This window comes from Xyrauchen texanus, chromosome 16 (genome assembly GCF_025860055.1).
Source record: "Xyrauchen texanus isolate HMW12.3.18 chromosome 16, RBS_HiC_50CHRs, whole genome shotgun sequence".
NCBI lineage: Eukaryota > Metazoa > Chordata > Actinopteri > Cypriniformes > Catostomidae > Xyrauchen > Xyrauchen texanus.
In genome coordinates this window covers 37689216-37833394 of record NC_068291.1, presented here as the reverse complement: position 1 = coordinate 37833394, position 144179 = coordinate 37689216, and the positions used below count along the sequence as shown (strand labels likewise).

At 39.0% G+C, this 144179-nt stretch overlaps 1 protein-coding gene and 2 long non-coding RNA genes across 4 annotated transcripts; 1 reads left to right on the top strand and 2 right to left on the bottom strand.

The window, feature by feature from the left end:
• Positions 1-36672: 36672 nt before the first annotated feature.
• On the top strand, positions 36673-143161 carry lrfn5a (leucine rich repeat and fibronectin type III domain containing 5a). 2 transcript variants are annotated; one of them, XR_007972178.1, is made up of 4 exons: positions 36673-37197; positions 122042-123449; positions 141564-142601; positions 142704-143161. XR_007972178.1 is itself a non-coding variant. In XM_052144923.1 (3 exons), the coding sequence occupies exons 2-3, from the start codon at positions 122062-122064 to the stop codon at positions 142540-142542; spliced, it is 2367 nt and encodes a 788-aa protein (XP_052000883.1). In that variant the 5' UTR covers positions 36673-37197; positions 122042-122061; the 3' UTR covers positions 142543-143161. The 2 variants fall into 2 exon arrangements, 1 of the variants encoding a protein (XP_052000883.1); XM_052144923.1 differs by having other exon boundaries at positions 141564-143161.
• Positions 71326-71745, bottom strand: LOC127656546 (uncharacterized). The gene is made up of 3 exons (XR_007972179.1): positions 71592-71745; positions 71413-71515; positions 71326-71341 (listed from the first exon to the last, which is right to left on the bottom strand). It is a non-coding gene; the product is annotated as an uncharacterized LOC127656546 (long non-coding RNA).
• On the bottom strand, positions 78409-78806 carry LOC127656547 (uncharacterized). The gene is made up of 3 exons (XR_007972180.1): positions 78675-78806; positions 78496-78598; positions 78409-78424 (listed from the first exon to the last, which is right to left on the bottom strand). It is a non-coding gene; the product is annotated as an uncharacterized LOC127656547 (long non-coding RNA).
• Positions 143162-144179: the final 1018 nt, after the last annotated feature.

The following is a 144179-nucleotide window of genomic DNA, read 5'->3' as shown; positions in this document are numbered from 1 at the left end:
GCAAAGTTGAGTTGAGGTTGGCCACAACCAGCACACAGTTGTGTATTTGGATAGTAGTGAAATAAGACCAAAGTCCATGTCAAATGTTCCCGAATTAAGCTTCATGTGAGCTGGTAAGCCAGAAACATGCATCATGAGTAGTATAATCATTTTAAGGGTAGAGAGTTGGTCATATTGAAGAACAATGGTGGTTTTCATGGTGGTCATAGAACAGTCTCTCAACTTATCAGTCATGTGACGAGTTAGGTTGAGGGTTTATCTGATTAAGAACAAAGAGGAGGAAGATTTTGTTGTACTTTCCCTGCAGTTAAGGTTTCCCAGATGTGACAAACTTAGACTTGCTGGCACCAGTCAGAATTAATTTATACCTCAGGAGAAAGTCAGTGTAGGTATAGCCAATCTGTCATTTAGACTCTTTGTCTGTTGAGGAATACCAATATTGCCGCTCTAACACTTCTGGTGTTCGAGCTTTACCTCCTGCAGGCAGTTGACCATTACGTTAGCAATCCAGATCTATAAATAAATCAGTGCACCGCATTACATCTCAGATCATATCCTTTTGACTAAGAAGTGAGCATGAGCTTTTCATCTTTCTTAAGCGATTTATTTATGCCTGCTCGCCTGGTGATTCACATTCTCTCTCACTCTTTCTCTCTGTCCTTTCCTCTGTGCCTTTTACCTTCTCTCTTGTCAAGCTAGATTGGAGTTGCCCATGTAGCCAGTCTCCAAAATGCTTCTTTGTAGAACCTAACATTATCCGAACAGAAAGGCCGCTAATAGAAAAGCTCTCTTCTATCACTCACCCCTGTAGATGTGCGGCACAATGAAGCCATGCCAGAGCATGAATATTTATGAATTTTCACTGCCATTTCTAAAAGTGTCAGAAGGAAGCAGAGCATTTCACAGAAGCATCAGCTCTGCTGTTTCCAAAAAAGAAGAGAGGAACAGTGTAAGTGTGAGAGAACGAGAGAAGAAATAGTGAAAGGTGAAAAAAGGAAAGGGCACTGGAGCTCACAGTTATGTCACACATCCTAAAATATCTCAAATTTAATCAGACGCACTAAAAAAAGCTCCAGAGAAAGAGAGTATCTCACCACAATTACAGAATAATAAACTTCTCCCTTTGAAAAATGGAATGTATACAAACTTCGAGGACATGTTTGACATTTCTGAAGGTATTTCTGATACTTCTAGTTGAAACACATAAATAAATTGGATTCCGGGTTGCCACTGGTTGGATTTTTGCACGCTGTGTTGTTACATACTGTACAGTAATCCATTAACGGGCGTAGATATGATATCAACATGTCAATTTGGTATATTGCAATGAAAGCTTGCCTGTCGGACTGGGTTTTTTAGATGTCTTTTAAAAAAATATATAAATCAGACGTGAACTCTAGTCTCAGAGGGACCGATATGGTGCAGGAGAAAGTGAAACAAGAGAGGATAAAACAAATGGAAGCAGACATTGGGCTCTAACTGCGAATTAAGTGGGCTCAGCATGAAATATTCAAGTGGTGTAAATTTTGTGTGGACATTGGTAGCTTGTGGCTTAGTGACACAATAAAAGAAAGGGGGTCCTGGGAGTCTTCTAAAAAATTGGAACGCAATATGTTATTGAGTCTGTGTTGAAATTTTACATGAATATTTAAAGATAAGATCGATTGTAGGTTTTGAAGTTGAATGAGCAGCCCATTATTTGTATTTGAGTTCATTTAAAAATGATTCAGACACAACATTAATGTACTGTACCATCTTTAACTCTTCTGTTTTGTGATAAAATTCCTAACAACCTTTCAGTTTAGTTAAAAAAAACAAAAAACAGAAAGAGTACAACATCTTCATTATAAACATGAACGTTGCAACATACTCTCATAACAATACATCATTATAGTGACTTTTTGCCTGCACCACTAATAAGTCCTCCATTGTCCATATTTTAAATGTCACTCTGATGCCGGATTTAACTCATTTCAGAGTATTTCAATAATTTGCTCAAGGCTACATATTAAAATGATATGAACTGAAAATGGTGAAATCATGTACTCATTGTTGTATAATTACATTTTTATTTTGATTGCTATATGACACAAGGGAGTTTTCCAATTGTCCAAATGTTCCAAGTGAGAAAGCACCTTAGAATTATCATAAAAAATAATCCTTTATTTGTGCGATATTTGTGTGCTATACTTACAAAATAAGTGTGTGATGTCTTTTTGTGAGGAACAGTTCTAAATTTAAGATAATTTAAAAATCAGCACTTAAACATTCACATATTGCCACCTCAAGAAGCATTGCGACAGCTTGGACATAAATGTGACCATTTTAGTGTTTGAATGTATCTTTTGAATGAGATAACACAGACTTCATGTAGGGGGAAGATTTTCAGCTATCAAAACTTTTAAGTTTCTCACACTGAGCTATCATATGGTTTCAGAAGACTTAAATGCAGCATTGGAATACTTTTATAGTTCTTTCTGTTATTTTGGGGGGATAAATTATTGTAATCGTACTAGTTACATCTATAAAATATTGTTTGGTTTGGGATTAGGGGTTGGGTTAGGTGTTCAAAAATATCTATATTATAGTGTAATAATTTTATTGTGTAACATTTTATATTGTTTATATTACCTCCTGCTGGTAGAATCTCCAAACTGCAAATGTAGGAACTGTATTTAGACTTTGTGCAGAAAACAGATGTGGTATTGAAACGTCTAAGCGCAATGACCTATTTCTCAGGAAAGTCTCTGGAGGAGCAGGCGGAACTGCTGGAAGAAGAGTCTCTGGAGGAGAGGGTGGAATGGCTGGAAAAGAAGTCTCTGGAGGAGCGTGCGGAACCGCTGGAAGAGAAGTCTCTGGAGGAGCGGGCAGAACTGTTGGAAGAGGAGTCTTTGGGGGAGCGGGCAGAACCGCTGGAAGAGGATTCTTTGGGGGAGTAGGCAGAGCTGTGGAAGACTCTGAGGGTGGAGCTGTGGAAGACTCTGAGGGCGGAGCCAGGAGAAGCTCGACAAAGGCAGAAAGAGCAAGGAGAGGCTCGAGGAAATGTAGTCAGGGAAAACACTTAAAAATAAGAGTCCTAGGAAACATGAGGGAGACAGACTGTGACAGTATCATATGACATTCTGAAAGATTCCTTGTCTAAGTTTCAAAAAGCCGTAAAAAGGGCCAGACCAAACAATTTTTCTTACATCGTTGCACAACATCTTCATAATCCTCGTGTGCTATTCAATACCATTACATTTTTTGTCCAGCCACCAGCCAAAGTTTCAATTGAACCTTCTGTTGAGAAGAGTGATGTATTTATTTATTTTTTACAGTTTTTCATCTACAAAATGTATTGTATTAGCGCCATTGTATTGTATTTTTACATGCGCAGCCTGACCACTCGATTATTGAAGCCCCATTGAGCTCTTTTAGGGAATTTAACCTAGCTTCACTTTTCCAAATCAAAGAGATTGTGGGTCCTTTAAAAATCACATCATCATCCAGTGATGTGATCCCTCGTAGATTGTTGGTTGAGGTTTTTTACACCATTGGTCCATATGTTCTTACGATTATTAATAAAAGTTTGACACAGAGCTGTGCCCCTTCAAGTTTTAAGCATCCAGTAGTGTTTGGAGTCTTGACCCCCAAGACCCTAAACATTTCTGACTGATTTCCCAACTTCCATTTATTTCAAAAGTTTTAGAGACGATTGTGTTCAGCCAGCTCTATTCTTTCTTGATGGAATAGATAAATTCAGTCGGGTTTTAGAACTTGGTATATCACTGAGTCAGCCCATATTCATGTACTTAATGACATTCTTTACAAGTTGATCATGGAAACTATGTTGGCCTGGTCTTCTTAGACCTAAGTGCTGCCTTTGATATGCTGGACCATTCCATTCTCATAGAGCATCTTGAGTGGTCTATTGGCATTCAGGACTCGGCCTTGTGGTTTCGTTCATATTTGCAAAATAGAACATTCTCAATTAAAATTGAAAATTTTTCATCCTCCACTGCCCACATCATGTGTGAGGTACCTCATGGGCCTATCCTGGGACCTACTTTTTTCTCTTTACATGCTTCCGCTGGGTTCCATTTCTAATAAGCATCATTACACAATTGTATCTTCCTCTAATGGCTGGAAATTATTGGTCTGTGAACTTGCTATTGGTTTGTTTAGAGGATGTAAAGAGCTGGATGAACCCAAACTTTTAATGTTTATTGCTAAGAAGACTGATGTTGTAATTTTCTACTCTAACAGCAGTGCATTCACACAGTCTAATAGTCTTTCTCTCTTTTATAAAATACTATGCTAGAAGGGCTTTTAAATCTTGGGCTGAGTGGGGTGACTAATTTGGGTGTAATTCTGGATACGGATCTTTAACTTGACAAAAAAATTAACTCGCAAGAGTAGTTTTTTCAATTGTTAAAATAAAATCAATCCTCTCATTCAACGAATTTGAGAAAGTGATCCATGGTTTTGTATCCTCTCGCCTGGATTACTGTAATGCCTTGTATGTAGGGCTATGTCAGTCCTCTTTTTCCAGGTTTTAGTTGGTCCAAAATGCTGCTGCGAGACTGTTGACAAATAATAAGATGCATGACCACATAACTCCAATTCTGGCCTTGCTCCATTGGTTGCCAATAAAGCAACAAACAGAGGTTAAGATTATGTTGTATGTTTTTAAAGCTCTCCATGGTCAGGCTCCTGAATATATCAAGGATCTGATTAAAATTCCCTGCTCTTCAAGGTCACTTCAGTCAAATTCTCAACTCATTTTCAAGATTCCTCGCACTCGTCTTAAATGCAAAGGTGACCACTCTTTTTCTGCTGCTGCTCCGAGACTGTGGAATGGTCTACTGTTTTCAGTGAGGTCTTCGACCTCGGTCAAGATGTTTAAATATCGTCATAAAACTCACTTTTTTATTATTGTGGGTATATTTGATTTTATATTTGTATGTTTTGCCTTTTATTATCTTGATTGTACAGCACTTGGATATACAGCACAGTTTTTAAAGTGCTCTATAAATAAATTGATTTTACAGTGGATATAAAGTAAACTGGGAAAAAGCTTATTATTGGAATACTTACCAATTGTATATGTTTGACACAAATAAAGAATCATGGTTCATATTCTAAAATATTTTTATTTCAGAATAAAAATGTCTGCCCGGCAGATGAAAAATGAGTAGAAAATCCCATCAACTTTCAAAATAAATTGTCTCCTTTGACTAGGTAAGGTAAGCAACCAATTAATAGTGCCCTAGCAATGCCTTATAAAAAACCCTTTGTAATGCCATAGTAACTACCCAAAACACCCTAGTTTTTCACAGTTTTGCAATAAACTGGTAAAAGAAATGACCCAAACACAACAATAGGGATGACGGGTTGAAGGAAGGATACACACAAACTCTTTAATGTGATAGTTTGTGTACCTCTAACTGGTTGTATAAAGCCAGTTAAAAGTAGTGGCAGAAATGACCATGGGTTCTCTTCACATTTGTGTATTTTGTGTGTTATTTGAAAATGGCATATTGTAGCTTAGAAACAAGTCATGATTTGCTCTCTGAAGATCTCTGAGCTTATTGAAAGAATCCACTGCAGGTTTGACTCCAGCCAGGTCTCCTAAGCAACCACATTGGTCCAGTTTATAGGGAGAGTATAGTCCTTGTGGTCACTATAATGTGGTTCTCTCGCTCTGTGGAGCAAATGGTGAGTTGTGCGCGTCTGAGACCGTCAATCAGAGCATTTATTAACTTGGCTTGTTGAGCACATTACCGTGGAAATGGAGCGCATGTGGAGGCTTCATGCTATTCTACGCGGTAACGTGCTCAACAAGCCATGTGATAAGATGCACCGATTGACGGTCTCAGATGCAGAGGCAACCGAGTTTCGTCCTCCGCCACCCGGATTGTGGTGTCACTACGCCACCACTAAGACATAGAGCACATTGGGCATTCCAAATTGGGGTGAAAAGCGGAGAAAAAAAAAGATTCCACTGTAGGAAGACAAGAACCAGTACAAATTTGTGAAATGTATGCTAAACCAGTAAACTTTATTATGGTTTAAGCCTCTTTTTTTTCTTTTTTTTTTGCTCAGGAGGGAAGGCATAGAAAGACAGATAATAAAGCAGTAGTGAGACATTTACTCTCTTTTTGAGCTTATTATTTTCATAGCCTAAGTACAATTATATTAGATGAGCTCATTATTGTGACAACAATTTCTATTTATATGTTGGTGGTGAAAAACAGGGTAAAGTCCATCCCTGCAGCAGGGTGCTCATTGTTCATTGGTAAAATGAGCCAGACTGTTTCAGGTCTATGGCAGGGCTAGCTTGGAGGATCCACCCCTAAGGACAGTGTACTTTTAACCCAGCTCCTTAGAAGCAAGAGTTATTGGCAATAGTCAACAACACTTTATTTTAGCACTGGATAAACTGAGAGATATCGTGTAATTTCTATCCTAATATGTGCGCTAAAATGTGAGTCATAACCTCAATAGCTGGCAAGCATATGACCTTATTATTTTAGATTCGGATTTGTGTGTGCCGATGCACTTTGTGCCAAACTTATATTCTCGTATGCATGCCTCTTTCTCTGGTTACCTCTGCCAGTTCTATTCTCCAGGCTCTATTTCCATTCTAGACAGTGTGTGATACTCATATCAACATCATTGCAATGCAGCTCGAGTTTGTCCACATCCTTGCTGGTGCTCAGACCTCTGGCTTTGACACCTGGAATGCTCTGGAGTATATTTCCTCTCAACTGAGTCAATGTGAGAAAGATTATAATGACATAGTCTTGTGCTCCGGTCCAAAACCTAGTGAGCTGCCAATGGAGGCAGCATTTTAAGGTATCGAAAGTGCGCTCCCAATGCAAAGGTTGTTTTAAACTGTAGCTCATTTAATTATGCTGCTTCTTAAGGGAATAGTTCATTCAAAAATAAAAAAATCTCATCATTTATTTGTGTAATGGGAGACAGCTGGTAGGTACAGTAGCTGTGCAGTGTGTAAACCTCACTCGCCTGGCTTCACGCTAGAAGCTTTAGCCTCCTCGTTAGTGCACCTGCCTCCCATGCCGGAGACGCTGGTTCGAATTCCAATCATAACAGGTCGAGTAGGACTGGTTAGATTTGTGTTCATGCTGTTCCAGACTGTTCATGTTTTCTTTCTTCTGTGGAACACAAAAGATTTTAGGCAGATTGTTAGCCTCTTAGTCTTAAAGATACAATGCGAGTGGTGACTGAAGCTAACATTCTGCCTAAGATCTCCTTTTGTATTCCAAGGAAGAAATTAAGTCACATGGGTTTAGAAAAATCTGGGTAAGTAAATGATGACAGAATTTTCATTTTTGGGTGAACTATTCCGTGAGGATACCTAATTTTGACCTAACTCTAAGGCAGCATTGCATGTATAATTTCAGGCGAATGCAATACAAAAATGCATTTCAACAAGCTCAGTTAAAAATCCATCCAATATGTTGGAGGATTATAAATAAATATATAATTCATTCAATACTCTAAAAAGTACTCGTAAAAAATGTTCCATGCAAATTCAAATGGAAAATGTATTTCAATGATTGTGGGTGCTATGCAATTTTATGCTTGGTACTGTACTTAAGTACATTTTTTGAGTATCTGTACTTTACATGAGTAGTATTATTTCTGGAAACTTGTGACTTTAACTTCACTACATTTGAAAGACAAATATTGTAGATTTCACTCCTCTACATTTCTATCAAGGTCCTCGAGTAGAAAGTCGTTACTATGAAGCAGCTTTGAAAATCAGTGGATGATAATTTTTTCTTCTCCAAAACGTAATTTTTTTTTTCCAGGTAATAGACAGCCTATCAATAATCACTCTTGTAGGGTCACGTGTCATGAAGTTCAATGATTTCCCAGCATTTCTGAACACTGATCAGTTAGCAAAATGGAAGTCGGTGGTTTCTCTGCACAGTGGCCATACTTTGTTCCATTTGTTCCAGTTTTCTGAAAACGTTAAAGATTAATTTTGTTTTAATTGTTTGCTTTGTTTGCCTAAAACAAACCATATCACAGCCTTCAAAAACTCGCCGTCCAACTTGCATAAGCATATTGAGATATGTAAACTTTTAATTTCTTGTGAAAGCTTGTAATTATCTGTGCTTTAGAGCTTAAGTTTCAGTATGAATATGGTCGGTCAAATAATTTTTTTATGGATTTTTTTTGTTGTTGTTGTTGTTGTTTGTTACCTTGCATAATTAATATAGTTATGTGTAGAGATGCACAATTAAATCATAAAAAGATTGCGATCTTGATTCAAACACCCACACAATCTCTATTCTAAATGATAATCATACTGGAACATTCAAATCTGCATTGGTGCTGCCGCTGAGCCAGAGAGAGAAGTTATCATGTATACTGTAGGTATGAAACAGCTTCATAAAGAGTCTTTTCTAGTCCTGGTCTTACAGCTTGTGTCAGATTTAGCTTTAAAACCAAACTGGTTGTCAAAGGTCAGTAAAAACTGTTCCAACTTATTCAGTAACGTCCTCTCCATGACCTTGGATAAAATATTGGACAGAGCTATAGGCCGGTAATTATCCATGCTATTTATTTAGCCTGCTCTGTCTTTAATAATAGGCATTAACATAACAGATAAAATAGAATCAGGTAAAATACCATGAACAAAAAACCCAGTAAAACAAATGGCAAGCAGAGTCTCTACTTGCAAATTTTAAATGTTCAGCAGATATCTTATCCATACCACATGCCTTATTTTCTTTTAGCATCATAACTGCATCATAGACTTCTTGTGGGGGACAGTCACATCTTCATTATTATCAATGTTGCCCACTGCAAAGAAGTTACTTTTAAGTAGTAATATCCTCTAAACCGCATACACCATCAATATTCGTTGGCAAAGATTTTTTTTACAGTTATTCATTCTTTTGATTTCTTTCCAGAAATCATTTGGATTATTATTTTGCAGTTTCCTTGCAGGTGTGTCAGACCTTATTGTATATTCATACCTCTTAATGAAACGTGGGCCATATTTAAAATTTGCATTTGCCTGTTTCTTTTATTCAAATAGGTGACCATGTTTATGTCTGCCCCACTCAGCCCAAGATTTAAAAGCCCTTCTAGCCTCAGCATAAAATCCGTCATCATATTCATTCCAACCTGTCTTGGATTTTTACATCTTGGTCTTGTACAGAGGCCTGCTTGTGGTAAGAAGGGACTCCACAATATTATCATACATGGAACACAACCCATATTCCTTGGAATATGTCTTCTATTCGTTACAAAAAATTAAAAATCAATTCTGCATGTTTGATATTGCTGCAGGTCTTTTTTAAATAATTCTGGTAACCCATAAGTTATTAGTCAAGTGTTACCACATAAGTATGAAGGAATTACCAGTGATATGGACCATTATTCTAAAGTGAGGGATATGGTTACACATTATTAATTAACAAGATCTTACTGGTTCCTTCCTTGGGAGCTGTTATGTTCATGAATTAACTCTCATTAACGTGAGAAGCATGTTTCTCTGAAGGAGCATTTCATGATCATGTTCACAATAAAACATAAGCATTCACATTTTAGACACTGTTTATGATTTGATTAGTAATTAATTAGTAGCTGTTTTAAATTAACCATAGTTAGTTGATAGTTCTCAATGAGGAAAATCAAATTCCGTAATTATTGATTATCTAACAGTGAACTACCTCAGTCATCAGTTCGCTATTAATTACTGATTGGTTAATCATGTTTCCATATTATTAAATAGTAGTAACTAAAGTGTTAATGCAGTACTACTCATTAATCCTGAATTCCTTCCTGCATAATTGCCTATTAATGATGGACCATTATTCTAAATTGTTACCAAAATCTTATATCCTCTTACTGTGCATGCAGAAAATCGCCATGTGTAGAGTCTGTGTAGAGTCTGAAACGCAATTATCCTCGTTTTCATTGCCGAACTATAAATCCGAGTAAACTTCTCGTCACCATTAAAGGAATGCAGTGTGAAGGTTGTACAAATAAACTATCAAACAATACAGTCAAAGTGGACAGTAGGCAGAACACTGCTACAACATGGGCCGCCATCTTGATTGTTTTTGGTTGAATAGGTCACATGACAACAAAATATGTCATTGTTTTTAGATATCTCCATTTTCCCTGTCCACATACAACCATGCGAAGTTGGCATTTAAAAAATCCCTGTCAAAAACGTTAGATGGAAGGCTAAAACGTAGAGAAAAATATGTGTTTTCAAAGGAAAACGTATTCGTGTGGACGTGGCCTTTGTGTGGATGAGAGAAATAATATATATATATAATGTATATTGTATATTATTTGTATTGTATACAGTCTTCTTATTTTGTGTATGCTGTATATTGTATATTACTAGGTGTGTATTGTATATTGTGTTCTGTAACAAAATGTGTAAACTGTTTTATGTGTAAATCTGATGTTTATTGTATTTGTCATATTGCTATGTTGCTTGGAACTGCTCCCAAGACTTTCACCCACTGTTGCACTTGTGTATATGGTTGAGTGATAATAAAGGGGTTTGATTTGAGGCGGAAATGTTGTGAAATTAATGCATTTTTCAAACGAAAAAGTATTAGTGGATGTGGCTTCAGTCACAAATGCGGTTTCATAACAGTTATGATGCTGCCTTAGAAAGCCAGACAGTTACATTTTCATTTACATTTATGCATTTGGCAGATGCCTTTATCCAAAGCGACTTACAGTGCACTTATTACAGTGACAATCCCCCCCAGAGCAACCTGGAGTTAAGTGCCTTGCTCAAGGACACAATGGTGGTGGCTGTTGGGATCGAACAGCGACCTTCTGATTACCAGTTATGTGCTTTAGCCCACTACGCCACCACCACCACCACCAGTTATGCAGCTCTCTAGATTTTGGAACAGAGCTTTGGATTGTAGCTTCAGCTGTACCACCTGCCCATCTCTCTCTCTCTCTCTCTCTCTCTCTCTCTCTCTCTCATTCACTCATTCTAAGGCTGTGCAAATATGAGTCCTGCAAAGACAGAACATTAATCCTAAAAACAAACAGAGTGTGTCTGCATTGCAGCTTCTCCTCTCTCTCTTGCCGAGTACACATCCCTGGAGTGCCAACTAGTTTCGATTTTTGCCCAAAAGCAGCTGATGAGAGCATAGACTTGGCATGGATTTTACCACCCGTCTTGATATCCAATCTCATAGGGTTACATACCGCTCATATTTAAGGAAAAGTTTACCCAAAATGACAATTTTCTCATAATTTACTCTTACCCTTACGCCATCTCAAACTAGTATGACTTTATTTTTTTCTGCGAAACACAAATACAGTGGCGGTACCCTGAAGGAAATCATGAAGGAAGAGAAATGCTCTTATTCACTCTTCTGTCTACAAACACTTGATGTTATGAGGTTACTTTAGATTTGGATAGTAACTTTTAGCATCTAAGAACATTTGGAATAACACAAATGTGCAATAAGTGAATCTAGAGTGCTGTAAATTTTATGTGCTCAGCTCATTAGTCTCACGCGTGCTTAAAGTATGTGAAACACTACAGACAGAGCTGTGCATATACAGTATGCACAGTGTGCAGTACCTTCAGACTATTTATTTAATTAAATCACAGCTTTGCGCTTTGATAATCACACTAATTCATATCGCAATTTCAATTTTATTTTGGCTAGATCAGCCAATGTTTCTTTCTTTGTTCAGCCTAAGCAGCATTAAATGACAGTGAGATAATTTCCTCTCAAATTGAGCTTATTACCAAAACAGTTCCAAAACTTAGTGAGCTGCCGTGCTGCAGTACCTCCTGCCGACAGGCAGCTGCCTTCTATGGTAGCATCCTAACTGAAATGTGGCCTATTTAGTGACCGATCTGTAACACTCTACATAGCATTAGCAACTCTGCACAACGCAAATATGTGCCACATGCGAAGCACAGGGAGACTCAGCTCACTAGTCACTTTCAATACAGGAAATGCAATAGGAACTGCACAATACTTTCATGAGCAAGTACGGTGATAGCACAAGAAATAATAACTAAAGGCTTAGTTATCCATGCATCCCAGACTGCTACTATTTAGACAAAAAAAAAACAAAAACAAAAAAGACACACAAAAAAAGATAGAGAGCTTTGGTGGGATTGTCAAAAGTCATTATCGACAGCTTTCTTCTGAAACAGATTATTGCAGAGTTTGACAGGAGTAACAGACAATTCACTCTTTGCTCATCAGTCTCTATACAACTGCAGCCAAAAATGATTTTGGAAATTCATCATGCATGAATTTTACACCTCGTTATCATTATTTTGTGCTGATCTGATCATCTTGGAGTGCCTAGAAGCTGGGAATGCATGTAGCAAACTTGCTGTACAAAGCCACACTGACTCTGTTCTGTCTTCAAATGCGTTGCTTGAGCTGACAGTCAGTTAACACCTCCCAAAGACAACAGTCAAAGGTAGCGGTTTCGTCACCCTCAGTGGATACGTAAAACTGGGAAAAATACATGGATAACATACTAAATATGTGAAGATACTAAATATGTCAATTTATGACTAAAAAATAAATAATAATCAACAACTTTACATAAATCAATCCTCATTACTTAATTATACTAAACTGATCTCAAACATACCGACAATACCATCAAACCAACTGTATAACTAAAATCAAGGATCAACAGCAGCTATAACCACCATGCGCTTTCCCTGCTATACTAATAAATGCACAGTTGTTGGACCAGAAAACTGTGAAAAAAATTAGAATTTGGCCCCCTCATGTGCTCTCCACTCACACACACCCCCTAGAACCACCCCTGTCCACAGCCGATTCAAGAAAGTGGATTTTAGTTGTTTACGGTTGTGACATCCCTTATTAATATAGAATTCACTTGCTATTTTTGACACTTTTACAATGGACATGAATGTGGTACATCCATTAAAACATTTTTATAATATAAATATAGTCTTTTGTTTTTAGACAGGGTTAATGTGAACCTATTTGTGTACTGATAATATGATCATGAATTCATTTGTTATGAATAGTCTTGATATTTGGTTTGGTTTCATCAAGTTAAAACTGTATAATTGGCGTCTTTAACTACTATGTACTATCATCATAATACATACAATACAATGCATGTATTGTGTAACTACATGTTGTTCTCAAAATTCTCATCAGATTCACATTTGCTGCTACTGATGTTGAGGTACGGGTAGGTTTAGGGTAAGGGTACATATCTAATTAAATGCAGGTAAATTAAATACAACAACACAAATGTACACAGTAAGTACATTGTAGCAAATTCTTAAGTTCATAGTAGTTAAAGACATCTAATCTAAGTACATTTACATTTATGCATTTGGCAGACGCTTTTATCCAAAGCGACTTACAGAGCATTTATTACAGGGACAATCCCCCGGAGCAATCTGGAGTTAAGTGCCTTGCTCAATGACACAATGGTGGTGGCTGTGTGGATCGAACCAGCAACCTTCTGATTACTCCTGATTACTAGTTATGTGCTTTAGCCCACTACGCCACCACCACTCACTCAACACTTTATAAGTGGGTCCATAAAAAGAGAAAAGATTAAAATGAAATAAAGTACAGTACTTTTCATTTGTGAAGTATTTGAATATATGGTTACTCAATATAGCCTTATAAACCTTTGATTTGCTTCAGCTAAATAACTTTATGTTAATATATACCATTACTGTGATATAAAATTACTTACACTGTAATATTTTATTTAAAGCTGCTTTGGAAAAATATGTATTGTACAAAACACTATTCAAATAAACTAAATTAAATATAAGATTTTGTTCATAACACTCACCCCTAGTTAATAGTAAATCCACTGCATCAGATTAATTTCTAAAAGTTACAATCTTTTAGAGCTTTGTTGCAGATACAAATGTTTTTCCATAAAAGCAGCAATCCTATCCACAAAGAATGGAAAACTATGGATCTGATTATGGTCTCCATGCACTGGCATGCACATATTGACTGCAGATCCTCTCTGGCTAGTACTTGGCGTAGATTGGCTGAGGTTAGGCTTGCATGGAGGATTACAGTTTGTGACGGGAGCAGATGCCACAGAAAAGAGCAGCCTGTGGCCACAGCTCAAGCATTTATGAACAAAGAGCGGACGTATTTATTGAAACCCTCAAAAAGCCAGTGAGCTGTATACTCTCAGAGCAGACACACACACACACACACACACACACACACACACACACACTGCACACACATACACTGCTAATGCAACATAAATAGTTGTCTGGTTTGATTTGTTCCATGATTTACCCACTCAATCTATGGAAGTTTGTTACATTTGTAAGATTCCTTCAACTGGTAGTACTGGCTATAAAATTTGATTGGATTAGCTTGGAAGTTGGAGGTCAGGGTTTGAAAAATAAAGGGGCTTGGTGATGTCAACTAAAATAGGAAAGTTGATGCGGAGCAAGTTTGTAAGTTTGGATGAAAAACTTAATTTTGAAATAATCAAAAACTATTATTTTTATCTCTTTTGGAAAAAACATGCACAGATGAATAGTTCACAATATGAAAAGAAAAGGAACATGTATTACTGTAATAAAGTATATAGGGTCAATTTAGATTTTATGTTGACTTTATTCATTATGTATTGTTTAATATGAATTATTTGTAACCTGACCTACATGCCCAGAAACACATTTTTAGTTTTATGCCCTAGTAAGAAGAAATGTCTCAGCTTCCTAACAATATTATCATTATGTTTCTACTCCAAATTTTAGTCAAGATTTAATCATTTAAATGTTGGCTGATATAAACATTCAAATGCTTTCCTTTTTACTTTAGTCCATAGAATTATGAATGTGTCTCTGGGACAAAGTGACTCAAAATTATTATATGGTGCCACTGTTTTATAAAGGCAATAGGTCGTGCAATGTCATCCGTTACAGTGATTTTACAATGGTAGAGGGGGTAAATCTAGTGTGCACCTTGCATAAGAACAACAGCCCTTAACTGTGTTAAAATTATTGTAGAGCATGGCTTCTTAGATGGAATCCAGAAAAGCACAAATCAACAAATCATTCCTAATGAAATCTTGGAGGAGAAATACAGAGAGCTGCTTAGGGTAGAAGTGTAGAATGGCGATATGAAAGAGAGCTACAGTACACAAAGAACATGAGCACTTGTTTGTATCATGAGCCTTAAAAATCCCTATGTGACTGGCAGATTTCCTCCAGGACCAGGAAAGCTTATTAGTGCAGCTATCCCCGATAATCCTGTCACCTCATGCCGTCACCTTTAAATAAATGTTTTCTGCACCCTGGAAGACACAGCAAGGATGTGACATCCTATATGTGCTATAACCAGAAGGCTGTTGTGTTTGACAGACAGACAGACAGACAGACAGACAGACAGACAGACAGACAGGTAGATAGATAGATAGATAGATAGATAGATAGATAGATAGATAGATAGATAGATAGATAGATAGATAGATAGATAGATAGATAGATAGATAGATAGATAGATAGATAGATCTGAAAACAGTAAACATTTTAGACAGGTTAAAAAACATGAAATAACTTGCATGCATTGTATGCAGATTTGTGACACATATTGACTGCTGTGCATTTTGTTTATTAGTTTATGGCACTGTAATCTTTATGTAATCACAGACTCACAGAGAATTAATCTCATTATTGCTCCAGATAACTGCAAACACATCCTATTCTGAAGACTGCAAATGCACTGCGTTCTGGGGGTTAAGAAACTCTTAAAATATTGTCCCGAATGTGTGCTGATGTATATATACATTTTGTTCTTGACTGCTGATATATCATGCATACAGCATCAGTGTTGTTTACAAAAAGTGCATTGAAGTGCATATATACAGTATGTCCAGTGTCCAATATCTGCTGTGACATTGTGCATTATTGAAGCACTCCACTGTGAAGTGTTTAAACTGATACAGTATGGAGTACTGATGCAGCGGATCTGTATTATCATGCATATATTTGCTATGTCAGTCCTAGAATCATAACCCTTTCATCAGAAACATAACACCATTTCATACTAAAGCTCTGTGCTATAGACTGTCCTTTAATGCATAATTTGGCCTTTTATAATTAAATAATCCTGCTATACGTTGACATTTGTATATTATATATATAGCTTTCTTATTTTAAGGAAATATAACATGTAATATCCTAATATCCTTTAAAGACCCTATTTACTTTTGCAATGTTCCTGCAATTCATAATTCACCAGGTCCTGATATTCTGAAGAAGAAATATTTTTTTTTCAAAGTAATAATAGAAAATAATAGTAACCAATAACATTGCCTTACCTGATTAAACTCCTCCTCACTTTTCATGATCCAATAACGTCCCATAGAATCAAGTCCCATCCTATATTATTTTTAGCTGTATATTCTTGCACATTTGGAAATAAGTAAAAAATGCATAAGTTATATGCTTTGTGAATGCTATTTTATGTTGTCTTTAAAGATTAAATAAGCTTTATATACTTGTAGTAAATGCTGTTTTCCATTAGGCCTATTTGCTCACAAGTAAACATGTATTTCTGATTGACTGAACACCCACAATTATTTCAGCACAGACTAAAGCCACAGGCACACAGTCATTGCATTATGCTTGTGTATATTTCAAAGTCCTTTGACTTGTGTTTGTTCACTCAAAGAGACCTGACCGTAAACCTTGAAATGTTCTAAAGTCCAGAGTGGAGCTGCCCATTCAGTTGGCAGGCTGAGCGAGCTTATCAGCTTTTTGGCACGACCGAGTCTCGCAGCTAAATTAACTGGGCACAGCACCCAGTCTTTGGTTAAGTTATCTGGTATGTTTCTGGCTTAAATATTTTCAGTGTCATCTTACACAAGGCAAATTGTTATTTTGCACTGCACAGTTAGCTAAATGGACCAATTTAATTTTTTTAAGCAAATCAAAAATCAATAACCAAAACTACCTTATTTAAACAAAACACTAATGTTTTTCAATGAATCAAAAATGTATTAGCTAAGCTACCTTTTCAACGAAACACTAATGATTTTCAATGAATAAATAATCAATTATCTAAAATAGTTAAAAAACTAACATTGTTTAATGAATCATAAACTATTATTTAATTTCAACAAAACACTACAAATTTTGCATTGGATCAAAATTCAATATCTAAACTACATTTCAACAAAACCCTACACAATTTTTATGAATCAAAAATTAATTATCTAAATAACTTTTCAACAAAACACTAATATTTTTCTATGAATCAAAAAACAATATCTAAACTACTTTTATACAAAACACTAATGATTTTCAAACAATCAAAATTAAGATCTAAACTAACTTTAACAGAATACTAAACACTGTCAATTAGTCAAACATCAATAAACTACTTAAGCTCCGATGGTCCCACCGGCGGGCCAGTGAGAAAATATTCATAAACAATTAATACAGTCTTGACCAACACAAAATAGGTGTAATTTGGAAGCTTAGAAGCTCTATTTTCCAATGCATGCAGGAATTATGACCAAAACTGAACGAGTTCTTTGAAATTTGCTGACAAATCAGAGGTGTTCCATTTTAATAACTTATAAAACTAATTGCACAATACTTATTACAATCAGTAAAAACATCAAACTGATCAAATATGTGTGACATGTGTTCTCTCAAAGAGTAGGGGTGTAAATCAGATGTTTCATCATGATACGATCTTGAATCGATTCTCTTTGCCTGCTTGCCGATATTTGCCAATACTTCAAAGTCTGCCACGATATGATTCAATTGCATTGACTTGTTTCCAACCATCCGTGTTATCCACAGTTTTCTTGGCTACAACTTTTGTACATTACAACAGTTGTAATGAAAAATTCTGTTACAGTTAACTGGGATAAATGTTAGTAAGTGCGTTGATGTGTAGATGTGTAAAGTCTTATAACTGATGCTGGAGCTGAGCAGGTGATTTCTATTTCCCTCATTAGTGCCGTTCAGAATGTCAGCGTTGTCAAGATGTTTCACATGGTTGAACTTCTCCATGGTACTTTTAAATAGAAAATTCTCATGTAAAATTCAAATGGGTTGCATGCACAACAATGTTGATGGAAGCCCGAATTAATTACGCAATTGAGCCGCTCTGAAATTGCCACGAGACCTCACATTTTAAAGAGTGCCCGGTTGATACACTCACATGGATACTGTCAATGGAGCTTGTATTTCATAGAAAGCCTGTTTGACGCGTACACACACCCATGTATAGCAGAGCACTGTTTGGCTTCAAAGACCCCTTGCACATCCGTGTCCCAAATAAAGTCAAATGAATGTACTAAGTTTTATTCATCGCCTGACGGAAATGCATACGGACGTGTCTGACACGAGAGTATTAAAATAAAGGTACATCTTGAAATGTCTATATCGATATTTACGCATTGTATCAATACATTGGATCATTGGCCATTGGATCGATACATCGATCCAGATCGACGGATCGTTACACCCCTATCAAAGAGTAGAATACAACCAGCCTATTTGTTTTACTCACAAACTATATACTTGGGGGTTTTCCACCCCCATAATTTGTACCATACTCAGCACTTGGAATAAAGGAGAGAGAGGGAGCATCCAGCTTGTGAAATGTGGGAAGACTAGGGTAAATGTGAAATGGTGAACAATGGTGACCAATGCCTCCCAGTGCTCCTGTTTCACAATTTATAATATTCCAAATTGGGTTGTAAAATTCCTCTCTTTGTCCAAAACACACCCGTGAGATTCCTCTTGTCTCTGGCTTCTACACTGTCTCTCAAATTTTCTTTAATCCCCATGGGATGCCATATAACAAAATCCCATATTCACGTCCAGCATGCATTGTTAACATAATTTCAAGCTCAACAGGCCTGGACAGAAATCAAACAAACAAAAGCTCTTTATTTATTGTCATAAATATATATTTTTATATAAAGATTTTTACATTTGACTTACCATTTAAAATACCTCCCTTTCAAAAGCCAATTGTGGATCTTAAGAACATTGCAAAATATTCATCAAAACACAAGAGCAATACGCTTGGTAGATTTAAGGGAGCCATGTCATGGAAAACATATTGTCCATGTTCTTTTGAAATTAAAGTTCAATATAGTACATAGACAAAGGGCCAAAGGTCTATAATATGTTCCCTTTAATCTAAATTATATTGTATTAATTTTTGAAAGTGCTGAAAGTTACTGAATGCGTCATAAGTGAGGTGGGAATCAGAACAGGGAGCCCCTAAAGTGCTGTGTCACAGGCACAGTTATTTATGTCTCTGTGATAAAGGACAACTGCTGATATCCTGTCTGCGCTCCCCTGTTGTGTGTTTTACCATAACACAAGGGCATGAATTTTTTCTTTTCTACTTGGTTTCAAAAACTTATGAATGAGTGCCAGAGTCTCTCAGTTGGTGAGATAGCAGCTGTTTCATACCTCTCTCTGCCAAAAACACAGAGTCTGAGTGATACACACATGCACCTTGACACACATAAACATAACCTTACAAAACCCAGAAAGCAAACAGAAAAGTTAGCATAGTTGGACCTCCTGCAGAAATAAATCTGGATATCCGAGGCACCATTTGGAGGTGATAATATCCACTTGGTATGTTGGGAGAGGAGAAGTCTAAATATTGCAGTACATTACAATGGAAATAGTGATGTACCCAAGTACATATCTTTGTTTTGTTTACATGCAACTGAAACAAAGGTCTCAAAGTCAAGCAATAAAACCTACTGAGTGGTTATTTGTGTGAGCCCTTCTCTGCTCTGAAGAAACTGTAAACAATCTGTGACTGTTTCAATGGCAGCTGGTGCTTTTCAAGAGACAACATAGATGTTACTTGCAGAAAATCAATAATCAATGGCAAAATGTTAATGTTATTTTGCTGTCTGCAATGTTGCTACCAAAATGTTCTTTTTAAGCTACTTCAAAACAGTGAAATTACTTGGCAAAAATTACAGAGAGGACTGTTTAACGTAAAAAAATTACGTTTTTAATTAATGTTTAAGCTGTTTTCAAGGTGCACAGTAGTTGTAATAATTTTTATGTATGGTTACACCACATTATATTTTTAAAGTTATTATTTTATTTTTTATAGAAAATGCTATAATTTTCTTTCAAAATACAGACAAACTTATTTGTCAATGGCCCCCCTAAAATAAATGTTATGACAGACACACCATAACAGTAGTCCATATTTTACTATTTTAAGTCTTCAGAAGCAATTTGATAGCTTTGTATGAATATTAGACCAACAAGTCATGATTCACTGTAAATCTTCACCCTCAGCTGAAATCACATTCAGGTTGGCACATAGATTCAAATCTGGGCCCCTCAAAGTGACATGCCAGCTTTGGCATTGCCGTTTTTGACAAATGCTGTTGTAATTGGCACCAAACGTGTCGCACCAGTTTGAATATCTCAGAGCTGCATGGCGAAGATGTAAATTTTTCAGTGAATAAAATGAATTACACAAATTTTGGTCTGTTCTTTACACATAGGAATATATGGAATACAGTCCACCAATTGCATGAGCTGCTTTTATCCTGTGTTTGGAGCCCTATGGACATGTTCACTATGTCATTGTGTGGACAAGTGCTGCATAAAGATTCTTCACACACTCTCCTTTTGTGTTCCACAGGAAAATAACAGCATAGGGGTATACAATGACATGAGGGTGAGTAAATAACATAATTTTGTTTTTAAGTGAACTGCTGTGTTTGTGGCTGTGTATGTCCCAGGCTACAAGTTCACAGGGTGGCTGGATCTGTCACTGCTGTTCACTCAGTTTGTTTATCAGGCCACGAGAACATGACAGCTTGTATGCTTCATTACGGCTTCAACCACGGCTTCGAGTGGCATGTGACCGTGTGCGCTTCCTGTCCTCTCTCTCTCATTCACACATTTGTGACAGTACACATACACACTATGTGTTATTTCTGACTCACTCGCAGTCTCTCCTGTCACCTGTACTGCTCATTAGCAGGAGGTCTTTTGTTTTTCTCAAGAGATAAGTGAGAGAGTGCTGCTGGTGAGACCACTGCCATTCTATGGGTGACAGACTGTTTCATAGAGAGATAACCTACATGCTCTGTTTCCTGCTGATTTTGTACAATGGTCATGTCCCCGCACTTTTGAATGGATTTCAAATACATTCACAAAGGTGTAAAGAGGCCTTCTATAGTGCTGTTTGTAATACGTGAATGGGATGTGCTTTTGAGTTTCCACACAAGTATTCTTAAAGTGGTTAGCCCAACTATGAAAATTCATCATTTGTATTCTGTCATCATTTACTCAACCTAATCTTGTTCCAAGCTATTATGACTTACTTTCTTCCATGGAACACAAAAGGAGTTTTTAGGCTGAATGTTAGTTTCAGTCACCATTCACTTTCATCATATGGAAAAAAGAATGAAAGTGAATGGTGACTGAGGCTAACATTGTGCCCAGTGTTTGTTAGATTACTTCTGAAATGTAATCTAGTACTGATTATAAATTACAAAACTACAATTATAATCAGTAACATAAAATTTAGATTACACATTTAAAGTAATGTAATCTGATTACTTTGGGATTATTTATTGCATGTTTTTATGAAATAAAAGTTAAAGTGAATTAAGTACCAATTTGTAGTCCCTTACACACTTTCACACTTTTCACTTTCACTTTAAACGTTAGACACGGAAATCAAACAAAAACTTGCTATTTGTTAGTCCCTGAGTCCCCCTATGTAATCCATGAAAATGAACTGTAATCCATAAAAAGTAACTGTAATATAATAACACACATTTAAAAGTGCTTGGTTTTGTAATCTGATTACAGGTACTGTATGTAATCAATATAACGTGTAGTCCATTACTACCTAATACCAAGTACCTAACATCTCCTTTTGTGTTCTATGGAAGAAAATATGTCACATGTGTTTGGAACAGAATGAAGATGAATTTTTGGACAGACTATCCCTTTAACTACCTTAAACAGCAAGACTTCCTAAGTCAACCAACTTCACCTGAAAGATCATGCTAGTTGACCAGCATTTTTTGTTGGTAATCTGTATAGCTATGTATTATGGTCTACCAGCCAGACCAGCACCAAACCAGCACTAACCTAAATGGAAATTAATGCTGGTTTAAGATGATATTTTCAACAGGTTGGCATTACAGTGTCCACATTCACACTGTTGGCCCATTCCTATTTTTTCAGCATCATGCACAGCTTGGTTCTGATCGGAACACACAGGATGGCCTGGGTTTGCTACTATCTAGCAAATCTACTACTGTAAGCTTAAGTAAGACAACCTTATTTTGATCCAGATTAATCCATCTGTGAATCAGTTGCATGCCGGCTAAGCATAAAGCAGAATACCATGCATGAATAGAGTTCTTGACTTTTCATTTTCGTTGGAGATGAAACTGAATGAAACTTGATTTATGAACCACTGGAGAATGTTTGCAAAAGCAGAAAAAAAAAAAATCAACAGGCAAAACGGAAGCTGATGACTTAACTCATTAGATGTTATGCTTTCTCGAAGGTTCAAGCTAATAGTTGACTGCTGGGTCCAATTTGTGTTTGGGTGTCTGAGCTTGTGTGTGTGTGTTTATTTACTGGGGCTGTGCTGGATTCTTGAGCTGATCACTGGATTAATCGGGCATTTATTCCAGGGAGAATTGCAAATGGATCCACTTTCGACAAGTGTCAAAGAGGCAGGCTAAGCCATGCCTCACTTCATGTCTGACAGATTGGGCAAGTCAAGGCCCCATCACAGATGTTATTTACAGTCTTTGGTAAAATAAACAATCACATATGGGTGTGGTTTTTTGGTGTATGTCTACATTCTTTTGGCAATGTAGTGTAGTACAAATCTTATTGGCTGCTGTTACACAACTTGCAGGAGTTCCAAGTAGGTATCATCAAATCTTTGAAAGATATTCAGTTTAAGGTGATAAGTTGACATTAAACTAGATACCCAATAGCAAAATTGTATATTCTGCTTTGTTTTTGAGCTATCTCTGAAATAATTGGTAGCTATTACTTTTGGATGGACAGGAATTTTTTTGCACAAATACTCCGTGACGCACCATATCTCATGTTCCTGAATTATTCCCGGTCATAGGCTGTCCTGTTAGCTGTGCACTCTCCCTTTCCCATGGTTACCAAACCTTGTGCCTTTGAGGTAATAGGGGTCCCCCCGGGAACCGGAGATCCATTTCTCTCAAGTTTTTAAACTGTCAGTGGTGCTATTTCCAGTTCCAGAGGCCCCCGTGGCTCAGGCCACCGGGGGGGTATAGGAACTGATGCTCCCTCGAATCGACCTAAAGTTTAGGGTCCATGTTACAGAGATATGGCCACTTAAAATGTTACCTGTTGGTGGAAGTTTCTCTACCCCAATATGTATTGCGGCCTGACAGGGCCTACCAGTGTCCGAGGTTTGGAAGCTCTTGCCAGACGTTCACTTGCTGTATAAGTTAATGGTTCTTGCCAAGAATAATCTGAAAAGTGAACCAGACTTTATGGCCATAGACAAAAGTTGAGCCTTAGCTTATGAACATTTTGTGACTGTGAAATAATATTACTTGGCTCCTTATATGCATTGTGGCAGTTTTAAGGTGAAATGTCCACTTTGTGGCCCTTAAAGCAAGTTAAACGTTCTCCCAAACAGATGAGGTTTTTAAGATTAATGCTTTTAAAGTTTTAAAATCAACAAAACCTACCTCCCTCCCCGTATAACTTAGACCCAAACCTATCCAATAGTGTCTGAAAAAGCAAATGTGAGATGAATATTTTTTTGAAATTCTTTGACACTTTTGAGGCATGTGTCAGCTTGTATGCTGTACAGGACTTGGACACTGGTCCTTTGAATCATAAGTGCAATGCTCTATCAGTTTAGCTACACAATTTGGTTGTGCTTGAACAAGCTAATAAATGTTGTGTTTATGTAAGACCAGCGTTACAAAGTCAAGCAAAATAGTTTTTTTGATGTCATAAGACAGTGTTTTGTGAGGAATTTAAGTGTTTATTTTACCAGGAAACGATTTGTACAACAAGCCAAGTAAAAATCATTTTGCACAAATGTAGGGATAGTAATGTGTTTCTATAAGAGCAGGTACAAAAAGTCTGGCTATACAGGAATTCAAGAAGCCTGCTGTGCCAGCTTATCCATGCTATCATTGCATTACAAGTCAAACTTCCTTACTGTGACACCCCCCACCAAAGCTGTATCCCCACACTTCTAGCTCAAGCCACAATCCCCTCAACAGATCAGCCTCTGCCTCTCTGCGATTCAGGACAATTTCGTTCACAATTTAATCCTTTACTCCATTCTTCACAGAGGGAGGTTAGATGATTAGCAAGGCAAAGTAGGGAGACACTCTGAGGTACTGTGTTCGGACCCCCTCCATGCAATCCAAAGCCATAATGTCATTTTTCACTGAGGAAACTAAATGCTCCCACTTTCTTTTCTTATTTTTAGGGTATAGCTGAAAGATCTGCCCCATAAGCTCTTAATAACTTCATCCTCCATTTTCCATTGCAGAAGGATTACTAACTATGTACGCTGAGGTCGAAAAATCCAGTTTTCCATGGAGCACTAGTCTTGGTAATTTTTTTTTCTGACATGAAATGGGCCATTGGTCAGAGCTCTTAAAACACTGTTGTGGCTTATATAGTGAATGAGACAGCTTGATATATTGTGTTTGTTTCTGCATATAAACAGAACAGCAGAAAGATGAAGTTGTGACCTTAAAAAACACCACAGATGCTTCCTCGCCTGCAATCCCCTGCATCAATAGCTTGCTGCCTGACTTATCTAACAGGCTCTGTAGGCATGCTTATTGCCTTTGTTATGTTGATGGTTTTAACTCTGAGACTTACATTTCTTAACCAAATGCCTGTGCATGCATTCTGTAGTTTAAATCCAATTTAGGATTGGGTTTAAGCTCTTCTACTGCAGAGTGATACTAAAAGAAATTGGGACTTAATAAAACCATGTCAACATCAACATGGTACTATGGTTTATGAAACACATTATAGGGTTCTCTAGTCTTGCATAGCCAGACTTTTTACTATCAGAATAAAGTCTGGTCCATTTTGCAACTTAGACGGCCTGAGCAACCAATCACATTTTGTTTAGTTTTTATGTGCCGTTTAGTGGCAGTATCTGAAATAGTTGATAGCATATTAATATAGCAAATACAATATATAAACATTCTATTTCATTGCAAAATGTTCAGATATATGCAAATATATGAGTAGTATTAGAGTGTTTGGGGACCGACTCGATTGTGTCATTCACAGTGCATCTGGGTGTTTGCTGCAGAGCTCATTTGGCACGCTTTGTCGCTGCAATTCTCTGATTGTTAGTTTCCCTTCATGATCATGGGTAGTGTACTTTTTCATCAGAAATTCTGCTATTATACACATTTTCTTTTTATATTACAATGAAATAATGCAGACTGATGGCTTCATCAGAGGCAGATATCACAAATGAACCACCTCAGAGCTCATGGTAGATCTGTCTTTAAAAGTTTTCATATCTGTTCTCCTATGAAGAAAATTAATGGGATTCTACTTCTGGAACCAGACTGTTGTCCTCTACTGACTAGCTAGGAAATATCACAATAAATGGACAGCAGTGTTGGTCAGACAATCAATTTCTAATGGTCGATTTTAGCCAGCCCTTGCCATTTGTATTGTGTACACTATGCATCAGATGGTCAGGGAACAGACTGTGGACGGTTTGTGGGCTCCCCACATGGACTCTGGGTCTAATGTTAAGTCTAGGGGCTCTAATACTGTTTCTAATATATACACACAGTACTGGCTTTAGATCTAGATCTGAGACTTTAAATAATGACACCATACTATTATTGCTACTATTCTGTGATACATTGAAAATCAAGTGCGCCCACCGTCATAACATAAATGGACCCAGAAGCTAACAGAGGACCACCTGTCCAGACATCAAAGACACTCACTACATGAGCCCTAAAGCCCCAAGGGAATCACTCTACCCCAACCAGACTCTCTTCATTGCTTCAGAACTACTGAGCTTGCTCTCTTTCCACAAATCCCTGCTGTATAACCCGCAAGGGAAGATTGAGAAACTGAGAACAACTCATTTTGCTTTGTACTTTCTAACCAGTAAATTCTTTTTACATTTTACACACAGTTCCAGAAATATAATGATTGCAAGGGGAGAAAGTTACAGAGTAACAGCCAATTATAAAGGGGTGGTGAACAACCCCAGACATGACACACGGCGATAAGCAGATAGGGAGGAGCAGGAAACTAAAGCAGGTGTTGAGACTCCTCTTTGAGTGAGGGTGAGCAGATTGCTTCCATCCTGCCAGGCATTCATCTGCATGGTGATATCAGCTACCCCCTGCTAACCAGTCAAAATGATAAGACTCTTTGCCACAAACAGTCTTGAGTATTTTGTGAAAATGTGGAAAACACAAGTACTGAAAGTTGCTTATGGACATACAGTATGACTGTTTTCTGTGTTTGTTATGAATCTTTGTGTTTGTGTATAGAGCTGCAGTATACAATCACCGAGCACTATATTAGGAACACTATGGTCCTAATAAAGTGCCAGAAGTGGTTTTCTGCAGTTGTAGCCCATCCACCTGCATGGCTGGGAGGGTTGCTTTTGAAATGTATTCCTCTACAGATTACAAAATACATGCAGTAAAATGTAATTTGTAACATATTCCATTAGATTACTCAAGGTCAGTAACATATTCTATAAAACAATATGATTGTGCCTGGTAACGTGTCTGTAAAAAGGCTAGAAACAGCATTTTAGCTTAGCGTAAAGCTGACAATTTACAAAAGGTTTATTTATTTTTCTTCTTCTCCAAACCTACTTCAAACTTACTTCTCTGTCTGCTCATATGAATGTAACACATCATAAGAAAGTGTTTCACCACTGTTCAAATGCAGTTTGTATGGATAAAGGTTATCCATCTGAAAGGACTAAATATTAAATGAAACAAATGACAGTAAAATGCAAAGTAATCTCTTCAGTAATCAAAATACTTTTTGAGTGTAACTGTATTCTAATTACCAATGATTTAAATTGTAACTGTAGTGGAATGCAGTTACTTATATTTCGTATTTTAAATTCATAATCCAATTACATATATTCAATTTCTCCCCAACCCTGTCTGCCTCAAGGTTCGACATGGTAGTAATTTGTATATAAAGTCTTAGAGTCATCATTGTGTAGTTTGATTAAATATGATTGTAAATTGTGTATACAAATAAATAATTAAGTAATTAAATAATAATTGTATTTAGAACCCCCTCAAAAAACATCCAGAACGTTGTGCATTCTAAGATTCTATTCTACTCACTAAAATTGTACAGAGTGGTTATCTGAGTTACCGTAGCCTTTCTGTCAGCTCAAACCAGTCTGGCCATTCTCCGTTGACCTCTCTCATCAACAAAGTGTTTCCGTCCGCAGAACTGCTGCCCACTGGATGTTTTCTATTTTTTTATAGTCAAATCTAGAGACTGTTGTGCATGCAAAATCCCAGGAGGTCAGCAGTTACAGAAATACTCAAACCAGCCCATATAGCACCAACAATCATGACACAGTCGAAATCACTGAAATATGAAAATTAACTGAAGCTCCTGACCGGTATCTGCATGATTTTATGGATTGCACTGCTGCCACACAATTGGCTGATTAGATAATCACATGAATATGTAGGTGCACAGGTGTTCCTTCTAAAGTGCTCAGTCATTGTATGTAAAAGACAGTTTGGGCAAAACATGTGTACAAACAATATCAATGCTGTTGATAGTTTTTGTAACATTTTCCCCTTGAATTTTCCATGTTCCGAATTTTATAGCAGATTAATGATGAAGAAATTAACCTATTAACTTACACCCACCTTTTTGTCTCCAGGACATATCCAGACTAAATGTTTGCAGTTCAAGAACCCTTTGGACTACAGAAATAATTTTACTCTTTTTAAAAGAAGACACGTATGCAAGTTTGTTGTCCAAAAGTTAGCATTAATATATTTTGTAAAGAAAAATAGTTTTGAAATCTACATTTTATTGGATTGTGATTGACATTTATGAAATTATGAAAATAAAATGCATTTATGAATGTACTATAAAATATTTTAGTAACACTTTTTCAGGTTTGTATTAAATAAAATTTGTTAACTTCATTAGTTATAGTTAAAGAATTTTTAAGGTACCTCCAATATTATGTAGGGAAATTTATAATGGAATTAGCCATATTTTACAACCATTATAAGAAAGATAAATGACAAATAATTATATATTTTTCTGAATAAAATTCTCCACTATTAAAATCGTAATACAACGTCTTGTTGTATCACAATTTCTATTGTAAGAAATTAGCTATAATAAGGGAATTATGATTAATTCACTTATTGGAGTAATATTATTCTCATGGCTAATAATTTCACACTTATTTTCGGTATAACTTCAGGGCCGGATCTTTTTATCAAATTATTATCAAATATTATCAAGATTATTTATCAAATTATACCACATTCAAATTACCTTTGAATACAAACAAGACTTTATTGCTATTCTAAACATAAAAACTAATCTAACACATACAAACATGAAACAGGTTGGTGAGTAAAGTGACATAATGTGAAAGAAATTATCAATACAGAGAAAATTTACTCCATGGAGTCTGTAGACAATGCCTTAAGAACCATTAATGCTTAATTTAGTCTAACTCGATGTACAATTGGGTAACCCAAATTATATTAGAGTGACACCAGCAATCCAGCAAAGTCTGGAGATGTTCTTGCATTTACTTGTGTTGCTTGGTTCTTTGGCTCTTTGTAGAAAGTTTGCTCCATCGATGTTTTGGTAACATGATCTGTTAGATCGTGGATGGTTGGTTTTCTGTTGCGTCGATGGATGATGAGGCGGCTTTGGAAATGAGGCCTTCCACACGGAAGACTGATCAACTCGACTGCTGTCACATGTGTGGGTCATAGCGCAGAGAAGATAAGTTCCTTTGATCTTGGCGTCCGAGCCTTCTTGGACTCCTACATGGCACGGAACATGAAAGATGACGTTGCGAGGCTGCAAGCCACGAGGGCAAGAGCACAGAGCTGAAGAGGAAGTGGAGCATGGAGAAGCCGAGGAAGAGAACTTGAACTAAGAACTCAACTCCCAGGACTCTCATGGCACAACTTGGGGTTGTACAAGCTTACCCTTTTAACCTATTTGGTTTGTTCACACCCCAAAGAGGCTCTAAGTCAAGCAGGCATTCCCTAGGAAACGTCTCATTTTAAATGTGTCAAATTGGTCAGTGTCCAGAATAAAGATTCATAGAACTGGCATTGTTTGTTCATTGTAATTCAGGAGGATCTGTGTTTAACTGTGTCTTTTATTGCCCATAACCTCTGGCCTTAAGTGGCCTTTATGCAGAGGTGGTTAGCTGGTCATGTAATGGACAACCATTAAACGTGGGAGTATTTCCTGAATTACAACATGTATGAGGAAAGGATCTTGGCAGTCCACAGAGCTCTCGTTGTTTCCAAGAGGTTGACACTCAACAGATGTTGCGGCCATAGACTTAATGGCTCCAAGCAGAATTTTCTCATAGGCCACCTTTGTGTATATCTGATGCTTCTTTTTTTATTAAGTACCTTCAGCATGGAAATTAATATTTTGGCATTAATTAAGGCATGCGTGTCCATGCTATATTGTTGCTATATACGGCTGAAGGATGTTGTTAGGCACGATACCAAGTAGAGCATTTCTTACATGAAACGTTGTTTACAGTATGTTATCACTAGTTAAAAGAGTATTGCAGGTTTAATACATTGTAACAACCCTCACGGGAAGGAGGACAGGAAACGAGGCTTCAACAAAAAGGTAAGGCTTTAATTGCCGTCTTTCTCACAATAGTTTACAAAGATACAATACAATACAACACAACACAACACAAGCACACTGGGTTGGCTTGTCGTGTTCTCTCGACTGGAGGCTCTGTGTCTGCTTTTATGACGCTCTCCTCGTGCTCACTGGAATTAGAGACAGGTGTTAGGCATAATTTAGCTCAGGTGTAAGCTCCCTTACCGCTTTCCTCTCCCGGACGGGCGCTTGACCACGCCCCCGCTGCAACATACACGTTAATCTCAATCAACAGCATTTGTGGCATAATGTTGATTACCTCAATAAAACATTTTGGCAAAAGAAGCAAAAATCAAGGTCACAGTGATGCTCATGACAATGAGAGTAAATAGGGCCAATTTTATGGCAGAAGGTAGAAATGTGAAGCTAATAATTTTATAAAAGTATTATAAAAGCACATTATTTTTGTATATTATCTGAGCTGTAAAGTTGTTGAAATATTCATTTTTATAGTTGTTTTAGTGTTTACAGTGTTACGTCATCATGGCATCAACGGAGTTATTAATCAACATTATGTCACAGATGTTGACGATTAAGCTTAACTTGTATTCAACTCAGAATAATACTTTAATGAAATATGAACTAATATGAACAAACAAATGGACAGTAGTATTTTTGATTAATTAATATTAACTGAGATTAATAAATGCTGTAAACAAATAGTTGATAGTTAGTTTATAGTTAAGATTAACAAATAGAAGTAAACCAGTGAAGAATCTTTCCTCTTTTACAGATTTGTGCGTTTTCTCACAATCTTAAAGTAAAATATGCTACCTACAAAATCACATTATGTTCACATTACATTATTTTGCTTATATTCCAATCAGTGAGATTGCCTTCAGTGTTGCCAAACTGTCCATGTGTGTATGTATATTTGATAAATCATCAATAGGCAAATTCCTGCCATAATTTACTTCTTGTGGCCAATAATTAGACTTTACTGTCATCCCTTGGCCTACAGGACACAGTCAACATGATAGAGTATAAATGAGACTGCTACCCCCCAAAAAAATCAATCCTCAGGTCCTTTTTCCTTTTGTCCGGAGTCTTTTTCCTGCTTGTCTTAGACAGTAAATGTGCCGGAGGGTGGGGGGGGAGATAATGTGACTCAGGGATGTTTCTGCCTGGCTGCTCTCATACTGGCTGGGTGAAGGGAAGGTAAGCAGCAGGTGGTCTGAGGCTTGAAGGAATTTTTGGCACATGGAGGAAATAGAACAAAATGGTTTCTGTGTCTCACAGAACAAATAGCACCAGTCAGAAGACACATGACCTGTCACACACACACTCACACACACACACACACACACACACACACACACACACACACACACACACACACACACACACACACACACACACACACACACACACACACACACACACAATGGTACAGCTATCCTTATGAGGACTCTCCATAGAAATAATGATTTTTATACTGTACAAACTATAGATACTGTCCCCTAAACCTAACCCTCCATAAAAAAAAGATGTAACATTTAAAAAAAAAATAATAATAAAATAAAACTTGTTTTACTTGTTACTTGTAAACGTACTTGTTTAGTACGTTTTTTTTAAGCGATGTGAATTATGGGAACACTATAAATGTCATCATAAACCACATTTATAGCATAATACATTGTAATTACCAGTTTTGAACCTAAGAAAATGATTTGTAAACCACACCACCCCCCAAACACACACACACACACACACACACACACACACACACACACACACACACACACACACACACAATGCTTCAGTCATGTTGACATTAAATTCCTTCTCAGCCCTTTGGTGATACCCCTGACCTTTGAATCATTTCATGGATAGCAACAGCTTTGTCTCATCAACATAATTTTTTCTTAAAGAAATAGTTCACCCAAAAATGAAAATGATATAGTTATTTATTCACACTGATGCCATTCCAAATCTGTATGCTGTTTGTGAAAAATAAAATTATTCACAGAGCAACAAATCTATGTCCATGTCCATGTTGTGCACTATATTGCAAGGCCTCTGAAGTTGTACAATATTTTTGAGTGATGAGAACAGAAAGAAAATGTATTTGTTATTTACCAATAAGCTCTCATGTCGCAGAAGCTACTAAATACTCTTCTCATTGAAAGTGTTTAGTTTGAATGAGGTTCACCAGGTTTGACAGCAAATAGTTTTTTGTCACGTGACAGTTTAAATAAGCAAAATGGAGGATGAGATTTCTAAATCCTAGTGTAATATAAATGCTTGACAAGCATCCCTTATACACAAACACAGACAACCTCAGCCTCTGTACTTTTTACTTTTTTTACGGCATACAATCAGAGCTAGTTACACTCCATCAGAGTCATTAGCATCCTCTCCCTGCCTTTCTAAAAACAGAATATTGTACTGTGCAGATGCATGGCATGATTACAAGCGATGTAGTCTCAAGAGAGCAAAAACTCACATCAGCAGCAAAAGTGAATGTGTGTCCCTCAGGGTCTACACCAAAGGAGTTTCATTCCCTATGATGATGTGAAGATATAGCACAAAAGATTCCAGGTCAAACATGTGCGAGAAGATGCACATGTGTGTGTGATGTGTAGAGAATAGTGCACATCTGTTTTTGAATAGAGAAATAGAAAGTATTTTAATTAACATATTAGACATTAAAGAAGAGACATGGTTTCAAGGGAAATAACATAATTACAGATTCTTTCCCTTGTACCAAAAGTAGTCTTGCAGACACACAACAATGGGCAAAAATAAAAAAGGGATCTTGTATATCTTGGATGGATGGATGGATGGATGGATGGATGGATGATGGGAGGACGGACGGACGGATGCACAGACAGACAAATAGAAAGATAAATAGATAATAGATGGATAGACAGATGGATGGATGGGTGGACGAATGGATGGATGGATATTAGATAGATAGATGGATTAAGATCCTGCTGAAAGTGGTCACTTCCATCAGGGAATACCGTTGCCATGTGTACGTGGTCTGCAACAATCTTTAGGTGGGTGGTATGTGTCAAAGTAACATCCAAAAGCTAGGACCCAAGTTTTCCCCAGCAGAATTTCCCAGGTCATCACACTGCCTCTGCCGGCATGCCTTCTTCCCATGGTGCATCCTGCTGCCATCTCTTCCCCAGGTAAACGATGCACATGCACCCGGCCATCCACATGATCTACAAGAAAACATGATTCATCAGACCAGACCAGCTTCTTCCATTGCTCCATGGTCCAGTTCTGTAACTCACGTGCCCATTGTAGGTGCTTTCGGCGATGGACAGGGATCAGCATGGGCATTCTGACTGGTCTGCAGCTACGCAGCCCCATACATAGCAAGCTGCGATGCACAGTGTGTTCTGACACCTTTCTGTCATGGCCAGCTTTACGTTTTTCAGCAATTTGTGCTACAGTAGCTCTTCAGTAGCCTTCACTCCCCACGTGCATTAATGAGCCTTGGGTGCCCATGACCCTGTCACTGGTTCACCGGTCGTCCTTCCTTGGACCACTTGTGGTAGGTACTAACCACGGCATACCGGGAACACCCCACAAGACCTGCCATTTGGAGATGCTCTGACCCAGTCGTCTAGCATCACAATTTAGCCCTCGTCAAAGTCACTCAGATCCTTACACTTGCCCATTTTTCCTGCTTCCAACACATGCAATTCAAGAACTGACTGTTCACTTGCTGCCTAATATTTCCCACCCCTTGATAAGTGCCATTGTAACAAGATAATAAATGTTATTCACTTCACATGTGAGTGGTTTTAATGTTGTGGCGGATCTGTGTATATTGAGTGCAGGGAAACGACTTGTCGCTATTTTATGGAGCATCCTGACGACAAAGTGAATGGCAAATTGCCCAGGCAATCAACCAATTGAAAAAATCAAATACCTGTCAAACACTAGTCAGGCATGTACAAATGGTTTTAATGAACACATGGTGACCTTATGCAAAAGAAGTGGGTGTATCATTTACAATTCTTAGACCATTTCATGAGGATGGCACTACGTGCCATTACTTTGAACTATGGTGTCAAAGAAAAGTTCAAACACAACAGCAGACTGTGCTATAGGGGTGAGAGGGGACAAATCTTAATTCCCCTTTGCCACATCAGTTTACTTCAGACTCGAATGGACTTGTCTGGAGAATCTTTATCTTCAGTGCACCTAGCAAAAAAAAAAAAAAAAAAACACATTTATATTGGAGATATGAAACAATATATTGCATTGTAAGTTTTTTTCTAAAAACAATCATTAATTATTATGAATAATGAATATAATATTACATTTATAAATACATGATAAACTTATACATAATATTAAATTATAAAATAAGAAGATATTATATAATTTAATATATTCAAATTATTATTATTATTATTATTAATATTAATATTATTATTATTAGTAGTAGTAGTATTTAAATAAAATAACAGATTTGTATTTTTTATTAATTCATTATTTATCATTATTTTAGTTATTTATTGTATAACAAAGTAGGCTATACAACAATTGTATTATTATTATTAGTAGTAGTAGTAGTACTATTATACAGCTATATGTATGATCTAAGAGATAATTACAAAATACACAGCAATAGACACAAATAAATAGCTTGATCTCGGGAGGCTATGCCGTTGCTGTCCAAGGTGCTTAATCAACACAACTGGAGTGGTGGTGGCGTAGTGGGCTAAAGCACATAACTGTTAATCAGAAGGTCGCTGGTTCGATCCCCAGAGCCACCACCATTGTGTTCTTGAGCAAGGCACTTAACTCCAGGTTGCTCCAGGGGGATTGTCCCTGTAATAAGTGCACTGTAAGTCGCTTTGGATAAAAGTGTCTGCCAAATGCATAAATGTAAATGTAACTAAACAATAAACAACATAAAACCATTGTTTTTATATTGTTCAGTGTTTAGTTGTGTTGTATATATATATATATATATATATATATATATAAAGGGTTGGGGAGTAATGAAATACATGTAATAGGAATACGTATTTAAAATACAAAATAAAAGTAACTGTATTCCACTACAGTTACAATTTAAATAATTGGTATTTAGAATACAGTTACATTCAAAATTATTTAGATTACTGAAAAGATTACTTTTCATTTTATTGTAATTTGTTTAATTTAATATTTAAGTCCTTTCAGATGGAAAATATTTATCCATATAAATGATGCGATCCAAAGTGCATTTAAACAGCGGTGAAACACTTTCTTATGATGTGTTACATTCATACGAGCAGACAGAGAAGTAAGTTTGAAGTAAGTTTTGAGCACAAGAAATATAAATAAACCTTGTGTAAATTGTCAGCTTTACACTAAGCTAAAATTCTATTTCTAGCCATTTTACATGCACGTTAACGGGCACAATCATATTTTTTATCACGAAAATTCATGTTACATTATAATTTTTTTTTCTAGTAAGACCTTTGATATTACGGCAAAAATTATTTTTAATTTGATTTATCTTGTTTTGGAAAAAACACTGCATAAGATATTGAGGTATTCAAATATACCCTGTATATTACATTTTAAATTGGCAAATTTTTCAGTAGTTTATATTATGACACAAAACGCGAGTTGCATCTATATTGACAGCTGAAATGTCAAGCCATATATAACGAGTGACGTTGACGCTTTTATTGGTTTGATCGCACGTTATCGATCTCCTGTCCACAGAACAACACCAAAACGACCGTGGAAGCGATATTACAGCGGCAGCACCTTAAACGGTATTGAAATAAACCTTTATCGCTTAATAAGTTACATTGGTTAATTTACTTACAAGCTCTGAATTCACTGCAAGCAATTATGTAAGTAACACAATAAGAGGACGTTCAGACTGAACGCTCTGAACAGCTAGAAGCAACGTCACTAATAGAATGGAACGCAGATCTCGAGTCTCGTTTTTAAAAGTTGACATTCTAAAAAACGCTGAAAAAAATAATAATGATAAAAAAATAATAATAATTTCAAGTAAATAAATAGACACGTTGCAACGGTTAATGTCGTCCTCTTGCCTTGCACATGTTTACAAAGAAAAACTACTGTGAAGAGACCCTACATTCCAGAACTCAGACCAACGTAACGTTTGTTCTTAATCCTAACCATCTGGTAGGTTATGGTGGACGGGGCTGGCTGAGGTTGGAAATACAGCTATATCGTTGAACTGAGAGTATCTTGACTGTACTGTTCTTTCCCTTTTTCGTCCCGTGGGATGCATCCTTTTTATCGTCTTCGAGCCCTACATCTACAGCACTTCTCACTGAGAGGCGCAGAGTGACACCCGCGAGCGTCAGTTCGAGCCAATCCGTGATCACTTCCTGCGTTTTTCTCCAAACAGTAGGGGAGAGAGAACAGCCGCCACACATATGATCTCAGTTGCTCGCGCAAAACTAGTTTGTTTAAACAACTCGTCCGTTATAATGGCGCGAATGAATTTGAAGAGAGTTCATGAGGAATTTGCTTCATCTACCCAATTTATGGGCATTTAATTAGACTTCATTTTAAGTTTATTACGTTCTGTGCTTGTTATTTCGACATTTCAGAGACATTTCGAGTTCTTAATTCATCTTCAGTCCTATGTGGAGAGCGCACGCGGTTTGAGGAGAAGGTTGAAGTGTGCGTCAATCCTGAGACCTTTTGGATGGAGGGCACGCGCGGAAGACCATCAGTGACTGTGTGGATTAACTCGGTGTGGAGGAGGCAAAGCGGGGGGAAGGACTTGTAAAGGTGGGGCGGGAAGAATCTGGTCTCCCTGCTGAGATCTGATTTGAGTTCTCGGGCGCAACCGGCGTTTAATGCGGACGAAAGCTCGCGCTCGAGCGAGGTGCGTCGACGGGCGGGAGGAGAATGGCACGGGCTTTAGTGCTTCATAGGAGAAAACAAGTACTTGGCTTTCTTAAGAGGCGTCGGGCACATTGCGCAGGAATTTTTTGACTGTCCCTCAAAAATACTAGTTGGCTTTTTTGAAGGGATATCAACCCATTTACCTCTAACGGTAAAGAAAACGGAAACGAAAACCACTGGATTTTAGAAGCTCTGACCGAAGACAAACAGATGGTTTTGGATATGGGCTTTGCGGAGTTGGTTGCCTTCATTTCAAGCACACCTTTGCTTCAAGAGAATTTTGTGTGAACCAATGGAGCACAACGGAACAGCAACATGGGAAAATATTACTAGTGAGAAAATTCGGTTCCTTTGACCCTCAGTGCTTGAAGCAGGACTGGCGTTCCTACTGCGAGGTAAACTTTTTTTTTCTGCCAGAATATTGAATTGCATGTAACAATGAGCTGTCCCTTCTCTTGTTCGGTCAGGATATCGACCTCATTTAGGAATCGGTGCCAAAAGCCTTTTTTCAGTGGGTCCGGACGTCTTCGGCAGACATGGAGCAGTTGGTTGGGTTTGGTTTTTAGGCGTAGGACAAGGTCATTATTAGACTACGTATCTAAAGAACTAGAACATATTTCTTGTTCCCAAAATTGGGAATAGACTACCCAAGAAATGTTGTTTGGTTACGAAGTGCGTGGAAACTGGGGTAAGATAACTATGGGCGTTTGTGTTATACAATGCATTGTATAGAACCTCAACATCAAACATACAGTATATATCCATGATTTGCATTTGGTCTGAGTGGTTGTATAGTACAAATAATGGGATGGATGGGTTTGTGTGTGTTGTGTGTGTATGTGTGTGTGTGTGCGTGGTTGCTGTGCGGTGGAGAGGGTCTTTAACGCAGACACACTTTCACTGTCTCACTGTTGTGTTGTAAGACTAGATGTAAATCAATTCTTCTCTGTGCACCCACATCCGTAATCTGCTCTATTCTAAGTAATGGTGTCATTATGAGTGGCATTCTCTATGTCATGAGAGGCGTTTTCGTAAAGCATCGACTGGCAAAAGCAATGAAGTAATAGTCTTCAACATTGGCAGAGATCCAATCAATGATAGAAGAGGCGTTACCCAGTCATACTTGCAGTTTTATTTATTTTTTTATCATTTTGGGGGGGCAAATGTATATAATTGAGCAGTTGGATCTTTTAGACTAGAATTTTTGAAATGATTGAAAAATTGCTTTCTAAACTCGTAGTCGTTTGTGTGTGAAAAGGAGTTGTCCTCGTCCTCGGTTAATCGTTCAACATATTAAATATGAATTTGTTGTGTGCAGCAATAATATTGTATATAAGAGGTCAAATTAAGAAGCAATCTGCAGTCCAGTGTCTGCAGTGGTCTCTGGATGGCACTAATAGGCTATCTATCTCTGAAAATATTTGTTTTTCGGATGTTTGAAATGTGTGCTGCTCTTTAATCATCCTGATCAACTTTAAATAAGAAGGTTTTAAGAAAGAGATTATCAACAATTAGCACTAGTCTATTTAGACTTTTACATTAGTTGTCATGTACCTGACATTTGCTGTACTGCAATAGGAACAGGTATAATTAAAATGCAAAATAAGTTTGTGTTATTAGCAAGACCAAAACCTTCAAAATATGTCCTAATATGCTGTATTTTGTTCGACCCCCCATTATAAAAGCAGCATTATTCATTTATTCGATATAGCTATGCAATAAATCGGATTTCCTTTATTTTAGTAAGTCAAAATCCCTCAGTTAATGTGACAGGAAACCACTATTTGCATTATCACTTAGTGTGTTGAATTACTATATCATTATACTTTCAAACCTCTAATAAAAATGTGACATAAATGATAATGTTGTATCTAAAATAACTGCTACATTTTTACCAAAAATAGTTTTCCTACAGAATAGATGGGTAACTGAACTGCAGCACCTTTTCTTCTGGCTGGTGGTGCTATAATTCAATATTTGCCGCACAGAGCAGCGTCTCTCAGTATGGGGGTGTGGAAAACTATGGTTTACCATGTTTACAAGCCAATATGTAAGGAAAACGTATCAAAGTTTACATTACAGAATTCATTTTACTCTGTACTTACTGCATAAGTATCCTAATGCTGATCAAGTGCATGGTTTTAATATGTAATTGTTTTGTGGAGCTGCTTGTAAATACATTTTGTTGATATTATAGTGATTAATTATGGAAACATTTCATTTGTGAAACATTCTCTAATGTTATTATTGCATAACATTGAAATGCGCACCAGTGATTCAGCACCACGGACAGCTCCTATAACTCTTGTGCTTTCTCGCCTGTTGGATCTGGTGCCAGGATGCCAGAAAGTCCTTCAGACTTGTTTAATTACTCTTGCTGAGCTTATACCCATGTTATAATGAGATGGAGCCAAGAAGCCAGCAAGAGCGCTATGATTCCCACAGCTTGTGTGATTGTCTGTTTGAATAAGGAATTGGGAAGGGCACAGAAATTATCATTACAGCCCTAAAATGATCACATCCATTCAATTATTTGGCAGTTCGGAGTAAAATTGAGCTCTCCTTAAATTATGCAACTAGTAGGCTGCAATTACAACATAATAGGCCTGGAAGTTTGTATTTGATTTATAAAGGCACTATTTAATATAAGCTGCATGTTTAAGGCATGTGTTATCAATATCCTTTCAGAAAGAAGAAAACAGTGTAGACAGTTGCCTATATGGGTTGTGACTTTGAATTAGTAGGACATTTAATTGTGCTGAGGTAGTGATACCTAATGTGTCTCCGTTTACTCGTATCAGGAGAAGCAGCCATATCATTGGTTCTGTTAAAAATTGTGTATTGTTTGAGCTTTATAGTTGTTTAAATCATCATTTTACAGTCCTTTTAGGGTTTTAGGGTTACAGTATTACGTCATCATCATGGCAACAAAGTTGTAAAATGTAATATAAATGAACACAGAAAATGTTAATAAGCAATTTTTTCACACTAAAATCATGTTAATGAAAAATTGTTTACAACTTGTGGCTATATGTTTGAAACAGTGAGTATTTGATTGGACCAATTCACTTCCATTGTAAATGCAGATTTTTGCTTCTTTTTGTTTTTAAGGAAAGGAGGGACAAGTCGAAAAACATATTTGTGGTAATCAACATTCTGTCGATTGACCTTAACTTGTATAAACCTGGAATATTCATTTAAAATACAACAAAGAGAAACCTTAATGTTATCATGCAGTGAGCAAGCAAGCTATAGTACATTTCGTCATATAGTCAATAATACTGCATCCAATATTCCTTCATCTTCTATGGGCATATTTTATGTCATGGACTGCAAGGACAAAGCAACTCGTTCAGTCAATCATGCATGTTGTTTTCTGTGGGAGATTTGTACTTTGTGTCTGCTCTGACTGATATAGAGTATTTGCAGGTCAGGGTTGCCAGCTTTCTAACCTCTCCCTGATTTCAATCGGCTCATACATATGAATGAAATGCAATAAGCCAGTGACACAATATACATGAATGGTCAAAGGTCAAAGAACGATTAAACATGGAAAATCAGGCCAAAACCAAACCTAAAGCACATGTTCTTCCCCAACTTTAAGAGTTACTGTAGACATATATAACAACTTTCATCCTTAAAAGATTTAATGGAATTATTTTTGCAGAAAATAGACCTCAGATCCCCCAACGTATTCTTTAAATTACCAGTCTGTGTAGGTCCAAATAACCCACAATCCATTCTGCAGTTTCTCTGCAGATGCTGTGAGCCACTACCTCAATCTTCAGGATGGAATTTTTTGAGTTGCAGAGGACTGGCTTTTGGGCAGCTGTTCAGGACAAATTTGGAAATAGAAAGGAATTGAAACAATTCCAGTAACAGCCAGATTTTGAAGCAGCTCAAAATCACAATAGAGCCACTGAGGTCATAAGAATTTCTAAACATTCTCGGTGTCGGTTTTATGAGAGCTGGCATTCGGCTATGTCAAAGTGACAGGAGAAGGTGACGAGGTAAAATGGCAGAGGTTCGAGTGGGAGTCACTTTAGGGGTGTTTGTCTGTGATAATGAGCTGTCACATGATGCACTGTTGCCATGTTTTGATCTGGCAACCCTGCTGCTTTAAGTAAGAAAAAAGTGACAACATGTGAATGAAAATAGATTCTGTGTGCAAAGGCCAATGAGGCTATAATACCATTATGTGTATTTATGTTGGGAGTGGAGGCTTTCTCCTGTGTTCAGTGTAAATGTGTGTTAGATAGGACTCTGCCAGGAGCACTTTTTTTCTTGAACTAGACAATGGTAGATGTGGCCTATTCTCAAGACTGTCGGGGACATGAGAAAATTATTTTGAATTAGAAGCCATCAAGTGTATAAAATAGGGAATAAATCATCAGAAGAAAGAGAAAGTGATAAAAGATGAGTTATCAAAACTAATAGTATTGTAATGGCATTATCAAAACTATTGGTGTGGATTCAACACCATTTTCTTCAGCTCAAATGAGACATATGGACTTCACAAAAGCATGCTGATAGAGTACAGTGAAGGCTGTATAAGGATGTTCAAGAGCACAGGTATTTTTATCATATATTCAAAAAGCATATTTTATATGCAACATCTACATAAGTGAAACTCCATAGGTAAAATAAAATCATGTTTAGCTATTTTCCTTTTAAAAAGCCTATTTTTAGGATAATTAGAGGAATATTCAAGGTTTAATATAAGCTAAGAACAATTGACAGCATTTGTGGCATAATGTTGATGACCTCAAAAATAAATTTGGAATTGTCCCTCCTTTAAAAAAAAAAAGATAATATTTGAGTCACTTACAATGGAAGTGAATAGGGCCAATCTGTAAATGTTAAAATGCTCCCTGTTTCAAAAGTAAGCCACAAAACATAAACAATATTTTATATAAAAAAATTAAAAAAACATGACATAAAACCGCTTACCAACCTTTTCTGTGTAAAGTTATTGCCAATTTTACAACTTTGTCAGCTTGACTACATAAACACTGTAATTCTAAAATATTACAAAATTTACAATTATAGTGCTTAAATAATACACAAGTTTTAACAGAACAATGAATTGCTTTTATAAATTAATATGCTTCACATTTTAATCCCACCAAAAATTAGCCCTATTCAGTTTCATTGTATGTGCCTTACTGTAACCAAGATTTTTTACATTTGTTTAAAGATAATGAGGGACTAGTTTTTTTCTTCTGTTGAACTCTGAATATTTCCTTAGGATTTTTTTAATTGAGACATTATTTTCATGACAACTAAGCACATTTTCCCCTCAAAAATTCTCATTACTGTATTGCGAAAACCTCACTCTCATTCAGTGCTTGAAGTGGAACAATATTAGTGCTGGTACTCTTTATCGTGTTCCTCCATAAGGTGTGGTCACACATACCTTCACACAGTGGAAATACAGTCATCTCAATGTGAATGTGCTTGATGGACTGCCGGTGGTGAAGAATTTGTCATATGAACCTACACTTTGATGTGTAACTGTATATGTGTGCACACATACAAGCATGAATGTTTGTGCACCCAGGGCCATATTAAGGCCATCCTTGTTGTTGATGGCTCTTCCTGTATATCTGTAATCTTATCAGTTCAGATAATATCAGTCCACCTGCTCAGATGCACTTCCTTTTCCAGCACGTGGCACAAATCAAACAAATTTTGCAGTTATTTGTGGCAGAACCCCTGAAAGCTTTTGGTGACTAAAGCTTTCTGATCAAGAGATAAATCAACATCTAAACATGAGTGTGCATTAGCTGTCAACTGCATTAGTATATTACTAGTGGTCGACCGATATATTGTCAAAATGTGATTTTTTTTTTTAATTATCGGCTTCAGTTGAGAAATTTTCCCCTTAGGCCAATTTGTTTTTTGAGGGCGCCAAGAGACAAGAGGCAACTGAGACATGTACACGACCAGTCACGGTTCGTTTTGTTGTTACGCCATGTTGCACCATCGTGTTACTACAATAATAGATGGTTGTGAAACACAGTGTCATTTAAACAAGGCAGATGCATTTTAGCTCATATTAAAGTGCTCATTTTGTCTAATGACAATAAGGCAAATATCAATAAAACTAATATCATATACCGTCTGCAAATATGCACATATCTCATTTAAACAGATGTAATAAACCAACTTCACAAAACTTCAGAAGATCCAGCATCCTGTGGAACGCTTATAAATCTTCCTCTGAAGCATATATTCTATCAGCCTCTCCTCAACAGTTCCCTGTAACTTTTAACTTTCTTTTCTAATGATACTTATATTATATACCATCTGCAAATGTGCAGATTTCTCATATAAAAAGATGTAATTTACGAACCTCATGAAAATCCAGCATTTTCTTCCCATCGAGCGCTTATCTAATATCTTCCTCTGAAGCGCATATTCTATCAGCCAGAATCAAAACTTCAGGATCAGGATCAAAAGTTCCTCTAATAATTCATAAATCACGATGGTCAGTCCATGACAAGTAGGCGATCTAGGCCGTTTAAATGGTCAGGAGTTTGCTGCTTGGGCTGGATCCGCTGGAGTGCTTGAGTGCAACTTCAAAATAAAAGCGCTTCACATGTGCTATAAGCGCTTCACATGTGCTATCTTATTCACTATGCACTGTATGTACAATTGGTTTGATGCAGTCTTTTGTGCGAAAATATGATTACTAATGCGCACATGGCATCCATGGTTGCTGGACTACTGTGTTTACTGTTGTATCCTTCTTCCTAATATATGAACAATTACTTCATGTGCAAATAAATTAAAAACATTTGATGACTAAACAGAAATTAGAAGAAACTGCTATCTACCATTTAAAATACAATATTATTTTAGATTCTTTTTTTTTTGTGTGAAATACAGTTCTAAATAAGAGTTTATTAATTGTATGCACTCTGGATATCGGCATCGGCCATTAAAAGATCACTACATATTACAATTAATTCACTCACCCTAATGTTATACCAACCCCATATGACTATTTTGTGTTTTTTTTTCATTCAACAAAAATGAGATGCTAGTCTTGTCACAGATTGAAGGATAGGACCCAATGCAGGAAGGCACGTATAAGGGCTTTTATTAGAAAAAACAAAATATGAACCAAAACTCTCACGAAGTGGAGGAACAACAAAATAGGGCAAAAACAAACTAAAAGATAAACAAAGACAAGACCGATCGAAGTTCAGGTACTGACTGGAGACAAGACTTGAATACTAGAAACTGACAAACATAAAAAACAATCTAGTACAGGACAGAGCACGAGAGGAGCTTAAATAGAGGAGAAAACAAGGAGATAACTGAGGGCAGGTGAAACAAATAAACGAATAATCAGACAGTTAAAAAGGCAAATGAGAGGGCGGGTTATCGCTGAAGACAAACACAAATGAACAAGGAATAAGAAAACACAAACCCAAGTGCATTCACACAGCACGAGACAAAACACAAGTGCCTGGACTCAGCCACAGAGTGAATAAACCGAACCAACCGAAGTGGCTGAATCCAGACACAATACATAAAACAGACAAGAAACACATACATGTCAGGGCTCTGCCACAAAGGGAGAAAAAAAAACTAAGGGCAGAACCCTGACAAGCCTCTGTCACCATTCACGTTCATTAAATATTTTCTCCATACAATGATGACAGATTTTTTCATTTTTGGGTGAACTATCACTTTAAGCTTCATTATCAGAACAGTATTGCATATCTGGACTGGAATGGTTTATAAGAAAAAAAAACATTCCTTATTTTCTTTCTCTAATCTCTGTTATGGGGCTTTCAACAATGCCAATCACTGTCTAATCTGTTTGCACATATTGATCTCGTATTTACATTGTTAAAATTAATATTAGTGTTATGTGCTGGAAAGGAAGTGCATCTGAGCGGGTGGCCTGATTTTATCTGGACTGATCAGATTACAGATATACAAGAAGAGCAACAACAATGATGGCCTTAATCTGGCCCTGGGTGCACAAAGAATCATGCTTGCATGTGTGCACACATCGACACATCGAAATGTAGGTTTATATGACAAATTAGACTATGCTGCTTAAGTCCTACTACCAGTACTAAGCTGTTTACCTAGCTCTGCATAGGACATAACCAGAGGCATTACTCAGTAGTATCAGTAAGTGTCCTTCTCTCTTCTCCATTACTGTATATTCTCGCCATTAACATTTGATTTAATGTGTAGCAATTTTCTTAGAGTACTATACTGTACTATACTGTAGGTGTTGTATTTATAATGCCCATTGTAAAAGTGAGGGAATTTTCAGTTATTTTTACTCAATACTTTTTACTCAATGATTTTCAATACTTCGCACATTAAAAACCGTTTAACTGTAAACATTTTTGTCTATAATTGCTGTAAAATTTGAAATATTATAAATTTCTTTCTACTTTGTTTCTCAATTCACTGCATAAAACTTAATAATAATTAAAAAAAACTATAAATCTGTGTGATTCATTATTAGCTACTATTACAAACCATTTAAATTATATGCTTTGGCTTGTCATTTATATTAGACAAAAAAGACTGCTTTACACAACTTATCAGTATTTGGTTTCATACAACAAAGAAAAAGCATTACAACATATATTTTAAATACATAAAGATGAGAAAGAATCTGTGGTGGTAGTTAATAATATTTTAATTAAAAAAATGTAAGCGCAGCATAGTTCTAGCGAGAAGACTAGCAGCTGTACATAATCGTACCATTAGCTGGGTAATTCCTAGCCAATCACATGGAAGCCATTGCTTTATAAGTCTGCTCACAATCTATCACATTGCAGTTTCATTGTGGTGACACCACCCCACCACCACGAGTTGAGCCCCGTCCTGCACGGGGGTAGGCTCCTCGCCCCTGCCTCCTATCTCCGGCAGGATATGACGGTTCCAAGTACAACAACTTCTGACCGCCAGACGGGGCTTACGCCAAAGAGAGACATTACTTTTCTGTTTTATATTCATAAAATAAATGTCATCTTAAATTTCACTCAAGTCTGCGAGCCTTCCTGATAGAACATTTACTAGACCATATATTGCATGCCACACTGGCTGATAAATTACCAAAATCACCAACAGTACTAGGCAAGAACCAACCAAATAAAATGGTTATTGGGTGAGAAGGATATCAAAGAGGTATATAAATATACACATAAACAATATTTTGTAATTATGATGCTGTTATTAAGTCATTATAAGCACATTACGTAATGTTGAATATATTCATTTATACTAAAATAAATATACTGTATGCTTCACTTATGTTTCACTATCTGATTATAATAAATAACTTATGTTGAAAACCTTGACATCATCATGGTGAAAATACACAGATCACTCATGTAGGCGGGGTGTGGCTCCTGATCGTGATGAACTCTGAGATACACCAAAGTGTTTTTTGCGCTTGTGTAGATTTAGAGTGGGTTAAGTGCACTGAGCTTTTGCATGTTTTAGACATGGGACAGTCTTGAACACTTACTTCCTGTCGCATGCACGCGCACTCAAGTGGCCAAGACCGCAAGTGTGGGTATTGGGACAGGGCCTATGTATTCCATTTCAAGAGTGTAGTCCATCAATAGACAAAGAACCGGCTGTAGTTTGTTGTCATCTCTCAGTGACATGTAGCAGTGGAGTCTGACACCAAGCAGGAATGGAGCTGGATATGACTGGCTCTGGTAACCTCGGGATATGAACACTTGGATACAAATAGATTAATATTAGCATAGATGCCATTCAATTATATGCTGAGTTATAGATCATAATGGATGTTTCTGGTTCCAGCAGGATAACTAAAGCAGCCTATTTGTGTGTTGATAGTTAAATTAGGTGTATGTCTGGCTAAACAGATGAGTCTTTAGTCTAGCCTTAAACTAACTGAGTGTGTCTGCATCTCAAACAATGTTAGGGATAGATTCCATAATTTAGAAGCCAAATATGAAAAGGATCTACCACCATTTGTGGATTTTTATATTCTTGTAATTACTAACAAGTCAGAATTTTGTGATCATAATGAACTTGATGGAATATAGCATATCAAAAGGTCACTTAAGTACTGTTGAGCTAGACCATTCAAAGCTTTGTATGTAGTTAACAGAATTTTACAATTAATATGAAATTTAACAGGTAGCCAATGTAGCGATGATAAAATTGGGCTAATATGATCATATTTCTCGGTTCTAGTCAGCACTCTGCCAGCTCCATTTTTAACCAATTAAAGTATTTATTGAATTTGCGGGACATCCTCCCAGTAATGCATTACAATAATCTAGTCTTGAGGTCATGAATGCATTAATACATTTTTCGGCATCAGCAACAGAGAGCATGTGTCGTAATTTAGCAATATTTCTCAGGTGGAAGAATTCTGTTCTACAAACACTGGAAATTAGATTTTCAAAGGACAGATTAGTATCAAATATAACACCTAAGTTCTTTGCAGAAGAAAACGACATAAAAGTACAGCCACGAGAGTCAAATAATTTTTTAGCGTTATTTTTAGAGGTTTTTGGTCCAATAATTTGTAACTCTGTTTTGTCAGAATTGAGTAAAAGGACATTTCTGCCCATCCAATTTTTTATTTCATTGAAAATTGTGAATTTCCATTGGGCTTAGAAGAAAAATAAAGTTTGGTATTGTCGGCATAACAGTGGAAACTTATTCCATGATTCCTGATAATATCTCCCAGGGGAAGCAGAGGTCCTGAAACTGATCCCTGTGGCACTCCATTCTTAACTTTTGTTTGATTTGACAATTACTCATTTACACATACAAAGTGGTAGTGGCCTGATACATAGGACCTAAACCATGCTAATGTAAGTCAAATAATGCCAACATAATTCCCCAGCCTATTCAAGAGAATATCGTGATCTATAGTGACAAAGGCAGCACTAAGATCTAAAAGCACAAGAAGAGAAATGCAGCTGTGATCAGATGATAAGAGTAAGTCATTTGTAACTCTGATAATTGCTGTCTCTTTACTGTAATGGGGCCCAAATCCTGAATGAAATTGTTCACATATTCAATTTCTCTGTAGAAATGAACATAGTTGGGGAGACACTAACTTTTCTAGTATTTTCGGCATAAATGGTAGTTTTGAAATCGTTCTGTTATTAGCCAATTCTCTAGGAACAAGCTGTGGCTTCTTAAGAAGCGGTTTGATAACTGCCATTTTAAAGTTTCTTGGGACATGTCCTAAGGATAGTGAGGAGTTAATAATATTAAGAATATATTCTGAGATTACAGGGAATACCTCTTTTAAGAGCTTAGTTATATTAGATCTATCATACATGTTGTGGCTTTTGATTTTTTTTATGACCTATGACCGGCACAGGATTGAAGTAGCACGTGAGCAACATTATGAGACACTGTTTTCTGAGGTGCTGTGACAGTTGATTGCATAGTTCCAATTTTATTTCTGATTATTTCAATTTTATCAGTAAAGAAATTCATGAACTCATTACTATTGTGCTGCGACGGAATATCTAGTTCAGTCGATGCTTTATTCCTTACCAATTTAGACACAGCTCTGAATAAACACCAAGGATTGTTGTTATTTTCTATGAGTTTGCTAAAATATGCAGACATGACAGCTATTAGTGCCTGTCTGTAGCTACAGACACTATCTTTCCATGCACCGCAAAATACCTTTAATTTTGAATTCTTCCACTTGCGCTCCTCTTGGAAGCATGAGTGTGATCATTGTACCATAGTGCAAGGCTTTTTTATTTAATCTTCTTTGATCGAAGGGGGGCAACAACATGAAGAGTGCGAGAGAAGACTGTATTTATATTTTCTGTTATTACATCAAGCTCTTCTAGACTTTTAGGCATATGAGTATGTGAGACATTTCTGGAAGATTATTAGTGAAGCTATCTTTAGTGGTTGAAAGAATAGTTCTAACTGAATGATAGCGTGGTGTAGATTGAGTGACATTAGCTGATCGCAAACAAACAAGAGATGAGGTAATGATCTGAGATGTCATCGCTTTGTGTTAGAATTTCTTTAGTATCAACATCAACTCCATTTGACAGAATTAAATCTATCGAATGATTATGGCGATGAGTTGGTCCTGTCACATTTTGTCAGACTCCAAGAGATCTGAGAATATCAATAAATTCTAATCCCATAGTCATTTTCATTATCTATTTGAATGTTGAATTCACCAACAATTAAAGCTCTATCTACATTAACTACTAGATCAGACTGAAAATGTGCAAATTCACAAAGGAAACCAGAGTAAGGCCTGGGTGATCTATGTACCATAGCAAGGGCAAAAGATGACTTTTTTTGATGATTTTTATTTATATCTGACTTTGTCATATTAAGCATTATTAGCTCAAAAGACTTAAACTTATATCCTGTCCTCTGAGTAACGCCAAAAACCTCCTTGACCCTTCAGATGAGGCTCATGTTTATAACAATAACCTGGGGTAGTAGATTAATTTAAAATAATATATCTGGTTTAAGCCAGGTTTCAGTCAAAAAGAGTGCATCCAAACTATGATCTAATAATTTCATTTACAATTAGTGCTTTGGTAGAAAGAGTTCTAATGTTTAGTAGCCCTACATTCCTATTACGTTTATTTAAATTATTTTAAAGTTTGACCTTAATAAAACAAATTCTAAATGATTTAGTAAGAGTTTTGTGTTTGGTAGATCGGGGAACAGACACAGTCTTTATATGATATCTAGGTGATACAGTCTCTATGTGTTTATGTGACCTATGTGATGTCTCAAGGCAGCTAGTCTGTCAGGTAAAATGCATGCTATCAGTCTCACCTGTCACTCGTTAACTTGAATTTGTCAAACACATTTGAATATCTTAACAGAGATATATGCTGTTCATGGAAAAAGTCATAACAGGAAAAAAATAACAGTTTATCCTGCAATAACGGTGTTGAGACACCTTCACGCAAATGCTTATTAGTGATCTGCGATCACATCTTTGACTTGTCACTGGAGCAGTTTTGGAGTTAAGAGTGGGTATATCTCTCTTGTTTGTAAACGTATCTCAGTTAAATGTGATGTGGAACACTTTTGGAGTTTATGAGTTGACAGTGTCTATTATATATTTATATATATATACTGTAAAAAATGAGGGCCCAACCACAGTGTGGCCATCAAGACTACACGGATCCAGCTTTGCGGCCCCTGATCTGTCCAAAGTTTTGTAGCCCTGTTATAATTTATTCAAAGGATTTTTGTTTGGTGGACAATAAAAACAAATTTGATCTCAGTGATTTCAACTGTGGCATGATTGTTGATGCCAAATGGGCTGGTTAGAGTATTTCTGTAACTGCTGCTCTCCTGGGATTTTTATGCACTACAGTCTCTAGAGTTTACTTAGAATGGTGCAAGAAAAAAAAAAAACATCCATTGAGCAGCAGTTCAGCGGACAGAAACGCCTTGTTGATGAGGGAGGTCAATGGAGAATGGCCAGACTGGTTTGAGCTAACAGAAAGGCTACGATAACTCGGATAACCACTCTGAACAATTGTAATTAGCAGATTAGCATCTTATACAAAGCATGTCTAACCTTGAGGTGGATGGGCTACAACAGCAGAAGACCACGTCAGGCACATTATTAGGACCATAGTGTTCTTAATAAAGTGCTTAGCGAGTGTATATAATACCAGGGCTTCTTTTATACTCTTCAAATGTCTAAACCCTGCATTTGTGCCATAGACCTGTAATTTCACTGTTGTTTTTTTTATTGCATGTATTTGTTATGTGTATACATGCTATAACCCACTTAGAAAGCCATTTTGATTGTCTATGGAAACTCAGGCAAAGCGCAGACCATTTGAGTGACTCTGATGAGCAGATCTGTGGGAGTGCAGCAGAAAATAGGTGATAGGTGGCATGTGATACACTTCCCTAGTGCGCTTTTGTCCACTCACACTCTGGCTTGGCTTGGCTTGCAGTAAGCAGATCTTACTCAAGTAAGCAGATATTGAGTCATAAAAGTACTCTGCAGCAGCCATAAAAGGGGACAACTCCGCCCTACGTGCTTGATATACTCTCTTAAGTGGTAAAGAGCACATTAAAGCTCTTGTAGTGTCCTTTTGTCAGTTTCTAGTAATGGAAATGCTTACTTATCTACAGTCATACACTAGAACTAACTCTATAGAGCAGCTTCGGGGTGTGTCCTATGCCAGGAGATTCTAATTGCACTTCACTTGGCCCACCTGATGAAGATAAATATTCAGTAGGTTACTGCGCATATGAATACCTCCACTGGCCTTTGTCTCCTGCACATATTGACACTAACTGATGGGCTAAAATGGCTATATGCACATCTGTATTCAGGGTGAACATCAGATTATAATGGCTTAATGCAGTCTCTCTCTCTCTCTCTCTCTTTAAAACCATGAGATATAGCAAATAGAAGTATGCCAACAACTGGGCAGAATACAAATGCATCGCCTACCGCTCTCTCATTACCAAATGATTTATCACACACCACAAACTATTCCTGGCATGAGTTTAACAAGGGTGACGGTCCTATTTTTGTGACCTTTGTGGTTCAGTGAATTGTATTTACTTATTATCTGAAAAAAAGAAGACTTTATGGAATTACTGCCTGGCAAATGTATCCTAAATAACAAAGGGATTGCATGAGTATTCCGACTAGCCTAAACAAAGCAACATTTACTTTACCAATGGCTGTAATTTAGGCTAGAGTCTTTATTCAACGATTTATCACAAACCACAAACTATTCCTGGCCAGTGTTAAATGGGGTGACAGTCCTATTTGTGTAACCTGTGTGATTTAGTGAGCTTTATTTACTTTTTTATTGCAAATGAAAAAAAATATATAAATTTTTCTGGATGAACTCCTCACCAAACATATCCTAAATAACACAGAAATGGCAGATAAAACAGAATGATTTAGGCTTATAAGAGAATAGCTAATTTGACATTGGTGATTTTGAAGTATCCCTTGCTAGAGAAAGTGTGTGGATCAGCTCTGCCTAGTTGAGGATCTTGTAATCCCTCTGGGTCAAGATGAAAGGAAGCTCTCAGTTATTTGCTATGTCAAATCAGCTGAATTTTACTGTGAGATAAAACACGTCCCTTGATATTTGGGTGTAATTAACATAAAGCCAAGATGTTTCTGTGAGGTTAAATTTCTTCTATCAAAAGGGAAAATGTGGTTTATTGGTGTTATAATGAAAGGGGACATATAATGGAAAACAGGATTTCCCTTGCTTTAAAAAAAAAAAAAAAAAAAGTTTAAAAGTATAGTTCACCCAAAAATTAAAATCCTGACATTAATCACCCTTATGTCAGTCCAAACCCAAATTATGTATATTTCTTCTCTCCATGAAACACAAAAGGAGACATTATAAAGAAGGTTCATTCAGCTTTTCTCCATACAACTACAGTTCACAGTGCCATACATGTAAAGCCCCAAATAGGACATTAAATACTATAACAGAAGTCCAAATGACTTAAATGTATTAAATTCCAAGTCTTCTAGTGATAACATTTTGGTTAACTTTTATTTATGTAGACATAATCGACAGACACAACCCGAGTCCACCCAGATCATTAATATAAATTTAGCTGCTAAAATGGGTCATTAAAGGGTTAAATAATAAAATGAAATGTTGACAAGGCTCTGTAGGCTCGGAGTGCAGGGAGTAAAATTGTATCATCTAGGCAGATGTGAATTAAAAGACTCTTCAACACACTTAGATTTTAAGGCCTGATTTTCCTCATTAGCACCTTCATAGCTAATGGCAATTGCTTTAACAAAAACTTAGTAATGATTGGTCTGTGCCAAACTTTTGACTATCAGCATAAAGTCTGGTCCATATTGTAGCTTATTTTGAAAAGAACTGTCCAATTAGATTGGAAGGTTCTATTTGAGGGACAAGCGCCCAACCACGGTTTATGTTTTTAAGTTATGTTTAAGAGCAGGTAAATTTGAAATCAGTGATCTCACACAAATATACTGGAAGTAAAATAAATGAATTCAAATATATCCTCAGCAGTGTCCACAAAAGGTTTTACAGCCAACAGAGAAGTCATTAGTTTAAAATGTTTTCTTCTATCTGCCCAGAAGTAATAAGCATCGATTAAAAAAATAAATCTGCAAACATTTACTTGGTACTAAGTGCTTCAAACAAAACTCACTTGGTAACCTTGTTCCTGGTTGATCGATTAAAAACCTGTGTACCCTGACTCCCTGAAATTATAGCTGTGTTCCAAACAGGGAACTATACACTATGCATTTGGCCATCTTGCATATTAGTTTTCAAACTGTAGTGTCGTTTCAAATGGAACGCAAATATTTTTTAGAGATGTCCCGATCGATTGGCCGCCGATCTTAAATCCGTGATCGGCGATCGGCCGATCATGCCTAGATTTAGGGCTGAGCTTTTTTGCAGCATGTAGGCAATCACACATACAGTGCTCCTCTAATGAATGAGTGCTTTCTCAGATCTTGAAGCATGACAGAATGACCTATGGAGGGTGAGTTGTTGGCATTTCTAAGCATTCACGAATTTAAACTTTCAGACATGATGTAATTGAGATAAATATGCCGTTTTGTTTTTAAAAATGTTTAAGAATTACATGTGTATGAATATGAATTTGCCTATTTTCTAGAGTCATTATGGTAGTTATTCAGACTCGTTGCACAGTGAACAGGAAGAGGATATAGAGGCTGCTAACAGGTTTAAAAACAAATTAAACAACAAATAAACATGCAAATACCAGATGCATGACATGAGTTGTGACAATCAGATGTTATGTTTTCAGCGGTTGAGTATTCTAACGAATCACTAACATATCACAAACAGTTACCTCTGCATCTGAGACCATCAGTCCATGCATCTTATAACATTACCGCGGAGACATAGCGCATGTGGAGTCTTCATGTTATTCTCCACGGCATCCACACACAACTCACATCACCAAGAGCGAGAACCACATTATAGCAACCACGAGGAGGTTACCCTATGTGACTCTACCCTCCCTAGCAACCGGGCCAATTTGGTAGCTTAGGAGACCTGGCTAGAGTCAAATAGCATGCCCTGGATTTGATCTTGCGACTCCAGGATTGGTAGTTAGTCTTTATTCACTGAGCCACCCAGGCCCCCGTACACTTGCTTTTGTGATATTGCTTACATATAAAAATATGAATATATAATATATATATAATATAAATAATATACCATTTAATATTATATTATTGTTATTATGAGTATTATTGCGACTATTTGGAATATTGCACTTTTATACAGTATTAATAATATTTTTTGTAATGTCTTCAATTTCCCGCATCCGGTTGAACAGAGCTCTTATTTCAGCTGGGCTTTTATTTTGAAAGACCTTTGAAGTTCTTCCTGTTTGTGAATATATCAAGCTTCCTGTGAATTGCGAGCTGCATCTCCGAGCTGCAGTGGTGAAAACAGTTATTTGAGAGTTCACAGCCAATTTTACACAATACACTGCTCTGCAGCTATGCAGATTGATACTATTAGACACACTGCATAGCAAGATGGCCTGCTTGTGTGTGTGTTTGTGAAGGAGATGACAGAGAAGGACGGAGTCTCTCATTTGTTCTGTGACGCGCATGTGAATGTATATTATTTCATAAAATGTTATCCTTCTGCTGTTTAATGATCACACTTGGCCATATCTGTCACAGCTCCGGTGAGTTTGCTGGATTGTTTTGTTATTTTCTCTCCCTCATGTCTCGCAGACGCGGCTGGCATGTATGATCGGCATTTCCATGGGAACATTGACTGTTCCCAGGGGAATGCTGATCATGCCACTGATAAGCGTAGTTGTTTGGTGTGAAGTAACTAAACTCACTCTTTCTGCCTAGTTGGTCCTGTCTCATGTATCTGTTGCTTGCCTGTGTGTCGTGTGTGTGGTTGCCTTCCAGTTCGCTGCATGTCAACTGGGTTTCCACAGAGGATACGTTGTCTTTGCCTGCGTTTCAGGACCTAGATCGCCCTACCCTGCATGGCGTCGTTCTGCTTCTCACTAAGCTTCAATGGGGGATTCAACAAATCTATTCCTGACTTCCACAATGCACACACTAATTCTACGAACACACTCTTCATGGATTGCCCCGGGCGCCTCCACAGCGCATCTGCTTCTCTGTCATCTCTGCCCACTGCCGCAGCCGGTGCTGGGATCCTCGACATCCACAATGACTGCTCACATTTATTGTAAATAAATCCTTAGAACTGTTCCTTTGTATTTAGGTCTGTTTGTCTCGCTATCGCTCGTTAAAATATTGAAACTTTTTTATTATTATTTTAAAATTATCTTTGATTTTATCTCACAATTCTTACATTACATTTTGCTAATGGCAGCATACTTTAATATGTTACAGAAATTAACAACAAAATTATGTCTTACCATTTTTTTTTTTTGGTATCGCGATATTTCATATCATAAAATCATAAATAAAATCATAAACTAATGATTAACCTGTGCCTTGTAACTGTGAAATAATAAAAACAAGAAATGTGGGGCATCGCAATATTTTCACAGATGAAGCTCTGCATTTGGTCTGCTGTTTATTATGCACAGATCATCCTACAAATCGTCTCGGAACGAGATGTTGCGCTGCTAAGCGCTACGGGGGAACAGCTTTAGCTGTGAGCCGAGCTGAATAAATGTGTGGAACACGTCAATGAACATTGACCGGAATTTATAGCCTCGGCTGATGTAATCATTAGATGCACCTGAGGCCAGGCTATAAATGGATACGTCACAAGGTGTCGTCAGATACTTCTTTTTGAAGAGCAGTCCTGGGACGCCCCAGTGCGGCAAAGCAGCGCAACATCTCGTTCCGCCTTTTTCAGGGAACAAGGGTTACACATGTAACCCGAGACGTTCCCTTTACAAAAGGCTTCACTACGATGTTACGCTGCTAAGCGCTACGGGGAACGCAATACCCACGCCGCCGCACTTGGGGCTGTTCGGACCCCTACGGTCGTGCAGTGTACTCACAAAAACGCGAGAGGTCTCAGACATGAGCTTCAGATGTCGACTCAAGGGCATAAGAGCCCGGAGTAGCATAAACATCTAAACCATTCAATTTTGATGAATGTGAGCGGAGAGGACCAGCCTGCCGCATCACAAACTTGTTCAGGCATGAGCTGAGATGTCGACTCAAGGGCATAAGAGCCCGGAGTAGCAAAGCATCTAACCCATAAAGTTTGATGAATGTGTGCGAAGAGAACCCTGTCGCACCACAAACTTGTCATAAAAACTGATGAATGTGAGCGGAGAGGACCAGCCTGCCGCATCACAAACTTGTTCAGGTATGAGCTGAGATGTCGACTCAAGGGCATGAGCCCGGAGTGCAGAACATCCAAACTAAAAAAGTCCAATGAATGTGTGCGGAGAGGACAACCTGCCGCATCACACACTTGTTTAGGCATGGGCTGAGATGCCGACTCAAGGACATAAGAGCCCGGAGTAGCAAAGCATCTAGCCCATAAAGTTCGATGAATGTGTGCGAAGAGAACCCTATCGCAACACAAACTTGTCATAAAAGCTGATGAATGTGAGCGGAGAGGACAAGCCTGCCGCATCACAAACTTGTTCAGGCATGAGCTGAGATGTCGACTCAAGGGCATAAGAGCCCGGAGTAGCAAAGCATCTAACCCATAAAGTTCGATGAATGTGTGCGAAGAGAACCCTATCGCACCACAAACCTGTCATAAAAACTGATGAATGTGAGCGGAGAGGGCCAGCCTGCCGCATCACAAACTTGTTCAGGTATGAGCTGAGATGTCGACTCAAGGGCATAAGAGCCCGGAGTGCAGAACATCCAAACTAAAAAGGTGCAATGAATGTGTACGGAGGGGACAACCTGCCGCATCACAAACTTGTTTAGGCATGGGCTGAGATGTCGACTCAAGGACATAAGAGTCCGAGTAGCAAAGCATCTAACCCATAAAGTTCGATGAATGTGTGCGAAGAGAACCCTATCGCAACACAAACTTGTCATAAAAACTGATGAATGTGAGCGGAGAGGACCAGCCTGCCGCATCACAAACTTGTCCAGACATGAGCTTGAGATGTGGACTCAAGGGCATAAGAGCCCGGAGTGGCAAAACATCCAAACTATAAAAATCCAATGAATGTGTGCGGAGAGGACAACCTGCCGCATCACAAACTTGCTGCAGAGGGAGACCTCTAGCCAAGGTTTTAGAGGAGGAGAGCCCTCTGGTAGAGTGCGCCCTGAAACCTACTGGTGAAGCTTGACCGCGCACTCGTGAGGCCCGGGCAATAATGAGGATGCCTCTTTGAGGGCACCCCGCCCACCAAGCCGTGGCAAACCGCAGTGGCCACATAGAACCTGGCAGTGGTGAGGCAAGTGCCCGCTGACAGTTCTTTCTACAGAAAATCCAGAACTGAAACAAACTGGCAGTTAGCTGGTTCTGTAATAAGAACTTTAGTAGAAGGAAACGCATGCAGGTGCATTTGCGTTACTACGTTCAGCCCCTCCCAAGGGGAGGGGGGACTGGGTGACTCGGGAGAAGTAGAGGAGACATTGCGCTATCAACAGAGGTGAAGAGGTCCTCTTCTGCCCTGTAAAATCTACCCAGATCAGTTCCAAGTGGAGGGAGCCCTAGCACTTGAAATGGTCTCGATAATCTCAAGAGAAAACCCTGTGAACCTCATTTGGTACCCTTAGGGGCCAGACATGAAAGGTTTCACAATTCGGGCCGGGATGAAATATCGTCCCCTGTGCCTGAGACAGAAGTTCCCTCCTGTCCGGAATCGCCCAAGGCGAGCCGTCGAGGAGAGATATAATTTCTGAGAACCAAATCCTGTTCGGCCAGTGAGGCGCTATCAGTAAGAGGCAAGACCCTTGCTGGCTGAACTCTGGCTAAGACTCCGGGAGCAGAGAAACCGGGGAAAAGCATACCGACACATTCTGGGCCATGTATGCGCCATCGCGTCCAGACCCAGGGGGGCTGGGTGACTCAGAGAGAAGTAGAGGGGACATTGCGCAGTCTCTTGAGAGGCGAAGAGGTCCACTTCTGCTCTGTAAAATCTCTACCAAATTTGTTGTACTACCTGGGGGTGGAGTTTCCACTCGCCCCTCGGTATGTTCTGTCTGGACAGCAAATCTGCTCCCACATTTAGGCGTCCAGGAATGTAAATTGCCCTGAGTGACAGGAGCTTGCCCTGGGCCCAAAGGAGAATCCGACGTGTCAGAAATACAGCTGACAAGAACGTGGGTCTCCTTGATGATTTATGTAAGAGGCTACCGCTGTATTGTCCACCTGCACCAAGACATGGCAGCCTCAGGAGGAGGTATTTCAGGGCCAGAAATACAGCCATCAACCCGAGACAGTGACTGTGACAACCGAGCTGACGACCCTCCTATTCCCTTAAGCTGGACGACCACTTAAGGCCGTTACCCCTTCCGTCAGGGAGGCGTCTGTCGTTAGCAGTCTGCGACAACAAGACGCACCTAGAGTGGGACCCAAGGCAGAAAACCGGGGTCTGAACCACATAGAAAGGGAACGAAGCCTGAGGCACGTAACCCTATTTAGCCCAGGGGTTTTGGCCCTTGGAAGAAATCCCCTGGTTTTGGCCACAACAAAAACGGTCTCATGAGCAGAAGGTCCAGAGGGATCACCGTGGATGCGTTCGGCCTGAGACCTGGAAATCGTTGATACTGATAACAGTGCAACCTAGCCTGACTTTGCTCAGGGTGATCTGAATGGACTCAATCCTAGTGGGAGACAGTTGTGCCCGCATAGTGATTGAACTCCATATGATGCCCCGATAGACAGTGTTCTGAGTGGGAGAGAGGACGCTTTTCTTGGCGTTGAGCCTCAACCCCAGAGAAACAGATGAGCTAAGACGATGTCCCTGTGCTGAACTGCCAGTTCCTGGAACTGCGCTAGGATCAGCCAGTCGTGTACGTAATTCAGAATGCAGATGCCCCGGAGTCGCAAGGAGCCAGCGCTACATCATGCATTGTGAATGTGCGGGTAAAAAGGGCTAGGCTGAGTGAAAGAACCTGACCCTGGAAGACTTCGCCCCTGGAAGTGAACCTCAGGAACTTTCCATGTTGTGGCAGAACTTCTAAATGAAGTATAGAAGTGCGTCATAAGATCGATGGTGACCAGCCAAACGAGTTGTAGGGCTTGAGACACGACCGTCTTGACAGGCATCAACTTGGACTTGAACACCCACGGGTAGTTCAAGCTTAAGATCTAAGCCAGACGCCACCCCTCACCCTCCATGGGAAACGGGAAGTATTTAGTGTAATAACCTAATCTCTCTCTGGAAGGGGAACACATACCATGGCCCCTTTAATCAGGAGATTGAGAGTTTTTTTTTTACAAAAAAGAAATCCGGTTACTGGTAGTGAGAACACACCGTTGAAACACGGAAAAGCGGCGAGAGAATTAAATCCTGACGCCCTTATAAGACCCACAGAAAAGGATATATCCGGCAGAAGTTTCCACGCTGCCAGGATCTCTGAGATGGGTATTATATTTTAACACTTCCTGTTGAGGGGTTGTCGGGTGTTTCAGCGTCCTGAATAAAATGCAGGAACAGCGAAAACACCCAATTTTTTTTTTAAATATATATATATATATATATATATATATATATATATAATATTTTCTAAACAGAAGAGAAAAATAGAACAACGTTCACTGCACACTGCCTAACTGAATCTATCTCCTAACAGAGGAAAGAAAGTTTTGACAGGGTGTGTGAAACACACAGAAACAGAATCGCTCTGAAAAAGAGTTTCTGACTGACACCTGGTGACGTATCCATTTATAGCCTGGCCTCAGGTGCATCTAATGATTACATCAGCCGAGGCTATAAATTCCGGTCAATGTTCATTGACGTGTTCCACACATTTATTCAGCTCGGCTCACAGCTAAAGCTGTTCCCCCGTAGCGCTTAGCAGCGCAACATCGTAGTGAAGCCTTTTGTAAAGGGAACATGGAAGTGTTGAGGTTTACTTTCCCCCTTGAGCAAAAAAAACATTACCTTTGCTTTTTCCACATGGATAAAGTAGTCTCTTTAGATGTCAAGAAATGTCCAAATGTTTAGCAACACTGAACACATATGAAATGTTTCATTGCAACATGGCTGTCAGACATCGAAATGCTTACTTTTGATTGCCATGTTTTCTTGTAGTGTGTGACAGAGATCGCTTGCGACGGTCGCATCACACTGAGTTGTTTATCAGCATTTGCATAGCTTTGATGTCACAGTTCCCATCGGCACTGTGCTATAATATATGCGTTGTTTTCAGACATCAGGTTCTCTGCTTTTACTCTCTGACTTTCTTTTTGTTCATCAGTTTTACATTTTAGTCACTCTCCAATATGTTTTTTCTCTAATGATCCTCACATTGCTCATCTGATTATTTTTTTCTTAAATTTCTTTTCAGTACTTGTATTTCCTCAAAAAAATATTAGTGTTGCGCAGTATACCGGTGCTAATGAAATATCGCAATACCAACAAATTTGAAATGTTACGATATCATCTTGTTGTTAATTTCGGTACCATTTTAAAATATGCTGCCATTAGCGTAATGTAATGTGAGAGTTTTGAGACGAAATCAAAAACCATTTGAAAAAGAAAAAGCCCAGTGTGGCCATGAATGATCATTAAACAGCAGAAGGATGTCATTTAATGAAATAATATACATGCACTGCATGCCACAGTATGAATAAGAGGCACCTCTCTGCCCTGTCATCTCCTTCACACACACACACACACACACACACACACAAACACACACACACACACACACACACACACACACACACACACACACACACACACACACACACACACACACACACACACACACACACACACACACACACACACACACACACACACACACACACACAAATGCAACACACATTACTAATGCTTGATTTTCATGCAGTGTGTCCAATAGAATCCATCTGCAGAGCCACATATCAGTGTGTTTAGTGTATAAATGGCTGTGAACGCTCAAATTAACTCTTTCTCCATCGCAGCTCGGAGATATCAGAGTCACAGGAAGCTTGATATAATGAACCCTTCACAAACAGGAAGAACTTTCAAAAATAAAGTTCTTCTGAAATGAGAGCTCTATTCAGCTGATTGTGTGAAATTGAAGACATTACGACAGAAAAATATTACTACTGTTGAAAAGTGTAATATTCAAAGCAGTTGCAATAATACTTAATACTATAGTAACAATAAAATAATTTGAAATGGTTATATTATTAGAATTACTATCTGTAAGCAATGTCAAGTGTACTGAAAATCAGCATGTTGTGATTGAGCCATGGCAGCCTTTTGCCTCAGGTAATCAGATTGTTTTCATTAATACTGTAAAGCTCTGTTGTGCATCTTTTTTGTTTATATATATATATATATATATATATATATATACACTCACCTAAAGGATTATTAGGAACACCATACTAATACTGTGTTTGACCCCCTTTCGCCTTCAGAACTGCCTTAATGCTACGTGGCATTGATTCAACAAGGTACTGAAAGCATTCTTTAGAAATGTTGGCCCATATTGATAGGATAGGATCTTGCAGTTGATGGAGATTTGTGGGATGCACATCCATGGCACGAAGCTCCCGTTCCACCACATCCCAAAGATGCTCTATTGGGTAGAGATCTGGTGACTGTGGGGGCCATTTTAGTATGGTGAACTCATTGTCATGTTCAAGAAACCAATTTGAAATGATTCAAGCTTTGTGACATGGTGCATTATCCTGCTGGAAGTAGCCATCAGAGGATGGGTACATGGTGGCCATAAAGGGATGGACCTGGTCAGAAACAATGCTCAGCTAGGCAGTGGCATTTAAACGATGCCCAATTGGCACTAAGGGGCCTCAAGTGTGCCAAGAAAACATCCCCCACACCATTACACCACCACCACCAGCCTGCACAGTGGTAACAAGGCATGATGGATCCATGTTCTCATTCTGTTTACGCCAAATTCTGACTGTACCATCTGAATGTCTCAACAGAAATCGAGACTCTTCAGACCAGGCAACATTTTTCCAGTCTTCAACTGTCCAATTTTGGTGAGCTCTTGCAAATTGTAGCCTCTTTTTCCTATTTGTAGTGGAGATGAGTGGTACCCGGTGGGGTCTTCTGCTGTTGTAGCCCATCCGCCTCAAGGTTGTGCGTGTTGTGGCTTCACAAATGCTTTGCTGCATACCTCGGTTGTAATGAGTGGTTGTTTCAGGCAAAGTTGCTCTTCTATCAGCTTGAATCAGTCGGCCCATTCTCCTCTGACCTCTAGCATCAACAAGGCATTTTCGCCCACAGGACTGCCGCATACTGGATGTTTTTCCTTTTCACACCATTCTTTGTAAACCCTAGAAATGGTTGTGCATGAAAATCCCAGTAACTGAGCAGATTGTGAAATACTCAGACCGGCCCGTCTGGCACCAACAACCATGCCACGCTCAAAATTGCTTAAATCACCTTTCTTTCCCATTCTGACATTCAGTTTGGAGTTCAGGAGATTGTCTTGACCAGGACCACACCCCTAAATGCATTGAAGCAACTGCCATGTGATTGGTTGATTAGATAATTGCATTAATGAGAAATTGAACAGGTGTTCCTAATAATCCTTTAGGTGAGTGTATATATTAGTGTTGTCAAAAATACCGGTACTCCGGTACCAAGTCGGTACTGAAACAAAAAAATGTTTACGATACCAGAATTTCTGAAGGTACCGGAGTACCGGGTACCGGGTGCAGAGTGGGGAACTTTTGAACTCTCACAACAAGCAAAATATGATGACAAGCAAAGTAGCTGCTGATGCTGCGGAGTCTCAACTGAATCTTGTCGAAAAGAAAAGTGGAAAAAGCCAGGTTTGGAAATTCTTTGAATTTGAAGCTGATGAAAAGGGAAACATCATAGATCAGCAAAAACCTATTTGTAAACGGTGCTTTCGCAATTTTCTGACGAAAGGAGGAAACACATCGAACTTAATAAAGCACCTGAAAGACAAGACACCCTGATTAATTCAAGCAACCAAAGCAGGTTAGTTTAAAAGCATTTGCATTAGGGCTGAAAACGATTAGACGACATTATCTTTAGAAAATAAAAAATGATGAGAAAAATTATCATTGTCTAATAGTCGTTTGATCTAATTTAGTGTAAAATGAAATCATATTAAACTGTAATAATGACGCGCGAGAGCAGCACTGCAGATCACGCCTGACTGTAGGAGCGGAATAATTACACAGATCACAGTCAAGATGCACTCTAAACTTTCACAGCTTCATTTTATGTAGATCCAAAGTATTAGGGAATTATAAAAAACCTCAAAATAAATAAATTCAGAAGCAGTCTCGTTTTTGCATAAGCGGAGCCGGAGCTCTTTTAAAGGAAACATCTTGGCGTTACAAATGCAGTTATAATTAATGTGTTATAGCTTTATTAAAGTTCAAATAATACAGAAGCAGGTCATGTTAATAACTTTAAACTCAGAAACTTGCATTTCTCTGTGTGGTAAACTCAATGAGTTGCGCGAATGTCCCGATCTAAAGGGAGAGATTGAAACTGCACCCGGCTGAGAGAGACTCTGCCTCGGAGACGCTCATCCCTCGAGCGCGGACGCTTAATTCAGCTAGATTACAACGCGATGGCTTGTGACTTATTTAATCATAATATTTGTCACTGTGCATTTCTTATCGTGAAGAAAAATTGCAATATGCAGCTTTATTAATACGAGAGCACTTTGCACATTAGTTTAGAAATGTTTTTTTATTCATTCTATTGTATGCTTGTTTCTTTAGGGGTTTTTTTAGTACTTGGTAAAAACTTAAAGTAGAAGTTGCAAAAGTTGAAGCAAATCTTATTTAAGTGCATATTTCTGTTCTTAGTTCTGCTGCTAATGTTTTGTTAACTTTGTTAATAAAAGAGTGTTGTTTAGTAACCTGTTTTTGCTTTGGTACCGAAAATGGTATCGAGTACCGTGAAATTTCAATGGTATTGGTACCAACTACTGAAATTTTGGTACCGTGACAACACTAATATATACTATAATATATATATATATTGTTGAAACATATTTTATTTTCATTTGATTAAAGCTGTATAGTATGTATTTGATTAAACACAATTTGTTCATAACATTGAATTAAAACATTTAACATGGATTCCAGAACAATTTAAACAGAAAAGGCATAATTTGCATCTAAAAGACTTTATGCAGTTATTTTATTCTCTTGTTATTTTGCGCATCTGAAAGACACAATCTTTAAAAGATTGCGTGCTAAAATGCAAACCTTTAGTAAATCAGGGCCAGTGTTTTTTTTATTTTATTTTGTTTCCAAATTCCATGTTTTCCATTTTATTATTTTAGAATTCCTTGTTTTAACAAACCATGTACCAGAATTGAAACTTCCACTTACATATAAGTAAGTCAATTCTCAAATATAATATAGAGTAACGATTGACCATGATAGACTATGATTTCCGTGATGCAGAAAACATATACAGAATCACAGACTTCATGCACTTCAGTCACAAAAACGTTTTAGATATTTGGGAAGAAATGAATGTATGAATGCACAAATAATCAAATTTAAATGTCATCTTGTAATTACATTTAACCAACTTTTCCCAAGGTACATTTTAATGAATGTATGAAGTAAGTTTCCTTCAAGTTCACACAGGTGTTTTTCAGCACATTCAATATATATTTAAAACGAGCAAGAGTGCGATATCACAGCAGTGCTGCTTTAGGGCCATATAGCACGATTGCGAGTGTGATATTGCTTATATACAACAGTTCAATGAACAAATAAATAAATACAAAAATTAGGAAAAACTGAGTATGGTCATAAAAAATGTGTGTGTGTGTGTGTGTGTGTGTGAGAGAGAGAGAGAGAGAGAGAGAGAGAGAGAGAGAGAAAGAGAGGTGGAGCGTGTTCAATCACCTGTTACACCCAAGCAGAGATGCTGTCAGCTTTCTGAAGGTCAGGTTTCTCAGTGTAAAAATAGCATCCAAGCTGGGGTTTTTCTCCCTATTTCACGGTATCCGGTGCTCAAGAGTCGATCACTATAGAAACCGCAATGTCCTCCACCATTTTAAACAACTTCTTGATTGGTTCCCTGTTTAATTGTTAGAGCTTTCTATGATGTCAGCATTTCTAATCACAGTGGCTGAATTCTATGTGGGCCTCTGCATGAAATACAGCTGCGATACTGCACACGTGCGATCAGCATTCATAGCATCGGTTATCCATGTTTTTGCAAAGGGCAGATCAAATATTTTCCTGTATTCCTCCCAACAGACACCCTGACAATGTGTTTTGCATTAGGGAAAGTTAAAACGCCATTAAATTTGATGACTTTTCATACATATTCAGGGATGGTAAGTGAGCAGAATGTGGCTTGTATATAATTTCAGACCAGAAGCTATTAAAGTTTCAATATTAATCAAGGCAGAGTGGCCCATTCAGAGTCAAACATATGACTCTTGTAATGCAGAGAAGTCAGTGCTCGAAAGAATGTGCTATGAATTAAAATGCCCTCTGATTTTTTTAACTGGTTGTGCTTTTTCACCTGTGGTTGAGATTTCAGATGGGAAATCTCAAAAAAAGACACTGCTGCTTAGAGTTGGCACGATATTCATGACTTTCAGTTCTTTTAATGGTTCCCTTATGTGCAATATTCCGTCAACGCAGATGGGACATATTATGAATTAACATGAACTAACAATGATCAATTGTATCTTTATGAATTATCATTAACCAAGATTAATAAATGCTGTAAATACATTTTTCATTGTTAGTTCATGTTGCAGCCTTATCTCATGAAAATAACGTGATCGTGACAACATTTTTGCAAAACGAAAATATGTTCTTCATTACATGTTTTGTTGAAGTTTCCCAGTGAAATGTCCAGCGAGGGGTGAGTAAAACTGTGTTATAATCAGACAAGGTTTTTAAGGTTAGATGGAGGTTTTAATGAGTAAAGCGTACCCCTCTCACCTTAAACTTAACCAATATTGTCCTAAAATCAAATGTGAGGTAAACAGAACAAACATCCTTACCCTTAACAAACACCTAAACCTAACCAATAGTGTCCTAATGCTACATCACTAACATAAACCTGCAGTGAGTGACAGCAGTGTAATGGGGGAGTTTGTCACGTTGCCCGATTTCTGTGTACAATTTATTAAAAATGTAATAACAGTTTTGTTTTGTCGTGTTAATAAGTAGGCCAATGTGAATGTGATTTGAACAAAATAGCAATAAAGTAATTAACTGTTCTAAGTGTGTTTTGGCGGTGTAGACAACATAAAGAATATGGCATGAATAGCATATCAGGAATCACCATCGTTGTTATCGCGTCTGCTCTAATAAAATCCAATTGCCACGCAGCTGGTATTGATAGATTTAACATTTTCACGAATCGCACAAACTCCGAAAGAAAATGACTGTTTTTAATTTCCAAAGTGCATCCATTGAGGCCAAAAATTATCTAACGATGGTCTTACATGAACAAGATCACCATTGAAGATCTAACAGGATGAATGGTCCCCTGTCTCTCCATGAAAGGGTTTACTGAACGTTGACTAATAATTTAAGCAGTAATTTAGCAATAATTGAATTTATTATATACCATACATATACATTTAAAATAAATTGTATTTGCCTTACCTTAACAAACATTATTACAATCTAAAATACAATACAATATAATGCTTAAAAGATGCTTAAAAGAAACTGAAGCGCAGCTCATATCCACCATTGAAATCTGCTACTCTGAACAGCACAATTGCTTACTTTGTGATGTCACAGTTTAATTTAATATTTTAATCAACATTAATAATCGCATTTACAATATCAAGGGCAATAATCGACAATTATGATTTTTGCTAAAATCATGCAGACCTACTTCGATGACACTTTCGTCTCACATGCCAGTTTGCATGCTTGGCTGGGCTTGAACATTATATCAGGTCCAACACTATATCAGGTGAGCTACCACGCAAGCTAATCATGATGAAACAAGTGTTGAAATGTAGATGGGTCTGTAATACAAGTGTTAAAATATATTGTTTTTCAAATGATGCGTTATAGTAAAGAGCCTCACACTAGTAAAAAAAAACTAAAAAAAACATACTTTCTCCTAATAGTGCTGAATGTAACCAATTACCTCACAATAAGATACACACCTCTACGCATACACCGATCAGCCACAACATTAAAACCACTTGCCTAATATTGTGTACATTTTGTGTTGTGTATTATATGTATATTGTGTATAAATACAATGATGCGTACATCCTCATTAATGTGAAATAAACTTTATTAAACCTTATGCTGCCTCTGAAACACAAATACAAAATTAAAAAGGGACTAAAAAAAAACAAAAAGGTACTACACAAATTTCAGGACAAATCAGGGCTGTATGCAAAAATTTAATTAGGAAAAAATGCAAAAGAATAATGACAGATTAAAATAATATGATGATAAATAACAATATTTGTTTATTTTTTTGGAATGTTTATTTATCTGGAATTTGCATAAGCATGATGTCATGCAGCTGCTTGGTAGTCTCATTATAAAGTGTGAACATTTCAACAGGATATGCAGTTTTAATAGGTTTTTGCAGTCTGGCAGTGTGTGTTTATAATGTTACAATGCACACCTCCGTTAGAAGCAGAGCACTTTAAGTTTGGTGTGCTGTCACCCTCTCGCAGTTGTGCAAAAAGGCTCTTATTGTTAGAGTGACATTTCTTGGTTATTTTGTTATGTTTGAGATTTTGCTTATCACATCGAGTTAGATGAGGAAGCTGACATGCTGTTTACTGGTATCGTGCATTTTATGGATCATGCATTTTTATTTTGACTCGCTATTATTCTCAGGATCTTGCGTTTGAGAGGTTAAAACATCATCCATCAATAATTAATTATTCAGAACACTGTCTGTCATTCTAACAGATAGGCCTACAAGCAAGAATCTCTGCTTAAACCATCTTCACCTGGTATATTTTCACTATCTCTGTCTTTGTGTTTATGTGAAAGAGAGAAGAGGAGAGCACTTGCAGCCACGTGGGACTGAGAAAATTACGCTTTGAATGCAAAACTAACCAACGTGCCTCTTTTAAAAGTACTTAGTATATGATGCAAGATGCATCAGGGAGTTTTTCTTCTGATTGTAGGTTGCAATAATAAATTCATAACTTTGGGTGTAAGATCAGCTGCCAATCGCACCGGTGCAGCCAAATAATTGTCCAAATTCGCACTCAGTAATTTTCACTGTTTATCCGTGAGGGATAATGGTCGACTGCAGAGGATCATGCGGGAGAGAGAGATAGTTTACGGAGGCTTGATTAGCCTAATACGGGACCGGGTGTGTAGGATCACGACCCGGCCCCGCCCTCCGCTCTGCCACAAGGATGTAATATGTCAAGCTCACTTGTTTTGGAATGAAGAAGAGAGAGAATAGCTAGTTTCCAACCCTTAAGGGAAATGAACATATATCAATATACAGATGGACAAAAGCACCGCAACACTTTATATTTAAAACTGGCCTAAATTTTTTCATCATAAAACATCGTTAATTTTTTTTTTCACAACTGGTCGACATAGACTGAATTAATCAACTAGTGGCAGAGCTAATTGTCTAATCAACGACTAGTCAGAAAGCCCTCATACATTCATAGAATGTGTTTCTCCATACACGTTCAACCTAAAGTCTCTCTGAAAGGGTAAGGGAGGACACAACAGGTGTCGTTTAGTTGGTGTAAACCCTAGAAGAGACACAATCTGAGAAAAATGGCAGGTGGAAAGTGGACTGACAATGGATGCTGTCCTCCCCTTTTCCTTTCAAGAGAGATTGCCAGTTGTATTTGTGTAGAGAAATGCAGTCTATAAACGTGTGAGTGCTTTCAGACTGGACAAAACACAGTAAGGTGAACAATTGGCCACTGAATTTGCTTTTGGCAAGTCCCTCTAAAGAGCCTTGAGATGTGATCTAAATGACCTCTGAGTCACTGTGTGTGGGATAGTGGCAGCAATATGGCCCTCACAACAAGACTGTCCTGGTCAGACCCCTCAGTTTTTCTGGAGGGATCAGCCATAAGTGGCATAAGTCCCTCTCCTTAGTCTCTCAATTGATGTTATAAAAACATTTTTGTCTCTCCTCATACCCCAGATATGGAGAACTATATTTAGTTTTTGAGCCAGTGGTATATAAACTGTGACCTACTTCTCTGAATAATGGGATATGCATGATTTGGTTTGGATTGCAGGTGAGCGCATGACTCGAGCAGCTCCGCCACTGGAGTTGGAACAATGGGAGTGTGTTAAAGGCTAAGTTCAACAGAAAGTAAAAATTCTGTCATCATTTTACTCATGACACTTCAAACCCTATTACTTTCTTCTGTAGAACACAAAACATGAATATAGAAAGAATATCCTGGCCAGTCATGATGTGAAGTGAATGACGACTGGTTGGCAACCTCAAAAAACAGCATATCATAAATGTATCATAGAAGAAATCCATTTGACTCATGCATAACTGCAAATCTTCTTACAACCATATGATAGCTTTATGCTAGGAATTAAAGTTGTTATTTACTGATATTTTTCACATCCAATGGTCTTTTAAATGCTGCGACTAAATAATTAATTCAGTTAATATCAGAGAAGTCTAATAGAGCATTTTTATGATACTTCTATAGTGTTTTTTGTGTGTCCTTTATGAAGCTTAAAAGCTCCAGTCAACATTAATTGTAATGGCATGGAAAAGAACAACCAGTAAATTCTTTAGAATTTCTCCCTTTGTTTACCACTGAATAATTAAAGAAAGAAAAGAATGACATTTGGAAGAGTAAATGATGCCAACATTTTCCATTTCTGGTGAACTATCCCTTTAAAGAATCAATGTGTCTATGCCACAGGCAGGATCAAAGTGGAATAGCATCCTGAATCTGAGCAGTATTGATCAGAGAGGCTGCAACCTTGTGCCTCACAGCCAAACGTTGCTGATGAGGAACTAGAGGGGAAACAATCTGGAACATTTGAGATGGCAGAGCCAGACTTAGCCACGGGCAATGTGGTTTAGATTCTAGCTGCAGAATTGCAAAGATAAGACCCCACTGGGGAGAGGGAGAAGAAGGGGGGGATAAACTGCATCTGCAGAGACCTCAGGTGCAGAGGCAGCACAGGTGCTGCAGAACCCAGAGGAGCTGAGGTGGTCTTCTCAACCTGACTTGTGTCTAAAAAAAACTAAAAAACTAGAATGCACAAATGAAACTGCAATCCACATGGGCAACAACATTAACTCCAAAGTGCAGAAAAAATATTTTTTTATGCTTCTCCCTAATTATAGTACCTATTATAAATATATAGTACTCATTCCTCTTTTAATAAAAAAGAAATATATATATCATGTGATTGTAATCTTATATATATGTGGGAAAGCGCGTGAGGGCAGCTCTATTATAGATGGAGTCGGGCGGGGCAAAAAGTTATACCCACGCTCAACTCCGGTTGATATTATTTCCGACTACGCCACCTGAGGAATTTCACCCCAAGAATTTAACAACCCCTAACTTAAAGGCACACGCAGATCCTAATCATAGACGGAATCAGAGACCATGGTAATCGTACAAAAAGTTTATTAATTAGTTAAAAACACAGTAATTAAAAAAAGGCATTGACCAACAATCACTCTCATCCACTTGTTCATTTTATCGTGGGCAACAGAGGAACCGGGCTTACCAACAGGGGCAGTCTCACGATATCACCCTTAGGAAAAATCACTATTCACCAGTGCACACACACACACACTAGCACACACTCAGCAACTCACTCAGAGCAGACCACGACACACAGTGAGTATGCCACCACCAAAAGATCACTCGCCTGCCCCCGGTGCCCAGGTCCTGTCAACAAACGAAAAAGACATTAAGAAAGAGCATGGGTATGCAAAGAAAACAACATACAACAATATAATAAATTAATACAATCCCAGAAGGAACCAACCAGTTGGTCCCAACTCAAAACCCCAAAAAATGACAAGACACAATATAAACGTAAAGCAAAATAAAACAAATGGTCAAAATGGATTCGGCTGTGTAACTCAACCAAATTTGAGTTACAAATTTATACTGTTTTGATAAGTAATACTGTAATACAGTAATTCTCTAAATCACCATTAAATTCAAAACGAAGATATAAATTTAACACTTGCTTGACCATTGAAATCAATTAAAGAAATAAACAAAAGACACAAAAGATACCCCAAGCACTAAATAAATCACTGCGCCCAGTACAAAACATTCAATTTAAGACACATGAGAGCTCGTGAGCAGCGTATCAGTCCCGTGCTGGATGCGGGATAAACAGTGGAAACAGAACAGCAGTCTATGATGAAGCAAAGCAAACAGCACTTATGCTGAAGCGCAGGTGTTGGAGCAATCAGCACATTATGATGAGGCACAGAGCACATACTCATTCGAACGCCGCTATTGCCCTTAGCGCATGCCTAAAACGAAACAGAAGATGTTATACTGCAATTAATTCACCCTTAGCTTCACGCTCGAGCAATATACTCACAGCAAAGCATGCTGTCCCAGGATCACTATCCCAAACTATGCGGTGGATGGAGCCAAATGTCTCCGACAAAACTCATTGGCAGGAAACGCCGATAGAGCTTACACTACATGAAGCATACAGATTAGTCAGTTACCCACTCAAAAGTACCCCAAAAGCGCCGCACACAACCCTTCCCTTACCTGTCTCGATTGTCCGCATTCGACTTCCCAGGAGTACACACTCAGTAGACAGCACAGCCAGTGGATAAGCAGCTTTAGCGGTCTTTACGATCAACACAGTCAACACTGCACTCCAGCAATGAAAACAGCAGGGCGCGCAGATGACGTCACGGCCCCGGAAAATGACGCACATCAATGAACTGGTAGCCCGTGCTCTTTATACGCTAACAGGTGCCCGGCCATTGGCCAAACCTCAAACAAGTGGGAGGGGTGATAACCCGTCCTGCCACAATCTTCCCTCCATTCTGTATCGGCGCCCGACGATAGACTCAATACAGAGCCACCAACATCACTCATGACCAAGGCCTAAACAGGATGTCAGGAGTAGTTAACTCAGAGCCGACTAGCGACCCTACTTCCTATCTCACCTACTCTCCGGGAAGATGGTGCAAGTTTCCATGCCGACCGGCTCCAACTCGACCTGTCCGCCGAGGGGCAACCACCATATCACCCTGGGAACCAAGAGACACCACCGGTCCCCTGCCCAGGTCACCTGACTCTCCTCCATCTGCACCTATAAGGGAAGGATCCAATGGCACTCGATTCGTACCAGGATTGTCGCATGCCAGACGACCAGTCGCTCGAGCAACGCCAGGGGTCTCCGGCACAAGCACAACCAAGTCAACATCATCTGCCTCATCTACCGGCGGTTCTTCCTGAACTTCTACCCCAGCCCCAAGCTGACCGTCTGGCAGGACCTCTTTCCGGCCACAAGCCTTCAATAACGAGCGGTGGACGCATCGGACCTTACTTGGATCCTCCACAGGTGCGATAGTATACACTACACCTCCCGCCTCCGGAGGATGAACCACTTGAAACAACACCGGGCTCCACAAGTCTGCAATCTTATGCCGCCCCTTAAACGAATGATCTCAGTAGGTAAACAAGCTGACCCTTCGACAAAGGTAAGTCACGAACATGTAAGTCATGTCGTTCCTTTCGACGATCCGCAGCTGCATTCAGGCGTTCCCTTGCCCCCTGAAAGGCAACCTGTAACCGCTTTCCATGTTCCACGATCCAACTCTGAACACTACCTGCCATTGGTTCTGACACATTTCCCAGCAGAAAGTCCACCGGCAACCTAGGTTCTTGACCGAACATCAAGTAATAAGGAGACTCTCCTGTCCCCTGGTGAGGGGTGGTGTTGTAACAGAAGAGTACCTGCGATAAACATGAAGCCCAGTCCCTCTTCCTAGGGCCAGGCAGGGTACGCAACAAGGTATACAACGTGCGATTGAACCGCTCACATTGGCCATTCCCGGCCGGATGGTACGGTGTAGTACGAGACTTCTTAATGTGATACAGTTCACAGAGCTGCCGAATCAGGGCAGATTCAAAGTTGCGACCTTGGTCGGAATGAATACTGCCCGGGACCCCAAACTTAAAGAACCACTCCTCAACCAGAACCAGAGCCACTGTCTCGGCTCGCTGGTCACGGGTAGGTATTGCCATGGAGAACTTACTGAATACATCAGTCATGACCAAAATGTTCTCCTGGCCTGACAGAGAAGGTTCAAGTACCGTGAAATCGATGGCCAAGACCTCGTTAGGTCTAGAAGCCAACAAATGGCCCATATAGCCCCGTGCCACCGGTTGACTCTCCTTCGCAAGCTGGCACCGTTCACACTCCTTGCACCAGCGAGTAATATCTGCAAACATACTCGGCCAGTAACACCGACGTCTAATCAACTCACTAGTCCGTTCGACTCCCTGATGACCGTGCTGTTGATGCAGCTGCTCTAAAACTTCCTGCTTCATTACCTCCGGCAATATTAACTGGTAACAATCTTCTCCCCATCAGGACGGAAAACTTGCCGATACAATACTCCCTCCTTCCTCACAAATCGGTCCCACTGTTGCAGCAATGTGAGAATGGGCTTAGCCAACTGGCGCCGTTCTTCAGGCATGGGACGCTTACCCCGTCCCCAGAACTGCAACACTGGTCCAATGATGGAATCAACTTCCTGCATAACGCACAAGTCAGAAACAGAATAACTAGGTAAGACAGTCATCTCGTTGGCAATGGCCTGCACCACGCCATCTGGTCTCACGGCTTGCTGTAGGGACTCAGGCACCGGGATACCAGCGGCCAAGCCCTCAACATCACCCAGATTAACGGGGTTCTGTCGGGACAGGGCATCCGCGATTGCCATTACTCCTCCCGGACCTATACCTCACCTCGAAATCAAAGGCAGCTAGCTCAGCTGCCCAGCGCTGTTCCGTGGCCCCAAGCTTGGCCGTGGTCAAATGACTCAAGGGGTTATTATCAGTAAACACCAGGCACTTATGTCCCAACAAGTATTCCCTGAATTTCTCCACCATGGCCCACTTAAGCGCCAGAAACTCCAATTTCATGGAACTGTAGTTGTTCATGTTACGCTCAGTGGGCCTCAAGCTTCTGCTAGCATAAGCTATGGGTCGCACCTTTCCGTCGCATTCTTGGGAGAGTACAGCGCCTAAGCCCCCTGGCTAGCATCTACCTCCAATATGAAGGTTCGGGAGAAATCCGATAAGCTAGCACAGGTGCGGAGACTAACTTACCCTTCAAAGCCTCAAACGACACCTGACACTGTTAGGTCCACACCTGAACTAAACTCTGCCCCTTCCTCTTCCCTGACTTACCCCCAACAACCTCAGCCACCAGTCTATGTAAAGGTGCCGCCATCTTGGCAAAACCCTCAACAAAGCGCCGGTAGTAGCTCGCGAACCCCAGAAATGTCCTCAATTCAGAGACAGTTGTTGGGCAACGCCACTGTGCCACAGCCTCAATTTTGCCCGGATCGGTCGCTACTCCCTGAGCCGAAATGACATGCCCTAAGTACCTTACCTCACGTTTGAAAAAAGCGCATTTCTGCAAATTTGCCTTAAGCCCTTCTCTCTCTAAACGGTCCAAGACCATTTCCAGCCTTTGTAGATGCTGGGCTACTGAGGTAGAGAATACAACGATGTCATCAAGGTATAACAAGAGTGACTGACATTGCTGGTCACCGAACAAGCGCTCCATCAACCTCTGGAACGTGCTTGGCGCTGCAGAGGCCGAACGGCATACGGTTGAATTCAAATAGCCCGAAGGGTGTGCAGAATGCGGTTTTCGACCTATCGTGTTCTGTCACCGGAACCTGTAGGTACCGCTGGCTAAATCCAATGTGGAGAACCAGCGGGCCTCGGACAACGAATCTAACGATTCCTCAATGCGGGGAGGGAAAGGCATCCTTCCTAGTTTTGGCATTCAGGTGACGGTAGTCTACGCACATGCGTAGACTACCATCCTTTTCTTCACCAACACGATAGGCGATGCATACGGACTACTGCTCTCACGAACTATACCGGCTTCCAACAATTGGTTAATATGAGTTTTAACTACCTCATATTCGAAGGAGGAATGCGCCTATACCGCTAGCGCACAGAGGCGTCGTCCAGCACCGGTATATCATGAGAGATTAAACGGGTGCAACCTAAATCTCCCTCATGGCAAGAGAACACCGCTTGATACTTCCGTAAAAAATTCCTAACCTGATCCTGCTCTGCTGCAGGCAGAATGGATAAGTCAAGGGACTGAATCTGGTCGAACGAAGGAGACTCCCCCTGCACTGTGGGACTGTACGGTGGCAACTGTGGCCTTAACTTCAACGACCCCCGTGGCAGGTTAACTAAGTAAACCTCCTTCATACTTCCCACCACTGTGGTAGGGCGGAGCACTACATCAGCTGCCCCAACATTTACCACGGGCACATATGCAGTACCTCGATTTACCTGTACCAAGGCTGGTGAGGCCAAGAGCCCAGCAGGAAGGCCTGACTCGGGGGCTCAAACAACACAGTTCGGCCCTCGTATTGGGCCGAACAGGTTGTAGCAACCCACTTAATGGTACCCCCAGGAATGCGTTGCACCCTACGCCCACGCATCCTCACCCCACCCACCTGTCGGGAGTGGTCTTTTATACTCACGTGTTGACAATACTGAAAAGCCCTCGACACGCCTGGAAGCTGCATAACCACAGGGAGATCAAAAGCGCTAGCCATGCTGGCCAAAGAGCTCCCGGTAGCACCGGCCAAGTATATTCATCCCCAGCACCCGGGGACATCTACACTCAGCCCACCAGGAGGATCCCTAACCACCAGGACACCACACCCCGTGAATCAACCTGCCGCACATTTCTACATCTAACTCCAAATAACCGATGTACGGGATCTCCAGCCCATTAGCCGCTCGAAGCTGCAACCACTGACAGTCCTGTAAACGATCCCGCCCCAAGGCTCAAAGTGTTGACGAAAACAACTTTCTGAAATAGTCGACACCATTGACCCGGTGTCCACTAAACAGGGTACTAACACTCCTCCTATGGAGACAGTTAAATGCGGACAAGAAGAGATCAAGCGAGAGAATGGGCCACGTACGTCTGTGGGACGGGAGTCAACTACCTCCCCACCAAGGTCGTGACTCTGCGACCTGGTGGGAGCTAGTTTTCCGCCGGCCGAGGAGAATGCGGTGGTCCATGTGTACTAGTAGAGGGACCGGCTACAAGCTGGGAGGGCGTGGGGAGCCCGCCCCCCATCGCACTCCCGAGCAAAATGACCCGGACGCTGACACCGTCTACATATAACCGGACCCGACCGCGGTGACCGACTATGCACGTATGGGGTTTGGAGACGAGCAATGGTCTGTGTGAGCTGGTTTAACTGTTGTTGTTGCTGTCGAAACATTTCCCGCAGTTCGCTCATCTCAGACTGTTGTGGGGAATTCTGCCTACCAGCGGAGGTTCCCCCACTTACCCCATACTGAAGACCATAGGCTACCGGGACGGACTGACTACGCCCCCTTGCACCCCCGGGCATCCCCTCACGTTCCCACCTAATTGCTTCTCCACGGACTCCTAATAACGTAATAGTGGGCTGACGACGAACCAATTGTTTAAGCTCACGCCGCAGAGTATTATCGGATACATGCTCCACAAATTGATCCCGCAATACAATTTCAGAATTTGCAACAGCATTAGGTGCTTGGGTCTTAACTCTTTCTAAAAGAGCCATGAGCGCAAGGGAGAACTCCAACAGGGTTTCACCTTCCTGTTGCTTCCTTGAAAAGAAAGCCTCTTGTAACGTGACGTATGACTGTGAACACCCATAAAGCTCTTGCAACGCTTTTAATAATTTTATTAGGATCTCCACGCTCTTCCTCAGGACGATATCGAATCTCCTCTCGGGCCTCTCCTCCAAGTGGTCAAATACAAAGAAAGCTTGTTCAGCGATCCCCATATACCACGCTCTCATGCATGCCCGTGCCTCCTCGACCCATTCATCGATACTTACACCAGATTTACCACTAAATTTCGGGCACCGACGCCTCGAGGCACAAAACCAATCGCTCCGGTGCACTAGCACCAGAAAGTTGGGGAACTACAGGTGGAGCAGTAGAGGTGCTAGGCAAGGCTTCAACCTCCCGGAAACACCAGCCACAGGCTCTGTAGCTGCTGCATCCTGGCATTATCAGCCCTTAACTGAGCTACCAACTCCCGCAACTCCTGTAATTCTTCCTCCATTTTGAAAGAATTTAAATGAAACTTACCACCCCAGAGAAGGAGACCCCCGAAATTACACCACGCTGCTGTTCTGTTTCCAAAAATAGAAAAATCAAAACCATAAGGACAATACAAACACACCGAAAACCCACTGTCTCTGACCCAGTCCAACGATAACCCTGCCGACTATACGCCAAATGTGGCAAAGCGCGTGAGGGCAGCTCTATTATAGATGGAGTCGGGCGGGGCAAAAAGTTATACCCACGCTCAACTCCGGTTGATATTATTTCCGACTACGCCACCTGAGGAATTTCACCCCAAGAATTTAACAACCCCTAACTTAAAGGCACACGCAGATCCTAATCATAGACGGAATCAGAGACCATGGTAATCGTACAAAAAGTTTATTAATTAGTTAAAAACACAGTAATTAAAAAAGGCATTGACCAACAATCACTCTCATCCACTTGTTCATTTTATCGTGGGCAACAGAGGAACCCGGGCTTACCAACAGGGGCAGTCTCACGATATCACCCTTAGGAAAAATCACTATTCACCAGTGCACACACACACACACTAGCACACACTCAGCAACTCACTCAGAGCAGACCACGACACACAGTGAGTATGCCACCACCAAAAGATCACTCGTCTGCCCCCGGTGCCCAGGTCCTGTCAACAAACGAAAAAGACATTAAGAAAGAGCATGGGTATGCAAAGAAAACAACATACAACAATATAATAAATTAATACAATCCCGAGAAGGAACCAACCAGTTGGTCCCAACTCAAAACCCCAAAAAATGACAAGACACAATATAAACGTAAAGCAAAAATAAAACAAATGGTCAAAATGGATTCGGCTGTGTAACTCAACCAAATTTGAGTTACAAATTTATACTGTTTTGATAAGTAATACTGTAATACAGTAATTCTCTAAATCACCATTAAATTCAAAACGAAGATATAAATTTAACACTTGCTTGACCATTGAAATCAATTAAAGAAATAAACAAAAGACACAAAAGATACCCCAAGCACTAAATAAATCACTGCGCCCAGTACAAAACATTCAATTTAAGACACATGAGAGCTCGTGAGCAGCGTATCAGTCCCGTGCTGGATGCGGGATAAACAGTGGAAACAGAACAGCAGTCTATGATGAAGCAAAGCAAACAGCACTTATGCTGAAGCGCAGGTGTTGGAGCAATCAGCACATTATGATGAGGCACAGAGCACATACTCATTCGAACGCCGCTATTGCCCTTAGCGCATGCCTAAAACGAAACAGAAGATGTTATACTGCAATTAATTCACCCTTAGCTTCACGCTCGAGCAATATACTCACAGCAAAGCATGCTGTCCCAGGATCACTATCCCAAACTATGCGGTGGATGGAGCCAAATGTCTCCGACAAAACTCATTGGCAGGAAACGCCGATAGAGCTTACACTACATGAAGCATACAGATTAGTCAGTTACCCACTCAAAAGTACCCCAAAAGCGCCGCACACAACCCTTCCCTTACCTGTCTCGATTGTCCGCATTCGACTTCCCAGGAGTACACACTCAGTAGACAGCACAGCCAGTGGATAAGCAGCTTTAGCGGTCTTTACGATCAACACAGTCAACACTGCACTCCAGCAATGAAAACAGCAGGGCACGCAGATGACGTCACGGCCCCGGAAAATGACGCACATCAATGAACTGGTAGCCCGTGCTCTTTATACGCTAACAGGTGCCCGGCCATTGGCCAAACCTCAAACAAGTGGGAGGGGTGATAACCCGTCCTGCCACATATATATATATATATATATATATATATATATATATATATATAAAAATCATAAAAGTATAATTTCTGGAAGTGCAATAAATATTTTGTATGTAAACCACAAAAATCGTACAAATCTCATTCGTGCTTGCGTTTAATAAAAAATTACAAAATGTCGCCTTTGGATGTGTTATGCCAGGTCTTATAAATGTAAATGTTTACATGCACAATCTTACATGAAAAATAGCAACTAACATGTCATAGATATTTGAGGTAAAATGTCAAAGGTTTAGGCTTAATATTTTTCTGAATAAAAATGATAAAAAATGCTCCTGCTCTCCTCCTATACTGCTTGAATTGTGTGAAATGAAGCCACGTCACTTAAAAGATATAATTTGAATTGAAAGAAAAAATAATAATTTCTGGTTGTGTAAGTGAACAGCAGTATCACTTTATCAAGCTATATAAATAGAAACAGTTTAGTAAAGTTGTATCTAACCCCAATGGTTGTGGATGATCCAGGTACAGTATATAGAGGGTTTGTTCACAAATATGGCAGAGAGAGCGTTCATAGAGTAAAGTCATATGAAATATATATATTACTGGAAGGTCAGGCAGCACAGAGAAGCATTGCCATGTGCTTTCAATCAGTGGCGCTGATTGGTTCTGTTGACGGCATCGCGGTTACCAGCTCCCTTTCTGGACACATACCACAGTGCAATTTCGGGGAGGGCCTCCCTCAGCATTTAACTGCAGCAGCGACAAGAGACCATTAACTTCTGATACGCCTCACATCCGTTTCATTTGGGTGGGCTTCATAGACTGTAAACCTCTATCAATAGCCATCCAGTGACAGACGTTTCGAGTGGGATGTGCGAGAGGGGGTGTGTCTTAAAACTGAGTCGAAAGTTCATTGGTTGCTCCATCATGTCAACTGTTCAATGGCATTTTTAAACTCAATTGTAAAATGTAAAAAGAAAAGCCAAAGTAAAAAAAGAAGAAAAGCAACTGGCAAATGAATAAAGAACAGCAATTGCCAAATGCTTTTTTAAATGCAATTTAAAAGGTGCATTGAGAAATGACTTATTAATGTGCTATTTTATTGTCACATTTAATTATACTTTAAACATGAATTTAAACAATTCATACATGATTTATTAAAGCACAATTTTATTGTTAAATATAATATAATTTTTAAACGTGAATAAAATAAACACATTTAAATGTGTCTATTTATTTGTGCATTTATATGTTTTTTTGATAATATATTTCTTCATTCTTTTTTAATCAGCACTCCGTGGATTCCATAATAAGTCGTTTAAGCATAAACCAATTGGCACATCTAAACACACCGTTACCAGCATTGTTATCAGCTTATCCAATGTGCACAAGCATTGTGTGCAGGCCTTTTCTTGTTTTGACATCAAAAGCAAAACACGATGAATACAAAATATTATGTTTTCTTTTGTTGTCGCAAGAAATTAATATTGAGTTGGAACAAAATGTGAGTACAGTAAATGAAATGGTGACAAATTTAATTTGGGTTGAACTGTTTCTTTAATTAACAAACAAAAATAGTTTGCCTGCAGAAACCAATTCTGATGAAAATTACGAGTTCTGGGAGCAATCTTGCATCTTCAACCCTTAAGCAATAAAGACAAGCCAACAATTTGCCAAAAACAACAGCAAGCATTGCTGCAAAACAAATTGATTATAGATCTAGCCGGTCCCTTCCTCCTGATGCCAAGCAGGCTGAGAGGGAGGTGGGGTGCTATTCCGACTGATTGTCCATTAGACTCTGCATTAATCCTTAAATGCAAAATCAATACCGAGAGGCAAATGAGATCAGAGCCCTGTTGGAGTTGGGAGGAACATTCACTGAAAAACAAATACGCTGATGCCAGTCATGCTCTGAGGAGATATTTGTTCATTTTCCCCCCACTTTATTTTCATGCCTCTTCAGAGAAAACAAGGACATCTAAATATGTCTATTGAGACGTGCATAGAGCTTGAGAGTTTTTTGATACTCTTGTAAATACTTCAGTATTGCACAAAGTTAGGGGTGGGTGGTATTACCAAAATATTATAGTACAATACAAATAATTTTATTTCATGTAACATTATATATGACAATATGTTATTATAGCTGGAAATACCAACCAAAATGTTTTTATACAGTATATTGTATAATTTATTTTGTTATTTCATTTTTGAACTGGAAGGATACAAACAAAAAGATAAGACTGTTTGGTAACACTTAAGATTGCATTTGTTAACATTAACTGCATCAGTTAACATGAACTAACAATGAACAATACTTTTACAGCACTTATTAATCTTGGTTAATGTTAATTTCAACATTTTCTAATACACATTTCAAATTAAAAATTTTATACATTATGTGTTATGACCCAACATTAACTAGCAATAAAATATATTATGAACATCAAGTTTATTAATTCTGTAAAAATATTGTTCAATCAGGATCACTTCTGTCATATGAATACTAGAATACTTTTATTCATTTATAGAGGTGAAGCAATTTGTTGGTGTTGTGGGTGTGGTTCTGTTCCGGGCAATCTCCAAGTATAGGTCTCTGCAGAACAATAATGGGTGTTTTCAAATCTGTGGCCATTTTCAAACTGGGATGGGTATTTTTAAACTATCCATTTTAATAGGACCGCTCTGATAAGTGTCTGAATTTTATTGGTATACGTCATAATCAACTGAGTGTCAGCTGATTGCTAGCTTGACTCACATGACCTGACAGAACTAACGCTATGCTTGATTTCATTTTTAGTTCATGCTTTTATTAATAGAACCTTAAAAAATAGAACCTAAAAAAAACAAAATGAATAGAATGTAAAGTATTACCCATTAATCATTACAAATTAATGAAAGGTCATCTGACATCTGACAAATATGGAGAAAAGTATTAGCAATTTGCTTTTTGTAAATCTGCTAAATGATAATTGTTAATGAAATAACTTGATATTTCTTGAATCAGAACTAAATGAATGGGCAATAAATCAGCATTTCAACTGTCCATCTGAATTTCCATTGTTTTAATCATTACTGAAACTGTGATAAATCTTGTGTGGAAATATACAGTGCTTGTTTATCTTTGCAAGAGGATTCATTTGCGTACAGTACTGAGAAGTTCATAGCAGCACATATGGAAGCCCTCAGGAGTCATGCATAATTTTTCTGTCTTCTTTTTGAGATGTCGACTTAAGACTTCAGAATGCAGATTTTTTTTTTATTCAGAAAATAAGACAACAGTAATGTATGTCCTCTGAACAACATTATTTAATGATTCTAATGTGGTTACCAAAGGGTCCACTAAGGTTGCGAATTACACATTGACCTTCGTGGGGTACTCTTCGTGGGGAAGCAAAGATATATATATATATATATATATATATATATATATATATATATATATATATATATATAGATAGATATATAGATAGATAGATAGATACAAATATTACATAATTATAAATGCTAACACATGAGCCTAAATCAAAATATATATTTATATATTTAGGTTTTTCCCATTAGGTGCTGCTTGAATAAATAATTAGGTAAAAACAATACCAGGGGAAATTGATTTTTTTATGCCGTTTGGTAGAAACGTATCTGTCATCTAGTTCTCCCTCTTTATGATGGCACTTAAATATTTTTTTAAAAGGCAGCAGCGATTGCGATAGTTGCTATTTACACTAAGTATAAATAGAGATAGATGCTATTTACACTAAGTGTAAATAAGTGTTAATAAGTATAAATAGCAACAAAAAGCATCTTCTTTGCACTAATTGCAAATTGTTAGATGCTATTTACACTCATAATTAAATACTAACTTATAGTATCACTGCAGTGTGTTTATTGTGTTTATTTAGAGTCCCAGAGACATCCTAAAGCAACCCATAACCTAACCCTAACCTTACCTTACAAAAATGAACTATGGTTTTACTACAGTAACCACAGTATCACATAAAATGTGTTTATAGTAAAATCATAGTAATCCACAAAATTAAACATTACTATATTAACACCATATTACTGTAGTAACACAGTGGTTAATTGCATGAAAACGATGGCCAAAAAGCATGGTTACTACAATATGACTATATTAAAAGCATGGTTAATTTTACCTGCATCAAGCCTTTCTCTCAACTCATTATAAATTGTATTAAAGGAAATATTAATAGTGTAGACAGGATGGGAAAAAGTGTGACAAATGTGGGACGCGAACCCGGGACATCTGCTTGATAAAAAAACATTGCATGATAATTTTCTATTGGGTAGACCCAATAGAAAATTAAAGGGAACATTGCCGCCCAGTCCTACTCAGAGCATTTTTCTATAGGATGCCATGTGTTTTGGTTTTCACTTGCACGGCCAGTTTCTGAGCCAAATCAAGAAGTAATGAGTTCACAGCATGACATTTCTGTTGTCAGGCGACACACGCAAGTCACGCATCGTCTATTTTAGAGAATTCCAGAGGGTTGCGTGCTGCATTATGTGACAATGGCTGAAGTGCTTCTTTACTCTATTGTTTCCTGTCTATTTCTCAGAACCACGAGCAGAGATTTGCACTTGTGTGTGTTTGTTTGATTGAGCCATGGCATTTTCATCTGTTGCAGGTTTTAATATCTTGTTTAATGTACACGGCTGTTGCGGATAGCCAAAGGGTATGTGTTATGGTCTTGGTTTAAGCCATACACAAGCTTAGGAATGCACAATTAATTGAATAAATGATCAAGATTACGATCATGGCTGTAATGCATTTCTCAGCTTGTCTTGGATGTGCACTGCCCTACATAGACAAAATGACACCAATAATAACATGAACAAATGGTTTTACAAAGTTTTTTGTTTTTGTTTTATTGTCCTGCCAAATAAGGATTATAAAATAGTATCACACTCTGAATCTGAGCAGAGTTACTGTGTTTTGCCTTTGCAGGGCAGTGTAACCCGCTTAAAAAAATATAGCAAACAGTTGCCCCACAACATTTTTTAATTCTATTACATTTATTATAAATTTGAAATGAATAATCATGATCACAATACCAAGTAAAGTAATTAACAATTCATATTTTTGTCATAATCACACAGCTCTACACTTGCTTTCACACAGAGTACAATGATGAACTCAGTAAAGACATTTCGGGTTAAGCTCTAAAGTTGTCCTTTTACCCGAGTGGAACCATGTGACTCCTGCACTGTAAACATGCAGCTGCGAGACAAGAGGACTTAAGGATCTGCCTAAAAATATATACAAATAAATAAATAAATAAATGCATGATGGGAACAATGTTAGTATAATGAGGCACTTGCCCAGTTTAGTGCCTGTTCTGTTTATTGCACACTGTAACAACCGATCTGCTCTGTCTGACATTGCTGTTTATTAACGCATGCTCAGCTGTGTAATTTATTTATTTCCCAAGACACTTGAACATTAACTCGGCTCACACCAAATTCAACATTTCACTACAAAGTGGCGACTTCTTTTTGTGATTTCTGTTAGGATTTTAATTATTTATTTCATTATTATTGTGCCTCATGATGTTTGGTTAAGCTCATTACATTGCATACATTATTCTGTGGTGTGTCTGTATGTTTCTTGAGATAGTCTGGTACACCTTAAGAAAGTTCTTATGGGTGCTGTCTGGATTAGGATTATGTTCCTTCACAATTAGCAGACATCTCTTCACTTCCATGGTTGAAGGTCAGGAGAATGAAGTCACAAGATACTTAGGCCACGTCTACACTAGGGATATTGATATATTGATTATTGATTGGTAAGTTATTTTGTCAATACATTTTTGAGGCATCGATATATTAACATCAGCCAACATTTAAATTAGAAGCTTAATTTATGTGCTTTCAATACACTGTCAGTTATCTTCCATGCAATGTAGTATGGCATAATAGCTTTTGGAAACTACAAGGGGGTGACATAACATTTACTGAAGCTGGTCACAGTATGAACATGGCACAGATATCACAAAAAATATTACAAGCTGATGGTAGTCCAAAATAAAGAAAGATTTTGTACTTCTTCAAGAATTATTAAAGTGACGTTGATGAGTTTGCAGGTTAGTGTATGAAAATGGTGTAACTGGGCAAACTGAGCAATTAGAAATGGCGACATTTATTAAGCAATTTCCCTGTATGTAGCACTAAATAGGTTTCATTCAAGCTGTCAAACCACAAAATGACTTGTAACTGAAAATACATTGTGTAGGCTGTATTTGTAACAGCCTCCAGAGACGGCGAGCCTGCAGTGTGTACGTACCTTCATAGAAAGTAATTTTGTATTTCAGAACACGCAATGTCGTCCTCCAGATGCGTCCATTGCGCGGCCCCTTTAATTAACCTTGTCACTCACACTTTTCAGAAATATTTCTCAACACAACTTTGGTAAAGACAAAGACTTTACCAAAGGGTTGCAAGCAGCAACCCTATTTATATCTGAAAAATTCCAATATACAGTATATGTAAATAATCATCTGGAAAATCTTTCGATTATCGATACGTGAAAACTGCACTGATCCCAAGCCTTGTCTACACTAGTCATTTTAAGTTCGGAAACTCCATTTCAGTTTCCTAATAGCATAATTTCCCAAAGTATACTGTTTCCGGAGAGCATTTTCAGAAGTCTCTGTTTTTGGTGGAGGTAAACACTGTTTCAGTGTAGATGAGATGCAAAATGTAGCAAAATCAATATGTTTTCATTATGGATGCACAATATATCGGCTGGCAATATATTATTGGCCAATAATCGGGAAATCTAAAAAATTTTATCGCTCCGATAATGGAATTACCGTCAATATTTTTGCCAATAATTTGTTACAGTTTATTTGCTTATGGCTGAAAATCTCTGACTGCCTGCAGTGTCTTAACATTAGGCAGTGCCAAGCGACAGTGCGCATACTCTTTGTGTGAGTGAACGACAAGCTCATGCTGCTCTGTGAGGAATAGATCAATATCTCTGCACCTTGTTACATTGTTTTGGGGCTGGTTTTAGTCATCTGCTGTAAGTAACCCATGCCATTTCACTTATTCTGTTTGTTTCATGAGCTAATAAACAAAAATGCGGCAAAAACATGCACGCACAGTGTTACTTGCGGTCAATAATTTTTGCGGATTCATGAAACATAAACAGAATGTGGGAAATAACACATTGTTACAGCACAGCACTGTGATTACAACAAGTCCAAACACAACCAAACACAGTACATTTATATTAAAATAATTCGCACAGTGACTTGAGATGGCTAAAAACACTAGTTTGTGAGTGAAACTAATATGCATGTAATTTACGAGTTCAGACTTTTGTAACGTTATGACTCATGACTATTCAATCTGTACTATGTTTCCTATTCCCATTATAATTGTTGTGTTCACATTTAATAAGTTATACAGTGGAACTGTCACAGATGAGTGCTGTAATGCATCTGGATGAGACACGCTTAAGCATACACAACACACAAACCACCGCTGCACTCGCAGTCTGACTGCTAGCATAAATATTACATTATAAGTATACAGAGTTTAGGGTTTGCATTGTGTATTTTGTTGTTTAATGTTCGTTACATGCAGTTTATATCCTCATTTTGGTTTAATGCATTAAACCATCTCTCAGTTAGTGAGTCATCAGGATTACAGTAAACACTCATATAAATGGGCACCATCCAATGTATTCAAATTGTCATTTATTTTTCATTCAAATCAACATACATTTATAATATAAGCACACTTCTGGTTTATGTTAAATTTGCCAAAGCTTAAGCAGCAAGTACAAATTCCAAGTTTTTAAATGACACATATTCTCAAATGAGAAACTTTTAATGAATTAGCTGGCAGTTTATAGGCTAAAAAAAATTATAAAAAATATCGGTTATCATGCCGAGTGGAATTTGCATGCCACTCCCGGACAAGCGGGTATTAAAGGAGCTGGCTAGCAACCACTCATTCAGGTTTTGTGCTGAGGGGCCGAGACAGGGTCCTGGACATTTCAGCAGGTAGTACAGCCTTGTGGCAAGAGGGACACAATGTCTCAGTCCCTCCATCAGGGAACAGAGTTTATGACAGTAACCGAGACATTCCCCTTCTGTCACTCACTCGACGTATGGTCGATGCAGTGACACTAGGGGTCCCTATACGAAACGTCACAACTGCTGAACTGTGTTACGTGGACTGCCGATGCCGATGTCGATGCAGGTGCAAGCAAGCAGCAGTATGGTAATAGCCGGTGCACCTGTCTGTACGTAGCCTCCTCCAATGCCCCAAAAGACATCATGTAGTTCCCCACATCCCTGGGGGCGGGGAATAGACATAACTAGCATGGGAGCATGCCGCACCAGCCGCTGCCTTTTCTCTCTATGTTTTTTCTCTCCACAGAGTATTAGATTCGGCTGGGGCGAACTAACGCTATTATTCGTGCCGGGGAAGTTGTTTTTTTCCTTTCTTATTCTTTCAGGGGGAAATACACCACAGAGACCACATCCTGCCTGAAGGGGATGTGGGGAACATTTGGCAAGCACATCATGTGGGCTCATCAGCCACACATGGAAGAGGCGCCCGCGGAGAGATATTGACCGCGTCATAGAATTACACAAAGACAGAAAGGCATCTTTAAAAAGATGCATCTTTAAAAAGTTGTTCATGTCTGTTTTGCTATTATAGAGGAAATATACTCTTTTGCAGGAATATATACACTTTTAGTGCTGTCGAAGCACCCAGGGGCATACTCTGCACTGATCGTGCAGAAGAAGAGAAAGCCGCTGGAATACGCCATATATCCAATCGCATACTCTTCTTATTTAGAGGTGAATAGACCGGCAGTGGAATTCAGCTTGCTGGCACACAACCGCTCAGCTCCGAAGAAAAAATCTGAATGAGTGGTTGCGATCCAGCTCCTTTTATACCCGTATGTCCGAAGGAGTGGCATGCAAATTCCACTCGGCAATTCTCATTGGCCTTTTCTCAAAGATCATAGTAGTGTTAATTTTGTCAGCATTTTTTTTATTTAGTCTTAGTCTTAGTCCTTTGTCAAATGTCCTTGTTAGTTTTTATCATATTTAGTCAAGCTTATTCTGTTTTTTTTTTGTCAAGTTTCAGTTGACTAAAAGTCTGGGCATTTTAGTCTTATCTTAGTCAAAGAAAACACCCAGTATTTTAGTCTATATTTAGTCAATGAAAACTGTTGACATTTTAGTAATATTTTTGTCACGTTTAGACAGGTGAAACATCAAGAAATCCAATTGTTGCACTGTAAGTAAATTATTGCAATGATTTTAACTTAACGCAACCCTGAGTATCCAGAAAAATAAAACTCGACACAATCAAAACTAGATGGTACTTTATGCAGGTTATGCAGGCATATTACTGCAGACATCTTTTTGAGGTATGTTTTTGTAGGCAATTCGTTTTTATATCATATTCAAATTAATTTTGATGCCAAATCAAATTAATTTTGATGTTAATGTGAGGGACAAATAAACACAGCATTGTTACCATGCCACTTTTCAGCTACTTCACAACAATTTGCTAGCCTATTAGCTTAATGAGTTCGGTTTAGCTATAAAACACAACCTACATAATGTAACGCCACTGCCTTGTCTTTATATAGCGTATTAAGTTGTCTAATATAGTTGTTCCTAGTTGTCTTAATATAACTTTAAAAAAACAGCAACCTAACATTACCACCAAGACGTTAACCTACCTCAATTTCTTTGTGGTTAGCCTTCATACCATCATCTCTTTCTCCCAAGTCCAACCTTTGCTGTAATTATTTTATCGCGGTGCCGTTTTGTGTTCCGTGTTCTGCATAACGCGGCGGCTAATTTTTGCTTATTAAGTAATTCAGAAAAAAACAGACTATAATATTTTGTCTCCTCTTTTTTTCACCCGACAGAAATAGAGATTTTATTTTTTAAACTGCATTTTAGTCTCGTCTTTTTTCGTGAGTAATATTGCATGTTGATATAGTCACAGTTAGTGTTTAATGACGTCGGTGCCGTCTCGTTCTCGTCTCATCTTAGTCATGGAAAAAAGGTCATTGACGAAAATTTTTTGTCATAGTTTTCGTTAACAGAATTAACACTAGATCAGAGGTGTTTGGGGCTCCCTAGAGCGACTCCTAATGTCACTACATCGACACAACATCGAGTGAGTGACAGAAGGTGAACTACAAAGAATACCCCGACTCCTGAAAGTGGGTAGCACCCAACAAATCAATTGTTCCATGGACCTAGGCTGAGATAAAGAGCTACCGTGATATATAAATACAGTCGCAACCCGTCATACATTGTGGATGTGGTGTAACAACAAATTTCTTGGTTACCATATGTTTGGCTTTTCTTTTTTTGTTTAGTATTTTCATGGAAAACATTGCAAAAAGCTTTTTTTTATTCATTAATTTAGCTTAAAGCGAAGATTGGAAACAGTGCCGTTTAATCACAGCCCTTGAATGTCTCCCCATCAGGTTCATATGTGGATCCTCTGAATTTAGCTGTAATTCAATATGATTTTGTGACATTTATTCAATTATTTATGAATTTTACCTGTAATAAAATGTCTGCTGCAGACATTCACATTCTTAGATGTGTGATTTCACAGACATCCCATTTCTTTTTCTGAACTAATTGCTTGCAGACACATCAGTATTTTGCCTCCTGTTTTTTTTTTTCTTGGTCAGCAGGTGATAAAATTGTGTGCAAGATTTCAGTTAGGCCTAATAAACAGCCATCGGATATTTATCCCTGTTTTCCTGCTAAGACTGAATGGGTCACTATAGTAACACTATATCCTCTTTACCAACTGTATCTACTGTGGTATTTCTTTCATACAGTATTACAGGGTGAACTGCCATTTGACCTGCTCAAAATTACTCAGAAGGAATACTTTGATATCTCTTTAAAAAAAAAAAAAGCTTTAAGCCTGTTCCCTGGATCTTAACTTTGTACTAAGGCTTGTTAGATTTTCCATATTCTCTAATGGATTGGACCAAGTTAATATATTTACAAATATTTACAGTGAACACACACTCGAAAAAGGCATTTGCCCGTATGTCATGGTGACATAAGATGATTCGCTCATCTTTAACCTCTCCTCTGAGGTGCACAGACAGTTATCCTGTACTCATCCATTTGTTTTCCACTGGTGTTTCCCTGTAATCCCATAAAGCTTGGCTTGTCTGAAAAGGTGATGTGAACTTCATGCATGAGGTAATCACCTCACTGGGTGTGTATTCTTTCCCTTCACTCTGATACCGAACAAAGCCATAGAGAGAGAGAAATGGAGAGAACTATTGATCTTCATAAAGCCTGCTTTCTCAGCTGTGAATGCAAGCTCTCAGCCCAGAGATAAGGCACTTGGTTCACTTTGTTATTATTGTTATTATTATTAGTGGTGCTTGCAAAGCATCACTATTGTAATCTCACATACTTATTATTAGTGGTGCTTGCAAAGCATCACTATTGTAATCTCACATACTTATTTTCATTTTTTTTATTTTTATTTTTTTATCTCCGTACAAAACTTCGGCACCTAACTCATCCCGCACCGTTTGGCGTACACCCACGAATGAGGTGTCAAATCGAACGGCCTATTGAGGACACGTGTGCTATGACTTTTGTAAGCAATCGGGGGTACGGTATTTGCCCCAGGGGCAAAAAAGCGGCCGCAAAATCCCATAGACTTAACATTGCGAGAAACTTTGACGCATCACAGCTCCGAGCGAGGATTTCGCCGAAACGTGTAATTTGCTACATTTGAAGAGGCTGGCAGGCTCTGTAAGAGCATGCCTCAATATGGGGCAAAAGTTGCAGCCCTGGGGGGCAGGAGCAGCCCAAAGTTTACCCCCTTGACTTACAATGGTGTAGGATGGACCATGAAATAGGGATTTTGTATTGAACATAGCTCTGGATCACAGTGTCGTAGAGACAAGGGGGTGGGCTCATTTTACTCAGATGACCAATCAGTCTCTCGGGATCATTGTGAAGCTATCAAGCCACGCCCTAACAACAATTTAAAGCACCTTAGCAACAAGTCCTATAGACTTCTAATGAAAGACATCAAAGGGATATCTCCGGATAGAAGCGTCATAGAAACACAAGGGTGGTCTCGTTTGACTTGGGGCAGCAAACAGCCAATCATGAATCACCTCAACACTTCCTAGCCCCTCCCTAGCAACCATTGTGAGCACCTTAGCAACCAAAATCCATAGAGGCATATCTTCGATTCTGAATGTCACAGAGGCATGGGAGTTGGTTTATATCACTCATACTGACAAGCAGCCTTTGAAGTTTCACGATTGGCAGCTGCCAAGCCACTCCCTAGCAACTAAACAGAGTACCCTAGCAACCGTTTAGCTACAACTATATCTCTGCACCAGAAAATCAGAGAGACTTCTGGGTTGATTTATTCCAATCAGGATGGCAAGGACACTTCATAAGTATCACTACGGTAACTGCCTATCAACCACATGGGGTTACCCTAGCAACAGAGTAACAAATCACATATCTCTGCATCGGAAAAACGTACATACTTCCGGGTTGACTTATTTCGCTCGGGATGGAAAGGAGCCGCGTATTGTATTACCTTGGTAACTGCATAGCAACCACACGGGCTTACCCTAGCAACCGAGTAACAAATCACATATTTCTGCACCAGAAAATCGTACAGTATTCCGGGTTGATTCATTTACGACCGTGATTTTTGTTCTTTTCGAGTTACAGCATGCTGTTTGACGAGTTTCGCCACGGCAAGCACCACTCACATTTTCTTCAGGAAATGTACCCATCTAGTTTTTATTTTTATTTTTATTTTTATATCTCCGTACAAAACTTCGGCACCTAACTCGTCCCGCACCGTTTGGCGTAGACCCACGAATGAGGTGTCAAATCGAACGGCCTATTGAGGACACGTGTGCTATGACTTTTATAAGCGATCGGGGGTACGGTATTTGCCCCAGGGGCAAAAAAGCAGCCGAAAAATCCCATAGACTTAACATTGCGTCAAACTTTGACGCATCACAGCTCCGAGCGAGGATTTCGCAGAAACGTGTGATTTGCTACATTTGAAGAGGCTGGCAGGCTCTGTAAGGGGTGGTCATTTTACTCAGACGACCAATCAGTCAATCAGGATCATTGTGAAGCTATCAAGCCACGCCCTAGCAACAATTTAAAGCACCTTAGCAACAAGTCCCATAGACTTCTAATGGAACACATCAAAGGAATATCTCCGGATAGAAGTGTCATAGAAACACAAGGGTGGTCTCGTTTGACTCGGGGCAGCAAACAGCCAATCATGAATCACCTCAACACTTCCTAGCCCCTCCCTAGCAACCATTGTCGAGCACCTTAGCAACCAAAATCCATAGAGGGATATCTTCCATTCTGACTGTCACAGAGGCATGGGAGTTGGTTTATATAATTCATACTGACAAGCAGCCTTTGGAGATTCATGATTGGCAGCTGCCAAGCCACTCCCTAGCAACTAAACACAGTACCCTAGCAACCGAGTAACAAATCACATATTTCTGCACCAGAAAATCCTACAGACTTCTGGGTTGATTTATTTCAACCAGGATGGCAAGGACACTTCATTAGTATCACTATGGTAACTGCCTAGCAACCAGATGGGGTTACCCTAGCAACCAAGTAACAAATCACATATCTCTGCACCAGAAAATCAGAGAGACTTCCGGGTTGACTTATTTCAATCAGGATGGCAAGGACACTTGATTATTATAACTATGGTAACTGCCTAGCAACCAGATGGGGTTACCCTAGCAACCGACTAACAAATCACATATCTCTGCATCACAAAAACGTAGAGACTTCCGGGTTGACTTATTTCAATCAGGATGGCAAGGACACTTCATTAGTATCACTATGGTAACTGCCTAGCAACCAGATGGAGTTACCCTAGCAACCAAGTAACAAATCACATATCTCTGCATCACAAAAACGTAGAGACTTCCGGGTTGACTTATTTCAATCAGGATGGCAAGGAGACTTCATTAGTATCACTATGGTAACTGCCTAGCAACCAGATGGGGTTACCCTAGCAACCCACTAACAAATCACATATCTCTGCATCACAAAAACGTAGAGACTTCGGGTTGACTTATTTCAATCAGGATGGCAAAGAGACTTGATTAGTATCACTATGGTAACTGCCTAGCAACCAGATGGGGTTACCCTAGCAACCGAGTAACTAATCACATATCTCTGCATCAGAAAAACATAGAGGCTTCCGGGTTCACTTAATTCAATCAGGATGGCAAGGACACTTCATTTGTATCACTATGGTAACTGCCTAGCAACCAGATGGGGTTACCCTAGCAACCGAGTAGCAAATCACATATCTCTGCATCACAAAAACATAGAGACTTCCGGGTTGACTTATTTCAATCAGCATGGCAAGGAGACTTCATTAGTATCACTATGGTAACTGCCTAGCCACCAGATGGGGTTACCCTAGCAACCAAGTAACAAATCACATATCTCTGCATCAGAAAAACGTACAGATTTCTGGGTTGGTTTATTTCACTCAGGATGGCAAGGAGACTTCATAAGTATCACTATGGAAACTGCCTAGCAACCACATGGGGTTACCCTAGCAACCAAATAACAAATCACATATCTCTGGATCAGAACATCGTAGAGACTTCCTGGTTGACTGATTTTACTCTGGATAGCAAGGACACTTCATTAGTATCACTATGGTAACTGCCTAGCAACCAGATGGAGTTACCCTAGCAACCAAGTAACAAATCACATATCTCTGCATCACAAAAACGTAGAGACTTCCGGGTTGACTTATTTCAATCAGGATGGCAAGGAGACTTCATTAGTATCACTATGGTAACTGCCTAGCAACCAGATGGGGTTACCCTAGCAACCCACTAACAAATCACATATCTCCCCAGCCAGCAATGACATGTGGGGCCCAGATGAGGGCTTCATGGGCGGCAAATGTGGGCCCCATATGGGCTTGCACCCGGGATCCACATTGGGGAAAGCCGTGGAAGCCCAGACGTACTAAAAGTTTATGGGTTTGCACTTATATTCATTCTTCGTTTTTAGTTTTTCTTAGATTGTTTCCTTAAACAATTTGGCATGGTTGGGCTTAGATAGGCCTTGCATGAATTGCCCAGTTATGACCCACATAAGATCCTTACAGAGCCCACTTTAAGCCCATAGGGGCATTCACAGTTGAATCCTGGTGCAAGCCCACTTTAAACCCATTTGGGCAGGTGGGGCCCAAATGGGTCTGACATGAATTACCCAGTTAAGACCCATGTAGTACCCTTACAGGTCCCACTTTTAGTACGTCTGGGCTTCCACGGCTTTCCCCAATGTGGATCCCGGGTGCAAGCCCATATGGGGCCCACATTTGCCGCCCATGAAGCCCTCATCTGGGCCCCACATGTCATTGCTGGCTGGGTCTGCATCACAAAAACGTAGAGACTTCCGGGTTGACTTATTTCAATCAGGATGGCAAAGAGACTTGATTAGTATCACTATGGTAACTGCCTAGCAACCAGATGGGGTTACCCTAGCAACCGAGTAACTAATCACATATCTCTGCATCAGAAAAACATAGAGGCTTCCGGGTTCACTTAATTCAATCAGGATGGCAAGGACACTTCATTAGTGTCACTATGGTAACTGCCTAGCCACCAGATGGGGTTACCCTAGCAACCAAGTAACAAATCACATATCTCTGCATCAGAAAAACGTACAGATTTCTGGGTTGGTTTATTTCACTCAGGATGGCAAGGAGACTTCATAAGTATCACTATGGAAACTGCCTAGCAACCACATGGGGTTACCCTAGCAACCGAGTAACAAATCACATATCTCTGCATCAGAAAAACATAGGGATTTCTGGGTTGGTTTATTTCAATCAGGATGGCAAAGACACTTGATTATAATCACTATGGTAACTGCCTAGCAACAAAGAGGGGTTACCCTAGCAACCAAATAACAAATCACATATCTCTGGATCAGAACATCGTAGAGACTTCCTGGTTGACTGATTTTACTCTGGATAGCAAGGACACTTGATAAGAATCACTATGGTAACTGCCTAGCAACCACATGGGGTTACCCTAGCAACCGAGTAACAAATCACATATCTCTGCATCAGAAAAACAGGGACTTCTGGGTTGGTTTATTTCAATCAGGATGGCAAAGACACTTCATTATAATCACTATGGTAACTGCCTAGCAACAAGGAGGGGTTACCCTAGCAACAGAGTAACATATCACATATCTCTGCATCAGAAAAACGTAGAGACTTCCGGGTTGACTTATTTGACTCAGGATGGAAAGGAGCCATGTATTGTATTACCTTGGTAACTGCATGGCAACCACATGGGCCTACCCTAGCAACCGAGTAACAAATCACATATTTCTGCACCAGAAAATCGTACAGACTTCTGGATTGATTTATTTATGACCATAATTTTTGTTCTTTTCAAGCATGCTATTTTACGAGTTTTGCCACGGCAAGCACCACTCACATTTTCTTCAGGAAATGTACATTCTAGTTATCATTATTGTTATTCCTTCCCAATGGGAGTCTATGGTAGCCCATAGAACCATTCGTAGGAAAATTATGAAATTTTGTACACTGATAGGGGTGGTCATGTATAGTCCCTTTAGCAAATTTGGGATCTCTAGGAAAAACTCCATAGCGCCACCACCAGTTTATAATTCAATTTTCTTTGCGCATATCTTTTGAACCATTTGTCTTAGAGACACCATTCTTTTTGGTCTGATTACTCTCCTCTTATTGTTTAAGATATTAATTAACATTATACCTTATAGCTCTGCCCCTTTACAGTAGCTGCCATCTTGGATAATGATGTTTACAGTTTAAAAGTTTCACATCCTTCAAACTTAGTCAGATGTGTCCAAACAATGGCTCAAAATAATCTCCTGAATGAGCCACACAGAAATTATAGTAAAGAATTTGGATATATGCCTTTGTTTAAAAGTTACAGTAGCGCAAAATTAACAAGGTTGATATAAAACTGTATGCAATGCTGTCTCTCAGCAATGGTTTGTCCTATCAAAACAAAACTTGGTATGCTTCAACTGGACCATGATTTGAGGGTACCTGCAAAGTTTGGAGACAGTGCCACCTATGGGCCAAAAAAACAAAAAACATCCAGTGAGCGGCTGTTCTGTGGACAGAAATGGCTTGTTGATGAGAGAGATCAACGAGAATGGCCAGACAGGTTTGAACTGACAAAGTCTACATTAACTCAAGTAACCACTCTGTACTATTGTGATGAGAACAATATAATCATTGTGGCTGATCGGTGTGTATATATATATATATATATATATATATATATATATATATATATATATATATATATATATATATATTACACTTAGACCCAATTAGCTTTGATCAATAAATATTTTTTAAACATTAGTAGACACAGAACAGTTGACATTGAAATTTCAATTCAACAAGACAAATTAATTTTGATAAAGGTCTTCAAACTATTCCTGATAATTATGACTTTTAATATTAAAACTATTTTGGTTATTTAGCAATGAGCCTCATGTAGTTCTTAATAGCGATTAGATTGTATCTGTTTTGAATTTGACAGATTTAGCAAGCCACATTCAATAGTGATTTCTGTGTGTGATGTTGGTGAATTAGTCTTTTATATAACATTTGCACAAACGATTACATAAAATCACTGATGTGATACAATCACGCATAATGATAGATGGGATTTTAAGCTATCCTGGTTTATAACAATCTCCACAGAATTTGGCACCAAGAGTCTGGTGAACTGCATGGATAAATGGGAAAAGATCAGAGAAAAGAAAAACAAAAAACAAATCTGGATCAATTACTTTGAGTTCTGGGAAAGAGAGATATCCATGCTGGCTAAACTCAGCTCAGGCTTCACCCCTTAATCTCACGTTGAATTGTAGATAGTTTTGGCCCAGGGCGTTACATTTGAAAGCATACATAAATGTATCTTACTGTTACATTTTTGCCTTTGATGATGCGGAGGGCTGCCGTTTATATCTGATGGGCCAGTGTATAGCCTCTAGAGTAAAGGAGGTTCAACGAGATGGCAGTTAGTCTATTATTATGATGTAAAAAAAAATCCAGCGAAAATGTCTTAAGGTTACTATTTCTTATGGTACGTAGTTAGTTTTAGATGTTTCTAGCTGATTGAAGATGGTCATTTGCAGCTCCAACCTGGTTAATGTGGTTGATAAGTTGGATTAACAGCTGATAGGGCAGAAGTCAACCTTGTTAGGGCTGGAAGACTACCGTGGCTATGCTAGTGGGGACCTGTTCAAACGGTAAATCATGTTTCATAACACAACCGGAACTAGTTGACCAGCTTCGCCCACTTAACCCATCAACATGTGTATTAAATGAATGTAAACCAAAAGATTGTAGCCATATTTTCGTCATGAATTCTGTCCCACATTGCATCTTATTCTGGACTACAACCATCTTTTTACAACACAAGACATCTCGGATGGTGTGTGTGTTTGAATGGGCCAGGTTAAATACTCAACAGACAGACTGAACAGTACAGCCCCCGCTAAGCTTCAGTCATCAGCCACAGGATACCACACAGAGACCTTATTAACATATGCCAGTGCACACACACACACACACACACACACACACACACACACACACACACACACACACACATTAGTCTCAGGTTCTAGGCATAAAACCATAGCTACTTTTTTTTCTTCTTCTAAATGGTTAGATACAGGTTCTGGGATTTATGTCACATCAATGTAATGTGATATTAGGCCTCAAGTAATAAAAGAGTATTGTTTATTAGTCTTTGGTGAGGTTACTGGGGATTTTTCATTGCTTCTTTCTCTTTTAGGTTTCCAATGATAGAATACTGTAATTATAAAAAAGATCAATATTGAAAGTAGGTGCATAACCTTCAGAAAATGTAAACTTGTCTTATAGTCTCATGTTAATATACTGTACCAACATTTTTGCAAAATTATGTTTAGGTGGCTCATTGCACTGCATAGTAGTTTCCTGATATCAGCCACTAAAGGCACTACAATAGACTTTTAATAACTTTTACACAAATCACAAGTAAAACAGCAGATTATCTGTTCATAAACATACTTTTCGCAATTTTTTCCTCAATCAATACTTGTAAGGCGATATATTTTAACATTAGCATCACATAACCAACTGTTTTTACAAGAAAGAGTGATCAAGTTGTGTTAGCTGTACTGATAGAACATTGCATTGCAATGCGAAGGACCAGGATATGAGTCGTAAAGAGCATCTAGTTTGACAAATGAATCGAAAGTGTCAAAGAAGCACCACAAAATGGCATGGTTTCTTCAACAATTGCGTTTTTCTTCTCACATTTTCTTTTTCTGACACTATTGGGTAGGTTTAGGATGGGTGGTAGGTTTTGTTGATTTTAAATTTAATGGAGCATTAACCTTAAAATATTGTTTGGGAGAAAATGTAACTCACTTTTAGTGCCACAGTGTTTATTTTACCTTGGAACTGTGGACGAAACATGTAATATACCATGTAATGACATTTTGCAAAAATGTTGCAACAGTCACATAATTTTTTAAAGATTTGGCTGGAAAATGTTGTTCATCAACCTCATGAGGTCAAACTAAATATTATATGCAATTATCTATAAATTTGGCTGAAAAAATATTGAGATATAACTGTTGCAGTCATATCCCCAAGCCCTAATCGCCATAACGTTGAACAGATTAAAATGCTACTGCACATTGTGAGTGTCTCTGTTTTGGTTTGCATTGTGCCCAACACATCCTTTTACCATGGTTAAATCACTGTTACACACAGCCTCTTGTGTCTTATTGCCTTATTCTTCTTGCATTTACATGAGACCGTAGACAGACAAAAAACATTTGCCAGCATACTGCCTGATGGTATTGACACCTTCTTATAATAAACAGCCAGAGCGGTATTACAAGGGTCGGTGGATGGAAGTGCATATGCTTTCTTTCTAATGCCAGACAGCACACTTTTGCTCAGACACCAGGGATTACACAGAGACCAAAGGAGAAATGAGCTTCCCCTGATAGGATCTTGCTTGTGTCACAAGCGTCATGTGCTTTATTAAAATTCATCCCATCGTATGTATCGCCGAATACATTTTCTCATCCAATTAAGTGACCTGCATGCCAATTATCCAGGGTTGGGAGGGTTACTTTTGAAATGTATTCCACTACAGATTGCAGAATACATGCTGTAAAATGTCATTTGTAACATATTATGTTAGATTACTCAAGTTTAGTAATGCATTCTAAATACTTTGGATTACTTCTTCAGCACTGGTAGATTTTTTCACTTGTTTTGTCTATACAAACTCTGCCAGTACAGTAAGACAAAATACACATGTTAAAAATACATTCTCTGAAAATCCAAAATATCTTATGCCATGTTGTTTCTAAAACAAGATTAATCAAATTGATCTTGTTTGAAGGATTTTTAGATATTTTTATATTCTGATATTCTATAAATTATCATCTAATGTGAATTTTCTTGATGAAACAATATGATCGTGTCTGGTAACACGTGCTTGTAAAATGTCTAGAATTAGCATTTTAGCTTAGCATAAAGCTGACAATTTACACAAGGTTTATTTATATTTATTCTGCTCCAAACTTACTTCAAACTTACTCCTCTGTCTGCTCGTATGAATGTAACACATCATAAGAATGTTTCACTGCTGTTCAAATGCACTTTGGATCACATCATTTATGTTTAAATGTTTTCCATCTGAAAGGACTAAATATTAAATGAAAGAAATGACAATAAAATGCAAAGTAATCTCTTCAGTAACCTAAATACTTTTTGAATGTAACTCTATTCTAAATACTAATGATTTAAATTGTAACTGTAGTGGAATACAGTTACTTATATTTTGTATTTTAAATACATATTCCCATTACATGTAATTCATTACTTCCCAACCCTGCGATTATCATTATGTCTCTGGCTGTCTATGGCATCAACATCCCGTCAAATGTATTGCAGTCACAGATCCAAAAATAATAAGCCTGAATCAAAATAATAAGCGTGAATCAAAAATTAATAAGCGCAAATAAAAAAAGAATAAGTGCAAAAATATATAAAAAGTGCAGATCAAAATAATTAGCGCAGATAATAAAATAACAAGCATGAATAAAAAATATTTAAACACCTCCTCTAGCCCATCATTCGAAGAGGGGAGGTGACATCACTCCAATGCAACTCTGATGGCTGCTGCTCAATATATATTTTTTTGTGGTTGGTAGATATGCTGCTTGTGTCTGTTTTGAGTTTTTTCTGCCAGCTTTAGGAAACAGTGTGTTGTCTGAATAGGCCATTATCATAGTCCATTAACAAATGTGTCGACTCAGCTGAATTTAGTTATTAGAGTTTTAGTGTAGGCATTGTTTCTAACTTCCTTGTTTGTAGGTTATTGGCTGCTTATCTAAAAAAAAGCAAAACGAGGCTGGGTGGTGTAGATGTTTGATGCTTGTTTTTACTTGCTCTACCAATGTATTTGCGAGTTCAGAACCCAGCTTGATCTGCTTTTCCATGTTGCTGAATGTGTCATTGTCTACTGATCCTACATTGGCATCGTTGTCATGGCTACATGTAGTTTCTTTTTCCATGACACTGCAGCAAATCAGAAACATGTGACCAAGCTTCCCCATGTCAATGAACATTAAAGTTGGCTTGACGTTGGACCTTCTTTATTCACAATTAGTTGCAAATTTAGGGACCATCTCTAAAGATACAAGCATCATTGGTGCATATATATCCAAAACATTTACAAACTTTCCATAAAATAGAGTATACAACTTCAGTAACATTTGAAGCAAATTAATTACGGGTCACACAACCATCTCCAATGTGTGCATGTAGGTGTCAGCAGTAATATAATAATAATAAAATAAGTCAAATTAAATGTAAAAATTTCTATATTCATCAGTATTGTAATAGGCCTTGGTGTTGGGATCTGGATTTTTGGGTTGTGTTCTGAACTCACGACTACATTTACATTTATGTATTTGGAAGACGCTTTTATCCAAAGCGACTTACAGTGCACTTATTACAGGGACAATCCCCCCAGAGCAACCTGGAGTTAAGTGCCTTGCTCAAGGACACAATGGTGGTGGCTGTGGGGATTGAACCAGCGACCTTCTGATTACCAGATTACCAGTCATATGCTTTAGACCACTACACCACTCAACATTGATACAGCTAGTAAAAACATGCATCAAACATCCATACCAACCCAGCCTTGTTTTAATTTTTTCTTTTTTTGATATGCAGCCAATAACCTACAAACAAGGAAGTCTTAAATAATGCCTAAACTAAAACTCTGCTAACTAAAATCAGGTGACTCGATATATATGTTAACGGACTATGATAATGGCCTACACGGACAACACATTGTTTCCTAGAGCTGACAGAAAATACTCAAAACAGACACAAGCAGCATATCTATCAACCACAAATAATACAGAAAACATTTTGTTTGCAATTCTGATGACTTTGCTTTCATTTTTATGTTTTTTTTTTTTGCTGCATATTTTAAATATGTTTATATAATTTTGATTCATGCTTGTTATTTTTTGATTTGTGCTAATTATTTTGATCTGCGCTTGTATATATTTTTGTGCTTATTATTTTTTATCTGCGCTTATTATTTTTTGATTCCTGCTTATTATTTTTATTCATGCTTATTATATTTGGATCTGTGACAGCAATACTTTTGACAGGATTTTGATCCCATAGTTGTCATGCCTGTCTCCAACACGCCTACGCACTGAGAGTCACATGATTTTGTCCTACTGAAATTTTATCAGTGCTGAACAACAGGTTATCTCTCCAGAGCAGAGATTCCCTATGATTGCTTCCCTCCACTCCTCTAAAGCTTAACTATTTTTGGAAAAGTTAGCAGAGCAGGAAAACGTGCAAACTATTTATTTATTTTGAAATATTTTCATACAACCGCAGGGATCAGAGGAGACACAAAGGGGGAATCAAAAAGGGAAAAAAATAAATGGGGCAGATAGCAAAACCATTGATTGAGAGGAACATTTTGATGCTTAAAGGTTGCTCTTTCATATCATGGAGTTCTTATTTGTCTCATTTAAGAATACTTTGCCATTTAGGTTTATATTTTAAGTAACTTTGTCTCAAATGTTTCAATCAATGGCAATAGTGTATGGTGACACTTCACAGTAGGTACAGTGCACACTTTAGAGAGATCTCAATTGTGATTTTTCTTTCTTGTGAAATTGTTGAGATATTTTCAGACTCTAGAGATGACACATTAAAGATTACTAGGGTCTTTAGCAAAATCTCCATTTGCCCCCTGTTTAATCTCTTTACCATCTATGAAAAACAATGAAGATAAGAAATAGATTTCACTTTTGAGTTTTCTTTCTTTTGAGTTTAGCAAAAGAGGCTAGGCAGAAGTAAGCAGAGGAAACATGGAGAGAAGTAGAAAGATTTAGTATGGATGCTGTCTTATCGTCTTCCTTTGTGTGAGTTTCAGTGGGAGTGAAGCTGAAGCTGGTCATCGCTCCAGGCAAATACTGCTGATGTTTTGATGTTTTTTTTCCTGTCTGTATTTCAATCCATCTCTCTTAGTCTGTAGCTCTCTCTTTTATGGAGATTTTAGCACTCTGTATTTTGCCATTAGGTGCTGATTAATCTGGAATAAGCAGGCTGAAAAATACTGCTGCCATCACTTAGCGCAAGGGGAAAATGCAGCTCCATTAATCTTCCTGTTGAAGTCTCTGGATCTACATGCTCCAGAAAAAGTCAGCCTCCCTCCCAACCTTTAGAAGAAGCTGGTCAAACTAGATTTAGTTTCACATTAACTTCCATTCATACAAATACGAACACAAGAGTACAGGTACGCAAGCATATGTGGAGAATTATTTAGTTTTTGCTGGGTACTGAAGTTCAAGTTTAGTAAACTCTCACTGACTAAATGTCTGGTTCACAATGCAGTGTATTCTGGCCAAAAAACACCCAGTTAACTAGAAAGAGACCATCTGACTGACATGTAATGTGCAATGACAATTTGTTTTGGTTTTACGAGTTGTTTAGTGGCAGGTTAACAGACATAGATGCCTTTGAACAATAGAGGATCTGTCCGTCACAGATAGACTTTTTGGATAAACATTAAACATGGAGAAAACATTCTATATTTATATGAAATATAGTAAAAAAAAAAAAATCTAATTTCAATTAAGAAAAGAAGCCTTGGGGAATTGATGTAGATGGTATATTTAATTTTTTAAATTTACTATTCATTAAAGAAAGAGGCCTAGGAGCCTGATATAGTATCTGTTGCCCATATTCACTGTGGGGTCTGAAGTAATTTCACATTCAAATCTAGTGTGACCACCCTTAGAGACAGTGAACATGCTTTTGAGTTCACTCTACATGTATGTATGATCACATGTAGTTCAGATCATGAGGTGACCACAGATTTATAAATCATAGCCTGACAGACAGGTGCACTCTTTTTCAGTTGTGATGGTAAACCTCATTTTGGGAAAAGTCTTGTTAGATTCATATGGGATATTCATACACTGTTTATCTGAAGTCTCGCAGCAACCCCCAAATTGCCATTGTTGCCAAGCAGATTTGCCAAGCAGCTTCGTATACTCAGCGTAATGGGGGTCAGCAACTGAGGAGACTCGTCACAGCCGGCTGGCCGGGGGTGTGGGTGTGGTGCGGCCGGGCGCACGAAGGCAATCGCGGGGCCCTGTCTGCGAGTGTTCGGTGTGCAGCCACCGTGATAATGGTGGTCATAAACACTGACTGTGTGACCCAAGGATTGAGTTAATCGCTCTTTTTTTTGGCGAACACAAAACAAAAGGGAACATAAGATTTACCTCCCGGCTCTCCATCAGGGGACGGAGTGATCTTGATACCAGCTCTATGCTGGGGCGGAGCTGCCTGGGCTTTCGCTGCCACACGGGGATGCCCTTGGTGAGCTGTCGGGGTATGGGATCTTGTGTTGTGCCAGGGCAAGATGTGCTGTATTGCCTCTGTCTGCTTCTTCACCACCGAGAACTGCTGGGCAAAGTCCTAGACGGTGTCACTGAATAGGCTGCTCTTGGAGATGAGCACGTTGAGAAAGCGGTCCTCGTCTGCGTCCCTCATCTCGACCAGATTCAGCCATAGGTGGTGCTCCTGGACCACCAAGGTGGACATCGCCTGCCTGAGTGCTCGCGCCATGACCTTCATCGGTCGGAGGGCGAGGGCGGTCGCAGAGCGCAGCTCTTGCATTACCTTGGGATCAGGACTACCCACGTGGAGTTCTTTCAGTGTCTAGGCCTAGTGGACTTTCAGGAGGGCCATGGCATGCAGGGCAGAGACGGGCTGTCTGGCGGCACTGTAGGCTTTCGTCTGGAGGGGATCGCCGGATGATCCCGCCAGGTGATCAGATGCACCGCAACCGCCTTATCCACCTGAGGGATCTCCACGTACCCGTGGGCTGCCCCGCCATCGAGGGTACTGAGAGCGGACGAACTGGGAATTCAAGTTCAGGCAGAAAAAGGTGCCAGTCATTGGATTCCAGTCCAACCCGACACTCACGGCGGCCCAGGCAAGCATGGCGGTCAGCACTGCATCGGCCTCAGACTTGGCGGGCAGACCCGAATCGCCTCCAGCGCCAGCCGGGCCGGCCTCATACCCCTGGGTAGAAGGCCCAGCGCAGGGGGTGGCTGGAGTGGCTTTCCCCAGAAGAAGGAAAACCATGACTGTAACGTTGCCATGGTCATGTTTTCGCAATGAGAACATGAACCATCCTCAAATGCTGCCTCAGTGTGATTGCGACCCTGACACTTGAGGCAGCGTCCTTGGCTGTCGGAGGCGGAGAGATAACGACCGCATCCAGGAATCACTCAAAGACAGAAAGGCATCTTTAAAAAGATGCATCTTTAAAAATACGTTCATGTCAATGTGTTGCTCTAATATAGGAAATATACTCTTTTTATTGCTGTCGAATCACCCAGGGGTGTACTCTGCACTCATCGTGAAAGCCGCTGGAATGCGCCGTATATATTCAACTGCATACGCTTCTTCAAGGTGAATGGACAGGCAGTGGAATTCAGCTCGCTGACACACAACCTCTCGGCTCCAAAGAAAAAATCTAAATGATTGGTTGCAGCCAGCTCCATTTATACCCATATGTCCGGGGGAGTGCCATGAAAATTCCACTCGCCAATTCTATTTGGCCTTTTCTCAAAGATCAGAGGTGTTTGGGGCTCCCAAGAGCAACCCCTAGTGTCACTACATCGACACAACTTCGGTTAAGTTACAGAAGAGGAAGGATTATTATTATTCAATCATGAATAATATAACTAATATATATATATATATATATATATATAATTTTCATGAATATACCAATACATAATGTTAAACAGCAATATTTACCTACCTACTGTATATTATTACTAAAACATTACATGCCGCGAGGGGACCATGAACATTTTTGAGTGATGGCACAAACAAATTGCTAACTGATCACGCTCTATAATTAACTAATTCAACATACCAACTCTAACACCATTTGTGCATATTAATTTTAAATCATAGATGCTCTTAAAGAAGCAAGATAAATTATTATTTTTATTGCAAAACTTAATTCATAGTAGCATCAGTTTGATATTTGGTGTGAATGAAAACGAGGCTGAAGCAAAATTATTTTCTTCAATGGCATGCATAAACCTCCTAGATCACATTTTGTTTGTCTACTGAAATTTTTGGGAAGTGGGAAAACACAAACTAAATGAGGGAAAACATAAAGGGGCTAAACAGGTTGGGGAAACATCCATAAAAGTCAGGGAAACCTCGAACGAACACAGAGAATATGAAGAACATGCAATGAAACATCAACATTCAACAACGATCGACAATGACTGAACAAAGAACCAGGTTTAAATACAGGAAGGAACAAACAAGGGAATGAGGGACACCTGGAGGAAACAATCAGGGAAGGAGAACCAATCAGGGGAACACCAATAATAAAAAGAAACTACAGAGGACTACAACAACCAAACAGGAAACAGGAACTAAACTAAACTTCAAAATAACAGCACAAAAACGAAAGACAACAGTGAACATGACAGAATAAAATAACCTACAAAGGACTACAAAAACCAAAACAGGAAACAGGAACTAAACTAAACCTCAACATAAAAGCACAAAACAAAAGACAACAGTGAACATGACAGAATCCCCCCTCAAAGGATTGGATTCCAGACGATCCTAAACAAAAAACAAAAGACAAAAAAACCCCACAAAAAACAAAGTGAGGGCACTAGGGGCAGACAGACAGACCAAGGGGGCACTAGGGGCAGACAGACAGTCCAAGGGGGCACAGAGGGCAGGAAGGCAGTCCAAGGGGGCACAGAGGGCAGGCGGGAAGTCCAAGGGGCAGGGACAGGTTCAGGAGACCTGGGAGGTGGCCATAGGACAGGGACAGGGACAGGTTTAGGAGGTCTGGGAGGAGGAGTGGGCGCTGGCGGAGCCAAGGAGGACTTCTGAGGTGGAGCCGAGGGCGGCTCGGGAGGCGGAGCCGAGGGATGCGATGGCTTAGAAGGCTCAGAAGGCGGAGCTGAGGGAGGCTCAGGAGGTGGAACTGAGGGAGGTTCTAGAGGCTCAGGAGGCGGAGCTGAGGGAGGCTCTGGAGGCTCAGGAGGCGGAGCTGAGGGAGGCTCTGGAGGTGGAGCCAAGGGAGGCGGAACCATGGAAAGCCCTGGGGCCTCAGGAGGCGGAGCCGTGGGAGGCTCAGAAGACGGAGCCGAGGGAGATGGCGCCGTAGGCGGCTCTAGAGGCTGAGGCCTGGAAGGCTCTGGAGGTGGAGCCGAGGGAGGTGGCGCCGTAGGAGGTTTCAGAGGCGGAGACCTGGAAGGCTCTGGAGTCTCTGGGAGAAGAGCCGTAGGAGGCTCGGGAGGCGGAGCCGCAGGAGGCTCGGGAGTTTCTGGGAGAAGAGCCGTAGGAGGCTCGGGAGGCGGAACGGTGAAAGGCTCGGGAGGCTCTGGAGGCAGAGCCGTGAAAGGCTCGGGAGGCTCTGGAGGCGGAGCCGTAGGGGGCTCTGGGGGTGGAGCCGTAGGAGGCTCTGGGGGCGGAGCCGGGAGGCGGAGCCGTAGGAGGCCCGGGAGGCGGAGCCGTAGGAGGCTCGGGGGCCGGAGCCCTGGAAGGCTCAGGAGGCGGAGCCCTGGGTGGCTCGAGGGGCTCGAGAGGCGGAGCCCTGGGTGGCTCGAGAGGCGGAGCCCCAGAAGGCTCGAGAAACTTGAGAGGTGGAGCCCCGTTAGGCTCGGGAGGCTCGAGAGGCGGAGTCCTGGAAGGCTCGAGAGGCGGAGCCCTGGGTGGCTCGAGAGACTTGATAGGCAGAGTCCTGGGAGGCTCGAAAGGAGAAGCCCTGGAAGGCTCGGGAGGCTTGAGAGGCGGAGCCCTGGAAGGCTCGGGAGGCTTGAAAGGTGGAGCCCTGGAAGGCTCGGGAGGCTTGAAAGGTGGAGCCCTGGAAGACTCGAGTGACTTGATGGGCGGAGCCCTGGGAGGCTCGAGAGGAGCCCTGGGAGGCTCGAGAGACTTGAGAGGCGGAGCCGTGGAAGGCTCGAGGGGCGCTGGCTCTTGGACGGTCATGGCTACTGGCGCTGGCTCTTGGACGGTCATGGCTACTGGCGCTGGCTCAGGGACGGTCGAGGCTACTGGCGCTGCTCAGGGACGGTCGAGGCTACTGGCGCTGGCTCAGGGACGGTCGAGGCTACTGGCGCTGGCTCAGGGACGGTCGAGGCTACTGGCGCTGGCTCAGGGACGGTCGAGGCTACTGGCGCTGGCTCAGGGACGGTCGAGGCTACTGGCGCTGGCTCAGGGACGGTTGAGGCTACAGGCGCTGGCTCAGGGACGGTCGAGGCTACAGGCGCTGGCTCAGGGATGGTCGAGGCTACAGGCGCTGGCTCAGGGATGGTCGAGGCTACAGGCGCTGGCTCAGGGACGGTCGAGGCTACAGGCTCGCTGACCGTAGCTGACGTGGGCACTGGCTCGCAGACCGTGGCTGACGTGGGGACTGGCTCGCAGACCGTGGCTGACGTGGGGACTGGCTCGCAGACCGTGGCTGACGTGGGCACTGGCTCGCAGACCGGGGCAGACGTAGGCTGGGAGGCGGAAGCCTGTCTTTTCTTCCTCCTCCGAGCAGACGAAGTTGACCGTGCTGGCTCAAGGACAACGACAGGCGTGGGGGTGAGTTCGCTGACAGGTGGGGCTGGTGCGACAGGAAGCGCCATGGGCGACTGGAGAGTCACCACTGAGGGAGGAGAGGTAGGGTCCTCCTCAGCGACGCCCACGGTGAACGGCGAGCCACAGACCAGCAAAGTTGCCTCCAGGAAGTCGCGAAGAGTCCATTGGCGCTTTGCCGGTGGCAACCGCTCCCTCAGTGCGGCGTTCAGATTGCCCCGGAAGAAGGATACCAGGGCTGAGTCCGGGAAGTCAGAAACGTTTGCCAGCTCGAGGAAGACGCCAATGTGGTCCTCCACCGGTCGGTCCCCTTGTCTTAAGCAGAGCAGCCTGTAGTTCGCTTGTTGTACCGCTGGATCCATTTTGGTCGATCGTTCTGTCACGACTGTAAAGTCAGGAGAAGGCAGACGGGAGGAGCGGATCCAAATTCAGCTTTATTGGGCAAGCATATAAACATAAACAAACTCAGGAACAAATGAAAAGTCCACGATGGGAAAACATAAACTAAATGAGGGAAAACATAAAGGGGCTAAACAGGTTGGGGAAACATCCATAAAAGTCGGGGAAACATCCATAAATGTCAGGGAAACCTCGAACGAACACAGAGAATATGAAGAACATGCAACAAAACATCAACATTCAACAACGATCGACAATGACTGAACAAAGAACCAGGTTTAAATACAGGAAGGAACAAACAAGGGAATGAGGGACACCTGGAGGAAACAATCAGGGAAGGAGAACCAATCAGGGGAACACCAATAATATAAATAAACTACAGAGGACTACAAGAACCAAACAGGAAACAGAACTAAACTAAACCTCAACATAAAAAGCACAAAACAAAATATCTTTATCATAGCCTTGATTTAATTTCCGTAAAAAATAAAGATGCCACTACTCTGAATAAGGTCACAGTGTGGCTTTGCAGATTCATTTTATATTGGCAAATCATTACAAAAATATCATGAATCTTTAATGCATCAGCCAGCTCTTCTCCTAACACTAATCTTGGTACCAGCAAATATGAATCTCTCAAGATTTAGCAGAACAAGGTTTACCATCTAGACACAATCATATCTCTCTCTCTCTCTCTCTCTCTCTCTCTCTTTCCTCATCCTGCTGTGCATCTCTTCAGTGTTGACACATCTTAAATATGTATGACAATATTTTGAGTGAGAGGAAAACATCTTATTTTAGAGCACTTAAAACATATATGTGCATTGTGTGTAAAATATGATCAATATGAATTATGGAACAGTTTTTATGTGTTTGCCAAATCAATAATGCATGATAATCGGGTATTCTGTACATCGTGTCTCCCTCTGTCTCAGTCTATCACTGACCAAAGAGCGATCATATGATCGGCACTCTGTTGCTACCAACAGACACATGCATGCATAAACCTATAAAGTAGAGGTCGACCGATTAATCATTTTTTAACATAATCAGCATCGGCCAATATCCATGCATATCAAGCCGATTATTAGTCAGGCGCATCTGTGGGAAGCCTAGTGTTGTTGTGGAACACGTGTTCGACGCACACTGCCTCTAGAGTCATTTTCCAGCAGAGTGAGCAGACCTCATCCAGTGCCTAAGGAAGGAGCTAAGTTCCTTGGAGAAAACAGTAAGGATTAAATTTGTATAACTTCTTTATATTTAATTAAAAACTTTTGATATGTAACTGCCAACTTCAAGAAAAAACGCGACAAACGCGATAGTTGGCATGACGTTCGGCTACTTTGGATATTGATAGCGTAGTTGAAGTTGCATTATCACAGGAGAAGGGTTGCTATCATGTCACAATAAGTAAGCAAGAATTTTTCAATTACAGACAGTGAATCTGAGACTTTTATTTGTTCTGTTTGTGTGTCTTATATTTGAGAGGGTTGTCACTCAATGCAGAGAAATAAGTAATAAAAATATACCAACGCACTATAGGCTATTGAAGGACTGGCTTTGGTAAGCTCGGACGTTATCGGTTCTGCTGTCAGTACTGGAGAAATTAAGAAAATACATTTATTATTGCTATAAAGAGAAAGTTATTTTATCTCGCCAGCCATTTCTATGTATAATAATATGAAACCATTTGTCTGTGATGCAATTTAGCTATTCGAAGTCAGAGAGAGAGAGAGAGAACTCGCTCACGCGGTGCCACAGCGAGCACAACAAGAGCCCCGCTTAATGAGTGACAGAACTAAACATTCAAACATAGCCTGGTTTAGATCTGTGATTATTAGTCTGATTTTATTTTAAAGATTGTAAAAATAATATTTATACATAAGCCGCATTCTGTCTAGCACAACTTCCTTCCCTTCACAGCGGTGCACTGACATTTCTCCCTAAAACTCAACGTCAGAATCAGCACGATCGGTGATTGTTGTAAAATGCTACTGTTGCTAAATTGCGGGATGCGTTTAATAATAAAAAGAGCACAAGAGATACCGTTCCCAAGGCGTGCAGCTCGAAACACACGCAAAGAGACAAGCAAAGTATAGGCTACTTTGGGTTTCATGTGCGCGTCTAAACGATCAAATATACACAAAAATATGTCAAAACGAGCGGCTTGAAGATTCACTTAAACACAGTTTATGTCTTAAATGGACGTAGTTATGGAAATAGTTGGGGAGAAAATATGCTGCATCAGAAGCCTATTAGATCTGAACTCGGTCTTAAAGGGGAAGCTGTCTAATAAACATGTTGACGATTGAGACATTACTGCGAATCAAACAACAAAAGGCAAAGAGAAAATCACTTACAGCTCTTGAATGAATAACTTCTGCATTAATAAGCATTAATCTATCTTTGATAAACTATGCAGTGTTATTTTACAATTGATTGATTTCTTTTTAGACCACACCTGAACAGTAATGTTAGTAGACCTTCCTGAAATGAAATCACTGTGCCTATATAACGTTTATATTTGTGTACGTGTAACGTTTATATATAACAAAAAGAACCGTTAAGAATACCGTTAAAGTACCGGATCGATAAGCAGTATCGGTAAGAGTAGTAATACCATTAAAACTTATCGATACCCATCCCTATTTATGCCTGTGCTTCTCTTGGATGCTCTGAATATTGGATTACGTGTCTGGATTGCCCCTTAATTAAAGCTGCATTTGGATCTCAACCTTCGTGTCTCAGAGCAGTTCGTAACACCTGCTTTGTTTATTTAATATATTTGTTATACATTATTTATACAATATGTTTTTACATTATACATTTTTAATTTAAGTGTACAAGTGCAGATTGGTCAAGTATTCAATAAATGTATTTGTTGAGAAAATCTTAAGTAATTATTTGTGTTACATTTTATCTTTCAAATAAAAGGTTCAAATAAGAGGTTAAAAACAAGCACATATTGGCCAAAATAAATCGGCAGCATTAATCGGCCATCGGCCGACCCGGATTTCAAAAGATCGGCATCGGCCTGAAAAAAACAATATACTATACGACCTCTACTATAAAGGACCAACTGCACACCCCTGTACAGTGTGTGCTGTGGTTAAGCCAATCGCTTCACTTCATTAAGGGCTGTGGTGGGGTGTAACATTCATACACTCACAGACATGCTTGATTAGTGAGTGTTTGTCTTGGTGCTGCTCTCCACATTGAAGTGCATTGCAATTGCATCCTGTCAAAATGACTGACAACACTCTTCTACTTTCTCATTACTGTGGCTCTCATAATGCATTTCACAAGGGTTTATTGTGTATACATAATCTTCTGCAGTGGTTCCCAACTTTTTTCCTTATTTATAGTGTGCGAATTAAAGATCAGATTTCTACCTGTTTCGCCAAGTGTAAATGGAATGTGCTTGTTCAATTGGATAGCAGTCAGATCAGTAAAAATGCATGATGTGACCAAGTGTAAATACCCACTTTGGTATTTTCTGCACCTCGGTTGGGAGCAGGGTACAAAAGAACTATTTTGACCCAGTTTTACCAGCCACTTCGATTTGTACAGCCACCTTTATCTGATGCATATATACAGTGTAGGGCTATTCACTATCCATGTATAGTCAAATGTAAACTGATGCATTTAAAGTGATTTAAACTGAGATGAAAATGGTTTGCAGGCCACGCCAATTTCCAAACTTGTGTTTCCTCAACAAGTCATTATACAAATCTAAAAACATGACACAGTATTACAAAATAAAAGGAAATTAAAGATTCTTACCAGATTTTTAACGAGGAACAATGTAAACTGTCAAATACACTCTGACACTGCAGTACACTTTCAGATACCTGCCAAAATAAAAACCCAAGTGACATAAACACATTACTATTGTATAAAAAACTAAAATAACCCTCAAAATAATTGCAATAATTATAAAGTATAATATTATAATCATTAACTTGACTGGGTCCCACAATAAAAATTCAGTATTATATAACAATCAACTGGGTTCCCCAAAAAAGTGGGGGAATTTCATGCACAAAAAAGTTAAAGTATAAAAAGTACATAAATGTATATTGTAACTTGTATATGGGTGCATATAAATTAAACCAATAGTTAAAAAATATGGAGAATATGCTTTTGATATTTTGAACTAGATTATAACTTCATGCTTTGAACATTTTCAATCTATTTGACTACAATGGATATTAAGTTGAAATAATGTTTCATCTGAAAACAAAAGCAAATAACTGTTAAGTCAATTTAGAGCACATTTATAATTATCGAGTAACATCTATTGGCTGGAAATACTAAGATATATTTTTTGTAGCCATATCACCGAGCTTACCTTCACCTTAACAATGACGGTAGAACAACAGCTCTTCTGTTCATGGTTTGTTGGAGTAGAGACAATATACACCTTGTATTCAAGAACACTGTTGAAAAGACCATCATTGCTGGGTGACAGCATATATTTTATTATGGATGCTGGTCCTCACCATGTTAACTACCTTAAGCAGCAAGACTTCCATTATCAACCAGCTTTAACCAAGACAAATCTACAAAACCAAACAGAATTTCACAAGAATGTTAAAGCTTCTATATTTTACTAATTAAATGGTTAGAAGGCAGTTTGGTGCTGTTATAATGTCCAATTAAATGAATAAGATGAGGAGTAGAGCTTACTCTTAGTCAACCACTTAATAGCACTCTTTTACTCTAAAGTGGCTGATTATAGATACTTAAATAGTTTGTTCAGTTTAGAAGTTTCAAATGTATCATGAATTCAAATAAGACAAGTAGATATTATCAAAATGATAGGCTTGTCTAACAGCCATCTGACTGGCAATTTACACTTTACAAGGTTCCATTCATTAACATTAGTTAATGCATTAGGTATCATGAACAAACAATTTAAAATATATTTACATAAATGTGCTGGTTATTTATTGCAGAGTAGTTTTGGCAGTAAGTTCATAGTAGAATTGGGAGCTGCCAATATGTTTGTTCTTGGATCTGAATGCTTTTAATTGTCATAAAGGATGGTGATGAATGAGAGTGAGCTTAGATTGTGAGATTGGAAATATATGAAATTTGTTGTAGATGTCCATGATATTCTTGAATGCAGATTATATACTGCTATTCGTCATTACATTCACATTAATCCATTTTTGTTTGAAAACATGTTGATTTCTCTACGTTTACGCCTCTCATCCACAATGGAACGGCACTGAAAATGGAGACTTTCAAAAAGACTCTCCATAAACGCATACTTTGGAAAGTTATTTCATTATAAAATCCTTAAATTTGACATACTTGAAATAATTAATGGATTATTGTGGTAGTGGCCTAAGTGTTATCTTAAATGCTGTCATGTAAGATTCTCACTCTTACAGGCAAATTTGGATTAATATTTTTTTAAACTTTTATGAGGTAAAAACACCTTTGTTAATTGCAGTCTTACAATTGGTAGGAATTATCATTCTGTATTAGTTTATGTAATATGTCACCCTCTACATCAACTTTTATTTAATAAAGTAGTTGCTGTTTTCTTATATATCTAATAAAAATAAAATAAACTAACATAAACTAGGGATGTGCATGGTAACCATTTGTAATATTCAGATATCTGCGAGGGTTCACGAATGGTTATTTCATCGGGATTCATTCAGGACTTGGGAATAAAGAATGTTTATTGCAAAAGATATGCATCAAACACCACTCAAAAAAGAAAGGAATAAAGTCAACAGTGAGCTATAAGCCTATATAGCAACAATACATCTTCAAATTATAAAACCAGTCACATTAAAGTCAAACAAAAATAATAAAATTGTCTCTGCCAGCAACATAGTATTCTTTCCAAAAAATAGACTCAGTGCAATGAATGAAATATAGAGCAGGCATCTCGAGGTGCATTTCTAAAAATGTTGATCATTTTTAACTTGTCACGCTGTCTAAAAAATGTGATGGCCTTGCACGGTGCAACAGTCAAAGAACTCCCCTAACTCATCCTATACTTCAAAAACAGACAAAACCCAGCCCAAACCCAACAATTTCTCGGGGTCCCATCAGTCTCGAGTCAGGTTGAAGACCTCTATTGCACATGTAGAATAACCAAATAGTGAATGTGGTATTTGAATACAGGCGTGTTGAACGGTTAACCAATTATGACTATCCTTACACATCCTCATATAACCCACTTCTCTTTGCAATTTTTTACACTTATAGGCTCTGGAGTAAACATTTGGCAAGGACAGTGTATCATGAGGCTGAGCATCATGCACATCTGCTAAAGTCTCTTCTGCTGAGCTCTATGCACCACTGGAGAGCCAGATCTCATGAATCAGATCCACTAGCATGAATCATACACTCAACATATTATTCCCAAATGTTCTTATTTGCAACACAGCATTCTCCATTACTGTATCATATTTCCCTGTATCTCTCACTCTTGCTTTCTACTTTCCTTTCTCTCTTTTTGTCTCTTGGTGCTCGGTACCACCCACAAGGTGAAGTGAAAATCAATAGGAAAGGCTTATAGTGTGGGAAAGAACACTGTATTCGCATACGCTGTGTGATTGGGCGGCAACATCGTTTTTAGACTGCTTTTGATGGCTACTAACATGACTATTTTAACATGCCCAGCCATGTTCTGGGGCTATTTTTCCTGTAAATATACAGGAAAAACTGAGTACGGTCATAAAAACGGATTTGTGCATGGATCTACTTTCTTATGCGACGGATCAGAATCTGCCATTGCTAGTTCAAACCAAATGATGCGTCTAAGCCTCAAATAGTAATTCCAAAATTTAATTTAAGAAATAGCATCAGGGCTTGTGCTGTTTCAAACAAGTTATTGGATAAACAAGGATGTGTGTGTGTGTGTGTGTGTGTGTGTGTGTGTGTGTGTGTGTGTGTGTGTGTGTGTGAGAGAGAGATGGAGCATGTGCAATCAACTGTTGCCACTCCCAAGCACAGATGCTGTCAGCTTTCTGAAGATCAGCTTTCTCAGTGGAAAAATGGCATCCAAGCAGGGGTATTTCTCCCTATTTCACGGTAGATGGTCTGCAAGGGTCGATCACTATAGAAACCGCAATGTCCTCCGCCATTTTAAACAGCACCCATTGTGTAATTATTATATCATCTGCCGTGTCTCTCAGCTGTGATGAGCCATAATGCTGAAGTTGTTTGTTTAAAGCTATTTCCTAGCTTTAGTAGAAGTAATACAAGGGATCAGGAAGAGGGCGAGGCTGGGTCGTGATGCTGCACACCCGACCCCTAATCGGGCTAATCAAGCCTCAGAGAGGGATAAAGGCTGACTAAAGGCAGTGCGAGAGAGAGAGAGTGAGAGAGAGATTTACGGGCAGCTGTCTGACACCTTTGTGTGTTTGTCTTTTTGTTTGGTGGTGGAGTGGTGGTGGTGTAGTGGTCTAAGCACATAACTGGTAATCTGGTAATCAGAAAGATGCTGGTTTGAGCCCCACAGCCACCACCGTTGTGTCCTTGAGCAAGGCACTTAACTCCTGGTTGCTCCTGGGGGATTGTCCCTGTAATAAGTCCCTGTAATAAGGGCTCTGTAAGTCGCTTTGGATAAAAGCGTCTGCCAAATGTAAATGTAAATGTAAATGTAATGTAAATGTTTAAGTTCTTCATTAAATCTATTATTTATATTGTCAAGCCTGTTTTCACCTCCTCCTTTCCTTTAACCCCTTTACAATATGTAATGTCAAAAAAGAGACATATATAGTAACTGTTAACACATATGCACTGCTCTTACACTTTAGTTTAGAAAGGCACGAACACAAGGGAGTGATACACACACAGTGAAGCGTCGGAGTGCTGATGGTGTCAGACCATCAGTGCTCATGGAACGTCTCTTGTACAATCAGATTTGACGACCATAACTAACAGTTATATATATAAATAAGCATTGCCTTTAGAAGACTTAGAATATATTGCCAAAGTCATGGACTACTTAAATGGTGCTTTTTGTGTCGTTTTGGAACTCGACAGACCCCTTTTACATTCATTATGTGGCAAAAAAATGTTTTTCAATATTACTTCCTCCAAAGATAGAAAGTCATAGAGGTTCGGAAATACAGGGGTGAGTAGACCATCATCATCCTCAATAAAATTATATAATCATTCAGTCAGAAGGCTCACTGTAATACATGGTCTGATAATTATAGGTCTAATGCTTTGATTTTTTCTGTCCTCATAATTTCACAGTCTGATGTCAGCTTTAATACATGTTTTTGAATGCAGTACCCTGTGTGAGCCAAGTGAGATATTAGACTGGCGTATTATATATATATATATATATATATATATATATATATATATATATATATATATATATATATATATATTTTATTTTCCTCCCTTTTTCTCCCCAATTTGGTATGCCCAATTCTCAATGAGATCTAGGTCCTCAAGGTGGCGTAGTGACTCGCCACAATCCAGGTGGTGGAGGACGAATCTCAGTTGCCTCCTTGTCTGAGACAGTCAGTCCGCTCATCTTATCAGATGACTTGTTGAGCATGTGCTACTGCGGAGACCTAGCACGTGTGGAGGCTCACGCTATTCTCCGCGGCGTCCACGCACAACTCACTATGCGAGAACCACATTATAGCGACCACGAGGAGGTTAACCCAACGTGACTCTATGCACCATAGCAACCGGGCCAATTGGTTGCTTAGGAAGCCTGACTAGAGTCACTCAGCACTCCCTGGATTCAAAGTTGTGACTCAGGTGTGGTAGTCAGCACCTGTACTTGCTGAGCTGTCCAGGCCCTGCGTAATTATTTAATTAAATGTGATACAGTTGCCTCCACTGGGTCAGAGCTCCCTGTTCTCACACACACACCCGGTTATTATGAAACAGCTCTTCTGCACTCCCACATACTTATAATGCAGAGTGAAGGACTCTACAGTAAGTCAGAATGAGTCACACCTTTGAGAGAGGTGTGAGAATCTAAGAGAAGATGTTGCGTTAAAATCAAAGATAAAGAGAGCATATTGAGTTCTTAATCTCTGCTTCTAATAAACTAAGAACTTTAAATAATTGCTGTAGTAAGTAATGATGATTGTTTGCCATGTGTATTGCTTGAAATAAACCCACACTCCTAGAGGCTGCATGAGTCTATTTTGACTTTAGGATAAAACTGCTGATTTCTTACATCTGCAGTAACATGGGACTTTTTTTTGTGCATCATTCATCCTATAATAACTGCAGGATAACTAAAAGTGTGCTGTTATCACATGATTCTAACTGTGCCAATCGCTGTTGTTTGATAAACATCAACAAATATAATTATGCTCTGACTGACATAAGGATGGGAATAATAAATAATTGAATGATTCAGATTCTGATTTCTCTTATTGATTAAAATTCCTTAACGGTTCTAGTAATTAATATTTTAGCACATTTTAAGGAGAGTTATTTTGATTTTTTTTTTTTTGTACAATTTGTATTGCATTTGATGGCCTTAGCAGTCTGTTGCCAATTTATGAGATAATTTCAGATTTTAACAAAACCGATTCTTGCAAATGGTATTTATACATACCCATAGAAGTAATCCATTCGGGAATCGGACTGCATTTGTCATGCTCTGTTTCATGCTTTAGATTCAAAAGAACCAACTCATTAGAGCATTTTGTTCAGGAATTGGATTATGCGGTTCATGCTCTCACTTCTTCAGGGGGAAAGCCACTCCAGCCACTCCCTGCCCCGGTTCTTGTGGCCTGTGGGCACAAGTTCGCGACGGTTAGCGCTGGGGGCGATTAGGAGACCCCAATTGGAGTGGTTCCGCCAGGTGAACCCCCATGGACCTCACATTCCCCAGTACTCTCGTTTGCCCAGGTCGAGTTCTGGGATGAGACAGGCGGCTTGCCCCAGGGCGAAATTAATGTCTTATGACCGCTGTACATCGAACATTCGCAGCTGGGGTGCTACGGACATGGTTTCCCCGCCTTCGCGAACAAAGCTGCGGCACACGCACACACACCCACGTTCAGGCAGTTATGATGGGCCACAAAGATGCTCAGCCTCCTCCCCTGTCGCTGAACAGTGGGTGGGTATGCGGAGGGAGGTAAGTGTTCTAGTGCATGCACCGCCCTGCTGTGGGGCCCCATCCGCAGGTACGTCAAATGCGATTGTCCCCTTGGTGCCCCTTGCTCGGAGTTTGGAGGCATGGTTTTGCTCTCCAACATGCCAAGGCGGTTACCCTCACATCGCATGTCGCAACTCGCCTGCCGCTTCCACTTTTGGATTTAGCAGCGACTGAAGTTGTTGCGGGCCACTCACATCCCGGGCGAACTCAACAGCGCAGCGGAAGTGCTGTCATGGCAAGTGACGCTCAGGTGATAGTTGAGACTCCTAGGTGGTTCAGCTGATTTGGAATCAATTCAGCAAAGGACAGGTAGACCTGTTTGCTTCCCGGGAATCCTCTTCCTGCCCGCTGTGGTACTCCATGGCTGAGGCCTCCCTCGGCACGGATGCGCTCCGACACACAGCTGGACCCAGTGTCTGCGCAAGTATTATTTCCCCCAGTGAGCCTGCTTGCACAGACTTTTTATAAGGTCAGGGAGGACTAAGAACAGGTCGTGTTGGTAGCACCATACTGGCCCACCCAGACTTGTTTCTCGGAGCTCACGCTCCTCATGACAACCCTACCCTGGCGAATTCCCCTGTGGAAGGACCTCCTTTCTCAAGGACGGGGCACGATTTGGCACCTGCGTCCAGACCTCTGGAATCTCCACATCTGGCCCCTGGATAGGATGTAGAAGACCTTTGTGGGCTACCACTGGCGGTGGTAGACACAATCACTCAGGCCAGGGCTCCCTCTACAAGGCAGCTGTATGCCTTGAAGTGGCGTCTATTCATGAATTGGTGTTCTTCGCGGTGAAGACCCCCAAAGGAGTATATGGCCGCTATAGCGGCACAACATGATGCGGTAGACGGTAAGTCCTTGAGGAAGCAAGACCTGATCATCAGGTTCCTTAGAGGCCCTGGGAGATTGAATCCTACTAGGTCACGCATTGTTCCATCGTTGGATCTCTCTGTGGTCCTGCTGGTCCTATGGAGAGCCCCGTTTGGGCCTCTGGGAGTCAGTTGAGATAAAATCCCTCTCATTGAAAATGGCCCTCCTGACTGCACTCACTTCCATCAAGATGGTTTGGGACATGAAGACGTTCTCTGTCAGCAATAAGTGCCTAGCCTTCAGACCGGATCCTGAGAATCTATCTTCAGGCCGGATCATGAGGGCTATGTGCACAAGGTTCCCACTACCCCTTTTAGGGATCAGGTGGTGAGCCTGCAAGAGCTGCCCCGGGAGGAGGCAGACCCAGCCTTGTCATTGCTGTGTCTGGTATGCGCTTTGAGTATCTACTTGGACTACACAGAGAGATTTAGACACTCTGAGCAGCTCTTTGTCTGTTGTGGGGACAGCAGAAAGGGAAGACTGTCTCCCAAAAGAGGATTGCCCATGGATGTCATTGCTTTGGCATAGCAGGCTCAGGGTGTGCCGTCCCCCCTGGGAGTACGAGCACACTCCACAAGGAGTGTGGCATCCTCCTGGGCCTTCACGAATGGCACCTCTCTAACAGACATAGAGCAGCGGGCTGGGAGACACCCAATACCTTTGCGAGATTTTATGATCTCCGGCTTGAGCCAGTTTCGTCCCGTGTAAAGACAGGTACAAACAGGTAAGTATGCAGAGCTGGCCAGGTGTACCGCTAGCACACAGCACTTTTCCCCTTCCTGAGGGGCACTTTTTTTTTGCCGACATGAGTTCCGGGACTGGTGAATGCCAGGCCAAGTACTTGCGTTAATATGCCCTGTACTGGGATAGGTGCTCCACATGTGTTGGTTGCCTGTGGGTAACCCCATGTGACATATTTTTCATGGTATGTTTCCCTGATGGCAAGCCTGTGTCTTCCCTTGGGCAAAGCCTTCTCTGCCACCAGTCGCCGCATTTGTAGAGTTCCTCCCCTCCGGGTAGGATCTTCTGCGGGGGCTTCTTTCCACATGTGGTACCTCCTCATTGATGAGTCCATGTGACATATTCTCCACATGTTAACCTCCCCTTCGGGCAGGATGTGGTCTCTGCTGTGTCTTTTTCCCATGGGGAAAAAGAACACCTGCCCGATGCGAATACATCTGACCCCAGCTGAATTATTTTTAATTTTTGTGGGAGAAAAAGAAGAGAAAAGGCTGAAGCGGAGGGCAAGGCCTGTTCCCATTGTAAATACATCTTGTCCCCCCCTTGGGGTATGAGCGACCATCCAAATTTCGTGGGGCATTGGGAAGGTTATATGAGGGCAGTGTGCACCTGCTACTAGGCACGCAGTGGCCTGCCTGCACCTGCACCGCTGATCCACGTAACACAGTTCAGCTGGTTTTGGTTTTTTGTATCCTGTGTCCCTCTTGCCACAACACTGAACTACCCACTCAAATGGCCGGGACTCTGTCTCGGTTCCTCAGCACAAATCTGAATGAGTGGTTGCAAGCTGGCTCCTTTTATACCTGTATGTCCTGGGGAGTGGCATGCAAATTCCATTCGCCAATTCTCATTGACCTTTTCTCAAATATCAGAGGTGTTTGGGTCTTCCAAGCACGACCCCTAGTGTCACTACAGTACATCGACACAGCGTCTCATTCCCTCCATCAGAGAACGGAGGTTACAACCGTAACCAAGACGTTCCTGCTTGCTTACAATAGATGTTCAAAGGCAAGGTAGTATATCAGGGATCCCGCATATACTTTAATAGTCTTAAAATCTCTTAAATTCAGTTTTCCAAAATGTAAGATCATAAAAAGTCTTAAATATCTTAAAGGATACAAAAAATTCTTTATTTTTATTCAAAAAGGTCTTAAATTTGGGGTCGGGATGACAGGAATCATGATATGACTTAATGTGTTTAATAAACTTAAAAAGAATAAAATTTAATTAAATAAATGCATGTGCTGCATCCTTCAAAGTTAAAACGCAGCACTGTTGTATTTTCTTCAAGCACGCGGGGGCTTGTGAGTTTTTCCAGCTGTTGCAGAGCAGTTCACAATAATTAAGCCATATCAGAAATTTATAGCAAGCTATCACTAAAGATCAACTGTTGATGATGATGATATACTGTAGTTTGATGAAATATTACAATGTTTACTGTTAACTGTTTATAATGTAATACGTTGTAGATTATTGTAGATCATTTTGTAGAAAATATTGTATTAACTGTTTCAATGAGCAGCTGGAAGCAGTAAAGTGCAAACATTTTCATATAAGAGTCCCCGGTGAATTTCAAAGTTAAAGTTAAAGTGCCTTTAAAGTTAAAAGTTCCATGCTATGAATCAAACCCTCTTACAGCAACCCTGTATATTATCTCACCCTTTTATGTTTTCTTTCTTTTCTGTAGGTGTAAAAACCTGATTTACAATGGAAAAACTGCTTGTCTGCCTGTTGGTTATTGGAATGGCAGTGAAGGCCCAGATCTGTCCAAAGCGCTGTGTCTGTCAAGTTCTGTCCCCCAACCTCGCTACACTCTGTGCCAAAAAAGGGCTGCTCTTTGTACCACCTAATATTGACAGGCACACTGTGGAGCTCCGACTAGCTGATAACTTTGTCACCAGTATCAAACGGAAAGACTTGGCCAACATGACCAAGCTGGTGGATCTTACTCTATCAAGGAATACAATAAGCTACATCACTCCACACGCATTTGCAGACCTGGAGAACCTACGCGCCTTGCATCTTGACCACAATCGGTTGACGCGAATAGCCAATGACACCTTCAGCGGCATGTCCAAGCTGCATCACCTGATTCTGAACAACAACCAATTGACCCTCATCCACATGGGAGCCTTTAATGACCTACTAGCCCTAGAAGAACTGGACATATCCTACAACAACCTTGAGACCATCCCTTGGGAAGCCATTCAAAAGATGACCAGCCTTCATACTCTTAGCCTGGACCACAACATGATCGACTACATTCCTGAAGGGACATTCTCCCTCCTACAGAAGCTCAATCGCTTGGATGTGACCTCCAACAAACTCCAGAAACTTCCACCAGACCCGCTTTTCCAGCGAGCACAGGTTCTGGCTACGTCTGGAATTATGAATCCCTTTTCATTTGCCCTGAGCTTTGGAGGAAACCCATTACACTGCAACTGCGAGCTTTTGTGGCTTAGGCGACTCAATCGTGAGGACGATTTAGAGACTTGTGCCACACCCTTACACCTCTCTGGACGCTACTTCTGGTCCATTCCTGAGGAGGAATTCCTCTGCGAGCCGCCCCTCATCACCCGCTACTCTCATGAGATGAGGGTTCTTGAGGGCCAGAGGGTAGTGTTGAAGTGCAAGGCCAGGGGAGACCCTGAGCCTGCCATTCACTGGATATCTCCCGAGGGGAAGTTAGTTGCCAACTCATCACGAACACTCGTTTACAACAATGGCACGCTGGACATCCTGATAAGCACAGTAAAGGACACAGGCTCTTTCACATGCATTTCCTCAAACCCTGCTGGGGAAGCCCACCAGATTGTGGAGCTGGTCATTATCAAGCTTCCACACATTAGCAACAGCACCAATAACATTCAAGAACCAGACCCTGGTTCCTCTGACATCTCCACGTCTACAAGGGCTGGAGCAAATGGTAGTAACCACACTAGTGATGCTAAGACCAGCCCTGATAAGAGGGTGGTAATAGCTGAAGCGACTTCATCCACTGCACTCATCAAATTTAACTTTCAGAGGAATATACCTGGAATACGCATGTTTCAGATTCAATATAATGGAACCTATGATGACTCCCTTGTTTACAGGTGAGAATTGCGTACCTTTAAGTGCAAAGCTAAGCTAGCTGATTTGCAGAATGAGAGTCCACATTGAATATAGAGGTCAAGAGTCCAGAAGTAAACATTCTACTTTTTTTTTATAGGAAAAGGTTGTTAATTGATGGTATGCTTCTGTCAAAGCCATCAGTACAATAGCTTAATTCCTGGTAAAGAACTACATCACTGGCCACTTCCATGATGAAGTGCGAATGACCCTACACTCTTAAATTACTTATATACATTTACAGAGCACTTTATTAGGAACACTATAGTCTTAATAATGTGCCTGACATGGTATTCTACTGTTGAAGCCATCTGCCTCAAGGTAATATTCTGAGATTCTATTTTGCTCACTAAAATTGTACAGAGTGGTTTTCTGATATACCGTAGCCTTTCTGTCAGCTTTATCAGCAGCCTATAAAATCTGTATGAATTGTGAGGGGTCCATTTTCATTAGGATTTATGCTAGTTCTCTACATTGCTGAATCACGTTAGAGAGGGAATTCAACAGCAAGAGGATGTTAAAAATAAATAAAATAAAATAAAATAAAAATATATAATATCCGATCATGGCAAGTTATGAAAATGGCGGTTGGTTTGCACGCATGTTCATACACAGTACAAGTGCACTCATGCGTGGTCTGTCAATCCAACATGCATGCTCGCAATCGCACTTGAGATTTACTCAACACAGCGCAAATCTGTCCAATTTCTTGAATAGCTCATCAGAGATATATATACTCATCATGACAATAGTATTTACAGGAAAAAATAACGTTTTTTCCTGCATCGATGACGTTGAGATGACTTCATGCAAATGCTTTTTAGTGATCTACTTCAGCGAAAAATGCAAAGGGGGGTGAACAGATCTATAGGACTTGTCACTTAGGACGTTTGGTGCTAATTGTTGATATATCACTCTTGTTTTTGAATGCATCTCTGGTGTATGTGATGTTGAACACTCATGGTGTTTGTTAGTTGACAATCACAGTGACAACTGAACTGATCTATATCAGAAAATTGAACTGTTACACACCTTATGTTTAAAAATAATTACTAAAAGGGATAGTTGACTCAAAAATTCTAAAATTCTCTCATTATTTACTCACACTCATGCCATCCCAGATGTGTGTGACTTTCTTCCTTCTGAAGTACACAAATTAAGACTTTTAGAAGAATATCTCTGCTCTGTAGGTCCATAAAATGCAAGTGAATGGTGGCAAGAAATTTGAAGCTCCAAAAAGCACATAAAGGCAGCATAAAAGTAATCCATTAGACTCCAGGTGTAAACTCTATGTCTTCAGAAGTTATTTGATAGGTGATAGGTTAGGTGTGGGTGAGACTTAAATACATATTTAAGTCTTTTTTTTTTTACTATAAACCTCCACTTTTATTTTCACATCTGTAAGTCACGTTTGGTGCCTGTTTAGTTTCACTTTCACATCTGAAAGTGAAAGTAGAGATTTAAAGTAAAAAAGCCAAGGACTTAAATATTGATCTGTCTCTCATCTGCAGAACTGAGATATTTTCTAAATAATCATAATTTATCTTCAGCAGAAGAAAGAAAGTTAGATACCTCTGGGATGGCAAGAAGGTCATTAAATTATTAGACAATTGTTATTTTTATTTGAACTATCTCATTAACTAACATTTCAAAATTCTTACTATAAAAATATAGTAATTCTTATATTTATATATATACAGTATATACTATATATGTATTATCAAAAAATATAACTGATAAGCCTTCAAGGGTACAGGGATCAAGCTTTGTTGACTCTTGACCTTTACGAAGTTGAGTTGCCCTGCGCTAGAGACTGCTGTGGGTGAAAATTCCAGGAGATCAGTAGTTACAGAAATTCTCAGACCAGCACATCTGGCACCAACAATCACAACATGGTCGAAATCACAGAGATTACATTTTCCCCATTCTGATGGTTGATGTTAACATTAACTGAAGCTCCTGACCCATATCTGCATGAATTAATACATTGCTATGCTGCCAGACTATTGGCTGATTAAATTAAATTGCATGAATAAGTAAGTGTACAGGTGTACCTAATAAAGTGTTCAGTAAGTGTATTTGTACATATTTTAATATTTTACAATATAATTTATATATATATATATATATATATATATATATATATATATATATATATATATATTGATTCTGTACTTATAATCAACACATTTTTATCAATATAGTATATTTATTTTCATCATTTTAATTTGATTATGTAATTTGCAATGCTTCATGGAATTGTAGTTCATTCCCTCGTTAAAGATGTTGAGTACACAGTCTAGTACCTTTGCCTTTTTATCCAATTTTAAATACTCTTTTGCTTCAAATCAAAGTTGCGATTACAAAGCAATGATGTTATTCACCTCAGAGCTGGTGGTTTGGTTCATGGCTTAGAAAAAATTAATGTGAAAATACTTCCAGAACCAAGATGGCTGAAAAAGTGGGATGCCACTCATGTGCTCTATTGCTTTAGTTTGTTTTAAAAAAAAATTCTGTATATTTTGTTAGTTTAGTCGTGTTCACCGAGGATACATTTTGAAAATAATAGAAAAATTACAGTTAATGCATTTATAATGTTACAATTTACTATTTCTTTAAAAATAAATGATGTATTCTTCAAACTTTCTTCAAACTTTGCAATGCAAATGCAATGCAGTTTGGCATATACTGTTAATTGAAGCTGCTAGTTTATGACCTGTGAGGAGTCTTTTTCTCAAATTAGAGACCCCGATGTTCTTGTCTTTTTGTTGTCGTGCATCTTGGTTGTCCACTTCTCATGGTCCCAGTTAGATCAAGTTTGTTTTATTCTTTCAAAAAAGAAGTGCATAGAATAGCATTCATCTCTTACAAGAATGCAAGATTGATGAAGAGCACCTATTATTGTTTTTCAAATATTACCATTCATGTAGTGTGTTATATAGCTATTTGTGAATGTAAAAAAGTCTGCAAAGTTTCAAAAATCAAAGTGCCCGACAATGTTATATACTCTCAAAAGAACCGATTCTGAACACCTGAAACGAGTCGTTAGTAATTCCAGACTTACTTCCTTTACTAACCTATGTAATTTGGTAACAAAAAAACCCACCTCTGGTCTTCATTGACCCACCCTCAAACGCTACACTAAGACTGGGGACATCTGACCAATCAGAGCAGAGTAGGCTCTCTGAAAGCAGGAGTTTAGAATTAATCCTTTAGTATAGATCATTGAATGAGTCATTTTTGACACTGGGGAAAAAAGGTAATGCTTAAATAAATGTAAATTATGAGCAAAGTTTTTTTTTTTAACCTTAGATGCATGTAAATCTATTGTAGGAGACCTTTAAAACAAAATTAGGCATGTTTAAAAACCATAATAGGTGCTCTTTTAAAATGAAATTTGACTTGCAAGTGCAAAGTTACTTTACTGTAAAGTAACTAAAATAATGCAATACTGTAGCTGGAAAAATACACTATATTGTGATTTAGCACAAACATTATAATCGTTCTAACAAAAATAAGTTGCTTCAGTACTAAGTTAAAGGATTATGTAACACATTATTTTCTTAGTAGACTGTAGTAATGGCAGCTGAAAATGTGTCTTTGCCATCGTGGATAAAAATAGTATTTTATTATAAATAAAAACATAAGACAGTTATTTCATATTATAGAGATTATATCTCTGTAATCTATAACCACATTACACTTGAGAAATAAAAATTATTTGTCCAAACTGAACATTCTGAACAAATGTTTCTTTTTTAAAAAAGAATCTACTGGATATTTCCCTTCATTTTAATGAAAGGGCATTTGTTGTCAGCCAAGCTAAACCACGCCACCAGCACTGTGCATGTTTAAGTCAAGACTGCAGAACAGACATTCTTGAAGAAGAATACCAAAACAAACAGCTCAGCGTTTATTTTTGCATTAAATTACACACACACACTTATGTACTTGTGGATGGTATTCTGAGCAAAGAAACCCATATGCATTCTTCTTGAGCATGGATTTGTAAATTGAGCTCATGTGGATCGTTTGCGTGCATGTTTGGTTGCCCATGGATTTCCGTGTGCATCTGTCGATCTGTTGCATGAATGTTTTCTGGCAACTCAGGATGGTCAACATTGCTCAACCACAGACACAGAAGATCCCATGCATTTATGTGCGAAACCCGCAAAGCTTTTGTAGGCTATTTAGTGGAGAAAAGATACAAAATGTTGCCAGTATGAATGGACTTCAACCCCACCCATTTCCAGCCCTGCAAGGAGCAGAATAGTAATTGATTAGGCCTTATGAATACAGCACAAATGAATATAGCACAATCATTTACGAAGTAAGCTTTAAGACCGATAGAGAAAATTGAAGGGAGCCATCTTACGATAGAGACCCAGAGGAACACGCAAGGAGAGAAAAATCCACTCGGTTTTAAAAGCAGTTGAAAAAACTCAATCAATTTATCTAGATGCTTGAAAATGTTAACTTTGGCCCTTGGTGATAACAGCTAGATGTAAAGGGGCCAATTGTGAAAACATTCCTTATACTCAGTGCAGTAGTGCACAAATCCATCACCAGTTTGTGTTGTTCTAATGAAGGGATGGATCAATCCTGTGCTATTCGTTCATTAGAAACCATGAAATAGAAATCCATTTCTAATTTTCCCTTAAACAAGTAATTCTGGTGTACTTTAGAGACTGATGTGTGTGAAATGGCTTTTTAATCTTTTGTATTGTAAATTGTGTTACTTTGGAAGTGCCAATGAATTAATTTGTTCTTTGTAGTTATGCTATCAAGATTGTTTTTAGAAATATTGTCTGCACAGATTCATACAGTTTACCGAAAATGTCGCTTTATCCTTGTGCTTTTTGGATAATCAGCCATACAACAAATTTTTTATATTATTCGGATGAATCTGTTATTAATTTTGAAGTCATCATTCATGCCTTTCCAAATAATGTATTTGGCTATGTAGTACAGTACACTAATACGTCATTCGATTGTCTCTACATTATTTTAAGTAGGAATGCTTTCATTAAATCGTTACACCTTATGCATGAGCTCGCAGTGGAGTAATCAAAATCACATGCAGACATGACAGTGGTTCCTGGCCGATGCAAGTGCAAAAGCACTCACGGAACAGAAATGAGAGGGTGGTTCCTGGCCTAGGTATAAAGCGGAATTTTACCCAGAACACTGCAGTGAGATTAGAATCACTCATCAGAATGGATTGTAGTCGATAACTGGACTGGAGCAAGCATGTTTATCAGTTGAGGTTCTGTTTTTCTTGCTCCAAACATGATGCAGCTTAGAGGTGCACGTGGTGGCAATGCATGCTTTCACTTCATTCTCAAAAGTTTGAACAAACTGTTCTATCATCTTCACTCTTCTGACTTTCAAATGTTTGTCCCATGATTGGAAAACAGCAAAGTGCACCAAAACTCTTTTGTTCACCTTCTGTCACACACTCAACGTTGTGTCGATTGTAGTGACACAAGGGGCTTCTGCACAAAATCCCATTTAAGATGCTCACGCAAAAACACATTCTAAAATGCATCCGGCATCAAGATTGGTTCACAGCGCTAGACATGAAAGATGTATACTTTCACGTCTCAATTTTGCCCCGACACCGACCCTTTCTATGGTTTCCGTTCGAGGGCCGGGCGTACCAGTACAAAGTCCTCCCCTTCAGCCTGTCCCTGTCCCCTCGTGTTTTCACAAAGGTCTCAGAGGCCGCCCTTTCCCCTCTAATTGAAGTGGGCATCTGCATACTCAACTAGCTTGATGACTGGCTGATCCTAGCTCACAGGGACCAGGTGCTCAGGCACCTCAGCTGTCTAGGGCTTCAGGTCAACTGGGAAAAGAGCAAGCTGTCCCCGGTTCAGAGCATCTCTTTTCAATAGTAGCCTGCCTCACAAACAAGTGTGCGCAGTCAGTGCTGAATTGCCTCTCGTCATTCAAAATAGGCACTGCGGTCCCTCTAAAAGAGTTCCAGAGGCTCCTGGGGCATATGATATCCTCAGCCGTGGTCACGCTGCTAGGGTTGATGCATATGAGACCGCTTCAGCACTGGCTTCAGACTCGAGTCACGAGATAGGCATGGCTCCGCGGTACGTATCGTGTGATCTTCACCCCCCTCTGCCGTCGCCAATTTTCATTGGCCTTTTTTCATATTCAGAGATATCCGAGGCTCCTGAAAGAAGCCCATTGTGTCACTACAATTGACACATCTCATTCCCTCCATCAGGGAACGGGGATTACACTAGTAACCTAGACATTTACTTTCACATTTAGGTGTCCAGCTATCTTTGAGTGAACTATTTAAATACAGGTAATTACCTATTTCAACCTATTCAAAAGCTACATAATAAAACTAAGTTTTCAAAGATTTTTAAATGGCTAATGAAGATGCTGACCTCACATAGAAAGGGAGACTGTTTCAGAGATTAGGACCAAACACAGAAAAAGCACGATCGCCCTTAGATTAGATATTTGAATACCACTAATGGCAGAACAGATGTTAAAGATTTAACAATCGCATATCGATTACATAATTTTGTATAAAAAACACGTTTTTGGTATACAAAGACAAAAATTGTTCACTGCAAGTCTACTATTAGACAACAATAGTATTACTTTTATTAGAAATACTCTTTATTCAAAGCAACTTTAAGACGTGCAATAGCTCTGTGAATCACAAAAGGCTGCATTTAAAAAGTTAATATATAAAATGCACGCACCGCTCCAGCGCATTATTGAATGGCGCTTCTCTGTTTACACACCGCTATTTTTAGCTTTCACACGGTGCGCTAAAGCACAGGGCTGTTAATCAGAAGGTCACAGGTTCTAACCCCACAGCCACCACCATTGTGTCCTTGAGCAAGGCACTCAACTCCAGGTTGTTCTGGGGGGATTGTCCCTGTAATAATCGCTTTGGATAAAAGCATCTGCCAAATGCATAAATGTAAAAGCACAAGGGTTTAAAAGTTAAAGGTGTCATGGAGAGACTCACGGAGGCAGAGGTATGAATGCAGTAGCAGGGTTTATTGAACAGAGGATTAAAAAAAACAATGATGTAAACATTGTGAGTAAATCCAGTTGAGCAGAGTGGCAAACAGCAGGTGAGTAATATCCAGACAGGGTATAGACACGATGAACAGATAACTCACAACAGTTATATGATACTTGCAGTCAATAAATGAAGACACATGTATGTCTGCAATAGTAGACCGTTGTGGCATCTCAGAGATACTATCGATGAGAACAGACAAAGAGCTTGTGTGAAATCAGGGTATATATGCAGTCCTTGATTATGCCACTAATGATATGCAGGTGCGTGTAATCAGAACTCAGGGGAGAGTGAGTGCTCTGGGCAGTGAGGAAGAAAGAGAGAGACTAACAAAAGGTGCACGATTGAGATATATTACTATATATTACTTTTATAATATAATATTATTATAATTATTTGTTTACAAATTATAATAATATATAAGTTGAATGGGTTCCAAAAATAACTGAATGAAAAGAGATCTGAATCCTTTAAAGTCCAGATACAAGTTGAAAAAAAATTGCCAAAAAAAAAAACGGCTTCTTTTCTACTGATGACTTGTACTGGAATTACTGTTAATTTGCTGCTACATTATCCAGTATACTAGTGTAGTGTAGTTGAGGTTTGTGTTTCTTTACATATTTAAGAGTACACTTAAATAGTTACATAATAATGTAAAGATATTCTAAACTGATTGTGCAAAAAAAACAACATCGGATCAGTATTGGCCGATACTGTGATTTCCGGTATCGGAATAGGATCGGATGAGAAAATTGGTATCGGTGCATCCCTAATGATTACTCTAGGATAAGGTGTTGGAGTGATGGCTGTTAGAAATGGGGCTTGTATAGATTTGATCAAAAATGACTTTTTTCAAATTGTGACGGTGCTGTATTTTGCATCAGTGATTAGTTGAATGCCACTTTGGTGAATTACATTACATTCTACACAAACATTATTTCAAACTTTTGGCAGCCAGTGTGTGTGTGTGTGTGTGTATATATATATATATATATTAGGGCTATCAAACGATAAAATGTTTTAATCGAATGAATTACATGGTGTCCCAATTAATTAATCACGATTAATCGCATTATTTGTATACAATATACAAATATCTGCTGAGAAAGCCCCTCATAAAACAATAATTGAATGAATGAATGAATGAAAACTTTATTGAACAACAACAACAATCAACACGAAGTGTTCAAAAGGATAAAAACACAAAAAAGCCCAAAGGCTTGTTTCCATTGTGGTCCTTAAGATGGAAGATGAGTAACAATACATGGACTAAAAAACATTGAGAACAATGAAGAAATGGGACATAAAAAGGATACAGACAAATAAAACAGATAAAAATACAATAAAAAAAACAAAACAGGGGCTAAATTCCCAGATAAATAAGCAGACACACAAGCAGACAATATAATATTTCTACTACTTCAAGGATTTCTATTTCCTTTTTTATATTTTTATAGATGTAATAACCAATTTCTTATTGAAGATTTAAAATGATAGTAGGAAGAGCTCAACAGTTTAAGGTTTAAAGGTAAACCATTCCACAAGACAGCTGCAGAGTATAGGAAAGAGTACTTTCCCACACAGCTCTTAAAACAGCAGGGCCTGTAATCTGTGGAACTCCCCCTGGTACAGTAGTTGTGCGTATCACTAATTTTTGAAAAGTAATCACACAAGTACTTGGGTGCCAGATTATTTCTTATCTTATAAACTAAACACAGTTTAAGTTGAGAAACCCTCTCCTCCACTCTGAGCCACCCAAGTCTGGAGAAATGGTCAGGAAGAAGATGAGTTCTAGGATGTAATTTAAGGATCACTCTGATTAGTTTATTTTGACAGATCTGTAAATTGTCTTTAAGGCCTTTAGTAATGCCTGTGTACCAAGATGTACAGGTATAGTAAAGATGACATTGAACAAGCGCATTGGCCAGGATTTTTAAGGTTTTACTATCTAAGAGGCTGGATATTCTTGCCAGGAACTTAGTCCTTTGGCTTACCTTTGAGATAATTTTTCGGGCCATAAGCTCCCCTGATAGTTTGTTATCTAGTATACAGCCCAAGTAAGTAACTGCTTCCTTGGCTGTAATTTCAACATTACCTATGACTACCCTAAACCCCTTAGCCTTTTTCAGTTTATCTCTGGACCCAAAAAGAATTGACTCTGTTTTGCCAAGGTGGAGAGACAACTTGTTGTCTGTTAGCCAAACACTGAGGTTAAGGAGTTCTGAACTAAGCAGCCTTTCGACCTCTGATTTGTCTTTATGAGAGACTAGAATAGCTGAGTCATCTGCAAATAAAAACAAATTACAGTCTATAGCTGACGACATATCATTGACATATAATAAAAAAAAGAGAGGACCCAAAATACTCCCCTGGGGAACTCCACAAGTTAATTTAAGTGGTGATGAAAAGGTCCCTTCCACATCTACCACCTGCTCTCTGCCCACCAGGTATGACCTCACCCACTGAAGAGATGCAGGAGAAAATCCTAGGGCTTTTAGTTTGTTCAAAAGGATATCATACTGAACAGTATCAAAGGCCTTTTGAAGGTCTATTAACACCATGCCACAAAAATTCCCCTTTTCTCCCTCTTTCCTAATAAAGTCTGTAAGATAAAGCAGACAGGTATCAGTGGAATGGGATTTTCTAAAGCCTGATTGGAAGTCAAATAAAATGTTATGTTCTGCTAAATAACTGTCTATTTGCTCATAAATGATCCTTTCCACAATTTTTGATATTGAACACAAGATAGATACAGGGCGGAAATTTCCAGGATCAGATTTGGGCCCCTTTTTAAATAAAGGTATCACTCTTGCCACCTTAAATTTACTAGGGAAATGGTTATTTTCACCGGATAAATTAATAAGATAAGTTATGACAGGAGTGATTATTTCAGCAGCATCCTTAAGAAATCTGGCAGGGGTGTTGTCAAAACCGGTAGCCTTGGAAGGATTTAAACCTTTGAGTTTTTTTAGAACCAGCTCCTCTGTTACTTGTTTGAAATAAAAAGTATTTGGCTGGACTCCATTTTCTTCATAAAACTTATGCACCCTCTGTGGATCACTAAAAACACCTGACGAAGATGGAAGCTTCTGCACCAGATTACTTGCAATTGTTGTGAAGAAACTATTAAAAGTATCTGCCACCACTTTTTTATCATATACTATGGACCCATTAATATCTAAGCCTATTTTACCTTGTTTTTGCTTAGGGTTCTCTTTTGTCCCCAAAGGCCTAAGAGTTGCCCACAATTTCTTTGGATCCTTTTTATGCTCTTCAATTTTAGACATAAAAAAATCATTTTTCGCCTCATCCACCATTCGCTGAACCTTATTTCTAAGTACTTTGTATTCTTTAAAAAGAACAGACAGTTTGCTTCTTTTAAACTCACTTAAGATTTTATCCCTTAAGTAAATGGTGTCCAAAATATCATTATTTATCCAAGGCTGTGATCTTTGTTTAATCCTGGTCTCTTTTTATGGGGCTATCTTATCAAGTATTTCCAAGAAAATAGATTGAAAGCAATCCCATGCTGAATCAACATCACATATGTTGGTAATTTCCATCCAGTTGGTATTATTAAGTATGTCCTGAAAGTTATTAACATTATACCCTTTTAAACTTCTGCTCTTCACAGATTTGTGACACAAACACATTCCAAGATTTGGATGAAGTCATTTTGATTTGGAGGTCTATAAACAACACCACACAAAATTGGTTTGCTTTTTGGAAGTAAAATATCAATCCACACAGCTTCAAGATTAACATTGTCCAGGTCCTGTCTTAGATTGAAATCAATATCAGACCTCACAAATATGCAAACCCCACCCCCTTGTCTGTTCCGGTCTTTGCGAATGATAACAAAGTTTTCAATTTCAACTTCTGAGTCAGTAATATAAGAATCTAACCATGTTTCTGAAAAACATAGTATACTTGCCTTGATTTTCCTGGCCAGCTCACGTACCTCAATGATCTTTGGCAGTAAGCTGCGAATGTTTAAATGAAAACAATGCAATCCCTTCAATGCAAAAACAGATATTTGTTCCTCAGTGAAGACCAAGTTGTTACTTCTCACGGTAATGGCCTTCGGCAGCGATTTTGTAGCCTCAGCAGCACACTGTAGCCTCATACTCATCCGCCTCGGCACCCGGTATCCACTGGCTCTTGAGTTTATAGCCGCATTCACACCAGGCATCTCCCTCGGCGTCTTCAGCAGCTGCCAGTGTCCGCTAGCCGCATCGCAAACCACATTGGACGGTGCAACATCCAAAAGATAGTAGATTATACATATTTATATCAGTATATAATTATACATAGTTATCTTTAAATATTTAACAATTATATATATATATATATATATATATATATATATATATATATATATATATATATATATATGAAATAAATAATATTCAGATATTTAAAATGCATTACATTCCTGTAGCAGAAGAGTTCATCATTTATAAGACAATACAAAAAGCGGCTTTAGAATACAATGTATTGTTTACTACTATATTATTGACCATTAGTCAATCATTGATATACAGTTCACAGCAATCCATTTCAATTGTCAATCAGTTCTAGATTATTATGAGGGCTTGTTTAAGGACTGTCAATTTATACCTGCGTCAGACATTTTCTTTTTATTAATGCTTACAAACTTTTACATCTACAGCCAAGAGGTATCTGAAATCAAATTAAAAACAACAAAAAGGAAAATAAATAAGCAGTTTAAATAAAAATATCAAATTCTTTACATATTTCAATAAACTTTACAGCTTTCTTGTTATTCAAATTGGAAATTGTTCTTAGGTGTTGCTGAACCTCTAATAAACTAATGGTTTATAACCACCATACTTAAATTTATGAATATTAAACTTTGCCAACAAAAGCAGAAAATTAATAATATAATATTCCTTATGAAGAAACATGTCATAGCTAAAAACAAATCCAATAAAACTTTTTCAAAACAAAGTTGAAAGCTGGGAATAATATGATCTCAAACAATCTTGCAGAAATCAGACCAAAAACAAGTCGAGTTGGGACAACTCCAAAATAAATGAAAAAATGTTTCCTCCTGCAGACCACAAAATGTACAGAATATATCAACATCACAATTAAATCTCTCTACAAGAAAATAATTAGTGGGGTAGTACTTATAAATAAATTAGATTTTATTCGTGATTAAATATTTATGGAGTAATTTACAAATTTTTCACCATCTCAGTCCAGCCACACCCTGCGTCAGATATGCTCGTGTAGTGTCTCGGGTTCGTTGCGTCATAAATATAAAATGTTTAGGTCACTGTGTCAAGTTAAATATAGTTTAATACTCAATCTTTAAACACATCTTGACATCCTGTAGTTCGCATTTGTGCTCCTTCAAGTGTTTTCTTCACTGTATAAACTGTGTGTTGCTCATACAGCTGAAATTTCACTTACTGCCCTCTGGAGTAAACAGGTGGTACTACAAGCTTGCATTTCTCAGGAATCTTCCTTATTATGGTCCGGGGGGCATTACAATTAAATGCGTAATTTTTTTTAACGCAATATTTTTTGTCAAATTAATCGCACTGAATTAACGCGTTAAATCAACAGCCCTAATATATCAGCGGTGCATGGTCCAAATTGAGTACACGTCATGTTGTAATTTGCTTAATCCGTTAATGTATCTACAGTACATGAATCCATAATCGAACATTCATAAGAAAAAGGAGTGGAGAAAGAGCAGGACATAGTAGATAGAAGAAAAGTGAGCCATACATGTCAACGTAGCTTCTTAGGTGAATATTTGTTTAATATGCATGTAAACATGGTGCAAATGTGAGAGAAAATGTTTTTGGCAAGAAAATAAAATGGAAATATTCACCAGGTGGTAGGAAACATTATTAGCAACTGCATCATAACATGCTTTTCATTAAACAGTAAACAACAATTAGATGCTTAATTAATTGACATGCACAAATCAAATCAAACTGTCAACATCAACCTCTTGCATCTACTGTATATTTTTCAATTTAAAAGTACTTTATTGACATGATTGTGTTTACATACAATATTGCCAAAGCATTAATACACAAAACAGATAATGACAAGACAAATAATCAGAATCAGAAAAAGCTTTATTGCCAAGTACGTTTTTTACGCATACAAGGAATTTGTTGTGGTGTTGTAGGTGCATTCACACAGTCATAATGATAAATAATAATGATAAGATAGAATTAAAATAAGGTGTATAAATATATTTGACTTTAGTGCAAAGTTTACCATCAAATGTTTATCTATGAAGTCTAACTGTTATTTGTTTCCTGAACTCCATGAGATACATCTGACATTAAGCAACCAAAAGAATACGAAACAAAATCACCTGTCATTGCGCTCAGATGTCATTGTCTATTTAAAGAGACAGTACCGATTTAGCATGTGTTCTGAATATCAATGTAAATAATTGTAAATGGAACAATGTATGCATGTAAACAATACACATATATGCTAAATATTATATGCACTTTAAAGACATTTATTGATGTCTATATATTATGATTTTTACAATTTTTCAAAAGCTAAAATGCAACCAATATGATGAAAAACTGACAAAATATAATTTGTAAAAGTAGTATATTAAAATTTTACCTAGTAGGGTTACCTAGAAAGTTATAAGCTCCCTTTATACAGGTGAAACTCGAAAAATTAGAATATCGTGCAAAAGTTCATTAATTTCAGTAATTCAACTTAAAAGGTGAAACTAATATATTATATAGACTCATTACAAGCAAAGTAAGATATTTCAAGCCTTTATTTGATATAATTTTGATGATTATGGCTTACAGCTTATGAAAACCCCAAATTCAGAATCTCAGAAAATTAGAATATTACATGAAATCAATAAAAAAAGGATTTTAAATACAGAAATGTCGGCCCTCTGAAAAGTATAATCATGCATATGTACTCAGTACTTGGTTTGGGCCCCTTTTGCATTAATTACTGCCTCAATGCAGCGTGGCATGGATGCTATCAGCCTGTGGCACTGCTGAGGTGTTATGGAAGACCAAGATGCTTCAATAGCGGCCTTCAGCTCTTCTGCATTGTTTGGTCTCATGTCTCTCATCTTTCTCTTATAATGCCCCATAGATTCTCTATGGGGTACAGGTCAGGCGAGTTTGCTGGCCAATCAAGCACAGTAATACCATGGTCATTGAACCAGGTTTTGGTACTTTTGGCAGTGTGGGCAGGTGCCAAGTCCTGCTGGAAAATGAAGTCAGCATCTCCATAAAGCTTGTCTGCTGAAGGAAGCATGAAGTGCTCTAAAATGTCCCGGTAGACGGCTGCGTTGTCTCTGGACTTAATAAAGCACAGTGGACCAAACCAGCCGATGACATGGCTCCCCAAACCAACACAGACTGTGGAAACTTCACACTGGACTTCAAGCATCTTGGATTGTGTGCCTCTCCATTCTTCCTCCAGACTCTGGGACCTTGGTTTCCAAATGAGATGCAAAATTTGCTCTCATCAGAAAAGAGGACTTTGGACCACTGAGCAACAGACCTGTTCTTTTTTTCTTTAGCCCAGGTAAGACGTTTGACATTTGAAGCCCATGTCCAGGACCCGCCTGTGTGTGGTGGCTCTTGATGCAGTAACTCCAGCCTCAGTCCACTCCTTGTGAAGCTCCCCACACATTTGAATGGCCTTTTCCTGACAATCCTCTCCAGGCTACGGTCATCCCTGCTGCTTGTGCACCTTTTTCTTCCACACTTTTCCCTTCCACTTAACTTTCTATTAATGTGCTTTGATACAGCACTTTGAGAACATACAACTTCTTTTGCAATTACCTTTTGAGGCTTTCCCTCCTTGTGGAGGGTGTCAATGATGGTTTTCTGCACAACTGTCAGGTCAGCAGTCTTCCCCATGATTGTGAATTCAACTGAACCAGACTGAGAGACCATTTAAAGGCTCAGGAACCCTTTGCAGGTGTTTAGCTGATTAGAGTGTGACACTTTGAGCCTACAATACTGAACCTTTTCACAATATTCTAATTTTCTGAGATTCTGAATTTGGGGTTTTCATAAGCTATAAGCCATAATCATCAAAATTATATCAAATAAAGGCTTGAAATATCTTACTTTGCTTGTAATGAGTCTATATAATATATTAGTTTCACCTTTTAAGTTGAATTACTGAAATTAATGATCTTTTGCACGATATTCTAATTTTTCGAGTTTCACCTGTAATTAGCAGCATGAGCTGAGGAATACTTTTTTTATATTTAAGTTAGATGGCAATTATAACCAAATATACCTAGAATCTGGAAACCTGTAACAATACTCAGGCCAGCCCTAATTTTAAGTTTATTTTGGACCCTGTGTAAATATCAGTTAGCAAGTTAAGACTTTTAAAAGCTACAGTTCCTGAGAAATGTCTCAAGATTGACCAAACAACTTGGCACTCTTCTCATTTCAGAAATGTATGGTGACTTTGCCAACAACAAAACTCTTATAAATGTGTACATGTATAATTTATTTTGTTAGTATGCTTTGTTTTTTTATAATTTAGCTTGATTCAAATAATATTTGTATTTGAAAATAAAATTGTAAATTGCACTGTTAAATATCCATCAAAAATATTTATACTAGATAGTATTCCCACCACAAACCCAAATTGGTCAGGGGGCCATAAAATAGTTCTGTGCCTGGGGCCCAACATGTTGTGTTACGCCACTGATTGGATGGAACCGTTCCTTATCATGAAAAATGTGGTGAAACGCCCTGAAGTATACTCTAGTGTTCTCTACTACCAATCACAGTTTATGTATATATTTCATTTTATCACTTTGCTTCAAGTTTCTCTTTAAATCATAACAACGAAATAAAAAAACAAGAAATACAACTTTTCCCTTAACAATAAACACAGGTGTTTTCAATGATGTGCAACCTATATATCTGTTAACATCTCAAAAAAATATGTTTTGGGGTTTCATGACCCTTTAAAAGGAGCAAAAGCTTGTCTGATATGGCAGATGGCAACAGTTGCTAAGGTAGAATTGGTCAGTAATGTTTACAAGGTTGCACCTAACGACATTTGCAGTTGAGGAAAGTCATTTTCTTTCCATACAATGAAAGTGGATGGTGGCTGAAGCTGTCATTCTGACCCAAATCTCCTTTTGTGTTCCATTGAAGAATACAAATGTCAATATAGATATGGTACAACATGAGGTTGGTGAGTAAATGATAATGGAAATTGTATTTTTGGTTAAACTAAATACATTTTTTTTTTTTTACTAAATATAAGCATCTAGAAATAGGTGGATACATTCAAGTCTCTGTTCACTGTCCACTGTCACCTAGCATAATGAAATGCTCTGACTGGCCAGGGCGGGCAGAGTGCGAGGCCATTCTACTGAGATCCTTTGTGCTTCAAATCCAGTCGGTTTGCATGGAAAATCACAGAGCGATTCTTTCAGAAGCCTGAATGAGCTAAATGTTTGCCAGGCTGTGGAGAGAGACAGGTGGAGCACGTGGGGAATGATGATAAGACATGCCATTGTTCAAATCTTAAGTGAACAGCTTGGAGAGTGATTGCAAGCCCTAGGCTCCTACAGGTACAGCAAGACTTCCTGTAGATACAGAACCGAAGTTGATTTACTGCAGCTCCAGTTCTACGCTCTTTAGATTATGGGATTAAACATGCTGTCAGCAAGGTAAACATGAAACAGATAAGAGATGGTCCTGATATCACAGTTTGCTTGGGCTTGGGCTGTTTATTACAACGTGACAAGAATAGTATAATGCATTCACCAGATGCATGGCACTCTGCACAAGTGTTTGTGCGTGTAGCCTGCTTAGCATTGATTATTCTTATTCTCATACATTCATCGTTTTATCCTTTATCATTTTACCGCATGTTTCAGGTTTTCACTGTTTCATCTGTGTGTATTTTACCTGTTGCTGCTGGCACCTGCTGTTTATAGGACTTAAGTATTCACATATTTACATTTTCACTTAGCATACACTTTTAGCCAAAGCTACTATTAAGATCTAGGTTATTTTTCAATAACTTAGCACTGGTGTGCCCCTGTACAAAGCTCTCATATGTGCACTCCACTGCTGTATCCTGCTCTCTGTTTCAGTAAAAACAAAATAAAATGCAAATAACCATTCCACCTGTTCCTGATGTGGATATGCTGAAAAAAGCATTTTCACCTGTGGTCTCAGACTTTTGGACCCCACTGTAAATATTAATTAATGCATTAATTGTTATTGTATTAATTATATTAATATTAATTAAATCTTAATGTTTTGAAAAGAAAAAATATGTCTAATTATATGCAATACATACAGTTGCAATTTAGCTTAAATTATAATAATATGAATAATAAAAATGTGTTTGACTCCAGAAAAAACCTCAAAATTGTATCTCTTGACCAACAAGCTATGCGATGTCTATGTTTATTAGTATTGTATTGTTTGGTTTTCATGTTTCTGCAATTCTGTTCTTTTTTATGATTATATAAATTTTTATTAACCAAATAAATAAGCTACAACAAAACACAGTCCACATTTGAGATTTAAAAAAATCTAAGATTCAAAATGTATTAAACTTTTGTAGAAGTTTTATGATTTTGAAAATATAAAGACATTTTTTTTTATTTAGAAATATTTAAGGCTCTGTATTATTTTAGGGTCACTTGTTAAATAAGCAAAAGTGTTACATGGACCAGGAATTTGGAAATCATGTTAACTTTTCACTGAAACTGCTGATAATACAATTTATGATATAAATGTACATTTAGCCAAAATCTTGATGTTAAAAAAAAACTAAAAACTTTTTTTGGAAGGTGGGGTCAAGTTTTGGCTATTGCACAAAGTCACTAGGACTGCCAGGACTGCTTCTGGATAGAAAAAGGTGTAAATTAACATTTTGCTGGAACTGGTAAATCTCTTGAGGTAGCTTAAAAGGTGTGTTACAGTTTAAAAAGCAAATGAATGAATGATTAAAGAAACATGTAATGTTTTATACCACCATTTTTCTTTCTTTTACCCAACAGAATGATTCCCCCAACGAGTAAGAACTTTCTGGTGAATAATCTGGCTGCCGGGACTCAGTACGACCTCTGTGTTCTGGCTATTTATGACGATGGCATCACCTCTCTGACGGCTACACGTGTTGTAGGCTGCGTGCAGTTCACCACTGAGTCTGAATATATGCGCTGCCACTTCATGCAATCCCAGTTCTTGGGTGGCACCATGATCATCATCATTGGAGGCATAATTGTCGCCTCTGTCTTGGTCTTCATCATCATCCTCATGATTCGCTATAAAGTGTGCAACAGTGGCGATGCTGCCAAAGGTACCTCTGTCATCGAAATGCACTCACAAACCAACGGGGCACAGTCACAGGGCTGTACCATCACACCCTCTGTGTCCAAGCAAGGTGCTTTGAGCTTAGAAGGAGGCGATGGATACCAAAAGAGCTCTGCTCCTCCACTTCCTCCTCCCGATTCCCAAACCCACATTTCGGAGACCTCCATCCTGGACTGCTCCACCACCACTTCCATAGAAAGCCAGAGCTGGACAACACCCGGCTCCTCAGGGTCACTTAAGCCAAAGCGCAAACCAGCGCCAAAGCCCGTCCCTTCGGCCAGCGCTGAGCCCAAGGTGGAGGCACTACCCAACGCAGAGACGCAAAACACAAACCGCAACAACTCCACTGCCCTGCAGCAGCCCCTTCTACCTGCCCCCACCCCTACACCCCCATCCTGCTTCAAAAACACCCCAATCTTGAGGAGAGCACACCCCTCTGTGTCCAAGTATATGACACTGCCTGTCGAAAGAGTGCGGTCTAAACGCAGGTACTCTTTGAACGAGAACCTCTCAAAACATCAATGCTATATTGGCTCGCTGAAGTTCGGGAACACGTTTTGCAAGCGGAGTATGTCGATGAATGGAATGCTAGTCCAAAAGGAAAACTCAGCTGAGAAAACCACATTTTCCAATTCAGAGTGGATTCTAGAGAGCACAGTGTGAATGTACGATGCAGGAGGAGTGCCTGCATCTCACACTTTTGTCTTCATTCGTTTGTTTATGTATGTATGTGCAAATAGGCAAATACATTGGCCCCATAAAATATTTGGATATTTAAAGGGATCACTCACCCAAAAATGAAAATTATGTTATTGTTTACTCAGCCTCATGTCTTTTCAACCCTGCTATGGAACACAAAAGGAGATTCTTATTCACTTTAATTGTGTGGGAAAGAGCAGCGCCAACATTCTTCAACATTTCTTCTCTTGTGTTGAAAGAGAAGTGAAAAGAAAGTAAGCTGTAAGAAGTTTGGAACAAGATGAGGGTAAGCAAATTACAGCAGAACAATCTCTTTTAACTTCATTGCATTTTATAGCAAAGTATCAAACCTAGTGGTATCTACAATGAAAAGATGCTCAACATTTTCTCAGAACTAACTTTACTTTTGTTATTTTTTAATTACTAAACCAACTGGTCCCAGGGTAACATTTAGTGGATGTTCCCCTCACGTATACAGTGTTGCACATGTGCAGTTTATCACACTAATTATGGACATGTTCCACTAAGATGAAAGTGTATTTGTAATATTTGTCTTAATTCTGGACACCATATCTATTTAAAACCTAACAAATGTTTTTTGTGTTTGTGTGAAATGTTTTGATTTACATTAAACATTAAAAATGCAATTCACACAAAACATTGACTTGAATACATCTCTGCTATGATGAACATGTTTTCAATTACTAAGTAATTTATATATATATATATATGTATATATATATATATATATATATATATATATATATATATATATATATATATATATATATAATATGTGGTATAACCATAGAAATCCAGTGAAAATAATAATAATAAAAAAATCTAAATCTCCTTAAAAACTGAGATTCTTCAATAAAAAATGGTATGGCAGAATTGTTTTTTTATTTCTTAAAACTTTTGTCCACCAAATTAGTCATGTGGTGTAAACAAAATATAGGTTGCAATTTTGTTGTCATGTAACCAAATTTTAACATGTATTATTTTAATTACCTTATAATTTATTTTAACTTTTACTTGCTGGTCATTACATACATTTTCTTTTTTTTTTTTTTTATAAAACTAAATCGAACAAAAAGATTACATTTCTAAGAACTTGACATGTGTTTTAAATTAGATTTTGAAAAGCTTTCACATTTTTTTCACCGCAACAACCTTATTTCTCAGTGATCCTTAAATTAATAATGGTTTGATATTATGTTATCAAATGCAATGACATTCAAACATTTTAACTGTTGCTTACATTTCCAAATAATTTTTGGGGCCACTAGAAGTCTCTCTCTCTCTCTCTCTCTCTCTCTCTCTCTCTCTCTCGTGTGTGTGTGTGTGTGTGTGTGTGTGTGTCATATTTTCTGCTGTCTTTTTTATTTGTTTTCTGGAAAAACCCATGGATAATCCGGATGTTTGCCTTGAGGGAGTCCACTCCAAGGTCTCCCTTCTCTGAAGGTGGTAACTGCTCTAATTGAGCTCCACCACCAAACCAACCATCATCAGAGAAAGAGCATCACCTACACATTTACTACACATTTACTACACTTTGAGCATCATGGTACGATGAGAGCATTGGTGCCTTCCTTTGTCCT

What these genes read in the sequence shown, in the direction of transcription:
- lrfn5a (XM_052144923.1), top strand. Translation starts at nt 122,062, where the DNA reads ATGGAAAAACTGCTTGTCTGCCTGTTGGTTATTGGAATGGCAGTGAAG. An exon ending in GATGACTCCCTTGTTTACAG is followed by an intron (nt 123,450 to 141,563) that starts GTGAGAATTGCG and finishes TTTACCCAACAG; the next exon opens with AATGATTCCCCCAACGAGTA.